Raw genomic sequence first — 142,857 nt, 5'->3', positions numbered from 1 at the left:
ATTTTGTTCAGGAGAAACAGGGCTTTAATTTACCATTAACTATTCATATATGGAACATAATTCATTATGAATAAAATTTTTAAAAAATGTGAGAAAATAAGATTTTTTTTTAAATTTGTATTTCCGTCTGACATTTTAGCTGTGAATGTCATAATACTGTCATAATACTGTTCTACTGCACAAAAATGCACATATTTGTAATCAGCGATGTCTCACGAGTACAACAGTATCCCCCTTTAACAGGTTTTATGGAGTTTTGGAAAGTTACAGGGTCAAATATAGAACGTTCCATTTTCAAACAGAAATTTGCCAGATTGGTAATGTTACCTTTGAGACGGTGTGGTAGCCCAGCAATGAGAATTACCCCCATAATGGCATACCATTTTAAAAAGTAGACAACCAAAGGTATTGAAAGTGGGGTATGTTTAGTCTTTTTTAATAGCCACTTAGTCACAAACACTGGCCAAAGTTAGCGTTCATATTTGTTTTTGTGTTAAAAAAGCAAAAAACGAATATTTGGCCAGTGTTTGTGACTAAGTGGCTACTAAGAAAGACTGGACATACCCCACTTGCAATACCTTGGGTTGTCTACTTTTGCAAATGGTATGCCATCATGGGGGTAATTCTCATTCCTGGGCTACCATACGCTCTCAAAGGCAACATAACCAATCTGGCAAATTTCAATGTAAAAAAAATGAAATGCAAGCCTTATATGTGACTCTCTAACTTTCCAAAACACCATGAAACCGGTACATGGGGGGTACTGTTATTCTCGGGAGACTTCACTAAACACAAATATTAGTGTTTTAAAACAGTAAAACATATTACAACAATAATATAGTCCATAAAAGTGCCGTTCGTTTGTAAAAAATGAAAAAAACTTCACTTTTACTTAACATATCATCATTGTAATACAATTTACCAATTAAAAAACACTAATATTTGAGTTCAGCGAAGTCTCCCGAGTAAAACAGTACCCCCCATGTACAGGGTTTATGTTGTCTTGGAGAGTTACAGGGTCAAATATAGTGCTTGTGAATTAAATTCTCTGCACTTTCTCCCTGTGTTGTCAGGCATGTCAATCAAATTTTAATTAATCAAATCACCTAATTATGTTAAAAGATGACTTAAATATACACGTAGAATTTTAATACATATGCATTTATAGGTATTTAAATTCTACGTGTATACTAATGTAATATTTTATGTAATTATATGTATTTATCTATATATATATATATTTGCGGTTATTTGCATTTTATATATAAATAGATATATATAGAATGTCATTCTAAGTGTATTTTGTTACCAATATATATATTAATAACAAAATACAGTTAGAATGAAATTACATATGTATATATAATTTATATAAAATTTTGTTTCAATATTTTATTTATTAATTTTATTATTTTATTTATTTATTGTAATTATACGTATTTATATATATAATATATGTGTATATATCTATTATATATAATATATGTATATTATATATATGTAACGTCATTCTAAGTGTATTTTAATACTAATATATGTACTTATATTAGTATTAAAATACACTATGTATGACGTTAAATATATATAATATACATATATATATAATATATATACATATATTATATATATATAAATACATTTGATTTATTTTAAAACATGTCTAATTAATTTTTTTTATACTTCCCACCAGCAGGGGGACTGTCTGATATTTTAGACAGTCCCCCTGCTGGCAGATCCACAGCCAGCTATAGGGGGCCATGTGATCGCTCTTTGAGAGCGATCACATGGCCCCCGGGGGCCTGATTTGCCGTGGGGGGGCTGCCTGGGCTGTGAGGCAGTCCTCCCGAAGCGGAGCGCCGGGAAGGTAAGTATCCCGGGCGCTCCAGGGCTTAAAGCCGTTACGGCGTGCTATGCCGTCACAACGGCTTTAAAGCCCACTTAAACCGTGACGGCATAGCACGTCGTAACGGCGGGAAGGGGTTAAAAATAATAAATTTCAATAGAAAAATGAATCTGCTTACGGTACATGCCTTTACTTTGGGTTCTTTACTGCAGTAACACTTACACCAGTTTTATGATAATAAAACCAAAAAAAAACCTTATTGTAATTGTTTGAGATATTGGTTTTAAAATTAACAAATTAAAAGATTACTCAAGCCATTAACACTTCAGTCATTTGAAGTGGTTATGGTGGTAGGAATCTGTATGAGCAGCATTTCTGGTGGAAACACTGTACATACAGGGAAATCTGCACTTTTGTTCCAGGGACAAGTTACACCCCAGCACACATGACTTTGGCAGCTAGGAACTCTATATATAAAACATCAGACGAATAACACCACATGACATATTACACCGTGTCATGATATATTTAACAAAAATAAAGCCAACATGGAGAAGTCAAGTGTGAAAAACTAAGAACACCGTCACTGCTTCCATAGGAATTAAGAGGCTCAGTAGCAGACATGTTCTGCTAATCAAATTCCCTTGTGTGTGTTAACACAATGCCAAGGAGGAAAGACTTCAGCAATGATCTTAGAGAAACAATGGTTGTTGCCCATCCAACTGAGAAGGATTATGAGGCATTTTCCTACCAATTTAAAAGTCTATCATTCTACAGTGAGAAATATAATTTAAAAATGGAAAACATTCAAGAAGGTTGCCAATCTTCCCAGGAGTGGACGTCCCTGCAGAAAAAATGCAAAAAACTTTACAGGCCTCAGTTAGCAAGTTAAATGTTAAGAAACACTATAGGGTCAGGAACACATGTATTCCTGACCCTATAATGTTAAACACTATCTAGTCCCCCCTTGCCACCTAAATATAGTAAAATCTTACCTTTATTCCAGTCTGCTCCTGCTGGCTCTATTACTGATCTGCCTTCACAAGAGACCACATAGCAGTGAAGTTAGTGTATCCCTATTTAATTAAATATGAAAAAGAATAAAATAAAATTACATTTCTAAAATAATTCACACTCCTTTTTACACATAAATGGAAAAGAAAAAAAGAAAAACAAAACAAAAATAGTGTAACTGTAAAATTCAGGAATAATCCAGTTCAGGCAAAGCAAAGCCAGGGGAAATATTGCAAATGGGTATGATAAACGGAATTATTGTCTCTGAATGCTTTGCAATGATTGACAGGGAGCTAAGAAAGAGATCACCAGTTGTAGATTTATCCATTTAATTTTATTTCTCACCCCTCACACCAAAACCACTTTAGCCTAATGAAGTGGTTTTGGTGTATAGATCTTGTCCATGCAGTCTCACTGCTCAATTCACTGCCATTTAGGAATTACATAGGCTGAAAAAAAGACTTGCTTTTATCAAGTTCATCCTTTTTCACTTCAGTTTTGCTGTTGAGTTAAATCACTTTATGCAGCCCTTGCCATGCCTGCCTTAGCTGTGGCTAGTTCACAGAGCCCAAATGTAAACTTCCCTCATTGCACAGTCTGTTTAATTTAGAATTTCTTATCACCCGGCTCCTAGAGTTGTAAAAATCAGGTTGACAATAAAACCTCTTTTCATAGATGCTGATGATTTTAAATAATTATCAAAACAGTTGTAGGATGGTGGGAGGGAGGTTCAGTTAGCTGTGGTTTGGATGTGTGGGGAGTAGTGATGTCCCGAACAGTTCGCCGGGAACTGTTCGCTGGCGAATATAGCTTGTTCGCCCCCTATTCGTCATCATTGAGTAAACTTTGACCCTGTACCTCACAGTCAGCAGACACATTCCAGCCAATCAGCAGCAGACCCTCCCTCCCAGATCCTCCCACCTCCATGACGAATAGGGTGCGGACCGAACATCGCATATGTTTGTTCGCCACGAACAAGCTATGTTCGCCAGCGAACAGTTCCCGGCAAACTGTTCGGGACATCACTAGTGGGGAGACATTGAGTCACTGATACAATAGATCTTCACCTCTTCATAGTCCTCTTTACCAGCATTGACTAGTGTTGACAGAGTCATGTCTGCAGGCTATTATTTACATATAGACAGGCTTCATTTGTTGAGGTTTGTCAGTTAAGTGAGCAGTATGTTTTTAAGGTATATTTAGTTATAAGACTTTAACTGTAGTTGTTTATTTGAATACACAATAAGAATTGGTTATGATTTGATGCTAAACTACTAAATAAAGTGTATATACTCTGAAGAAATGTTTACTGTATCTGAAAAATATTACTCCTCAAAAGCAGGCAACTTCCTCTTTTATAGTGGGCTTGATGGATAATACCAATAGGACGCTCAGATAAATGTCTTGTAATCTGAATTATACAGTAATTTCCTGATGGTTATTAATAAAGTGAGAACTCAAAGGGAATTTCAAATTTGAGGCCAGAGCAGCAAAACTGAAATCATAGCTGACTTATAAAACTTTTCCAGTTCAGCTTTCAATTTTAATTAACTATGAATTCTCACTTTAGTGAATAACTTTGTAAATACATATTTAAAAAAAAAAAAAGTACATCAGGGAGAAGGTTTAAGACAAGTTATAGGAGATTCTCAATGTTTTATTCACTGGGGTGAATTCCAGAAATGTGAATATTGTATTGGCTGAAAGTCAGTAAAAGAAACACTAAAACAGCCATAACCATATGGCAGAAAGCGACTCCTCTCTCTGTCTCTTTACACACAACGCCCCTTAAGGACCAAACTTCTGGAATTAAAGGGAATCATGACATGTCACACATGTCACGTGTCCTTAAGGGGTTAAATTACCATCCAGCCTCAGGATTTGATTGGTTCCGCCTTTTGACTTCTGTGCAGTATCATGTGCCAGTTTTCACAAGTGGCACTTTTTCTGCCATTAACGCCGTTAGTTAGTGAAGGTAGAGATTGTTGTTGGCCTGAAAGGGTCACTTCACTGCCCACAAAAAAATTAAAATCACTGTTTAGTAGAAATACCCCCAATGAAAATATGCATGCATGTAAAGCGACTACAGGGGACTACAATGTCTCTGTATTTCTCCTCAGCTTGACTTTCTTTGACAAAAGGCAGAGCTGCATCGTCAATCCCTGCAGCCTTCATCAGTGACAGCTACAACAATTCTACAGTGAGAACTATAATTTAAAAATGGAAAACATTCAAGAAGGTTGCCAATCTTCCCAGGTGTGGACATCCCTGCAAATTCACACCAAGATCAGTCCGTGCAATGCTCAGGCTGTGACTATGGAGGGTCTCACGGGATCCCCATGGGCTTCAATACTGTAATCTTGGGCGTGCGCCAGAGTACAACAGTGATGTGGGCACCGAAGAGGACCCAGCCGGATCAAGTTGTCGGCGCCCACAAGGGACAGGTTTAGGTAAGTAAAATGACCTGTACCTGCCTCCCCCTGCCCAGCCATTGTACCACCAGTGGCAATGTCACCGTTTGGAGACTATTCAAATTTCGCAAGGTCCCCAAATGGTGACCGTGCCACTTTAATTATGCATAATTTACTTGGGTTTATCTAAAAATAGCTTGCAAAAGCTGCAGATCTCTTGTTGGAAGCATTTATAAGCCCCTCTGTCTAATCCCACCCAGACTTTCTGTGTCTGTCCAATCACAGACTCCACAATGCAGCTCAATGAGTGTAGTGTAGAAGTGTTTGCAGGCAGGTCCTCTGAGCAATTGCTGCCTCTTGAGGTTAGCTCCACTGAGCTGAACAAACCAGGAAGTAACAGTTCCTGTTGTCTGCTTAACAGCCAGAGAGTGTGACAAGGTTAATTTATAAAAGTGCCAGTTTCATTTGAAATCTGCCCTTTGTGTAAAATGAAAAACATTTATATAATACACACTCTTCACACATAAAATATTTTAAGGGTCTGAAGTGTCACTTTAAGATTGTTTATCACCAGGGCTTAGATCAGGACATATTAAAGATGTTCCTGCATAAAGGGACACTCCAGCCGTCTAAAATACTGCATCATGCGAAGTGCTTTATGTGTGAAGAGTGACCTATTTTTTCCATTTCACAAAAAAGAGCAGATTTTAACAGAAATTGAGTTTCCAGCTCTCCGGCTTTAGCAGTGGAGGATCCCAGGTAAAAATAGTTTGCAGTCCTGGTGTCTCTAATATTACTGGCACTGACTGGTGAAGTCCGACTCCTTGGGTCCCTGATATTACTGACACTGACTGGCGCAGTCCTGGGGCCCCTGATATTACTGACACTGACTGGTGCAATCCTGGGGCCCCTGATATTACTGACACTGACTGGTGCAATCCTGGGGCCCCTGATATTACAGACACTGACTGGTGCAATCCTGGGACCCCTGATATTACTGACACTGACTGGTGCAGTTCTGGGCCCCTGATATTACTGACACTGACTGGTGCAGTTCTGAGGCCCCTGATATTACTGACACTGACTGGCGCAATCCTGGGGCCCCTGATATTACTGACACTGACTGGTGCAGTTCTGGGCTCCTGATATTTCTGACACTGACTGGCGCAATCCTGGGGCCCCTGATATTACTGACACTGGCTGGTGCCGTTCTGGGTCCCTGATATTACTGACACTGACTGGCGCAGTCCTGGGGCCCCTGATATTACCGACACTGACTGGTGCCGTTCTGGGCCCCTGATATTTCTGACACTGACTGGTGCCGTTCTGGGCCCCTGATATTACTGACACTGACTGGTGCCGTTCTGGGCCCCTGATATTATTGGAACGACAGGTGAAGTTTGTGGCCCCTGATATTTATTACTGGGATTGGCTGTTGCGGTCCTGGTGACCCTGTCTATACTGTAACCGATGTGTCCAGTCCTGGGAGCTAGTAACCCCCTTGCTCTATGTACTTGTTAATCCTACTGGAATAATTAAAATGTCAATGCTATGATACTGTGTTCTTGTGCAGTACCATTAGTGTTGCTCTAACGATGTTTAACATTTTTAGCTCACTATCTTGACACAGTGATTTTTGATGGATGCTATATACAAATTTTAAAATCCAAATGTACCCAGCTTTATTCACACATAAAAACCACACACTAAATCTGGAAAGCGCCTACAGAGACCGTATGAATAGCTAATACACTAACCGCTAAATGAAAACTAACAGGAGTATTTACTAAAGTGAGAATTCTCAAGAATTCAGAGAGAATCTCAAATAGTAGACATGTGCAATTCGTTTCGGTCCGAAGTTCCGAAGTGCTGAAGTGTCGAAGTTCTGAAGTTGTCGAAGTTCCGAAGTGTCAAAGTGCCGAAGTTCCGAAGCACAGTATTGCCTAAGTACTAATATACTTACCCAGTGAAAGAAGAAGAATGTTACACTGTATAAAATGTCAAATAAAAAGTATACAAACATAGCCAGGATTCAGCTGTAAGCATTTGCAACACTTACAACAATCAAGTAACATACATTCATATAAAATGTAAGTTACTTAGCCAGTCAATGTAATGACAGGAATGAATAAGTAGATAACTCCCTAATTCCCACGGTATTAGGGAGTTATCTTTCAGACAAATTTACTAATACTAAGTAAAGATTACTTAGTATTAGTAAATTATGCCCCTACTCGCTATACTGCGAGTAGGGGCATGTCTATTAAACAGTGAGCAGCCTTCCCAAACCCCCACCCGCATTTTTAAACTAAAGGGGGACCAATTGCCCCCCCCGGCCCCCACCCCTGAGCGGCGGGTGGGGTCCCTAATGTAAAATAATGGGGGGGACCTATTGTCCTCCCCCTGGGCTTCCACCCCGGAGCGGCGGGTGGGGGCCCTAAATCAGAATGGGGGGGACCTAATGTCCTCCCCCTGGTCCCCACCCCTGAGTGGTGGATGGGGGCCCTAAATTATAATAAGGGGGGACCTAATGTCCTCCCCCCTGGCCCCCACCCCTGAGCGGTGGGTGGGGGCCCTACAGTAAAATAAAGGGAGGACCTAATTTCCTCCCCCCTGGCCCCCACCCCTGAGCGGTGGGTGGGAGCCCTACAGTAAAATAAGGGGGGAGGACCTAATGTCCTCCCCCTGGCCCCCACCCCTGAGCGGTGGGTGGGGGCCCTACAGTAAAATAAAGGGGGGACCTAATTTCCTCCCCCCTGGCCCCCACCCCTGAGCGGTGGGTGGGAGCCCTAAATACTAAAAAGGGGGGACCTAATGTCCTCCCCCCTGGCCCCCACCCCTGAGCGGTGGGTGGGGGCCCTACAGTAAAATAAGGGGGGAGGACCTAATGTCCTCCCCCTGGCCCCCACCCCTGAGTGGCGGGTGGGGGCCCTAAATACCAATAGGGGGGACCTAATGTCCTCCCCCCTGGCCCCCACCCCTGAGCGGTGGGTGGGGGCCCTACAGTAAAATAAAGGGGGGACCTAATGTCCTCCCCCCTGGCCCCCACCCCTGAGCGGTGGGTGGGGGCCCTACAGTAAAATAAGGGGGGAGGACCTAATGTCCTCCCCCTGGCCCCCACCCCTGAGTGGCGGGTGGGGGCCCTAAATACCAATAGGGGGGACCTATTGTCCTCCCCCCGGCCCCCACCCCCACCCTAAAAAAAATTTAAAATCCCCCCTCCCAGGTCCCCAAACCCCTAGTCACCCCCTCCCCCTAAAAAAAAAAAATTAAGCCCCTACCTACCCCCCTCACCCTAAAAATAATGAGGGGGGACCTTTAACTAAGTACCTGTAAAAAAAAAAAAAAAAAAAAAACTTACCATTCAATGTTTTCTTTCTTCTAAAATCTTATTTTTTCAGCCCCAAAAAAGGCCAAATAAAAAACCATAATAACCGATGCAATTAAAAAAAAAAAAAAAATAATAATAATAATAATCCTTCATCACCCATGGAGGGCTCCGCGCAGACTGAGCTCTGCAGGGCGGGGGAAGGCTTATAAAGCCTTGCCCCGCCCTGCGATTAGGCTCAGAGCACTCTGATTGGTGGGTTTAAGCCATCCAATCAGAGTGCTCTGACAGGTAAATTAATGTTTTTTTTTTTTTTTTTTAGAGAGAATATTTCACTTTTGTATCTGGCTGAGCAGCCATGTTGACTAACCTAACGTGCCTTCTACTGCGATTGCTTTGTGTGTTACTGCAGCAGTGGGCAAGTTAGGTTGAGCAGCAGTTGGTCAGATAACAGAAGAATCTGACCCAACATGGCTGCCTGGGCAGATAAAAAGTGACATTTTCAAAAAATAAAATAAAAATCATGACGTTTCTTAAATGTAATAAACATTATAAAATGAGAAGTGAAAATTTGATGACAGTCGTCCTTTAAAGTATTTTATTGTAAAATGTGATCCGTCAATGGTTTCTGGTGGTTTAAAACATAAATAAATCTTTGAAAACATATAGGACTGATCGAAGAAGTTCCGCCAGTTGTACTGGTTCTGAAGCGAGGAGAAGTGCCATTTATTAGGGCTCATGGACAGTTTGAAAAGAAATGTCCTATACCAGTGATGGCGAACCTTTTTGAGCCCGAGTGCCCAAATCGCAATACATGCCAAATTTTTTTCCTTAAAGTGCCAACACGGCAATTAAACCTGAATATTGAGGTTTAAGTTTAGAAAAAAAAAACTCGGACTGTTGTCCGAACTAATTAACAACTTTTGTTTTAAAAGACACAACAACAGAGAGTTCAATGATACAAATTTTAAATAATGATATAAATAGATAAAATTAAGCTTATATTTATTAGTATCTCCAACAAATGCAATACATACACACACAGACTGCTGAATACATACACAGACTGCTGAATACATACACAGACGACTGCTGAATATAGAGACTGATGAATACACATACAGACAGACAGTCTGCTGAGTAGACAGACAGACAGTCTGCTGAGTAGACAGTCTGCTGAGTAGACAGACAGACAGTCTGCTGAGTAGACAGACAGACAGTCTGCTGAGTAGACAGACAGACAGTCTGCTGAGTAGACAGACAGACAGTCTGCTGAGTAGACAGACAGACAGTCTGCTGAGTAGACAGACAGACAGTCTGCTGAGTAGACAGACAGACAGTCTGCTGAGTAGACAGACAGACAGTCTGCTGAGTAGACAGACAGACAGTCTGCTGAGTAGACAGACAGACAGTCTGCTGAGTAGACAGACAGACAGTCTGCTGAGTAGACAGACAGACAGTCTGCTGAGTAGACAGACAGACAGTCTGCTGAGTAGACAGACAGACAGTCTGCTGAGTAGACAGACAGACAGTCTGCTGAGTAGACAGACAGACAGTCTGCTGAGTAGACAGACAGACAGTCTGCTGAGTAGACAGACAGACAGTCTGCTGAGTACACAGACAGACAGTCTGCTGAGTAGACAGACAGACAGTCTGCTGAGTAGACAGACAGACAGTCTGCTGAGTAGACAGACAGACAGTCTGCTGAGTAGACAGACAGACAGTCTGCTGAGTAGACAGACAGACAGACAGTCTGCTGAGTAGACAGACAGACAGACAGTCTGCTGAGTAGACAGACAGACAGACAGTCTGCTGAGTAGACAGACAGACAGACAGTCTGCTGAGTAGACAGACAGACAGTCTGCTGAGTAGACAGACAGTCTGCTGAGTAGACAGACAGACAGTCTGCTGAGTACACAGACAGACAGTCTGCTGAGTAGACAGACAGACAGTCTGCTGAGTAGACAGACAGACAGTCTGCTGAGTACACAGACAGACAGTCTGCTGAGTAGACAGACAGACAGTCTGCTGAGTAGACAGACAGACAGTCTGCTGAGTAGACAGACAGACAGTCTGCTGAGTAGACAGACAGACAGTCTGCTGAGTAGACAGACAGACAGTCTGCTGAGTAGACAGACAGACAGTCTGCTGAGTAGACAGACAGACAGTCTGCTGAGTAGACAGACAGACAGTCTGCTGAGTAGACAGACAGACAGTCTGCGTACACACAGACTGCTGCGTACACGCAGACAATCAGACTGCTGCGTACACGCAGACACGCAGACTGCTGCGTACACGCAGACTGCTGAATACATGCACACACACTGCATTGAGGGGTGTGTGTGTGAGGGGTGCTGTGTGTGAGGGGGGTACTGTGTGTGTGGGGGGTAGGGGTACTGCTGGGGGGGTAGGGGTGCTGTGTGTGGGGGGGGGTAGGGGTACTGCTGGGGGGTAGGGGTGCTGTGTGTGGGGGTAGGAGTACTGCTGGGGGGTAGGGGTGCTGTGTGTGGGGGGGGTAGGGGTACTGCTGGGGGTAGGGGTGCTATGTGTGTGGGGGGTAGGAGTACTGCTTGGGGCTAGGGGTGCATGAGTACTGCTTGGGGGTAGGGGTGCTGTGTGTGTGGGGGGTAGGAGTACTGCTGGGGGGTAGGGGTGCTGTGTGTGGGGGAGGTAGGGGTACTGCTGGGGGGTAGGGGTGCTGTGTGTGTGTGGGGTAGGGGTACTGCTGGGGGGTAGGGGTGCTGTGTGTGTGTGGGGTAGGGGTACTGCTGGAGGGTAGGGGTTCTGCTGGGGGGTACGGGTGCTGTGTGTGTGTGTGTGTGGGGTAGGGGTACTGCTGGAGGGTAGGGGTTCTGCTGGGGGGTACGGGTGCTGTGTGTGTGTGTGTGTGGGGTAGGGGTACTGCTGGAGGGTAAGGGTGCTGTGTGTGGAGGGGGCAGGGGTGCTGTGTTTGTGGGGGGTAGGAGTACTGCTTGGGGGTAGGGGTGCTGTGTGTGTGGGGGTAGGAGTACTGCTGGGGGTAGGGGTGCTGTGTGTGTGGGGGTAGGGGTGCTGTGTGTGGGGGGTAGGGGTACTGCTGGGGGGTAGGGGTGCTGTGTGTGTGGGGGTAGGGGTGCTGTGTGTGGGGGGTAGGGTTACTGCTGGGGGGTAGGGGTGCTGTGTGTGTGTGGGGTAGGGGTACTGCTGGGGGGTAGGGGTGCTGTGTGTGTGTGGGGTAGGGGTACTGCTGGGGGGCAGGGGTGCTGTGTGTGGGGGAGGCAGGGGTGCTGTGTGTGTGGGGGGTAGGAGTACTGCTTGAGGGTAGGGGTGCTGTGTGTGGGGGGGGTAGGAGTACTGCTGGGGGGTAGGGGTGCTGTGTGTGTGGGGTAGGGGTACTGCTGGAGGGTAGGGGTGCTGTGTGTGTGGGGGGTAGGGTTACTGCTGGAGGGTAGGGGTGCTGTGTGTGTGTGGGGTAGGGGTTCTGCTGGGGGGTAGGGGTGGGGGGTAAACGTATGAAAAAAGAAAAAAAAAAGTACATTAAATTATCTTCTCCCCCCCCCCTTCTTACCTTTAATGAAGGAGGGGGGGGGGGCACAGTCATCCCTGGTGGTCCGGTGGTGGCAAGTACTGCTTCCGGTTCAGGAGGCAGGGGGAGGCAGGGGAGGGATCTTTGAAGCAGCTCCCCTGTCCTCCCGCGCGATGCTGTGTGGTGCGTTGCCATGGTAACGCGCGGCAACGCTCCACACAGCTTGCTCGCGGGAGGACAGTGGAGCTGCTTCAAAGATCCCTCCCCTGCCTCCCGAACCGGAAGCAGAGTAGGCGCCTGCCATTTCGGGCAGGTGCCTACTCTGCAGTGATGGCAAACCTATGGCCGCGTGCCCACAGAAAGGGCCCCGCGTGCCACGCGTGCCATAGGTTCGCCATCACTGTCCTATACGTTCCAACACTGGTGAGTAACATACAATAAACTAACAAAATAATGTACTGTCCTGAAACCGCATTAGCTAATACTTACATTTGGTGTACGTTAATAATATAATGTAATAATGCATCGGGTATGAAATAAGTTATCATAGGAAGACACCGTCCAGTATTCCCTTGTTCCCAATAGCAGAAGAATAACAATAATCCACAGGAATAAATATCACTGGTATCGCCAAATAATCCACACATGAACCAAAGCTTAATGCTGGAACAAGACTGATTTACTGGAAGCAACAGGCATTCAATTTATACAGTAACAGACTCCTCCTCTGAGCCAGGCTAGAGTTTCAGCAACATACTAAACTCAATTATCTGCTGGTCAGAAACATTACAATTTTCAACATTTTTAGAAAAATACTTTCTGCATAACATCCCTGGGTAGCTGAGGATACTAGGAGTCACATATCCAAATTTCACGAAAATCCGTTCGGTAGTTTCCGTGTCGCATCGTGTGGAAGTTTGACTGGCTCGCCATGTGGTTGTATCCGATTTAGAGTTCCATGAAATCAGTAGAAAGAGCCGGTCTCCGTTCACGCAGAATTACACCAAAACTACCATAGGTATGTTGTGGCTGGTTACATGGGAATGCTCCCCTCGTTCGGTAGATTAAAACTCCCGAATGCCGGTTTGATACTTTGAGTGGAAATGAGTCAGACGGGACTTCCATAATGACCGGACGTTTGTGTGATTGCCATGCCGAAAACAATTCCAGGCAATCCACGAGTAAGTCCCGCTGGCCGCATTCGGGAGATTTAAGATGGCCGCCATCCTTTGTTCTCGCCACGTGTTCGTTTGCCGAATGGCGGCCACCTAGAAGCACTCAATTAAGTTGCGGTTTTTCGTGTGATTACTAAGTGTTCCAAATTCTGATTGCTACCCAGGGTGGACTTTGTTCGGTAGAACGAATGCATTTCCAGAACACATAGTTAAAACGAAATGTTTAAGTTAGTTAAACAGCAGGGAGAGGACATAACCAAATGAACACAGGTGAATACAGGGAAATCCTTTACACTACCTTTAAGTAATGAGATATGTGTTTTGAATCTCACAAATATAGAAAATTAAGATTTTATTTGAAATGATCTAATCACAATGCATTTATTTCTAGTAAATGGATCTGTAAAAAGAACTATACAAAAAGGACTCTACATCGCTGTTGATTCACCAAAATATGTGGACAATGAAAAATGTGACATCAAAGGAACAAACTTCATTACCCATAACCATCGGCAGGAAAGATCAAGCAAATCTGTGAAGACTGCCTCTTATGAAGAAAAATCCCTCACAGACACTGACATGTATACAGTCACAGGACATACAGAGATGGAATACATATATAAACATAATAATAAGGAATCAGCCTCATATAAAGGACACATAGTCTCAAACATTTGTATGAAGGAGGAATCAGACTTATGGGAACAAGGAAATAACACAGACACCTATACACCTACAGAACATACACAGACAGAATACACAGCTACTCATACTGAAAAATCCGCTTTGTGGGAAGAAAGACATTTCACAGCTCCAGACATATATACACCCGTAGAGTGCTCACAGACGGGAGACGTATGGATGAATAAAGAAGGCAGGGTAATTAAAAATAATCTACCGAGAAGCATTAACACCATAACGGTATTGATGTGCGGCAAGTATGATAATTCAAGTTATGCACAAATGACCCACACTAAAAATAAATCATTTTGCTGCTCTGAATGTCAGAGATGTTTTCCAAGTAACTTTGCATTTATGAGACATTGGATCGTTCACACAGGAGATAAACCATTCACATGTTCTGTATTCGAGAAAAGCTTTGGTTTGAAGTCCAGTCTCGTTTCAGCATCAGAGGATCCACACAGGGGAGAAACCATTTGCGTGTTCTGACTGTGGCTTATGTTTTACTGCTCGATCAAATCTTGTTAAACATGAGAGGATCCACACAGGGGTGAGGCCATTCTCATGTTCTGAATGTGGGAAAAGTTTTTCACGTTCTGCACATCTTGTCCGGCATCAAAGAATTCACACGGGAGTTAAACTACAGTCGTGTGATGAATGTGGCAAATGTTTTACCAATTCCTCAACTCAGAGATGTTTTCCAAGTAACTTTGCATTTTTGAGACATTGGATCGTTCACACAGGAGATAAACCATTTACATGTTCTGTATGCGAGAAAAGCTTTGGTTTGAAGTCCAGTCTTGTTTCAGCATCGAAGGATACACACAGGAGAAAAAACATTTGCGTGTTCTGACTGTGGGTTATGTTTTACTGCACAATCTAATCTTGCTAAACATCACAGGATTCCCACAGGCGAGAGGCCTTTATGTTCTGAATGTGAGAAATGTTTTAGCCGCTCCACACATCTTGTTCTGCATCAGATGATACACATTGAGAAGCCCTTCCCATGTTCAAAGCGTGGGAAATGTTTTAGTGATAAATCAAGTCTTATGGCACATGAGCGAATTCACGCAGGAAAAAAAGTGTACTCATGAACAGAATGTGGAAAATGTTTTACCTATTCCTCACGTCTTGCAAAACAACTGATTATACACACAGGAAGGAAACCATTTTCTTGCTCTGAGTGTGGACACTTTGAAAAAAGCCTTCTGTACAGGTAAAACGCGTTAGTGTGTTACTTACTTTTTATTTGTTTAATACAATTAATTTGACCTGAAGTTGGCAGGTCCTGTGATATATAGGGGCCATAAATGATAAGAAAATTACATCAAACGCATCACAAAATTCAGTTAACCCATTATACAAAAAGGTAAATGGACCCACTGACAAGAATTTTTGGTGATGTAATTGCGCCATCTACTGACCAAAATCTAGATGATAGTTAGTAGGCAAGACACACCCACAGTTCCCTATTGGTCCTATCAACTAGTGACGAGCAGAGAGTTTTCCCCTTTAAAAAAAGTAAGAACAAAGGGAAGAGGGACATTCGGACTCTTTGAAGCAGATTCTGACTCTCACCATTGGACACTCTCAAACACTCTTGTGGACACACCTAATTCTTAGTATTTTATTTTCCAACTAACACAACTTCAGAACTCTGAATATTTTTCTATTTTCCACAATTCTCATCAGACTTGCATTCAAAATTCCTGGGACATATCTACACATCTGATAGAAAATCTACAACCTAACTGGTAATAATGCTGGTTTTATTTAATTTAATTAAATTAATTACATTTTTACTAATAGCAGGAACATATATCTGGATAAATATTGGTCAGATTTCAAACATTAGAAATCATAATTAGCTAAGGAATATATGGTTATAAAAATTCCATTTCTGCAGGTGGGCGGGGCTAAGTCAGCAAGCAGAGCAGACGTCTTAAAGCTGAGCTCCCGGGCGAATCAACGATTATCACCGATAACTCGCAAACACCGTGTCACAAACTAAACCGGTAATCACTGCCTGCATAAAGGAAGACCTGGTGACTCGTTTGACACTTTTCCCGATTGTTTAGGTGACCGGGAACTCAAGATGGCTAGCTGGGGCCTGCAAGTGACGAAGACGGGGAGAGACGGCCGCTCTCCCAGTCGACGAACCGGAGGCACAGACCCGTGGGCACCCTGTCCCCCCCCCCTGGACCGGAGGGGGTTATCCCGGTCCAACTTTAAAAGAACACACTCGGGCACTAACCTAAATAAAGAAGCATGGGAGCAGAGAGACGAGGCACGGCCCCGCAAAATGGCCGTCGCCATGTGCGCTCACAACGAGGAAAGACCCGACCTAATGTCCAAGCTTGAAGCAATATTGTCTGCGTTCTGGGAGAAAATGGAGGCTAAGGAGCGACAAGCGTAGACACGCAAGAGGGCCACAAGCTTACCCAAGGTACTGCCGACAAACCCCTACCGCAGACGCACACTCCCTCCCAGTGCCAACATGGACGGGGCTCCCGGCGGGCCCGCAAACGACTGACCTTGCCACAAACAAAGCACCGCCAGAGCAGCCGCCCTAAACACTCCGATTCACAACCCTGGCAAACAAAGGGGCCCCTCCGAGCTCTACATCCAGCTCAGCGATGGGAATCGGCACTAACAAAGAGACTCAGGCGGCACACTCCAAGCGCCCTCCGACTACCCCACACAGTCTCTACCCCCACAGCCATGCTGCGGTTCCCCCCCACATCACAAGCGACTGTGCGGCTGCACACGCCACAAGGCACCGCCAGAGCCGACCCCCAAAGCAGAGACAGTAAACTCAGGGGCCACAATAGAAAGAACGAGGAGGACAACGTCCGAGAGGTACCAACGCTGGGTATCGGATGAAACGCCCATTACACTACCTCACATGGGTATTTGTAGCACGGACTGCACCGAGCACTCTTAACAGTTAAATACCCAGCCCAAGACCTCTACCACACAGACTATGCTCCCAAGCAAGCGCTAACCTGCGATTTTAATGTTATTTAAGCTGAAACCTGCTTCTAGCGATATAACACTTAGTTAAGCAACGGCACAGCAGAGCATTGCTATGCTCAGGGAGAATAGCACTATGATTATACAACGTAGGCAAAACCTTAACAATGCTATCTGCTATATACTGTCTCCTAGCTTATACAAGCACAGTACAACTTTTATGTGTATTACTTTAACTGGCGTGTTTATACATCTACACATTATGACTACAACAGCATAGAACACTTGGTATTGACAAAATAGCCGGTACTTTACTTCATTGTATTTTAGTTTATCTTACCTCATTAACTTAGCTGTTTAGTTAAGCATGTGTTCACTCTTATTAAATTTAAAAATGTGTACTGTTTATCCATGCCATACAACTGTCTTTCTATGATTATGGAAACTCTGGCATACGCTGTTGTGGCATTGCTGGCGTAACTGTAATTTGTCTAATCAATGCACGACAAAATAAGGAATAAAAAAAACAATCAATTCAATTTCTGCAGGTGGAATAAAGATAATGATATATTAACGGTAAATTTTCCAAATGTTAGCATGCCAAATTTTTATCCTGAGGTATTGACTTGTTCTCATATAAGATAGTGAATCTTAGTTAATTCTGCAAACGTAAAATCTGGTATAATTATTCTTATTGGATGATCCTAGGAATGGTCAAATGATCTGGTATGGACATTACTTTTATTTTCCCGGCAGTGGAGAAAAGGTGAGTATTTAACCCCTTCCTCATCCAAGAGACGGGCGGGAGGGGGACCCTAAGGTTGGGGGGGACCTAGAAACCCTATAGTGCCAGGAAAACGAGTATGTTTTCCTGGCACTATAGTGGTCCTTTAATCGAGGAACAGTGCCAACATATCAACTTTTGATACAATAACAATTATTAAATTAATTTTTGATAATTTTTATGAAAATATTATTTTTAATATTTATCACCCCATAAATATCCCCACAATTAGTTATTATCCATCATATTACCCATTATAAATATATATCAGTTATAATCCATCATATTATCCATTTTATATATATATATCAGTTATCCATCACATTATCCATTATATATATCAGTTATTATCCATCATATTATTATCCATTATATAAATCAGTTATCCATATTATTATTATCCATTATATAAATCAGTTATTATCCATATTATTATTATTATTATCCATTATATATATCAGTTATTATCCATCATATTATTATCCATTATAGAAATCAGTTATTATCCATATTATTATTATCCATTATATAAATCAGTTATTATCCATATTATTATTATCCATTATATAAATCAGTTATTATCCATATTATTATTATTATTATTATCCATTATATAAATCAGTTATTATCCATATTATTATTATTATTATTATCCATTATATAAATCAGTTATTATCCATATTATTATTATCCATTATATATATCAGTTATTATCCATATTATTATTATTATTATTATCCGTTATATATATCAGTTATTATCCATATTATTATTATCCATTATAGAAATCAGTTATTATCCATATTATTATTATCCATTATATAAATCAGTTATTATCCATATTATTATTATCTATTATATATATCAGTTATTATCCATATTATTATTATTATCCATTATATATATATATCAGTTATTATCCATATTATTATTATTATTATTATCATCCATTATATATATCAGTTATTATCCATATTATTATTATTATTATTATCCATTATATAAATCAGTTATTATCCATATTATTATTATCCATTATATAAATCAGTTATTATCCATATTATTATTATCCATTATATAAATCAGTTATTATCCATATTATTATTATTATCCATTATATATATATCAGTTATTATCCATATTATTATTATTATTATTATCCATTATATAAATCAGTTATTATCCATATTATTATTATTATCCATTATATATATATATATCAGTTATTATCCATATTATTATTATTATTATTATTATCCATTATATAAATCAGTTATTATCCATATTATTATTATTATTATCCATTATATATATCAGTTATTATCCATATTATTATTATTATTATCCATTATATATCAGTTATTATCCATATTATTATTATTATTATCCATTATATAAATCAGTTATTATCCATATTATTATTATCCATTATATATATCAGTTATTATCCATATTATTATTATTATCCATTATATATATCAGTTATTATCCATATTATTATTATTATTATCCATTATATATATATCAGTTATTATCCATATTATTATTATTATTATCCATTATATATATATCAGTTATTATCCATATTATTATTATTATTATTATCCATTATATAAATCAGTTATTATCCATATTATTATTATTATTATCCATTATATAAATCAGTTATTATCCATATTATTATTATTATCCATTATATATATATCAGTTATTATCCATATTATTATTATTATTATCCATTATATATATCAGTTATTATCCATATTATTATTATTATTATCCATTATATAAATCAGTTATTATCCATATTATTATCCATTATATATATCAGTTATTATCCATATTATTATTATTATTATCCATTATATATATCAGTTATTATCCATATTATTATTATTATTATCCATTATATATATCAGTTATTATCCATATTATTATTATTATTATCCATTATATAAATCAGTTATTATCCATATTATTATTATTATTATCCATTATATAAATCAGTTATTATCCATATTATTATTATTATTATCCATTATATAAATCAGTTATTATCCATATTATTATTATTATCCATTATATAAATCAATTATCCATATTATTATTATTATTATTATCCATTATATAAATCAGTTATTATCCATATTATTATTATTATTATTATCCATTATATAAATCAGTTATTATCCATATTATTATTATCCATTATATATATCAGTTATTATCCATATTATTATTATTATTATCCGTTATATATATCAGTTATTATCCATATTATTATTATCCATTATAGAAATCAGTTATTATCCATATTATTATTATCCATTATATAAATCAGTTATTATCCATATTATTATTATCTATTATATATATCAGTTATTATCCATATTATTATTATTATCCATTATATATATATATATATCAGTTATTATCCATATTATTATTATTATTATTATCATCCATTATATATATCAGTTATTATCCATATTATTATTATTATTATCCATTATATAAATCAGTTATTATCCATATTATTATTATCCATTATATAAATCAGTTATTATCCATATTATTATTATCCATTATATAAATCAGTTATTATCCATATTATTATTATTATCCATTATATATATATCAGTTATTATCCATATTATTATTATTATTATTATCCATTATATAAATCAGTTATTATCCATATTATTATTATTATCCATTATATATATATATCAGTTATTATCCATATTATTATTATTATTATTATTATCCATTATATAAATCAGTTATTATCCATATTATTATTATTATTATCCATTATATATATCAGTTATTATCCATATTATTATTATTATTATCCATTATATATATCAGTTATTATCCATATTATTATTATTATTATCCATGATATAAATCAGTTATTATCCATATTATTATTATCCATTATATATATCAGTTATTATCCATATTATTATTATTATCCATTATATATATCAGTTATTATCCATATTATTATTATTATCCATTATATATATCAGTTATTATCCATATTATTATTATTATTATTATCCATTATATAAATCAGTTATTATCCATATTATTATTATCCATTATATAAATCAGTTATTATCCATATTATTATTATTATCCATTATATATATATCAGTTATTATCCATATTATTATTATTATTATCCATTATATAAATCAGTTATTATCCATATTATTATTATCCATTATATATATCAGTTATTATCCATATTATTATTATTATTATCCATTATATATATCAGTTATTATCCATATTATTATTATTATTATCCATTATATAAATCAGTTATTATCCATATTATTATCCATTATATATATCAGTTATTATCCATATTATTATTATTATTATCCATTATATATATCAGTTATTATCCATATTATTATTATTATTATCCATTATATATATCAGTTATTATCCATATTATTATTATTATTATCCATTATATAAATCAGTTATTATCCATATTATTATTATTATTATCCATTATATAAATCAGTTATTATCCATATTATTATTATCCATTATATAAATCAGTTATTATCCATATTATTATTATTATCCATTATATAAATCAGTTATTATCCATATTATTATTATTATTATCCATTATATAAATCAGTTATTATCCATATTATTATTATTATCCATTATATAAATCAGTTATTATCCATATTATTATTATTATCCATTATATAAATCAGTTATTATCCATATTATTATTATTATTATCCATTATATAAATCAGTTATTATCCATATTATTATTATTATTATCCATTATATAAATCAGTTATTATCCATATTATTATTATTATCCATTATATAAATCAGTTATTATCCATATTATTATTATTATCCATTATATATATCAGTTATTATCCATATTATTATTATTATTATTATCCATTATATAAATCAGTTATTATCCATATTATTATTATTATTATCCATTATATAAATCAGTTATTATCCATATTATTATTATTATCCATTATATATATCAGTTATTATCCATATTATTATTATTATTATTATCCATTATATAAATCAGTTATTATCCATATTATTATTATTATCCATTATATATATCAGTTATTATCCATATTATTATTATTATTATTATCCATTATATAAATCAGTTATTATCCATATTATTATTATTATTATCCATTATATAAATCAGTTATTATCCATATTATTATTATTATCCATTATATATTATATAAATCCTAGCTGCATACAGGGAGCCCCTGTCTCTGTGCTGTCAATGCTCCATGTTTTGGTCACACAGTGCTTCCACTGCCACAGACTCTGACTGGATGACCAGAAGATGCACAGCTCATACTACATCTCCCGTCATACCTTGCTGCCAGCGCGCAGTGTGACGTCACGGAGAAGCGCCGCGCGTCCGCGAAATATAGGAAGACGAGAAAGGCGGGGCCATCGTGTGCTGTCACCTGTGTACACATCACCTGTGTCCTCACAGCCCGGCCTGGAGCTGCCGGTAACCGGGGGCGGGGAGGTCAGAGGGAGGGGGAGCAGGGGCTGAGTGGGGGGAGAGGCATGTGAATGAAGGCAGGGAGTACATGTCAGTGGTTATGGTACATGTCAGTGGTTATGGTATAATAAAGGCATGGGATTGTAAAGTGTATTATGGGGAGCATGAAGGCAGGGCATGTCTGAGTCAATACTAAGAGACAGCTAAGGTAAGATGTCAGGGGGAGAAAGAAAATAACATCATGAAATGGAAGATAAAAAGGAAGAACAGGAAAAAGTAATAAAAAGTTTACCGGAGGAGACTGCTTTCTACTTCCTGCACATCCAGACTACCACCACGATCACTTCTAAAAGCAGAAGTGGTCATGGTGGCTGGAGAAACCCTTAAAAATATATCATATATCAAATAAATATGTATCAGAATATAAAACATTCTTCAACATATTAAATCATTTAAAAAATATATCCACCTTCTGGCGGCAGATCCACAACAAGCTCGTTGAAATACTAGACTCCAAAATGCCCTTTGAACCACTCCCCATGCTCTTCAACCACACGCGGGCTCCGCTGGCTAGCTACAAGAAAAATATAATGAGACACCTACTCAACGCCGCCAAAAGCCTAATCCCCCCTAGGTGGAAATTGAAAGACATCCCAACCTTGCCACAATGGATGGCGAAGGTAGAAGAGATCTTCGCGATGGAGTCCCTGACGGCTGAACTACGTGGCACACAGGAAGGCAACACCCGGCTGTGGGCGCCCTGGATCGTACACATGGCCAGGCGGAGTTGGGGCGGATACCGCCGGGGCCCGGACAGGTGGCCGAGTAAGGAACTACAGGGTTCTGGACAGCGGCAGCACGAGATCCTCCCCCCCCCTCCTCCCATACTCTTCACTCGCCTAATCCCCCCCCCCCACCTCGCCGATTACCTACCGAATGATGGAACAAGTGGACACTACCTTGGACAGATAACCACGTAAACAGACAGTTACCTGACCACAGACAGCCATACCCAGACACACAGACCACACTTCACCACGCCCTTAGACACTGTCCCACATAACCCTGCTCAGACACCCACGGAAACACAGAACACCTGGCCCGGTGACGCCAAACAACCAGACCCACACACACAAGCTCCACGAACACGAGACGTGCATACCCATGTTTATCCCACCTGAGAGGGGCGCACGGTGATTAAGGGGTAGGGAGACAATGGATGCGGACGAGAGGCCCGCAAGGACCCACACGACAAGAAGAGGGGGATGTATGTCAATCACAGGACATGACTCCACGGAGACACCAGGAATGCAGGTCCCGTCAAACCCTCACACATTTGTAATACACACACACCTGCTAACTGAAGATACAGTCCCCCGCCCTACGAAGGGTTGACTCAAGCTGGGAGACTGAGGGGAATGTCATGTCCCAGCTACGAATAGGGAAGAGGGCTGGGGCCCCCCGCCACCTCACACAGAGGTGATAAGCATCTTGTACCTGTCACTAGCTACAACGCTTTGCTATCACTCCCCTAACAAAGAAGAACAAACACAAAGGGAAGGTTGTGGCATAGAGGCAGGCTTAGCCTCCCATGCTCACATTATTCGGGTCGACTCCAAGGCACACCTTAGCGAGGGCCCAGACTACCAAGGACACTCCTGCTGGAACTGTGGGATGCAAAGGACACTTCTACTACGACTGGACCTTAAATCACTATATGTATGCTATTGTATCCCCAATAGTTTACTACCTTGTTCAAACGATAAAATGTTAAAATAAAGAATGTCAAAAAAGTATATCCAAAAGTATTACACCATTAAAAGATTATCCAAAAGTAGTAAATTAAGGCCGTATGATGATGGAGAAATTAAAATTACACCCTATTTTATGTAAAATGCATTATAAAAAATATAAAATTGCATATAAACATTCAAACTTGATATCTTCTTACTGCAGAATGGGACATGTCTAACAAACTACATCACACCTTGCCGTAAGGAACAAAATTCAGTTTAAAAAAAAGCCTATATTCCTTCTGGAATATCCTTCTGGATAATAAACAGAAAGAAGGTTGATGTGAAGAAGATGATGGTGAATCATATTACAGAGATGGATTACCAGGTCAATTGGCAGGTAAGGTAGACATTCTCTGAGACTTTAATCCTTCTGCCCAATGTTTGTTGGGTGGGAAATGTAAATGTAATAGTCAGAGAACATGTAAAAAGTACGTGTACGTGTATGTGTATCTGGAAGCAGATAAACATAATGTGTTTTATGAGAGAAAATAAAAATAGGAAACATGTTAGATTGTTAGATTGATGTCTGTTTTCGATAAAATGAAATCTACGTATTAAACATGTTCTTGTTTAGGGACAATGTGCGTTTGACGAAGTCGCCATTTACTTCTCGGAGGATGAATGGGGCTGTTTAACAGAAGATGATAAAGAGCTTTACATGGACGTAATGATGGAGAATTATCAAACCCTCCGGTCTTTAGGTGAGAACATGTCCTACCTGTCATGAGATATTTTACTGTGAATTGTATCTGTCTTTATTGTGCTCATTACATATAATTTTATTCTAAAATGCAGGGCTGATCTATGTGATACCTCCAGTTGTTTCGCTTATTGAGCGAGGAGAGGAGCCGTACGTAAAGTGTCACAGTTGGTTGAAGAATGGACGTTCTATAAATAGCAGTGTCGGTGAGTAATAAAACACAACATTAGGGGTTATATGCATGTTGTTCTTTTAACCCCTTAAGGACGCATGACGGAAATTTTCCGTCATGCTGGTCCTACCCTTAAGGACGCATGACGGAACATTTCCGTCATGCAGTATTTTTCCAGCAGGGTCTATTACCCTGCTGGTAACTATGAGCCCCAGGTATCATTTGATTCCTGGGGCTCCCCTCTCTCACCTGGGGCCAGAATTAGTGTCCCCAGACTGACTGATGCTCTGTTTGCAGAGCTCAAAGTGAGCGCTGCAAACAAGCAATTAAATGGGGATTTAAATCCCCACTATTACAATTTGGTGTGATCAGGGTTAAATCCCTGCTAACACAAGGGAGTTCCAGGTATCAATGGAAACCTGGGGCTCCCCTCTATCAGCTGGGGACATTTTTAGTGACCCCAGCCTTTTTGATGAGTTACATGCAGGGCTGGAAGTCAGCGCGGCATGTATCTGCTTAAATAGGCATTTAAATGCCTGTATCTAGATTGTGGTGTAAGCAGGGTTAAATCCCTGCTCACACCAGGAAACCCAGGTATCATTAGAAACCTGTGTCTTCCCTCTGTCAGTTGGGGTCATTTTTAATGTCCACAGACTGACAGCTGAGCTGCATGCAGAGCTCAAAGTGAGATCGGCATGCAGCTGTTTAAATGGGGATTTAAATCCCCATAGAGCACAATGCAGTGTGAGCAGGGTTAAATCCCTGCTCACACTAGGAAACCCAGGTATCATTAGAAACCTGGGTGTCCCCTCTGTCAGCTGGGGCCATTTTTAGTGGCCCCAGGTTTTTTTGATGAGCTGCATGCAGAGCTCAAAGTGAGGTCGGAAAGCAGCTCTTTTAATGGGGATTTAAATCCCCATAGACAGCAATGTAGTATGAGCAGGGTTAAATCCCTGCTCACACTAGGAAACCCAGGTATCATTAGAAACCTGGGTGTCCCCTCTGTCAGCTGGGGCCATTTTTAGTGGCCCCAGGTTTTTTGATGAGCTGCATGCAGAGCTCAAAGTGAGGTCGGCAAGCAGCTCTTTTAATGGGGATTTAAATCCCCATAGACAGCAATGTAGTGTGAGCAGGGTTAAATCCCTGCTCACACTAGGAAACCCAGGTATCATTAGAAACCTGGGGGTCCCCTCTGTCAGTTGGGGCCATTTTAGTGGCCCCAGGTTTTTGGATGAGCTGCATGCAGAGCTCAAAGTGAGATCGGCATGCAGCTGTTTAAATGGGGATTTAAATCCCCATAGAGCACAATGCAGTGTGAGCAGGGTTAAATCCCTGCTCACACTAGGAAACCCAGGTATCATTAGAAACCTGGGTGTCCCCTCTGTCAGCTGGGGCCATTTTTAGTGGCCCCAGGTTTTTTTGATGAGCTGCATGCAGAGCTCAAAGTGAGGTCGGCAAGCAGCTCTTTTAATGGGGATTTAAATCCCCATAGAGCACAATGCAGTGTGAGCAGGGTTAAATCCCTGCTCACACTAGGAAACCCAGGTATCATTAGAAACCTGGGTGTCCCCTCTGTCAGCTGGGGCCATTTTTAGTAGCCCCAGGTTTTTTGATGAGCTGCATGCAGAGCTCAAAGTGAGGTCGGCAAGCAGCTCTTTTAATGGGGATTTAAATCCCCATAGACAGCAATGTAGTGTGAGCAGGGTTAAATCCCTGCTCACACTAGGAAACCCAGGTATCATTAGAAACCTGGGGGTCCCCTCTGTCAGTTGGGGCCATTTTTAGTGGCCCCAGACTTTTTGATGAGCTGCATGCAGTGCTGAAAGTTAGCACTGCATGTAGCCATTTAAATCCACAAAGAACACTGCAGCTGAGCGATCAAGCTCAGCTACAGTCATTCTCTCAAGTGATCTGGTGCTTGGGAGACCCCCAGGGTCTGAACAAACCCTGGAGGATCACCCTCTATGCCCAAATGCCATTCTGATCAGTGCTGGGCATTTTTAGTTGCCCAGCACAGATCCATTGCATTGGGAATAATGTCTTCAATGTAAGAGATGGGAGACTGCAATACTGAAAATAGCCAGTAGATGGCAGCAACATACCACGGTGTTTTAGTTTAAAATCCCTTTACTAATATCAGCACTGATATTAGTAGAGGGAAACCTTTGGGATTAAGATTAAATTAAGGATTACAATTAAGGATTATTATTCGGTTTAGCATAAGTACTAGATTTTTTATCAGGTTTATTACTGGGTTTATTATTAAGTTTATGTTCGAGATTAGGTTTATAATTAATTGTAGTATTGGGATTATGTTTCAGATTAGGATTCAGATTATGGTTCAGATTAGGATTAGGGTCAGCACGGGCATCCCTTGCTGAATATAGCAAGGGAATTCCTCGGCTGACACCAGCAGGGGGAATCATTTTAACACTATTGCTAAAGGTAGGATTGAGATTTGGATTAAGGTTATAATTAGGGTTACACATGGGATTACGTTATGGGTTAGGATTGTGGTAATGGTTTATTATTAGATTGAGGGTTAGATTTAGGATTTGGTTTAAAATTAGGGCTTGGTTTGGGATTAGAGATTTAGATTAATATTAAGATCGCTACTTTCCAAAGATATGCATATGGGGTATATTTGTACTGAGAAGATGTTGCTGAGTACAGCTAAGATAATTTTATGACAGTGGGAAACAGGATATTTAAAAAATAATCATCAGAAATACTATGTGTATGTAAAATTTTTTAAATAAAAATGAATACCACAAACTTTGAAACAAAATGGTAACAAAATGTCACTTCAATAAAGCTTATAATATTTTATATGAGGGTCCCCATGTTGTCCACTTTTGTAAATGGTATGCATTGGTGGCGTTATTTAAATATATGAGCGACTAAAATGCCCCAAAATGAAACAATGACCATTCGTCAATTTGCCATTTAAAAAAACCTGTAATGGGCCGGGTATGATTTTAGCCCTGTATTTTTTCACAAAAACCTGGCTAAGGTGTACAAAGAGGGTAATTTTGTACTCAGGAAATATAGCTGAGAATAATTTTGTGATTTAATTTACAGTAACATATCAAGTTTCCAAAATTAACTACTAAAATACAACATGTGTGTATAAAAATGCAAAAATAAAACAATATGATAACATTTGAAAGTAATTGGTGCTAACATAACTGTATAATAAAGCTCAAAATATACCATATGACATAGCCCGTGGTGTCTACTTTCACAAATGGTATGCATTTATGGAGTAATTTTAACTGTCAAACTGCTACAATGCCCTAAAATGTGATATAGACACACCAAATCCATTTATCAAAATTCTAATTGTAAAAACTGTAATGGTCAGGACTCGTTTAAGGCACTGTAGCTTCACAGGATAGTGTCAAAGACATACATTGGGGGTATTGTTTTATTCAGAAGAGTTTGCTGAGCATAATTATGGGGTTTTGATCACAGTGGCACATACCAGACTTGAAAAATGACCCCAAAAAATGTAATGTGTATGTAAAAAATGCAAAAAAAAATATTTTACCACAAAGTTTGACATAAACTGGTGAAAAAATGGCATCACGCTAAGGCACAATATATACCATATGAGATACACTGTAGTGTCTACTTTCACCAATGGTAGGTCATTGAGGGATAAATTCAACAGTTAAACTGCTACAATGCCCCAAAATGAGACTTGCTCCATCAAATTCATCTATCAAAATTATCACTGTGAAAACTGAAATGGTCAGGTCTCTTTTATGGCACTATAACTTCACAGGATAGTGGCAAGGACATAGATTGGGGGTATCATTTTACTCTGTTGATATGGCTGAAAACAATATTGGGTTTTCTACAGCAGTAGTATATATCAACTTTATGAAATACACATTAAAAATCCCTGTTTTATGTGTGTATGTTAGAAATCTGAAGAAAAAAAAAAACAATTTTACTACACGATTTAGCAGAGATTGGCAGCGAAATGGCTACGTAAAAAGTGTCAGAATACCCTTTGGTAAATAGCCTGTGATGTGTGCTTTATATAAATATATACTTTTGTGCAGCAATTTTGCTTTCTGTGATGGCTATTAAGCTTACAAGACAAACATGCCAAATTCTAAAATTGCTCCACATTAAAAAAAGTTTTTACTCCTTGTATTTTGTGACCTGTAACTTTCAAAATAAGCTGAAATCCTAGACATATTATGTACTCTGAAAATCAGAACAACTAATTGAATATTTTTAAAATTACTTTCCTTAAGCTGCACTTATTATACACACGTTATTATTGCCTAAACTGTGAAAAAAAAACAATTAATTTCATTTTTTTGGATTTTTTTTAATAATAAATAAGAATTTATATATGTATATGTCACATCAGATTAAAGCCCTTTTTGTCCTTTAAAAAACGATATATAACATGTGTTGGTGTAATAAATAAGAAAAATGCAAACAGAGGTTGAACACAAACAGCAAAAAATGCTTGTGTCCTTAAGGGTAAGTCCAGTTTTTGAAGCTGCGTCCTTAAGGGGTTAAGGATGGTGAAATGTATTTAAGTGTTTTTAATATCTTTTAAAGGGACCCTCCTGTCCCCTAAAGCACTTCCTGATTGGGCACAATCCACAGTGATGACTACACAGGAGGTGGATTGGAGACTCTCCCAGCGATGGATTAATGGTGAGTTTAATTCATTTTAACCATTTGAGTGGTGAAGTGGGGAAGGAAGGCAATAATCTGAAGAGTTCAAGGAACACTGCATTTAAAATAATTGAATATATATTTTTTTTAGTTTGAGTGTTCTTTTAATTAAATTTTACACACTTATGTTGCTCTGCAATTACTCCTTTCATCCTACTTGTCCAACCCACTCTATGATGTCATCAGAGGTACCTGTGCTGACATCATTGAGTGAGATTGGCTAATCATTTATTTTTATTGTAGATTTTTTATTTCTCTAAAATATTAAAATACAAATCAGATCTAGCTTGCCCTGTCCATTTAAACTGCCATTTACTAATTAGTTCATTCTTGAATCATCTTAATTGCTGGAAAGGTACTGTGGATCAAGTGAACAATCCCATTGGAAACTCCACACTTGCCTCCTGTTATTTATTAGATCTGCTATGATCTGGGTTTGGTTTGGAACCTAAAATGCAAGGAATGGCTTACCAGGTATCTAGTGTAGGCAGCTATCCTCCAACAAGGCGGAGTTCTGGCTCTGAATATGTGCAGGGCGTCCAGTTGTTAGAATAGATGGCAGAGAGACACAGGCTTAAAAATAGTCTTCTACATCCACTATAGGTTTATCATGGAATATTCAGTCCTAACGAAGCAGACAGAGAGGTAAGATTGAAGTGGAACACAGGTAGCTCCAAGCTACAATTGCATGGGGTGTAGAACACATCCCTGGACAAGGATCGAGATAGAGCGAGATGGAAATCAGGTAGAATAGGACACAGCTGTAGTTTACTCTAAACTTGGTTACATGTGTCACTTGATAGGGACTATGTAGATGTCAAGAACATGAACAAGTTAACAAGCATGAGAGAATGACAGGAAAACTAGATGTGGGAAGAGGCATTTCAATTCTGGATGCAGAAATCTGAACTGGCATGCCTGAATCAGGGTTGTCGTGCACGCACGGTGTGTGGGGCTCACACTGTTTGTTAATAAAGCTAGCAGTGCGTCCTCATGCGCATATTGCAAAGTAATAATGCACTTCATGATTACAACCACATGTCCATCAAATTAGGAATCTCAAATACACAGTAACGTGCAGGAAGTACACCAGGAGCCCACACCGGGCCAGACAGTCACAGTTTTCTACATTTTTCTGTTAGATGCAGATGACTTAATAAAACGGTGGAATATAAACATGTTAAATTTTTTCACTTATACTCTGTGGGGTTTAAAATTCCATGCACAGGAGGCACGATTGCGCTGGGGGAGTAAAGATTTGGCAGCTGTAACCACAAGTACACACTCCACTCTAGCAGGACACATCTTGTTTTAGAAATGAAATGTAGCCTCCCTAATAATTATTTTTCACACCAATGGATAGGCTTGCTTACCCACTCAATGCTAGGGGAGACAAGGATTGGAGACTCTTAAGGTATACAGGCTGGCCTTGTAGCAGAGTTATGGCCATGTGTGGCCAGAAAGTGACAATATCTTCAGCGGTACTGGCAGAAGCTCTGTAATGTCAGATACCAAGGTAGAATCCAGAGGGGAATGTTTTAGCTTTGCCATGTAAGTTATCTACTGTATATAATTAACTGAGAATACGGCATCTTCTAACCATCTTCTGTCTATCTTTAGTAACTGGATCCATGAGAAGACCTACACCCAAAGATTTCCATACACCTGCTAATTTACCAGAATGTACGAACAATTATAAAACTGACTTCAAGAGAACAAAATACTTGATTGTAGAGAAAACACATCTAAACCGCATGAGTAAATGGGAAGCGGAGGCAGCTTTATGTGATATTTTTGTAACCAGTCCTTTCAAGGAGAAATCAACCTCAAGCGAAGAAGATATTTATACACCCACAGATAATATACAGACAGTATATACACCTATTCATATTAAGGAGGAATCAAACACTTGGGAAATAGGAAAACCAACATATCCTGACACTTCTACAGGAGATACATCTGCTTGTATTAAAGAGGAACCAGCCCCATGTGAAAAAGGAAATGACATAGAAACTTGGAACAATGTAGCAATGGAACATGGTGAAAGAGATGAAGGGGTCAGCTCTGAGGATAGTGCAACGAAAAGCTTCCAAATAATAAAAATGATTCCCATTAACGTAACGGAATGCACTGAGCAGGAAAAACACTGTAATACTGAATCTGCTACTTACGAAAATCCTCGCACCATAAATGACCTGTATAAAAGCTCTGAAAGACAGAAATGTCCTACTGCTAACTCCGAGCTAGTTCAACATTGGATAGTTGGCACAGAAGAGGAAGAATTCCCATGTTTTAACCATTCCTCTGAGCTCACTCACAATGGAAAGCCATTTTCTTGCTCTGAATGTGGGAATTGTTTTACGCATAAATCAAATTTGGTTAAACACCAGAGAACTCATACAGGGGGGAATCTTCCCTCGTGTGCTGAATGTGGGAAAGACTTTACGTGTGTTTCACATCTTGTTATACACCAGAAGATTCATACTGGAGAGAAACAGTTTTCTTGCTCCAAATGTGGAAAGTCTTTTACTTACAAATCAAACCTGGTTAAACATGAGATGATTCACACAGGAGATAAACCATTTTCTTGCCCTGATTGTGAGAAATGCTTTACTTATGAATCAGATCTGGTTACACATCGGATGATTCACACAGGGGAGAAACCATTCCCATGCTCTACGTGTGGAAAATGTTTTATAAATAAGTCGAGGCTTGGTGTGCATCAAAAAATCCATGTTAGTGGGAAACTACACACGTGTTCTGTGTGTGGAAAAGGGTTTACCTGCTCTTCGTATCTAATTACACATCAGAGGATTCACACAGGAGAGAAGCCATTTTCTTGCTCTGAATGTGGAAAATGTTTTACTGATAAATCTGGCCTTGCAAAGCATCAACACGTTCACAGAGGTGATAAACCATTTGCATGCCCTGACTGTGGTAAATGCTTCACTTATAAATCAAGACTTGCATCTCATCAGAGAACTCATATTGGAGTGAAACTCCACTCGTGTGCTGAATGTGGGAAAAGATTTACGTTTTCATCCCATCTTGTTAAGCATCAGCTGCTTCACACAAGGAACTCCACGTAATGGTGAATCTGTTATTTCTCCAGTGCATTGTGTGTCCTGGCTGTGCCGTGACTGATCTGGATTGTGATGTCAATTGCTAAATATTTGGCATACATTTAAAAGACAATGGATCATGAGATAAAAAGGTTATGGTGATGTTCAGTGTTTTATTAATTTATGTAATTTCCTGAGAAGTAACAGTTCTCCTTTAGTGCCATGTGACACAGAAATAACCGGGCACTTTGGTTATTTCTGTAAGATGGTTTCTTGGCTATTACAGTGATGACTGTGCTGTGACAAGAGTCCTTTATCAAGCCAGAAAAAAACATTGCTTTGATATCCAATAAACCTGTGCCGGGATAAAAGCAGAGTGCCTTGTTATTTTTGTATATACATATTGATAGAAGTGAAGTCTTCCTTACAGCCACTAGAGGCACTTCCCCTGTGAGAACAGAGTCACACTCTGCTCTCAATAAAATGTGCTCCTCGAGAGCATTTGATTGGTGCAGCAATTTGCCCTGCATGCTCACTAGCACCCCAATGCTTCCCTATGGGAAAGCATTGCATTGACTAAGATCGTTAAAGGAGCACTATAGGGTTAGGAACACAAACATGTATTCCTGACCCTACAGGGTTAAAACCACCATCTAGCCACCCTGTCCCCCTCATGTCTCCCTAAAATAGTAAAATCTTACTTGTATTCAAGCCTGAAGCTGTAACTCTGTAACTCCCTCAGAAAAACAAGCTGTCTGCTGACATCATCAGAAGTGGTGGCCTGATCCAATCACAATGCTTTCCCATAGGATTGGCTGAGACTGACAAGGAGACAGATTAGGGGCAGAGCCAGCATAATTTAAACACAGGCCTGGCCAACCAGCATCTCCTCATAGAGATGGCTTGAATCAATGAATCTCTGAGGAAAGTTCAGTGTCTGCACGCAGAGGGAAGAGATACTGAATGTTTGGATGCATTTTAGGCAGCTGTGACCCAGGAAGGATCTCTAACAGCCATGTAAGGAGTGGCCAGTGAAGTTATCACTAGGCTGTAATGTAAACACTGCATTTTCTCTGAAAAGACAGTGTTTACAGCAAAAAGCCTGAAGGTCATGATTCTACTCACCAGAACAAATCCAATAAGCTTTAGTTGTTCTGGTGACTATAGTGTCCCTTTAACCCCTTAAGGACCAAATTTCTGGAATAAAAGGGAATCATGACATGCCACACACGTCGTGTCCTTAAGGGGTTAATCTTGATGATCACAGCCAGGGGAATCATTATTTAACTCAACTTTAGTCATAGCTAAAGTTCATTTAGAAATTTGGTTCTCAATCTACTGCAAGTCAGTATATTTCTAAATAACTCCCATAGCAATTTCTGAACAAGATGAATTCCTCATGTATTTTGTGATATACACAAAGAGCTGTAAACAATCTAGCCAGGAGACTAGCTGGAAAAGAAGTCATAATGCCAGAATAATGTTTTCCACCCTCCCCTTATCTAGTTAACTTTGAGCAATTTGCTAGCCTTCAATAATAAAAGATGGCCAGTTCTGGACCGAAACTAAACTGGTGAATTCATGTAATAGTGAAAAGTAGAAACAGATTTTGGGGTTTTACTGAGCACATTGTAGTGAACTGAAAACCGAACGGCAAAATTTAAGCCAAGTTGTCACTATAGCAGAGTTGGAGAAAATTTGCCGAATGGATATTTTTGCCTAAATTTCCCAATTCTCCATTCAGTCCAAAACAAGTTGATGTTTAGTTAATAGATCTATTAATTCCATAGCATCCTCATTTCCTCCCTGTCTATGTAAAGGTTGGCTTGAATCACCTTCAAATGCCCTACTCGCATCCTGTAATGACATTTTTTATGGAGGTGGCAAATGTTGAAATGGGCTACATGGTCTCCCAGTCACATGGCCTAATCTGTAACAAAACAAAAGACAATTTTGGGGCCCAAGCACAAATCCCCGAAAAGAACATGTAATTAAATCTACCCACATTAAATTTGTATATTTACCGGTATATAGCTTGTAATGAGGATTCAGTGGGACAGAATTTTCACTTAAGTCAGAATTGACGAATTTCAGAATTAAGGCCAAAACAGGTGGATTAGATAAAATCTCCAACAGGTTGATTTACTACAGTGAGAATTGAAAGGGAATTTCACACCAGCCGAGCTGGAAGCACAGCTGACTTCAAGAAAATGTCAGTTTTGTCTATTTTGATGTTAAAGCGATACCATCGTCTATGGCCAATTCTGCTGTTTGAAGTGGTCATGGAGGAAGGAATCTTTATGTGCAGCGTTTCTGTTTGAAGCATTACACATCCATAGATACCTGCACCCCAGCACACACACCAGAACTTTGTTCCAGATCGCCAAATGTCAATTCTGTGCAAATATTACGTCTGTCATTCGTGTGCACTGCTGACTCTTCATTTTCAGGCAGTGCTGTGAGCACGCCTGCAAGTGGAGCCTTTGGTATTTAGCACACAGTCTCCTAGATGTGCCTTGGTTTATCCCAGCCTCCATCCGTTCACCACTGTCTGTATTTAAATTAAACACCGTGCCAGCCCTTATATTCTTTCTCCCACCCTCCCTCCATAAAATTCCCTCCCCTTGCCCACCAATGTGTTAGTCCCCTGACACCTCATTTCACAGCTTACAGGCAGCAGCTGGTTGCTATTTGCCGGGATGGAGAGCAAGATGAGCTGTCAGTCAACTCTCACCGCTTGCAAACACAGAGGCTGCCCTCATGTGACATCTAGTGTTCAATTCTTTACACAGAAAGCATTGAATTCTATTATCTTCTATGTGAAGAGGCTGACTGGCGTATTTGCGGTGCTCACCATGCACGTGACGAAGGCCAATCAATGCTCCTCTAAGCTTGACAAAAAGGTGGAGCTACCTCTATCAAGCTCTGTCTAGCCCTTAGCTATCACTAGTGGGGAAGGTGACAGAGCCGCTTCAGATTTGAAATTCACTTTGAATACCAATCAGTTCTCACCCTAGTGGATCTCCCTGAAAGTATTTTGTTAAAGAGATGGAAGGTGGCAGGGGATGGAGAAAAAAAAACAACCTTTCCTGCTTAGAAAAGCACTTAAAGGGCTCTCACTGACGTTGTCTGTGTGCAGTGTCCCAGTCCCTTTTAGTCCTGTAATGTTAGTGTTTACATTGCAGTACTAACACAGCCTCTAGTTCCTGTCTATCAGACAGTCACCAGAGGCGCTTCCTGGAGTTTCAAGGAGTTTGTTCGCGCTCTGCATGAGGACGACCAGCATTAGAGAAAACCCCATAGACAAGTATGGAGGCAATGCTTTTCTATGGGAAAGGCCTAGTGCATGCCCGCTTGAGGCCCCATCAGAGGAGGCGTACTCGGAGCTGGCGTTCGGTAAAAGAATAAAGGCTTATTTAACCCTTTACGTTGCCGGGGGAGGGGGTGCTGGGGCAGAGGAACATGTTAATGTATTCCGAACAATAAAGTGTTGCCGTAATTGTTTGCAGGTATTCCATTACCATGTACTGTTCTATGTAAATCTATGTGATCTATAATTGTTTGACTTTTGTGTAAAGTCCAATGAAGCATGGTCTGATGTACAGTGTATTAAAATTATTTTTAATTGTGTACAATCAATTACTTGTTTCTTTTTGTTAATGTTTTGATTCAAGGCAGGTTAATCCACAAACCTTCACATAATGTTAGTATAGAGATAGTGACAAGATAACCTAAAGCCGCCAACACAGACAGTTTTTACATGAAAATACATTTATATCCCTGTAACAGCCTCTCTAACACTGTGCGTGTGGATACTACAACTCCCGGCATTCAACGCGGGGATCGAGCGAGATGACGTCACAATCGCGCGTCATGCGTGTCTGCGACGTTGGTGAAGAGAGGGAGACTGAGCTTGTTGTTTGCAGAGTGCCCGACACTAATCCTCACCCGGTAACACGGTGGGTACGGCAGGGAGGGAGGGGCTGATTGGGAACCGGAAATAGAGTGTCTATGGAGGTTATTGGGGAATAGAATTCACTATGTGAAGAGTCAGGGGGTGAATGTCTCTATACAGGATACTGGGGGATTAGATAATCCTATACAGGATACTGGGGGATTAGATGATCCTATACAGGATACTGGGGGATTAGATGATCCTATACAGGATACTGGGGGATTAGATGATCCTATACAGGATACTGGGGGATTAGATGATCCTATACAGGATACTGGGGGATTAGATGATCCTATACAGGATACTGGGGGATTAGATGATCCTATACAGGATACTGGGGGATTAGATGATCCTATACAGGATACTGGGGGATTAGATGATCCTATACAGGATACTGGGGGATTAGATAATCCTATACAGGATACTGGGGGATTAGATAATCCTATACAGGATACTGGGGGATTAGATGATCCTATACAGGATACTGGGGGATTAGATGATCCTATACAGGATACTGGGGGATTAGATGGTCCTATACAGGATACTGGGGGATTAGATAATCCTATACAGGATACTGGGGGATTAGATGGTCCTATACAGGATACTGGGGGATTAGATGGTCCTATACAGGATACTGGGGGATTAGATGGTCCTATACAGGATACTGGGGAATTAGATAATCCTATACAGGATACTGGGGGATTAGATGGTCCTATACAGGATACTGGGGGATTAGATAATCCTATACAGGATACTGGGGGATTAGATGGTCCTATACAGGATACTGGGGGATTAGATGATCCTATACAGGATACTGGGGGATTAGATGATCCTATACAGGATACTGGGGGATTAGATAATCCTATAGAGGATACTGGGGGATTAGATAATCCTATACAGGATACTGGGGGATTAGATAATCCTATACAGGATACTGGGGGATTAGATAATCCTATACAGGATACTGGGGGATTAGATAATCCTATACAGGATACTGGGGGATTAGATGGTCCTATACAGGATACTGGGGGATTAGATGGTCCTATACAGGATATTGGGGGATTAGATGGTACTATACAGGATACTGGGGGATTAGATGGTCCTATACAGGATACTGGGGGATTAGATGGTCCTATACAGGATACTGGGGGATTAGATGGTCCTATACAGGATATTGGGGGATTAGATGATCCTATACAGGATACTGGGGGATTAGATGATCCTATACAGGATACTGGGGGATTAGATGGTCCTATACAGGATACTGGGGGATTAGATGGTCCTATACAGGATACTGGGGGATTAGATGGTCCTATACAGGATACTGGGGAATTAGATAATCCTATACAGGATACTGGGGGATTAGATGGTCCTATACAGGATACTGGGGGATTAGATAATCCTATACAGGATACTGGGGGATTAGATAATCCTATACAGGATACTGGGGGATTAGATGATCCTATAGAGGATACTGGGGGATCAGATAATCCTATAGAGGATACTGGGGGATTAGATGATCCTATACAGGATACTGGGGGATTAGATGATCCTATACAGGATACTGGGGGATTAGATGATCCTCTACAGGATACTGGGGGATTAGATGATCCTATAGAGGATACTGGGGGATTAGATAATCCTATACAGGATACTGGGGGATTAGATGATCCTATACAGGATACTGAGGGATTAGATGTTCCTATACAGGATACTGGGGGATTAGATGGTCCTATACAGGATACTGGGGGATTAGATGGTCCTATACAGGATATTGGGGAATTAGATGATCCTATACAGGATACTGGGGGATTAGATAATCCTATACAGGATACTGGGGGATTAGATGGTCCTATACAGGATACTGGGGGATTAGATGGTCCTATACAGGATACTGGGGAATTAGATAATCCTATACAGGATACTGGGGGATTAGATGGTCCTATACAGGATACTGGGGGGATTAGATAATCCTATACAGGATACTGGGGGATTAGATAATCCTATACAGGATATTGGGGGATTAGATAATCCTATACAGGATACTGGGGGATTAGATGGTCCTATACAGGATACTGGGGGATTAGATGGTCCTATACAGGATACTGGGGGATTAGATAATCCTATACAGGATACTGGGGGATTAGATGGTCCTATACAGGATACTGGGGGATTAGATGGTCCTATACAGGATACTGGGGGATTAGATGGTCCTATACAGGATACTGGGGGATTAGATGGTATTATACAGGATACTGGGGGATTAGATGGTACTATACAGGATACTGGGGGATTAGATGGTCCTATACAGGATACTGGGGGATTAGATGGTCCTATACAGGATACTGGGGAATTAGATGATCCTATACAGGATATTGGGGAATTAGATAATCCTATACAGGATACTGGGGGATTAGATAATCCTATACAGGATACTGGGGGATTAGATGGTCCTATACAGGATACTGGGGGATTAGATGGTCCTATACAGGATACTGGGGGATTAGATAATCCTATACAGGATACTGGGGGATTAGATAATCCTATACAGGATACTGGGGGATTAGATAATCCTATAGAGGATACTGGGGGATCAGATAATCCTATAGAGGATACTGGGGGATTAGATGATCCTATACAGGATACTGGGGGATTAGATGATCCTATACAGGATACTGGGGGATTAGATGATCCTATACAGGATACTGGGGGATTAGATGATCCTCTACAGGATACTGGGGGATTAGATGATCCTATAGAGGATACTGGGGGATTAGATAATCCTATACAGGATACTGGGGGATTAGATAATCCTATACAGGATACTGGGGGATTAGATGATCCTATACAGGATACTGGGGGATTAGATGTTCCTATACAGGATACTGGGGGATTAGATGGTCCTATACAGGATACTGGGGGATTAGATGGTCCTATAAAGGATACTGGGGGATTAGATGATCCTATACAGGATACTTGGGGATTAGATGATCCGATGTAGGTTATGGGAATGGGGAATTAGTAATCCTTGTTTAGGTAGTAACTTATTTTCTACCAGTAACCTAATTAAGGATAACCAAGTCCCCACTCCCATAACCTACATAGGGAGACGTTACTATATATTTTTGGTGGGTTTAGATGTCCGTATATAGATTATTGGGGAGTAGGTACCCATGTATAGGTAATAAGGGTGGGTTAGATGCCCCTATGTAGGTTATTGGAGGAATAAAAGTTCTTATATAATGGAGGGTGGTGTTAGGGGGATTCGATGTCTATATATAGGTAACTGGGAGAATAGAAGTCACTATATATAGTATTTGGGGGGATTAGATATTCCTATGTAGGTTTCTCTAGATTACAAGGCAGTGATTGCTTAGAGATGCCAAGGGGGCTAGGGATACCCCAGTGCCCTATATATGTTAATCTTGATTGAGATTCTTATTACACCTTATATTACAGGTTGAGAGAAATGCTTATAATGCTTCCTGTTTTTTTTAACAGATGCACATAGTTCACATGAAGAGGGGATCCCTTCTTATGTTAGAATGGGGATTAAATAGAAAGTTGTGTAACTCAGTGTTCTGGTACATCTGTTGAAATCTTTTGTTACTGCTAATCGATATCTTCTCCATGTAGGGCTCTATAAAGAAGACCCGCACAATTACTGCTACCGTACAAGCTTCACTCTCACAGGTGCTAACAGATGAATGAGATTCACTAACGCCTCTTTTAGGGTAAGCTAATTGATTCAACTTTTGTAGATATTCAATTCAGGAATTTACCTTCCGATTGTATTTATGATTACGAACCTATTTGATTTATGGTTCATGTCTATGAAACTCCAAATAATTGCCCCCTCATTTCCCTTTTTCTGTGTATATATGTATATTTGGAATTCAGACCAGATTCCTATTGGGTCGAGCATTCCACCCATCCACTTTAGGTGCCCCTTTGGAGGTGATACCAGAAAAGCATACATTTAGCAGAATCTCTGAAAGCCGTTTAAGCAGTAAATATTGCAATTATCATGTTAGAATTATTGTAGGACTCACCGATATTGGGGTACTGCTGTGACGTATTGGTGGGCCTAACACAATATGACCATATGGTGTAACTGAATCCCCATATTTATTTGCTAAGATATGTGATATCGAGTAGCGTTGTAAAACTGTATTTTTATTTATTTATACCGTATTTATCGGCGTATAACACGCACCGGCGTATAACACGCACCTCATTTTTAGAAAGAAATTCCAGGAAATTTCCCCCCCTCCCATAGTATTCCCCCCCCCTCATCCCATAGTATTCCCCCCCCCCCTCATCCCATAGTATTCCCCCCTCATCCCATAGTGTTCCCCCCTCATCCCATAGTGTCCCCCCCTTTCCATAGTATCCCCCCCCCTCCCATAGTATTCTCCCCCCCCTCCCCTCCCATAGTATTCTCCCCCCTCCCCTCCCATAGTATTCTCCCCCCTCCCCTCCCATAGTATTCTCCCCCCTCCCCTCCCATAGTATTCTCCCCCCTCCCCTCCCATAGTATTCTCCCCCCTCCCCTCCCATAGTATTCTCCCCCTCCCCTGCCATAGTATTCTCTCCCCTCCCATAGTATTCTCCCCCCTCCCCTCCCATAGTATTCTCCCCCCCTCCTCTCCCATAGTATTCTCCCCCCCTCCTCTCCCATAGTATTCTCCCCCCCTCCTCTCCCATAGTATTCTCCCCCCCTCCTCTCCCATAGTATTCTCCCCCCCTCCCCTCCCATAGTATTCTCCCCCCCTCCCCTCCCATAGTATTCTCCCCCCCTCCCCTCCCATAGTATTCTCCCCCCCTCCCCTCCCATAGTATTCTCCCCCCTCCCCTCCCATAGTATTCTCCCCCCTCCCCTCCCATAGTATTCTCCCCCCTCCCCTCCCATAGTATTCTCCCCCCTCCCCTCCCATAGTATTCTCCCCCCTCCCCTCCCATAGTATTCTCCCCCCCTCCCCTCCCATAGTATTCTCCCCCCTCCCCTCCCATAGTATTCTCCCCCCCTCCCCTCCCATAGTATTCTCCCCCACTCCTCTCCCATAGTATTCTCCCCCCCTCCCCTCCCATAGTATTCTCCCCCCCTCCCCTCCCATAGTATTCTCCCCCCCTCCCCTCCCATAGTATTCTCCCCCCCTCCCCTCCCATAGTATTCTCCCCCCTCCCCTCTCATAGTATTCTCCCCCCCTCCCCCCCCCCTCCCATAGTATTCTCCCCCCCCTCCCATAGTATTCTCCCCCCCTCCCCTCCCATAGTATTCTCCCCCTCCCCTCCCATTCTCCCCTCCCATAGTATTCTCCCCCCCTCCCATAGTGTACTTCCCCCCCCTCCCCTCCCCACCCATAGTGTACTTCCCCCCCTCCCCTCCCATAGTGTACTTCCCCCCCCTCCCCTCCCATAGTGTACTTCCCCCCCCTCCCCTCCCATAGTGTACTTCCCCCCCCTCCCCTCCCATAGTGTACTTCCCCCCACTCCCCTCCCATAGTGTACTTCCCCCCCCTCCCCTCCCATAGTGTACTTCCCCCCCCTCCCCTCCCATAGTGTACTTCCCCCCCCCTCCCCTCCCATAGTGTACTTCCCCCCCCCCCCTCCCCTCCCATAGTGTACTTCCCCCCCCTCCCCTCCCATAGTGTACTTCCCCCCCCTCCCCTCCCATAGTGTACTTCCCCCCCCTCCCCTCCCATAGTGTACTTCCCCCCCCTCCCCTCCCATAGTGTACTTCCCCCCCCTCCCCTCCCATAGTGTACTTCCCCCCCCCCCTCCCCTCCCATAGTGTACTCCCCCCCCCTCCCCTCCCATAGTGTACTTCCCCCCCCCTCCCCTCCCATAGTGTACTTCCCCTCCCATAATTACTTACCTGTCCTGAAGCGTGGGCCGGCTTCACAGCTTGCACCGCGGTACAGGAACTTTAATTTCATGTTCCGGTTTCCGGCGGGACTGAAAGGAAGTGTGCACAATAGTGTGCACACTTCCTTTCAGTCCCGCCGGAAACCGGAACATGAAATTAAAGTTCCTGTACCGCGGTGCAAGCTGTGAAGCCGGCCCACGCTTCAGGATAGGTAAGTAATTATGGGATATCGGCGTATAACACGCACCCACGATTTTCCCCCTATTTTCAGGGGAAAAAAGTGCGTGTTATACGCCGATAAATACGGTAATTTTTTTGTGAGCACAGTTCCCTAATCTGTATTTCTGGGGGGGCAGGGCCGGGCGGCCATGCCGACAGGCTGCAAATCACTTGGGTTCCCGAGGAAAAACCAAAAACTAGGGTATATACCCACCCTACCCGACGTGTACCAACCCGGGGTTCCATGGCACAAAGCTCTGGAGTGTCCCGGTGCAGCTGCAGCGCTCGACGATGGGTGGCTCTGGGTCCTGGTGAGAGACTCTGGGGCTCGGGGATGGAGGCCTACCCGGGCGGGGAGTGGGGCGGATGGCCGCTGCCTCGCTCTCCATCCCGACCATAGCGATCTACTACTATCCGACAGGCGCTTTCCTGGTCCCGTTTCCCCCCCCTGTGGGCCGGGGGGGGTCATCCCGGTCCCCATCAGGCGGGCTACTGGCTTGCACATCTTACCTGGGCGGCCTGAAGAGAAAAGGCTCCCACGCGGTCTCAACAAAATGGCCGGCGCCCGCGCTGCAACACCGCCAGCCGAGACAGCGACCCCTCTGAGACAGGCAGATATGGCAATGCGGCACTACACAGCCCGAGCTACCACCACGGGAAGTCCGCGGGGAACATGCCCGATGACAGGCGGAAACCACTATAGCCTACATCTTCTTCACCTGCCCATGTCAAAGCGGTAACCTCCGACAAGGCACGCTGGGACACCCCCGACCGCGCACGCCTCACCACTGATCGGTGCTGGAAGAACAAACGGGGACAACATCCTCATCCACCGACCACACAGGGCTACAACCCACGTCTGAAAACCAAGGTCTGCAAAGCTAGGCACCTAGACTCACACAGCAACCGGGAAGCTATGATGGGAGCTCGGGTGACCTGCAGGGGCTTTTCCCACAACTAAGCACAGACTGCATTCCCATTGCCTCTTACTTTGTGCACGGTTGGAGCTAGCGGTGACCCCAGCCATTCACACTAAGGAGCACCCCATATAGCATACCATGTATAGCCACACCAGATACCATTGTAACTGCAATTATTGTTTAATATGCATACCCTCTGTTTAGTATCTTATAGACAGTCAATTTTTGTTTAAGCTTTATACCTGGTAAGGGAGATAGTGGAATATGTGGTGCTCAGCCTGGTGGCACACTACTGTAATGGCTTTAAAAGATATGCATTGAACTACCAGCAAACTACCAGACTTGCTTAGACAAGAAGGGACCAAACCCTGCTTAATAACTAATGGTATTGCCTAAACATGATTAACTTCTACATAACAAGATCATAGAAATTAAGTAGAATAAAAATAAGCCACTTAAGCTACTGTTACTACTCACTTAAGCAGTTTATTATGACAGATGTAGTTATAGCATGTACCTAGCTTGTAATGTTAAGGAAAAATTGTGAGTCTACTCTGAATGCTGTACAGCAATGAACGAGAATATTCTTTCAAAATATGTGTAAATGCTGTTGTGGCATTGGTGACATGCAAATGTTATTTCATGCACAGCAAAAAATAAAGAATTAAAAAAAAAAAATCTGTATTTTCTATATATTTACGGCACCACTACTTAGAAATGCGTGTTCTGAATGTGTCCCCAATTCCCCCTTATTTCATTTTTGAGAACATCCATGAGAAAAATGACTGTTTGTCTGTTTGTTAATATATAAACATTTTCCTGTTAATATTAAATAAGTGTTAATGATGGATTGTTGAACGATCTCATGGGCTCTAAAACTCAGACACTCTCTGACACAATCACAGGTGCTCCATCTCTTACTCTAATTTGCATAAAATGACAGTGTAAACAAAAAGAAACGTTGAATGAGGCCCCATTCCGATTGATTGTGGAGATCGATTTTGTAACAGGATCAGCGTACAATGGTCTCAGGCTTGAGGACCAGAGCTGACCTGTTACCGCGTCCATCCCTTCTCCCTGTCCCCAAGGGTTCTGTGAAGCAACCTTCAGCTTTTCTTCTTCTATAACCCACAGCAAATCACTTGAGGAAGTGTTGAATAGCTCTTTTGCATCCCTCCCCAAACACCAGCCAATGTGTATTTTATTCATGACTGGGAAGATAACAGAAACACAGATTTTAGAACATAAATCCGCAATATTTAGTACTTTAGTGTCACAGAGCCTATTAATGTAATCTAGTGGACAGGACCTGAGAGTTGAGCATTTTCCAGCACAATGTGCTTTATCTCTACCCCCTGATTTTGTACTGGCTCTTTAATACAGCAGACGGTGGGATATGATGTCACATTTCCCTGCATCCAACTGCATGAGGCACCAAACCACAGGAACGAGACCCCGGAGTCCTGAACGTTACAAGAGTATTTAACATTTCCAGACTTCCTCCTAGAGAATGGGCAGAGACATATCCCATCACGGCTCTGAGTCTTGACAGGTGCCGATGCAATTCACTAACTGCCTGACAGTGTCTACTAGTACTCTCCCTTAGTGGGAGTAAACCAATATAATGCACCCGCCTTGCTGGTCAGGATTGATCTCCTTTATATAATGTGTATGCTGTATTTCTTTACATTCATTCTCTGATATTGTACTAGGAGTGTGGTTTAAGTAGCATTATTACACACACATAAATTATTTCATGGCTAACCCTGAAGAATAGTGTAATAATGCTACTTAAACAGCATTCCTAGTGCAATATCAGAGAATATGTGTGTGTGTGTGTGTATACAAAAAATAGGTTGAGTCTGCACTCACGGTTTGCATTTAAAAACAAAAAGGTCCAAGGAGATCGAAGTTTCAGTACCCTGGCGGGATACTGAAGAGAGAGAGAGAGAAAACAAACTATATAATAGCTTCCCGAAGCCTCTATGGTAGTCCATATATCTTTGGTTTTGAGAAATGCCGTTTTGGTTGGGTCTATCGACATGTGGCTTGCATGTAACATGTAGTGCAGTCTTAGATTTTGTCTTTCATTGATGTGTACCTCAGGAAGTATTTTGGATGTGGTAATGACTGGTCTCCTCTGATATCTGTCTCTTTTTCAGCAGGAAGGCGCAAGGTTAAAGTACCCATCAGAAAGAATCTCATTTTTGGATTCTCCAACGTATGGATAATAAGATGACTAAAGAGGTAATTATGCATATAATGTAAATATGATTTTTATTGTCGATAAATAAAGTCAAGCATAAAGAGTTGACAAAGAGACACGCCGGTCTCAGGCATATTTTCATATATCAATGCATCTGCTGTGACACCATATTCCTATGGGCTCGCAGGCCACATTATCGGTGGGTCGCTTTTCGGCTCGCAGGCCTCCTTCATCCCATAGCATTGTCATTACCGCTGTAATTCCCCTTATCTAATACGTATTCCTGTGATCTGGGTGTTATGTACCGTTTATCTGGGTAGACAGGTTTATCTGTTTGTGAAATAGAGTACTCTGTCCTGGTATTCCAAAGGGTTTGTGTGTTTATTAGTGCTATCCCCCTGCATGATTTGTGCCCTCCATTCTGAGTCCCGGGACACTGTCATATGGTGGGTCTCTTTCTGGCCCGGGAAGATTAGTCGTAGCGACCAAGGTGTCAGTTTTAATTATCCATATAATGAACCACGCGTTGCAGATGGAGCAATGTGCAGGTAAAGGAGAGACATAGCTGACGGGTGGAATAAACAAAGAGAAACCTTTTATGACAGAGACATTTTTTACTGGGTAGTGTTAGTGTAGATCAGTGTTTCCCAACCCAGTCCTCAAGGCACACCTACCAGTCCTACCAGTAAAAACACCTTAGACAAAACTGGGTAATCCTTAAATCCTGGACTGGTAGGTGTGCCTTGAGGACTGGGTTGGGAAACACTGGTGTAGATGATGGACATATTGCAGAAACTACTTGTCTGGGAGGTTGTGACAAAGAAACATCCACAAATAAAGCATGTTCTTGTTTAGGGACAATGTGCGTTTGACGAAGTCGCCATTTACTTCTCGGAGGATGAATGGGGCTGTTTAACAGAAGATGATAAAGAGCTTTACATGGACGTGATGATGGAGAATTTCCGGACCCTCAGGTCTCTGGGTGAGAATATGTTACAGGTTACGATCAATTTTTTGTGTGTGAAAGGTTTGGAGTGATTTAAAGGAATACTCCAGCCCCATAATCACTAAATCCCATTTTAGCACAGTTTTACTTACTTACCTGCAGGTCAACTGCTCCACACCTGCCGCAGCGGGCCTTCTCCAGCAAGAGAAGCCAGACATCACTTTAGAACAAATATTAGGGAAAGGGTCCAGGCACTCCAGTGTCTTCAGGCACCTTTATTAGAACTTGTGGAACACTGCAATGTTTCGACCCCAATTGGGGTCTTTGTAAAGCATATCATTTGGGGTCGAAACGTTGCCGTGTTTCACGTGTTCTAATAAAGGTGCCTGAAGACATTGGAGTGCCTGGATCCTTTCTCTTATAATGGTATATATTATCTCTTGGGCTTGTGCTGGCCCTTGGTGTGCTGGCTGTGTTTTCTCAGACAATGATTGTGATTCTGTATTGGTCCTGCTGTGCTCTAATGTGACATCTGACTGCTTCTGCTGGATAAAAACAGATGTGGCACAGGTGTCTGCGGGACCAAGGTAAGTGGTCAAACCGTGACAAAACAGTTATGGTGTTTGAAGTGTCTCTTAAAATCTAATCTTGTGTAATAATCTTGTTTCAAACACAGGGTGGATAAACGTGACCCCTCCAATAGTATCATTTATCAAATGTGGAGAAGCGCCGTTAATTAGGAACGACAGAAAATGTATGGACACTGAACGGTTTCCAAATACCAGGATCTGTAAGTAATAAATAATTAGCAGGCTTAAATGATGCTTGAGGTTCTTTAAAATTCGTGGAATTCGAGCTTCATTATTTGGTGTGCAGATTATACATTTTTTTTTACTAGTAAGAAGCAGTAAGTTCTTCTATCAACACTTTGTTCACTATACCTTCTTTTAGATATAATAAACACTGGTTTATCTGTCCATCCATTTTTCGACTTCTGATTTAGCGAATAGCTCGTTTTGTTAAATTATCTAATTACAATATATTTATTTCTAGCTCATGAATCCATGAGAAGCGCTACACCTGAAGAATTTCACACCTCATTTACTTCACATTGCATAAACAATGATAATATTGGCCTCAAGGGAACAGATAACTTAATTCTAAACAATAGACAGAAGAGACCAAGCAAATCTATGAGAAATAAGGAACCAAAATCCACCTTGTGGGAAGAAGGAAAACTTACAGAACCCAACATTTATACACCCACAGAAAATGCACAGAATGACTATAAATCTACTGATATTAAGGTGGAATATTCCCCCTACGAAGAAGGAAATGTGACAAACATTAATATACATACACCTTCTGATCATACGTGGAAAAAATATACAACTCGTCATATTAAGGAGGAACCGGTCCCATTTCAAATAGGAAACCATAAAGACATTGATATCCAAACTTCCACTAGATTTACACAGGCAGCATTTACATCCACTCACATTAAGGAGGAACCTACGTCATGGATAGAAGGAAACCCCACAGACACTGACATCTACGTTAATAGTGAACACGGGTCAAATAAAAGCAACACTACAGTATTGACGCAAAGTACCCACACTACAAATGAGTTGTCTACCCGTTCTGAGTGTCCAAAATCTTCTGCTGGTCATTCAGAATCTGTTTACAAAGTGTATAAACCATTCTCGTGTTCTGAGTGCGAGAAAACGTTTAATTATAAATCAAATCTTGTTAAACATCAGAAGACTCACACAGGTGAGAAACCATATTTTTGCTCTGAATGTGGGAAAGATTTTGCTTATAAGTCAAATCTTGTTGCACACAAGATAATCCACACAGGAACAAAGCCATTTGCCTGTTCTGAATGTGATAAGTGCTTTACTCATAGGTCAAGCCTTATTGAACATCAGATGGTCCACACAGGCGAGAAGGCTTATGCATGTGCTGAATGTGGCAAGCGTTTTACGCGCTCGTCATACCTCGTAAAACATCAAAGAATTCACACAGGAGAGAAACCATTTACCTGCTCTGTGTGTGGAAAAGGTTTTACTACTAAATCAAACCTTGTTACACATATGGTAACTCACTCAGGAACCAAACCATTCTCATGTGCGGAGTGTAAGAAACGATTTACCCATAAGTCCAGCCTTATTGAACATCAGTTGATTCATACAGGCGAGAAAGCATACTCTTGTGCAGATTGTGGGAAACATTTCACTCGTTCTGCATATCTTGTCAAACATCAGAGGATCCACACAGGGGAGAAACCATTTTCTTGCTCAGATTGTGGGAAATGTTTTACTGATAAATCAAATCTTCTTAAACATGTGGTGGTTCACACAGGAACTAAACCATTCTCGTGTTCCGCCTGCGATAAGTGTTTTACTCTTAATGCAAGCCTCATTGAACATCAGAAGGTGCATACTGAGCAACAATTATACCCATGTTCTGAATGTGGGAAATGTTTTACCCGTTCAACCTATCTGGTGAAACATCAGAAGATTCACAAAGGGGAGAAACCATTCTTATGTACTGAAGTTACAGAATTGGGAACTTACATAACGCAACTGAGGCAGTCCTTCCTATTCCAATCCTCTACAAACTAGTGCTGTGACTTAGATCAGGTAGATTAACCATTTAGACAGCAACGGTCTTCATTGAATAGCACCCAGTGAATATATTATAAATGTTAATGTTCCAGTCTCCTAATATAGAGTGCTGTTCTTACACTACTTATAATGCAATGTGCAAATGTTGATGCTTATCAATGGACCATGGAGCTACTACTGATCCTTTGAACAATGGACCTACAGCTCATAAGCAAATAACAGGTCAAAATGTAAGTTTATAGTGCACTGTACCGTTAGTACCTATTTACCAGCAGTTATATCAAGATGTTGAGGCAGCTGCAGAAAATAGTACATGTCTTAAAGCTTACTTTGTTCATCTGCCAATCTCCCCAGTGGGCACTGCTGTCTCTCTTTGAACATGCTCATCGATAAGGTAATGGGAAAATGTAACACATATTTATTGATACAGGTTCGGGAACTGACAGCAGTAGTGTGACGTGTGTTTTTGACATTTTAGGCCACACATAACAAACTCAAAGTGTTCCTATTTTTGCTATTCTGGCCCAATATGTGAAATTAACCTTGAATTCCTGACATTTCACACTTCAGTGTCTAATCGCGTGAGAGATCAAAACGTAAAACATCTCTTGGGTACATGGAAGCAACTGAAATGAAGATTCTCTATTTATATATTAATAATTGATTTGTCATAAGCAGATTTCTGTTTTTTATTTTTTACACAGTGTCAGCTTTTTGGACACATATGACTTAAAGGACCGCTCTAGGCACCCAGACCACTTCAGCTTAATGAAGTGGTCTGGGTGCCAGGTCCAGCTAGGGTTAACCCATTTTTTTTATAAACATAGCAGTTTCAGAGAAACTGCTATGTTTATAAATTGGTTAAGCCTTCCCCCTAATCCTCTAGTGGCTGTCTCATTGACAGCCGCTAGAGGCGCTTGCGTGATTCTCACTGTGAAAATCACAGTGAGAGCACGCAAGCGTCCATAGGAAAGCATTGTAAATGCTTTCCTATGCGACCGGCTGAATGCGCGCGCAGCTCTTGCCGTGCGTGCGCATTCAGCCGACGGGGCGGAGAGGAGGAGGAGAGCTCCCCGCCCAGCGCTGGAAAAAGGTACGTTTTAACCCTTTTCCCCTTTCCAGAGCCGGGCGGGAGGGGGTCCCTGAGGGTGGGGGCACCCTCAGGGCACTCTAGTGCCAGGAAAACGAGTATGTTTTCCTGGTACTAGAGTGGTCCTTTAATGTTTTGGGCTATGAGGGCTTAGCCTGGATTCTTACAATACAGTGGGGAGTTGACAATTGAAAACAGAGTGTAGAAAGAACACTTAGGTACAATTGTACATTTAATATATAGTTTCTTCTTGATATAACATCCACTAGTAAGCTTTTGAACTACCGTATGTAAGATGTATGGTTTATTTACATCCAGATGAGTTATTTTATAAATAAAATAAAACTTATTTAATGTTCTTTTCTTAAAATAAACATGTTTGTTATTATTGTGTTATTGAATGCATTACATTTGTGAGTTCTGTTCATCAGTCATCACATCAACTCACCAATACGTGAATGTGAGGGTTGCCGTTTTTGATCCAAGCGCTCAACTGCATTTAGTATGAAGCATGTGATAGTTCAGCTTCATAAGATATTCTGCAGTAAGTGGGGTGTCTGTTTGTAAACATGAGGTACCAGCTTTAAAACTCTGTGCTAAACATGATGGGATGTGTTTTTTCAAAGGGATTCCTGAAATTGTAGTTCTTTACGATGTAATAAAGGAGAACTGCCTGTGTTTTTGATTATTTAAAATAAAAAGATTGTGTATTATTGCCTCTATGCGTATTATTTGGTAAAGTTTACATATAAGTAAATATCTCTATTCAGTGCATATCTTGGTTTGCTCTGATCTATGACAGCAGCCAGCTTTCATTGTCTTCGGTCAGAAAAACAACTTATCTGGCCCAAATCCATGAATGTAATGAAGAATGAGTGTGTGTTCATAAATCCTGACATCTTTCACAAATATTACGCATCTATGAGACAGATTCATACACCAAATTATGCATGGTGTTAGAAATCACTGACATTAGTTATTAAAGAAACACCAAAGGTACCATAACCACTAAAGCACTCTGTATTAGTTATGGTGCCAGGAACACCCTGGCGTCCCCTAATGTAGGTCATAAAATGGTTTGACATCTTACCTGGGGTCCTTTGGGCGCTAGTCACCTCTTTCATTGAGCTCCAAACACTCTGCCATGAGCAACACTAAGTTAATATGTGAGAGAGATCAGCTGATGCTCTCAGCCAATGAGCTAGAACTGTATGGCAGGGCTTAGCTCAGGAGAAGGTCCATGCAGGAGGATGTTACCAGAGGCTGGTGGAACCTAGGTAAGTTAATTGTTTAACTTACTAAATGGGCCATGGCACACCTAGCATTGTAACTACTTCAGCATGCTGTAGTGGTTATGGTGCTTGGACAGCTATTTTACATTAAGTGTATTAATTACAAAAGAACACACATGAAAGTTACATTATTCATACAAAGATGACCGTTTTATACACCACAGAGTTAAAGGGTTACTCCAATCACCATGACAAATTCACCGATTTTGAAGTGGTCATGGTGCTTGGAGTCACTGTATCGCTGCACAAATAGAGTTTAACCCCCTCTGGTGCAAGTAGTGTAACCCTACCTCCAGCAGCGTCATTAGCCAGCTAAAAACAATAATTAGGGATCACTCTTCCCAGCTTTCAACGTGCTTAGAATGCTAATTATTATTATATTATTATTTATATAGCGCCAACAAATTCTGCAGCGTGGATGGACTTGCAGACACTGCTCCTGGGAACAAGCGCTTGCAAGCAGTTTCGCCTGGAGAGCAGCACCTGCAAGTCTCTCTCATGTCAACATACCAACTCACTGGTGTAAGAAGTGGGAACCTATTATTACCTCTGCTTGACAGGACCTCTCGGTGGAGCTATGAACACCGATTTAAATAAACACTCCAGTGTCATAAATACATTCATTTATTATGCTGGAGTATTGTTTACTTTACTGGGATCCTCCTTTAATGTAAAAGGACGTGCCTATAATCCAGTATTATAATAATGTAATGCTGCTCTATGTGAAGCATTGCCTTCCACTTTGCGCTGGGTCACAAAGCAGTGAAGACAAGCACCAGCCTGGATTTCTGATTGACAGCTTGGAGAGTGCAATCTAGTAATGACATTGTTTTCCCCTTGAAAGTGTCTGTTTTATAAAGTAATAATGAGGGGACACCCTGTATGCTCCTAAAGCTATTCAGCTAGTGCTTTAGGAATTTTTGAGTGTTCCTTATAAACAATTTAAGGCATCATAACCACTTCATCTTGGTAGAATTCTGCCCTGCTCCCTCTTTATTCACGTTATGCCTGCACACATAAGCAATCCATATCTGTGTATATTGTTTATTTCTGTCTATGCCCTAATGGCATGTCACAATATGAACCTGGACCTGGTTTTATATGACTTACAAGGCCGTGAGCCATTATAATATCGGGGATTATTATGCTCCAGCTGTCTGCCATGGCTCCAACAATCAGTGTTCCTACACCATGGATGGACAGAGCCAGGATCCTGCTCCTCCCAGTCCTTCCTGATCCATGGCTGTGTCAGGGAACTCGTCATTCAATGACAACCTGCCAGTATAAATACAACAACAACTCTGTGTAAAGCATGGCTCCCTCATTCCTACCAATGTGTTCCTGATAACAGGAAAAGCCAGGACACGTGGGACGCAGATGGAACGCAAACAAAGTCAATGAAACGCAAACCCCGGAAGTGGCTGACCCGCACACAGGAAATGCTCGGGGGTCAGGATGCGGAGTGGCCCTTGGATTGCTCGGGTTGTGGATAGTGCGCAGTGTTTATTACCCATTGCTGTAAGGCAGATCGTGCTGAGGGCATTGCTTAGTATTATTTAATGTTTAAATGACATGCAGTGTGTTGGGTCAGAGTTATAATAAATGTCAGGTCAGGGTGATGGCCAATATAAAGAATAAGCATTTATCGCGTTATATTCTAAGTATTGACATGTAATGGCAGACCTACAAACCTTACAAATAATAAAATGTGTAATGATGTACATATTTGGTGACATTAAGGACATGAAGTCACATGATATAATTATGTACCCCTGTCACTTTTGTCCCTCCCCCATATCTTATCCCTCTCCCCCATATATCCCTCCATAATCCTTCCTTCAGTCACAAGTCTACCCTCCAAAATGTATTTCCCCATTAGTCCCTCTCCCTATTCCATCACTTGTTTCCCTCTACCCATACCTACCTTTTCCCCAGTTGTGTCTGTCTCTACATGTCACCCATTGTGTAACCCCACAAGGCCAGAATAGTTGCACTTATACAATTCTCCTAGTCAGTTATTAATCCAAGTTTCAGGTTAGACTAGGTTATGATGGATATTAAAGGTGAGGCTTGTATAAAAGAGGGACAATGAAATGGGACTAAAATAGTAACTTTTATGTATTGATGGAATGCTATCTAATACAAGATATTGCAGCTAATGCAAACTATGCAGATTTAAGAATATACCAAAATGGTAAAAGAAGCAGTAGACTCTTAACGGTTTAGTTTCTAGCGGATTTGGTCTATTGAATGGTAGTGGTGAGAATACATGAACACATATCTTTCATACTATGTCCTAAAATACATACCTTTCAATAGTTAAGGCTTTAGCAGTTTCCTCCTCCTGAACTTGTTGACATGTAGCTGCTGTTTAGCAGCCACCAGCAAAAAGAAAGGAAGAAAACAATGGGAATGGTTTCAGTATGTCAATGCTGTGATGTCATAAACATTATGCAAAACAGTGGGAGTGGTTTCAGTATGTCAATGCCGTGATGTCACACATTATAGAGGGCTGATAATTGGCAGGAGTCGGACAGCTGTTCTAGGAACAACAGTGCCATATGCAATTTTAGGAGACACAAAGAGTTTGCTAACAAAACTCATTGACACACATGTTCCTCTAATTTACGTAATGTAACACTAATTATGTAATTTAAAAAAAAAAATGTTTTAGTAGTTGTGGTATAATAAATTAAAGGGACACTATATACACATAACTGGTATAATAAATGAAAGGGACACTCTATACACATAAAGCATTTAAACTTGCTAGATGTGCCCTGACTCTGTTATATTCATTACAATTTATAAAAAGTGGCAATTTCAGTATGGGTCATGAGATAATCCCAGGTGTGTGTAACAAAGATTGAGAGCAAAAGGTATAAATAATATTATACAGGTGTCTGTGACTAGTTTCATTTTCAGCAAACGCTAGTTGGGATAAGGCCATGTGACTAAAAACATTGCTATGGTGACCGACCCTCATAAAGCATAAAGTGACTCACCCAGCCAATATAAAAAAAAAAAAGGTTTTATTTTACAGCAGTTGTGTTTATTTTAGAAGTTCCGATCTCCTGCTCTATAAATTGAACTTTACTTACACACACAATTCTGCTGAAGGATCTAGCGGGCAATAAGTAGAGCAGGAGATAAACTCGTTTTCAAGGAATGTGGAGAGAGGCTGTGTGAGTCTCAGACAGGTCAGGTGTGGCAAGTCCTGCATAAACAAAGATATTTAACTCTCAAATAGCAGAGAATTGAGCAGTCAGACCAAAAAAACACTTCAATAAGCTAAAGTTGCTTTGGTTCTTAGAGTATCCATTTAATCAGGCCACTATGGAAGCCTCAGTAAATGTAATACTTTGAAGGGTAACCAGGCTACTTTTAAATTGAAACAGACTGAAAATATTGTTCCAGACTTTTGATTTTACATACTCAGACACAGTATGGTACATATTTTCATTCCATGTCTCTGTACTTTTTTTTTTATACGGATGCCCTCACTTGGAGATTGCTGATTTTCAAAGTAACACTTGCATGTGATCAGAATAGGGTCTAAGTCGTGTTTTGCTCACTGTTTGAATCATATTATCCAGTATGAGGCCTCAACAACTGCAGCTTTCTCTGATTCCACTGTCAGATGATTAGAAGCAGGTCCATCTCCATTTGGTATCTATTCAGCCACCTTTCAAAGACCTCTATAAACTAAGTAATAATATATTCTAACACAAACTGCATGCTGTTAGTTTGAATAAATATTTATTGTCAATGATTTTCCTTGCAATTAAATCTCTGCCTGAGTAGAATGATGCAATCCCCCTTCTCCCCCTCCCACCCCTGTATTTGGCTTTACCATCAGTGTCACTTCAAATGTAAAGCAAACTCACATGCTTGGTCAGTTTCTCCCACTTAAAGGGAAACTATATTGCCAGGAAAACAAACTTGTTTTCCTGGCACTATAGCTTCTCCTCCATCAAGCCCCCTCCCCCCCACCTGTGGTGCATAAGGGGTTCTGTCACTTGCCTGGGTCCACCTTTACGCCTCCTGACATCGGCGGGGGAGACCTAATGCACATGTGTGGCAATGGTTGTGCTCTCATTAGGATTTCCCCATAGGAAAGCATTATTCAATGCATAGCATAAGGACATCCAGCATCCTTTAGGCGATGAGCTGAAGTGGTCTGGGTGCCTATAGTGTCCCTTTAATGCATTTGTGCCTAATTGTTGTGTGTGCTAATTCTTTAGCTTTTGTGTGTATATATATATATTATATATAGAAGGCGTATGCCTGAAGTTGTGGGAGGGATTTTATGCCTATTTAAACCCAGCAAACCCCTTACTCACCTGTCTTCGACGATTTCGGAAATTCCATTTCCGCTTCCGGTGCACGCAGACCTCTGTCGTCAGATTTTCCGCAACGCGCCTAAACCGACGGTCAGCAGCTTCACGCGGGAATTTGTAAGTTTGAACAAACGAACGGGCTAGTCGGCGGTTTCCACACAATTGTAAGTCAGACAACTTCTTTTTCGGTTACATCTTACGATTACGCATACGTTTACATTCATTTGTTTTAGTCATTTAGCTGACACTTCGTCCAGACCATTTCACCTAGTATGGCCGTCCCGCTGCTACACAAATATGAAATAATGACTCGGGCACATGAATTTTCTGAGTGCAAATTATTGCAGTGGTATTATTAAACATGTTAACCACTTCAGGGCAACATTGTGTCAGAGCTGTCACAGTAACAAGGGGTTTTCTGACCCCGGCCCTGAGGTGGTTAATTAATTGGGTAAGCTGGGGTCCTTGAAGCTCCCCCACGCCGAGCGGTGTCAGGAAAGAGGTCAGTCTGAGGTCACGGCAGTCCCAGCTTCCATTCACAACCCGCCAGCAGTCACCAGCAGCACATCGCAGTGGCTGTTCCCATGGCTTATCATCAGATCGTGGTACAGAGATGGTTTTAATGAGGCTACCCGTTGCACTCTCCATTTACAAGATTACTGGTAATAGCCTGCTGCATACTGCAATTCCCATGATGCACAGCCAGCATTGTGGAATGAATGGCATAGTGCTAAAGTACGATACGTGTATCCGTTTCTCTCTCGTTATAACCTATTGAAACAATGTTTCACTTCATCCAGAGTACGGCATTTTGTATTTTAGTTGTGTGTTTCCTCTCCCTAAGCTGTATCACGGGAACATCAGGTAATTTCTGTTTGCAAAAAAAAAAAAAAAAAAAAAAAAAAGCTAGGTCCCCAGCATTCGTATATTTCAAGTGTCACAATCCTGGGTGTCTGGTAATCATTTCATTACGGCAGTTTAACGAATCATTGTTTATACCGTTCATTCGAAACTCTGTTACTAAGGCCAGTTCGCAAGTTAAACTACATTTGTAATGTGTTTGTTAGTTTCTATTCACATACTCTTTTACCGACGTCTTTCGTATGGAGAAGTACATGAATAGCTTGCGTTTCGTGATTACATTAATGCTGCTCACGCCACATTCTTACAAAAGCGAGCGAATTTTCTGTTGATTAATTCATTTCTCTCCTCTCATTTAGGATCCAAGTTCGTATATCTCATTATGCTGAATGTCATGTTACTCAATATATATATAGATTACCATATTATGTCTATTTTAAACACACTTACTTTCAAGACGCTTTTACAAAAAGGTGTTTTATTTGTTCATTTTGGTTTGATGTCCTTTTGTTTGTTTCACGTGTATACGTGCATTTTTGTTAGGGATTAAGTCACCATGCTCTCGAGGTCCATATACGTTTGAAATAGTAAATTTAAGTAAGTATGGTAGTTAGGTGTCTTAGAAATAAATGGGTAGGCAAGGTCATTATGGTTGGTCATCCTCAGTATAAACGCAGATGCCCTGACTGTTATGCACATCTTACATTCATCAGCTCACGCTTGAAGGAACACAGCTATGCATACTTGACAATTATGCCACGCATTACATTACTAAACCTATTTACAGATCCTGACGTTTTCAGCGTTGCATTAAGTCCTATCGTTGCCTGATTCCCTTGCCTTGTACACCTGCGCAGACAAGCACGTATGTTACCAGACAAGTACATTTAGGTTCACACTGCGGTTCTGGTGAACAAGCCACGGCAAAGGCATGTACGCGTTTTTAACAGTACTATGAACGAGATCCGCATATAAAAAAAAACAAACTCTTATTACATTACAAAACAAGGCTACGACGTGGCACCACGAGCCCCGAGGGCCATGCATACAATCATACACGCATTCTAGTTCATACGTCCCGACCATCTGGACCTCGACATGCTCACAGGGCACTCCAGTTTTGGTCAAGCTGTACGATCCTAACTCATGTCCGCCCACGTTTCGTTCCGTGGTATACCCTCTCACTAACTGACCTTCCCTCTTAGTTAGCAACGGCTGGCTGTCAGGTTCCTAGGTGTCCACTAGTTATTGTTCCCCCTGGCTTCTTTGCCATAGGTTAGTGGTCCCGCGAGGCCAACACCCATCCTCATACTTGGAGGTACTACGCCCCTCGGGCCAAATCATAGTTAGTCGCCTCGCATTGTGGCATAGAGAGGGCCTCATCTGTCACTCCCATTCTATCTTATGTTTAACTTTCACCGAGAGGCCGACACCCCGCCACAACGTTCAGTGGCCACACTGCCCCCTCGCGCCAACGCATAGATAGAGCCTCTCAAGCCGCTTGGCAAATAGCAGGGCCTCACCTGTCACCTACCTAGAGTAATCGTTTCGCCGCTTTGCGGCACTAGCTAGTCAGCCAGCATGCACGCACACTCACACTCGCACTCCTAGTAAGCTGGGGGGGGACAGCACGCTGCAGACCCGTCACGCATAATCACTATGTTTTCGATCCTATATCCAAGTCAGGTATCCTGGCACTTTTTCCCGCTTTAGTTTCAATGGTGAGTTAAATACTCTTACAGTGATACAAACAGTACGTCAGAACTGTCGTACTAGGCTAATCCTGTGCTTTCAATACGTTATCTCTTACGGGCTAAGGGTCCGCTAGGTACTTAGTTATAGCAGTACGAGGATACCGATATACATATTACCCCAACCTGTCACTCGCTGGTGATCCTTAGGTACCACATACACTACGTGCCCAGGCCAAGCTAGCAGACACCATGACCAGCGGTTCCTCCAACAACTTGTCTCAGGCTTTTCTTACATATATTCGGTTACATACGTATGTTGGGTCTCACGTTGCCTTTCACGTTACACGTCGTACAGGTTTGGCCTTGCATTGGACCATCGTCAGGTCCTCCAGACGCTGACGTACATACAGTGACTGCTTCCAGACTCTTGTATTAGTTATACTATTTGTTACTTCGCAACATATTGGGGGGCTTTTAGTACATTGAGTTCTAAATTATCATTCGTCGACTCATACTATCACTTAATTTTCACGTCTAAGTCACTTATACAAGCAATGCAGGATAAGCTTTAGCAATTCGATTGGACCGGATAAACAGAATTCCCACTTGTTTCATATCGAACATCGAGGCATCACTCTGCCTCCATTTCGACAATCGAATGCCATTCAAATCCTTAATCTACTGATTAGGGACTTGTCTGCGCGCTGGGCGTTCACAGGGTCCTCCATGCGCATTCAATTCATTCATCACGCATTTGATGTTGTTCACGTTTCACTTTATTTGAGTTTAAGAAGTCCATCAGGAGTTACTTTCGGTCATGCTGGATGTTTCGATTTAAGTTGTAACACCTTACGCATCCTATAATACAAACTTTTATGATCTCGCGCCTACCAAGTAACTGCTATAGGGTACTTGCTATACAAACACATATCGTCTTCGAATTTAAACTACAATCGAAGCTCCTTTTCAGGTTCCTCTCCTGTGCAAATATTTCTCTACGGGAGTCACGGCTCGGCATTCTATTCTTCGGTTCACATCACGACAGTTTCATTAGGTGCCTGTTACAGTCCTTTTTCGCTTTGGTTTACTGCAGGTAATCACACGTGTACGGTCAGGTTAACGCTCGTCCACGAGAGGTTAATACCCTGCCACGCGTAGTTGGTACAGGCCCACATGGCCCAATTCATAGGTAGGGCCTCTCTCAAACACAGGGCTACTGGCACGGCCTCAACTCTTACGGGATAGTCCTTATCTTCGCCTATTGGTTCCCATTAGCTAGCAGTTCTACTACACGAGAATTTCAATGGGCATCTGAGTCTTGCATACTTTTAACTTTTTACGTTTCCTTCCTCCTCACAGCACGCTACAACAACTAGCTCCAGGTTTCGTATTATCTTTAATAAACGCTAACCCTGTCGTCTCAAGTCCCCCGCAGTATCCTCCGCTTTAGCCACTTCCGAAGTCCTGAAGTCGGACCTTGCTTAAATGTAACGGTTGAGATGAAAGAACACGCAGTCCAGATTTCCTCTGCAGGTCAAAAAAGGTATCGACCATGCCTGGAGTTAGAGTCTTCGCAGGTAAGATTTGTCCAATAATACTAAGCAAACGTACTCTACGGCTTATGATATGTGTAAGTATTATATGTGGTTCAAGATAATACATGCGTTCCGATTATAATGGTTGCTCGTACAATTTTTGCCACATCTCTCAAACAGTTCATGCTATACATTCGCTCCTTGTTTATTAGTCTTGGCCTCAATCCAAATTCCCTCTCGGGACATACTTTCTGTTTTGGGGCCGCCACTGCAGCCTCAAATTGTCAAGTTCCAACTCATGTTGTAGAAGAAGATGGGACGCTGGAAGTCCTCGGCTTACAACCGGTACGTTCCAAATCCAGAGCAGTAATCAGGCTCGCTTTCTATAATATGTCTAAATGATGTTGTTGTGATAAATAAATGTTACATACTTTTTGGCCCTCTTTTTACAGGCCTAACCTCGCGTCGGTTTCGGCACACCTCAACCGACTTTTATATATCAAAAACTAAACACACTTTAATGTGCGCCCCTTCCATAATCCCGTACACAAATAGAAGGCGTATGCCTGAAGTTGTGGGAGGGATTTTATGCCTATTTAAACCCAGCAAACCCCTTACTCACCTGTCTTCGACGATTTCGGAAATTCCCTCCCACCACCTCCTCTTTATATATCATTATATCTGGGTGGGCCCTCTTTTTACAGGCCTAACCTCGCGTCGGTTTCGGCACACCTCAACCGACTTTTATATATCAAAAACTAAACACACTTTAATGTGCGCCCCTTCCATAATCCCGTACACAAATATATATATATATATATATATATATATATATATATATATATGCACACATATATACATATATATATATATACATACACATATACACACACACTACACATTTGTATTTTTTAGATAGTTTTCTGGTTAGGTGTGATGGTAGAATAGTGGCCATTAGGCATCTCAGGTAGTGTGGCAGTTCTTCTGGTGGGACCGTGTCGGGTATGCCCCTGATTTTGATGTGGTGCCGCCTATATCTGCGCTCCATTGTGGCCATTTACGTAGCAAGCGATTGGTGATGATTCAACCCTCTTTATGGTGTCACATGGTGGATAGTTTATCTTGTATACCTATGTCAGTAACCGCCTTCACATCCTCCTTGACTACTACGATATCCGTTTCAAGCAGTGTTTTGAAGTCCTGGAGGAAAGTTTGGATATCATGTTTAGTTGCCATTTCAGCCCATCTTGAGTAGTTAAGGGTTCTAAAGTCATGTTTAGGGGTATTGGCTTTGAGGCTGGTTCAGGCGGTGCCGTTATGCAAGGTGGTGTTGAAACCCCTGAGCTTTCTGCGGTCACCATCTTGTGAGGCAGAGGTCGCTGCAGTAAAGCTCCGATATCCCTCATTTCGGTAGTGGTACCCGTGAGCTGCCTTTGGGAGCGATGTCCTATTACCAGGATGTCTTCAGGCTGTTTGGATGGGGCAGAACCATCTATCGGGGAGCCGCTGAACAGCGATTCAATATCTGGGAGGGTCGGAGAGAGGTAGGCCGCAGGCTTACGTTTGAGCTTTTTCCACCTCAGGTTTTGAAAGAAGGGCATCTGTCTTATCAGGGGTGGACAGTAGTGTGTTATCTGCAAATCTTGTCAACATTTGTGTGGGTAAATCACATTTTTTGGCTGAATTGTGCCAGATTAGCAGGAGCCTCGTAAATGTGCGTCTGTGCTCGTTTAGAGTCAAGCTCTGCCCTTGCTGCATACTTTTAATACATTGAAAGCTTTTTTTGAGAAACTGGATCTGGTTGAGGTTTGATGAGTATATAGATACCAGTGTGACAGGTTCATTGCTGAGTGAACCTACTACAATGGCTTGGCCACCCTTGGGATCGGCGTATTGGGTGGCTGCAGATAAAGACCAGGCTCTATGGACAATGGACACGCCTTTAGTCTTGTTGGAGGAGTAAGCATGAAAAGCTAAAGGGTACCTTTGAGAGGAAAATGTAGGTGTAGCCGTGAAGCAAAAAAGTGTCTTTTGACATCAGATAATCACTGCCTTGACTGCTTTGGCATCACGAAAGACCACCCTCCACTTGTGTGGGCTATTAAACCCTTTTAGATTGATAGAAAACAATCTTGAAAGATGGTGTAATTTGAATACATTATGAAAATTTGCGGTGGGCACGTATGCCATAGTCGAGCAAGTGGCCATCTCAGGTAGATGTTTAGTCTGCCTAGTCTACAGTGAGTGGGTCATGGGTGTCCCACGCCAATGTTCCAGTTTATGCAGCACTCCACAGGGCAAAGGAAAGGGTAGGAATGATTAAAAGGTTGGGAAACAAAATTTTAAAGGATCACTATAGGGTCAGGAACACAAACATGTATTCCTAACCCTATAGTGTTAAAACAACCATCTAGCCCCCCTGGGCCCCTCATGCCTCCATAAACATAGTAAAACTCTTATTGTATTCAAGCCTGAAGCTGTAACTCTGCATGCTGTTAGCAGAAAAACAAGCAGTTTGCTGACATCATCAGCGTGATCCAATCACAATGCTTTCCCATAGGATTGGCTGAGACTGACAAAGAGGCAGATCAGGGGCAGAGCCACACAGCCCACAGCCCAGGCCAATCAGCATCTCCTCATAGAGATGAATTGAATCAATGAATCTCTATGAGGAAAGTTCTGTGTCTGCATGCAGAGGGAGGAGACACTGAATGTTTGGATGCATTTTAGGCAGCTGTGACCCAGGAAGGATCTCTAACAGCCATCTGAGGAGTGGCCAGTGAAGTTATCACTAGGCTGTAATGTAAACACTGCATTTTCTCTGAAAGCCTGCAGGTAATGATTCTACTCACCAGAACAAATTTAATAAGCTGTAGTTGCTCTGGTGACTATAGTGTCCCTTTAATGACAGTAGTAATAAAGTACGAGTAACAGTAAAACACATTTCCATTAAATGCTTAGCAACTAGCCAAAAATGGGTGTATTGAGTGAGATCGCAACTGCGACAACTAAAGTACGGTATTGTAAATAAAAATCTTTCAAGCTTTGAGCACTCATGTTTGTGTGGTGACGTGAAATATAAAGAGCCTCTCTACAAAGCCTTATTAAACCCTCACATGCCATTGTGAGTTGAGTAAAATGAAGGGGGGCACTTGACACCTATGCCAACACCACAGGGAAATCCTAAAATCGTGAGAACAATTTATGTGACAAATAGCAGAAGGTATTGTTTTGTTTTGTCAGTAGCAGTATGATTTGAATTATGTTTTATTTATTTTTTGCAAACCGATGGGATAAAATCAGGGGTTGGGGGATAAGACACATGGGGGCCTGGGGTAATAAGACACATGAGAAAAATGGGAGCATGAGACCCATGAATGGAGGTGTTGGGGGGGAATGAGACACAATGGGACACTAGGGGAATGAGACCCATGAATGGAGCTGTTAGTGTGTGTGGGGGGGGGAGAGGTGGGAAATGAGACACAAGGGGACACTAGGGGAATGAGACCCATGAATGGAGGTGTTGGTGGGAGGAGGGGGGAAATGAGACACAAGGGGACACTAGGGGAATGAGACCCATGAATGGAGCTGTTGGTGTGTGTGGGGGGGGGGGGGGAGAGGTGGGAAATGAGACACAAGGGGACACTAAGGGAATGAGACCCATGAATGGAGGTGTTGGTGGGAGGAGGGGGGAAATGAGACACAAGGGGACACTAGGGGAATGAGACCCATGAATGGAGCTGTTGGTGTGTGTGGGGGGGAGAGGTGGGAAATGAGACACAAGGGGACACTAGGGGAATGAGACCCATGAATGGAGGTGTTGGTGGGAGGAGGGGGGAAATGAGACACAAGGGGACACTAGGGGAATGAGACCCATGAATGGAGCTGTTGGAGTGTGTGGGGGGGAGAGGTGGGAAATGAGACACAAGGGGACACTAGGGGAATGAGACCCATGAATGGAGGTGTTGAGGGGAATGCTTCGAGCCAAGTGCAAAGGAAAGAGCTTATAACAATGACAGACAGGGAGCACCCAGTTGCAGGATAAACAGGTGTGATTTTTTGCATTTAAAGAAACACTCCGAGCACCATAACAACTTAATTGCAATTATGTTGTTATGGTGCCTGGCCATATCCTTAGGTTCACTGTTCATGATCAGTTGAACCCCACTCTGATCTCTGTCTTCTGCTCCTTAGATTCATGAAAGAGGAAGCCTCAGATGGGACATCACTGATTGGCTGCAAGAGTCAACTGATGCTCTAAGCCAATTAGTAGCTCCCCATTTACAAAATGTCTTGACAAATGTTCATTCTCAGTCAATCAGTGGTGGCCCTGTACAAAACGTCCTCTTTCAAGAATCTAAGAAGCGGAAGCACAGTGGGCAGAGTGATCAGACGATGGATATTGGACTTTGAGCTTTAACTGTTTAAACCGTTTGGACGCTAAAGATAAGCTGGCACCAGGGACCTCCTGGAACTATAACAACCATATTTTCAATGAAGGTGTTATGGTGCCCAGAGAGTGTTCATTTAACTTTATTTTTCTCTCCTCACAAATAAATATATGTAATAGTGTGCAAACATAAATATTAAACATTCTGGGAAGTGACAATCATTTTCTTTTCTGGCTTCACAAATTGCAAGTTTCAATAAAAAAAAAAGCACTCCAAGCACCATGAAAATGACAGCTTGCTGTACTAGTTATGATGCAAGGAGCGTCCTGGCACCTATCAGTGTAAGTGGTCAAACCACATAGAAACACTTTGACTTCTTACTTCTGGTCCACCTTCTCTCTAGAGTTGGAAGTGAGAGCTAGAAGCTTTTGTTAGCTCTCCTGAGCTAACTCCTGCAGTGATCGCTCTCAATGAGCAAAGCCGTGCACAGCTGGACCTAGTACAGTTAAGACAGCTTCCAGCCACATTGGAGACTTACAATGGGGGAGGGGGCGCCAGGGCACTTCTGGCACCATAACCGCTACGGCAGCTGCACAGGTTATAGTGCTCAGAGTGTTCCTTTAAATATAACCTTAAAAGAGAACTCAAAACAACAGAACCACAGCACACTGTAATGGTTATGGTGTAAAACTCCCATGGCACTGTCTCACAGTATGCAGTCTTACACCTGCGGTTGGGCCCCTTCTTCAGATATGGCTAAACAGAAGCTCACCTTCTGCATTAGATATATAACTTTTATTCCTGTTTGGATATCAGTAAAAGCCAGATAATGAATTCTATTAAAGAAATTTGGAAATTATGTCACTATTGTGGAAATACACAATTTCTCTTTAGTGATATGTTAAGAGAGGCTTAAGAGAGACTTATGGTGGGATGGTGCCATGGGACCAGGACCGCACCAGTCAGTGTCAGTAATATCAGGGGCCCCAGTCAGTCAGTGTCAGTAATATCAGGGGCCCCAGTCAGTCAGTGTCAGTAATATCAGGGGCCCCAGTCAGTCAGTGTCAGTAATATCAGGGGCCCCAGTCAGTCAGTGTCAGTAATATCAGGGGCCCCAGTCAGTCAGTGTCAGTAATATCAGGGGCCCCAGTCAGTCAGTGTCAGTAATATCAGGGGCCCCAGTCAGTCAGTGTCAGTAATATCAGGGGCCCCAGTCAGTCAGTGTCAGTAATATCAGGGGCCCCAGTCAGTCAGTGTCAGTAATATCAGGGGCCCCAGTCAGTCAGTGTCAGTAATATCAGGGGCCCCAGTCAGTCAGTGTCAGTAATATCAGGGGCCCCAGTCAGTCAGTGTCAGTAATATCAGGGGCCCCAGTCAGTCAGTGTCAGTAATATCAGGGGCCCCAGTCAGTCAGTGTCAGTAATATCAGGGGCCCCAGTCAGTCAGTGTCAGTAATATCAGGGGCCCCAGTCAGTCAGTGTCAGTAATATCAGGGGCCCCAGTCAGTCAGTGTCAGTAATATCAGGGGCCCCAGTCAGTCAGTGTCAGTAATATCAGGGGCCCCAGTCAGTCAGTGTCAGTAATATCAGGGGCCCCAGTCAGTCAGTGTCAGTAATATCAGGGGCCCCAGTCAGTCAGTGTCAGTAATATCAGGGGCCCCAGTCAGTCAGTGTCAGTAATATCAGGGGCCCCAGTCAGTCAGTGTCAGTAATATCAGGGGCCCCAGTCAGTCAGTGTCAGTAATATCAGGGGCCCCAGTCAGTCAGTGTCAGTAATATCAGGGGCCCCAGTCAGTCAGTGTCAGTAATATCAGGGGCCCCAGTCAGTCAGTGTCAGTAATATCAGGGGCCCCAGTCAGTCAGTGTCAGTAATATCAGGGGCCCCAGTCAGTCAGTGTCAGTAATATCAGGGGCCCCAGTCAGTCAGTGTCAGTAATATCAGGGGCCCCAGTCAGTCAGTGTCAGTAATATCAGGGGCCCCAGTCAGTCAGTGTCAGTAATATCAGGGGCCCCAGTCAGTCAGTGTCAGTAATATCAGGGGCCCCAGTCAGTCAGTGTCAGTAATATCAGGGGCCCCAGTCAGTCAGTGTCAGTAATATCAGGGGCCCCAGTCAGTCAGTGTCAGTAATATCAGGGGCCCCAGTCAGTCAGTGTCAGTAATATCAGGGGCCCCAGTCAGTCAGTGTCAGTAATATCAGGGGCCCCAGTCAGTCAGTGTCAGTAATATCAGGGGCCCCAGTCAGTCAGTGTCAGTAATATCAGGGGCCCCAGTCAGTCAGTGTCAGTAATATCAGGGGCCCCAGTCAGTCAGTGTCAGTAATATCAGGGGCCCCAGTCAGTCAGTGTCAGTAATATCAGGGGCCCCAGTCAGTCAGTGTCAGTAATATCAGGGGCCCCAGTCAGTCAGTGTCAGTAATATCAGGGGCCCCAGTCAGTCAGTGTCAGTAATATCAGGGGCCCCAGTCAGTCAGTGTCAGTAATATCAGGGGCCCCAGTCAGTCAGTGTCAGTAATATCAGGGGCCCAGTCAGTCAGTGTCAGTAATATCAGGGGCCCCAGTCAGCCAGTGTCAGTAATATCAGGGGCCCCAGTCAGTCAGTGTCAGTAATATCAGGGGCCCCAGTCAGTCAGTGTCAGTAATATCAGGGGCCCCAGTCAGTCAGTGTCAGTAATATCAGGGGCCCCAGTCAGTCAGTGTCAGTAATATCAGGGGCCCCAGTCAGTCAGTGTCAGTAATATTATGGGCCCCAGTCAGTGTCAGTAATATCAGGGGCCCCAGTCAGTCAGTGTCAGTAATATCAAGGGCCCCAGTCAGTCAGTGTCAGTAATATCAGGGGCCCAGTCAGTCAGTGTCAGTAATATTATGGGCCCCAGTCAGTGTCAGTAATATCAGGGGCCCCAGTCGGTCAGTGTCAGTAATACCAGGGGCCCCAGTCGGTCAGTGTCAGTAATATCAAGAGCCCCAGTCAGTCAGTGTCAGTAATATCAGGGGCCCCAGTCAGCCAGTGTCAGTAATATCAGGGGCCCCAGTCAGCCAGTGTCAGTAATATCAGGGGCCCCAGTCAGCCAGTGTCAGTAATATCAGGGGCCCCAGTCAGCCAGTGTCAGTAATATCAGGGGCCCCAGTCAGCCAGTGTCAGTAATATCAGGGGCCCCAGTCAGCCAGTGTCAGTAATATCAGGGGCCCCAGTCAGCCAGTGTCAGTAATATCAGGGGCCCCAGTCAGCCAGTGTCAGTAATATCAGGGGCGGGGGGGCGGGGCCGGACCGCCGAGCTGGACGGTCGCACTCGACACCAGCTCCTGCAAACTAGGCCCAGATTGGCACCAAACCTGCAATTTTGGGCAGAAAACCGTCCAGCACCGGTGGCCCTCAGCGGGCAGAGAGCCCTGGATCTAGGGAGAGGCTGGCCGAACGGGCTTCAGTCCCCAGGAGGAGGGTTCCTCATCGGCACCTCAAGGCCTACTCAGGCGGTAGGAGGGGTAGACGGCCGCTGCCCCACTAACTGCCGATCAGCGCTCAGCCATGAGTCGGACCTGCTGGGAACTGGCCCCAAACCCCCCCCCCTTGGACCGGGGGGGTGATCCCGGTCCGCACCCTCAGGATCCGAGCACCTCGACGCACAGTAACTGGGCCGCAAAGACCCGCAACCCAAGCACTGCAATCAAAATGGCGGAGGCCATGTGCGATGGCACAAAGCCTGCATACACCATCGAACCCAAACAAGTTACTCACCTCCGCTGTAGCTGGAATCTAGGAGGCCTTCTTCCTCCTCTGGGCACAGTACAGGACGACGCACTGATTCACCGGCTGCCCGCAACCGCTACTACACAGCGGGGCCTGCCGACACGTGGTGAAGCAGCAGTCAAGCACTCACACAAATCCCTGCTGCCGAGAAGCGTATCACATGCTGCAAACACCCTGCAGAGTACCAGCCTAGTGAACAGCACCCAGCAACTGGAGGCAGACCGGGCACCCTGGTACGCCAAACCCGTGGCTGTCAGAGATCTACACACCACAGGCTCCGAACGGCACCGGCTACACGTGGCACCTCCTGAGCAGAGACTTTCCTTCAGCAGAGGACTCTAAATTGCGAGCAGTACGCATTCACCCCCAAAAAGGCATCGGATGAATCACCTCAAGAAGGGGACTTAATGTTAGGCAAAGAACCCAATGTTCCCTGCCAGATGAACTCCCACGACTGCATTTGCCTCCAGACTGGTCAGATACTGGCAGTACATTGGGGTATTCTTGTACTCATCTGTTTCAACTATTATTTCTATCATAGTCTCTCTTTCCTTGTTTTAATTGTTATTAAGGGGCTCATACCTGTGTAGTACGAATCGCCTGGGGGGGCCTCTCATAAGTCCGCACAGTCTCTACTTACAATTCAGTGCTAACATATGTATCACCCATAATCTAACTAAAGGTTAAAGCATGTCATAACTACCCTAGTTTACCTATCTTATAATAGAATGACATTCATTTACCAATCTTGTAATCGCATAGTCAGCCAGTATAGCCTGATTATTACAATCTGTTGTTTTATCGTTCTACTTAATGTAACCAAAAAAAAAAAATGTGCATGTTTTCTCACTGCCTTACTGCTTACAAGCTATGTATTTTATCCCCTGTCACAAGCTGTTGGGGCGTGACAAGTCGCATGTAATTATCTGCACTTCAAAAATAAAGAATTAAAAAAAAAAAAAAAAAGAAATATCATGGGCCCCAGTCAGTGTCAGTAATAACAGGGCCCCACTCACTGTGTCAGTAATATCAGGAGCCCCAGTCGGTCATGTGGGGATATTTATGGGATAATAATTGTAAACAGAGAGAATTGCCCACGAGTTTCAATTCTCAGATCCCTAATCGTTATCGTTATAAGTGAAAGGTAAAACCATATACCGGTAATTAAAATCACAAATTGTTATAAAAATATAATTTTATTTTTAACAATTTAAATTAATAATGATGAGTAACATGCATGATAATAATCAATGTAATTTGAGTATAACAATATGCAATACAATATGGCAATAATCAATGAATATTCAGTATAAAACAATATGCAATACAATAGGCAATTTACTTCCTGGTTAGTACAGCATAGACTCCATTAGCTGTCAAGACTGATTTACGATAGGTTTCAGAGAAGGAATGTGAGTTTCACACTGAGCTGCAGTGTAGGGCAATAGAACTTAGCTAGCAGTTAGAAATAACCCTTGCAGTGCTGGCTAGACCTCCTAAGTAGTTAAGATGTACTCTTGCGTGATTTTAATTAAAAATAACATTTAACCAGTCATCAACCATTTCCTTGATTTTATCCAATGAGAGAAATCTACTATGTTATATTAGCTGATATTTTATTAATTTGTCTAAACAGATATTTTCTCATTTTAGAGCCAATCAATACAGCTGGATAAATGGTCATGATATGCTAACGTGATATTAATCACACAAATACATTAATGGCTATATTAATCCCAGCTGCAGATAGGATGCTATAACCATATATATATTCTTTAATAATTAAGATTTCTAAATATGAAATCTAATCATGATTTATCCAGTCATATATCATGCTATTAATTTAATTAATTTAAATTAATTAATTAAATGCTAGTATATTTACCAGTTATGTAGATATTTTCTCATCAGATATTCCCAGGTAGCTAAGTGTCATGGGTCTCTTTCTCTGCATGGAGTGTAAGAGTTTCTTGGTTACTCTGATCACCCGATTCTGCCTGGATCTCTCTGAATCCCCAGAGTGTTGTAATCTCTCTCTCTTCAATCTTTGAATCTCCGAATCTCCCCTTGTCTTAACTTTTTAAAGGGGAAATTCCTCTAAGTGATAGCCAATCACAAATGTGGGGTGTGGTTCCCTTCTAGGTAACCCATTTAATATTTGGACTCTAGATGGCAGCATTGTTCCACTACACATACCTATCCAGGAAAGAGTTAACTTTTCCTGGTGGCTATTTTTGACGTCATTTACGTTATCTTTATGGTGGCTATAACTTTATATTTTCTGTCAGATCACAGGGTCTTTCTCAGTTTTGTCCAGACTATGCGTCTGCAAATTCTGCTATAATTCCTAAAATTGATAGTTTGTGAACTAAGTTTCACCTTAAACTATAATGGGACGTTGTACAATATCGAAAGTAAAATTTAATTATTTAATCCTCTGTCACCCAGGTCTGGGTTTTTAGAATTTATTATATTCCATTAGTACCTAGACAGTCTCTTATCACTTGGTTTGTTTATATACACATTCCATTCAGCTTGGGCAAAGCAGTCAGTTTTAGAGAAAGGATAGAAATTCTGTGTCTCTTTTGTTAGCTTGAAGATACAAAATGGAGTCTGGTCTGTTTGGCAATGACTTCAGAATATACACTTTGTATTTCTATCATAGCACAAAATGTCTGCCGATATAAATACCCTGACAGTCAGTGTCAGTAATATCAGGAGCCCCAGTCAGTGTCAGTAATATCAGGGGCCCCAGTCAGTCAGTGTCAGTAATATCAGGGGCCCAGTCAGTCAGTGTCAGTAATATCAGGGGCCCCAGTCAGTCAGTGTCAGTAATATCAGGGGCCCCAGTCAGTCAGTGTCAGTAATATCAGGGGCCCCAGTCAGTCAGTGTCAGTAATATCAGGGGCCCCAGTCAGTCAGTGTCAGTAATATCAGGGGCCCCAGTCAGTCAGTGTCAGTAATATCAGGGGCCCCAGTCAGTCAGTGTCAGTAATATCAGGAGCCCCAGTCAGTCAGTGTCAGTAATATCAGGAGCCCCAGTCAGTGTCAGTAATATCAGGGGCCCCAGTCAGTGTCAGTAATATCAGGGGCCCCAGTCAGTCAGTGTCAGTAATATCAGGGGCCCCAGTCAGTCAGTGTCAGTAATATCAGGGGCCCCAGTCAGTCAGTGTCAGTAATATCAGGGGCCCCAGTCAGTCAGCGTCAGTAATATCAGGGGCCCAGTCAGTCAGTGTCAATAATATCAGGGGCCCAGTCAGTCAGTGTCAGTAATATCAGGGGCCCAGTCAGTCAGTGTCAATAATATCAGGGGCCCCAGTCAGTCAGTGTCAGTAGTATCAGGGGCCCCAGTCAGTCAGTGTCAGTAATATCAGGGGCCCAGTCAGTCAGTGTCAATAATATCAGGGGCCCCAGTCAGTCAGTGTCAGTAGTATCAGGGGCCCCAGTCAGTCAGTGTCAGTAATATCAGGGGCCCCAGTCAGTCAGTGTCAGTAATATCAGGGGCCCCAGTCAGTCAGTGTCAGTAATATCAGGGGCCCCAGTCAGTCAGTGTCAGTAATATCAGGGGCCCCAGTCAGTCAGTGTCAGTAATATCAGGGGCCACAGTCAGTCAGTGTCAGTAATATCAGGGGCCCAGTCAGTCTGTCAGTGTCAGTAATATCAGGGGCCCCAGTCAGTCAGTGTCAGTAATATCAGGGGCCCCAGTCAGTCAGTGTCAGTAATATCAGGGGCCCCAGTCAGTCAGTGTCAGTAATATCAGGGGCCCCAGTCAGTCAGTGTCAGTAATATCAGGGGCCCCAGTCAGTTACTGTCAGTAGTATCAGGGGCCCCTCACAGCATCATCCTTCATTCGCACAATGCGATGTTGTGACGTCACTCCACCCTATTACCGCGGGGGATCACGGGAGATGAAGTGCACAGCAGAATAATGAACACAACTGACGTAATGACGTCCCTGCGATACGTACCACAATGCATTGCGCTCTGTGCTGTTGGCTACAATACAATGGCTCCTGTAACGAACCCAAAAAAATTATCGCCCCGCCCATGACGTAATAACTGTGTGTTTTGTACTGTACCAAGCTAAAGCAAACACTGCACAGGAGGAGTACAGGCAACCAGGGAGAGGAGGGCCAGGTATGTGAGGCCAGCCAAGAAAGCCAGTCCTGATATCAGATACAATAACCCCTGGGGGTAAATAGGGGAGAGGGGAGGCTGTGTGTGGGCCATAGCCAGTCCTGATATCAGATATAATAACCCCTGGGGGTAAATAGGGGAGAGGGGAGGCTGTGTGTGGGTCATAGCCAGTCCTGATATCAGATATAATAACCCCTGGGGATAAATAGGGGAGAGGGGAGGCTGTGTGTGGGCCATAGCCAGTCCTGATATCAGATATAATAACCCCTGGGGGTAAATAGGGAAGAGGGGAGGCTGTGTGTGGGTCATAGCCAGTCCTGATATCAGATATAATAACTCCTGGGGGTAAATAGGGGAGAGGGGAGGCTGTGTGTGGGTCATAGCCAGTCCTGATATCAGATATAATAACCCCTGGGGGTAAATAGGGGAGAGGGGAGGCTGTGTGTGGGCCATGGCCAGTCCTGATATCAGATATAATAACCCCTGGGGGTAAATAGGGAGAGGGGAGGCTATGTGTGGGCCATAGCCAGTCCTGATATCAGATATAATAACCCCTGGGGGTAAATAGGGGAGAGGGGAGGCTGTGTGTGGGCCATAGCCAGTCCTGATATCAGATATAATAACCCCTGGGGGTAAATAGGGGAAAGGGGAGGCTGTGTGTGGGCCATAGCCAGTCCTGATATCAGATATAATAACCCCTGGGGGTAAATAGGGTAGAGGGGAGGCTGTGTGTGGGTCATAGCCAGTCCTGATATCAGATATAATAACTCCTGGGGGTAAATAGGGGAGAGGGGAGGCTGTGTGTGGGCCATAGCCAGTCCTGATATCAGATGTAATAACCCCTGAGGGTAAATAAAGGAACGGGGAGGCTGTGTGTGGGCCATAGCCAGTCCTGATATCAGATATAATTACCCCTGGGGGCAAATAGGGGAGAGGGGAGGTTGTGTGTGGGCCATAGCCAGTCCTGATATCAGATATAATAACCCCTGTGGGTAAATAGGGGAGAGAGGAGACTGTGTGTGGGCCATAGCCAGTCCTGATATCAGATACAATAACCACTGGGGGTAAATAGGGGAGAGGGGAGGCTGTGTGTGGGCCATAGCCAGTCCTAATATCAGATATAATAACCCCTGGGGGTAAATAGGGGAGAGGGGAGGCTGTGTGTGGGCCATAGCCAGTCCTGATATCAGATATAATAATCCCTGGGGGTAAATAGGGGAGAGGGGAGGCTATGTGTGGGCCATAGCCAGTCCTGATATCAGATATAATAACCCCTGGGGGTAAATAGGGGAGAGGGGAGGCTATGTGTGGGCCATAGCCAGTCCTGATATCAGATATAATAACTCCTGGGGGTAAATAGGGGAGAGGGGAGGCTGTGTGTGGGCCATAGCCAGTCCTGATATCAGATATAATAACCCCTGGGGGTAAATAGGGGAGAGGGGAGGCTGTGTGTGGGCCATAGCCAGTCCTGATATCAGATATAATAACCCCTGGGGGTAAATAGGGGAGAGGGGAGGCTATGTGTGGGCCATAGCCAGTCCTGATATCAGATATAATAACCCCTGGGGGTAAATAGGGGAGAGGGGAGGCTGTGTGTGGGTCATAGCCAGTCCTGATATCAGATATAATAACTCCTGGGGGTAAATAGGGGAGAGGGGAGGCTGTGTGTGGGCCATAGCCAGTCCTGATATCAGATGTAATAACCCCTGAGGGTAAATAAAGGAAAGGGGAGGCTGTGTGTGGGCCATAGCCAGTCCTGATATCAGATATAATTACCCCTGGGGGCAAATAGGGGAGAGGGGAGGCTGTGTGTGGGCCATAGCCAGTCCTGATATCAGATATAATAACCCCTGTGGGTAAATAGGGGAGAGAGGAGACTGTGTGTGGGCCATAGCCAGTCCTGATATCAGATACAATAACCACTGGGGGTAAATAGGGGAGAGGGTAGGCTGTGTGTGGGCCATAGCCAGTCCTAATATCAGATATAATAACCCCTGGGGGTAAATAGTGGAGAGAGGAGGCTGTGTGTGGGCCATAGCCAGTCCTGATATCAGATATAACAACCCCTGAGGGTAAATAGAGGAGAGGGGAGGCTGTGTGTGGGCCATAGCCAGTCCTGATATCAGATGTAATAACCCCTGGGGGTAAATAGTGGAGAGGGGAGGCTGTGTGTGGGCCATAGCCAGTCCTGATATCAGATATAATAACCCCTAGGGGTAAATAGGGGAGAGGGAAGGCTGTGAGTGGGCCATAGCCACTAGTGGCTGTCACTCGGTTGAGAGGTGTTACTAGGCAGCAATGTAAAAACTGCCTTATGTCCGAAAAGGCAGCTTTTACATTGAAAAGTCTACAAGGACAGGCAATATACACCAGAGCCATTACATTAAGCTGTAGTGGTTCTGGTGACTATAGTGTTCCTTTAAGAACTGTATCTTTGTCGTTTGGGGGGGGAAGCAACTGGCTCCTATCTTTGTTTTAGCTGGCTCCTAGATTGAAAGCAAATTTGTCAAGCCCTGAGGTAAACACTGTATTTTCTTTGAAAAAGCCTGTAGGTATCTCCTATACTCATCTGAACAGCCTCATTAAGCTGAAGTTGTTCAGGTGACTATAGTGTCCCTTTAAAATCACAGTTCCCTTCTTCACAACACCACCATTTCTTTGGGAATTGGAATGTTGAAAAAAAAATGGAAAAACAACTTTGACCTGTGTTAAACTGCATGAGACAGTAGAGGAGATAAATATTTTGTTCAGTGAACGGGATCTTTGCATTTTATGTTGTTTGGATTGTATAGGATAGCGAGGCATAAGATAGTGTTAGTTGTATCTAGTGACTTTAACCCCTTAAGACTGCAGCCAAATGTACAAGTTGTGAACAGAACAAAACGTAAACAAAACCTGGCATTTGCGCTATGTCTGTCCAACCGTAATTCACTTCTTTCATATTAAATGCACCCCCCTTTATTATATATCATTTTATTCAGGGGAAACAGGGCTTTCATTTAATGTCAAATATTTAGCTATGAAACATAATTTAATATGAAAAAAATGGGAGAAAATAAGAAATTTTATTTTTTTAGTTCTACGTGGCATTTTAACTGTCAATGTCATAATACTGTTTGCTTTTACTGCAATAAAATACACATATTTGTATTCAGCAAAGTCTCACGTGTAAAACAGTACCCCCTATGTACAGGTTTTATGGTGTTTTGGGAAGTTACAGGGTCAAATATAGCATGTTACATTTGAAATTGAAATTCACCAGATTGGTTACGTTGCCTTTGAGACTGTATAGTAGCCCAGGAATTAAATTTACACCTATAATGGCATACCATTTGCAATAGTAGACAACCCAAGGTATTGCAAATGGGGTATGTCCAGTCTTTTTTAGTAGCCATTTGGTCACAAACACTGGCCAAAGTTAGCGTTAGTATTTGTTTGAGTGTGAAAAATGCAAAAAGCGCCAATTTTGGCCAGTGTTTGTGACTAAGTGGCTACTAAAAAAGACTGGACATACCCCATTTGCAATACCTTGGGTTGTCTACTATTGCAAATGGTATGCCATCATAGGGGTAATTTTCATTCTTGGGCTACCATAGGGTCACAAAGGCAACGTAAGCAATCTGGCGAATTGTAATGTGAAAAAAATGAAGCCTTATATTTGACGCTGTAACTTTTGAAAACACCATAACACCTGTACATGAGGGGTACTGTTGTACTCGGGAGACTTTGCTGAACACAAATATACTATTTAAAAACAGTAAAAAGTATTGCAGCAATAATATCGTCCGTGTAAGTGCTGTTTGTGCGTGAAAAATGCAAAAAACTTCACTTTTACTGGCGATATCATCGTTGTAATACATTTTACTGTTTTGAAACACTAATATTTGTGTTCAGCGAAGTCTCCCGAGTAAAACAGTACCCCCAAGGTTTTATGGTGTCTTGGAAAGTTATAGGGTTAAATATAGTGAAATATGAAAAGAGAGGATATTTTCTCCTTAGTCTAAAGATTCACACAAGGTAAAATCTCCGACTAGGAAAAAATGGTCAGGGTGGGTGATACCAGCTACACCCAAATTGGGCATGAACCCTTAAGTTATGTCAATGAAAAAAACACAAGGAAATGCTTGGATGTTCTCCCATAAAAGAAAGGGAAGAACTGCCAAGCCGGCTGGTATAGATATGTGTGCACATAGATGTTATGCCAAAAGAATCTTAGAATCTGGAGTCCAGTGGGTAGATGGGTATCAGAGAGATGTTACGTATGATAACTATAGTGCGTAAGAAGTATCTCCAAATCCACAAAAAATATATACAGACTTTAATAATCTATTCAAGAGAAAGAGATACTATGGCAACTATGTATCAATGAAAACTCTCTGGTTCCCCTAGTTGCCTATAATTTTACCCTTGGTACCAAAAGCAAATCCATTTTTCGGAGTGCTATTACACAGGGGGTTATAGGCAATAGGCCCCTATACAGCAGAATACCTTCAAAAAAATCCTTTAGTGTATTCAATCAATTTCGAGATAAATAACTCGATATACACATTATAGAGTTATGAAGGGTGTTAGACCAAACGTTTAAAATTAGCAGAGGGATAGACAGGAGTAGTAAGTGTCTAGATATTAAATATATTAATTATTAAATATAGTGCTAGCAAATTAAATTCCCTATACTTTCGGCATGGGTTGTCAGGCAGGTCCCGCTAATTGTAATTAATTAGGATACCTAATTATGTAAAAATATTACATAAATATATGTATAGAATTAATATATGTGTGTATATATATATATATATATATATATATATATATATAATTTTTTTTAAACATATTTTTATTTATATATAGGTATAAATATAGTGATATATACGTATATATTTATGTATATAGATATATTATTTCGTTCTACGTGTATTTTGATATAAATATATATATTGATATCACAATACAGTTAGAACGAAATAAAACACATCTATATATTTTTTAATATTTTATTTTTAATTTTTTACATTTTTTTTACGTATTTACATATTTTTTTATAATGTGTGTATATATATATATATATATATATATATATATATATATATATATATTTAATCAGTATCAGTCTACATGTAATTTGAAATTAATATATATGATCTAAGTATATATATATATATATATATATATTTTTTTTTTTACACTGATTTTAACTTATTTTAATTTGATTTCAGCCAGCAGGGGGACTAACTGTCATTACAGGCAGTCCCCCTGCTGGCATTGCTGCAGCCAGCTATCCCGGCCATGTGATTGTGAGGTCCTCGCAAGGACCTCACTCTCACATGGCCCGGGGGGGCTGAAGAGGAAGGACGTGCCGCGGGGGGCTCCCTGGGAGTCCCCCCAACCGCGATCGCTGGCGACCGGGTAAGTAACAAAAAAACGGAGGTCGTACAATTACGCCCTGCGGCGTTTAGAGCCGCTTTAAAAAGGACGTAATTGTACGCCCTCCGGTCTTAAGGGGTTAAAGCTTATTTGTTTTGGTTTATTTCTATTTTTATAATAAGAGATCCAGATAATTTCCTTCAAAAGCATTTGAGCCATGAAAGGGTTCACATACATTTTTCTTACCATTATATATAAGATCATTGTGTTAGGAAGCGTTTTTTTATTTAGAAACTAATGCAATATTTGTACATTACTTTCTGTCAGATTTGTCGTGTTCGAAACTACTTCCACAGAAATGAAAGTCCCTTCATTACCAACAGTTTGCATAAAACAAGAACATAATATTATTGGATGCAATACAGAAGTTCAATTGTCAACAGAAAAGACCAGTACAAGAATAAGAAACACTTCAGAAACGTCATCCTGTGAAGAAGGGACTATCAGAGACGATGACGGTTACACAGAATATACATCTACATATATTAAGGAGGATCCAGACTTCCATAAAGACCGAAATCTCACTAATGCTGACATTTATACACCCCGGAAATGTACACAGACAGAATATCTGTCTACACATATTAAAAAAGAACTGGTGTCATATGAAAAACAAACATGTAAAGAAGATGATGTCTTAACACCTATTGATGAATCACATATCGACTATATTTCTTTTCATATTAAGGAAGAATCATCCTCAAGTGATGAGGGCGATCTTACAGACAGTGACAGTTATACACCCACCATACATACACATGGAGAATATAGATCTGCTCATATTAAGGAGGAACCAGACTTGCTTGAAGAGGAAAATCTCAATAAACATGCAGAGTTTGAATATAGATGGATACGAAATAAAGAGCAATCATTCTCCTGTGAAAAAGGAAACGATGAGGGCGATCTCACTGGCAATGACATTTATGTGCCCAAAGACCATACACAGATAGAATATACATGTATCCGTATTAAGGAAGAATCGTCCTCTTGTGAAGTAGAAAATCTTACAGATGCTGACATTAATACACCCACAGAATCATCTACTCATATTACAGATAAAATAGTTTCAGGTAAAAATCCTGTCCAATACCAAACGATGCAATCCAAAGACAAGCCATATTCATGTTCTATTTGTGAGAAATGTTTTACACAGAAATCGTATCTTGTTAAACATCAGAGAATTCACACAGGAGAGAAGCCCTATTCCTGTTCAGAATGTGGAAAATGTTTTAGCTTGAAAACGTACCTTGTTAAACATAAGAGGGTTCACACAGGAGAGAAGTTGCATTCTTGTTCAGATTGTGGGAAATGTTTTAGTGAAAAATCACATCTTGATATACATCAAAAGATTCATACGGGAGGGAAACTTTATTCTTGTTATGAATGTGGAAAATGTTTTACACACAAATCGGATTTTGTTAAACATCAGCGGATTCACACAGGAGAGAAACCATATTCATGTTTGGAGTGTGGGAAATGTTTTACCCAGAAACCCCATCTTGTTAGTCATCAGAGAGTTCACTCAGGGGATAAATTACAATTCTGTTCAGAATGTGGGAAATTTTATAGCTATAGAGCATACCTTATACATCAGAAACTTCATTCATCAGAGAAGCCATATTCTTGTTCTGAATGCGACGAGTGTTTTAGTGAAAAATCCCATCTTTTTATACATCAAAGAATGCACACAGGAGAAAAAGTATATTCATGTTCTGAATGTGGAAAATGTTTTACACACAAATCAGATTTTGGAAAGCACCAGAGAATCCACACAGGAGAAAAACCATATCCCTGTTCAGAATGTGGAAGATGTTTTACTCAGAAACCCCATCTTGTTAAACATCAGAGGGTTCACACCGGGGAGAAGCCATATTCTTGTTCTGAATGTGGGAAATGTTTTAGCGAAAAATCAAATCTTGTTAAGCATCGCAGGATTCACACAGGAGAGAAACAATATGCTTGTTTAGTATGTGGGAGAAGGTTTTGTGATAAATCCAATCTGCTTCATCATCAGTGTGCCCACACCAGAGGTAAAAAAAATACTTGTTCAAAATAGCATTTTGTATCAGATAACTAAATACCTGCCAGGATTGGGACATGAAATCAGTACAGCCGGAGGGGGACCATGCTAGTGATGCAATGCCCAAAGTAGCATGTCAGCCTGGCATGATTACAAGCCAGTGCCACTCAGGGATGTACAAGCACAGAGCTGTTAAACCACTCTACCCTTTGGCTGAATGCAGTTTGCACAGTGTAAATATGTCAGATAATGCACTTTTCTTTCTGTGCACATGGTCTCTGTAGTCTTCAGATCCAGGACACCAGAGAGCAAACCCAGAATTGAGAGATCGTCTGCCAAATTGTAGACTGCTGGGAGGTATGCAACTGACGTAGTGAGACCCAGTAAAAGCAAATGAACAGGCTAAAAGGAAATCCATTATATTGGGAACCACAAATCTGAAAAAGTGACTGTAAACCCCTTGATAGATCACTTGAAACATGTCTCACGTAAAAAAAAAGAAAAACTCTGCACTATGGTCACCTCATATTTCTATATTCTTCTATGCCTACCACAGTCCCAATCCCCACAGGTCTTAATGTAATAGAAGAGATTAAACAAACATGATACTGCTGTATAAAATATAACAAATAGTAATAGTTTACAAAGTGTTTGGATCAAGACTGGAGATATCTGAAATCCTGGAATGTTTTGTTTTACCCCCTACCAACTGGTTTGAAAACGGCTGCAATAGAAGACTTACATTTGAAGAGAGCATCAGTCTTCTGTAACCTTTCCCTATCAGGTCTGTTGAGTCCGAGTCATAGTTATGGAGTCCGAAGCAATTTAGAGTTACTAAAGTAGGAGTCGGTACAAAAAAAAAATGAATATATGTTGACTCCCATACATCAAAGATGTTATAGGTTTAGGCCTCCAACTGCTTGATGAGTCGACCTCCAAAATAATCTGCAGCCTTTGGGCCTGGGCTAGGCAGTAGAAGTCACCGAATAGTCCCATTTTATTAAAAAATGATAAATGTTTTAATTACTGTATGCTGTCATTTTATTATACTATTAATAATCTGGTCAGAGTTTAAAAGTAAAAAAAAAAACTAAACATCATTTAGTTTACTTTTTTGCCGATGGATGGCATGTATGTATCTCTCAGCTGTGTTTACATGTAAATGATATTACATGAGCAAGCGTAATCAGTCAAGTGATAACAAGATGGTAAGCACCCCAGAAATTCTGTTTATTTAGAAAGGAAATTGGAAGTGATAAAGAGATATGAGAATGAAAGCATTGCAGGTACAATATGATATGTGCAAGGCCTTATTTTCATCTAGCCAATTTATCAACAACTTGTGTTGAGCATATTAGTAGATTTTCTAGTTAATAATAATAATAATTTTAATAGAAGTAATACACTGAGAACCATTGTAAAGTGTATCTCATGCCTTCTAACCATAACTTACCGCCTTGAAATGGAATCCCATGGAGTGTACACAGGGCGTTAGTTCATCAAGTGTTACATTGTGAAATCAAGATCTATTAATTTTCGTTTATTTTTTGGCTGTTTCTAAGAAGTTTCTTTAATCAGCTCCAATGATTTTCTTATTGGATTTAGGTTAAGGCTATTCCCTGGCCATTCTAGCAGAATATTATCATTTTCCTGAAAACACTTTTTTTGCAAACAAAAGCAACATGACAAGGAGCTATATCCTGTTGAACTACACTGCTAAAAAAAAAATAAAGGGAACACAAAAATAACACATCCTAGATCTGAATGAATTAAATATTCTTCTGAAATACTTTGAATTACATCGTTGAATGTGCTGACAACAAAATCACACAAAAAATAAAAGAATGGAAATCAAATTTTTCAACCCATGGAGGTCTGGATTTGGAGTCACACTCAAAATTAAAGTGGAAAAACACACTACAGGCTGATCCAACTTTGATGTAATGTCCTTAAAACAAGTCAAAATGAGGCTCAGTAGTGTGTGTGTTTGGCCTCCTCGAGCCTGTATGACCTTCCTACAACACCTGTGCATGCTCCTGATGAGGTGGCGGATGGTCTCCTGAGGGATCTCCTCCCAGACCTGGACTTAATCTGCCAACTCCTGGACAGTCTGTGGTGCAACGTGACGTTGGTGGATGGAGCGAGACATGATGTCCCAGATTTGCTCAATTGGATTCAGGTCTGGGGAACGGGCAGGCCAGTCCATAGCATCAATGCCTTCGTCTTGCAGGAACTGCTGACACACTCCAGCCACATGAGGTCTAGCATTGTCTTGCATTAGGAGGAACCCAGGGCTAACCGCACCAGCATATGGTCTCACAAGGGGTCTGAGGATCTCATCTCGGTACCTAATGGCAGTCAGGCTACCTCTGGCGAGCACGTGGAGGGCTGTGCGGCCCGCAAAGAAATGCCACCCCACACCATTAATGACCCACTGCCAAACCGGTCATGCTGGAGGATGTTGCAGGCAGCAGAACGTTCTCCATGGCGTCTCCAGACTCTCATGTCTGTCCCATGTGCTCAGTGTGAACCTGCTTCATTTGTGAAGAGCACAGGGCGCCAGTGGCGAATTTGCCAATCTTGGTGTTCTCTGGCAAATGCCAAACGTCCTGCACGGTGTTCGGCTGTAAGCACAACCCCCACCTGTGGACGTCGGGCCCTCATACCACCCTCATGGAGTCTGTTTCTGACCATTTGAGCAGACATATGCACATTTGTGGCCTGCTGGAGGTCATTTTGCAGGGCTCTGGCAGTGCTCCTCCTGTTCCTCCTTGCACAAAGGAGTAGGGAGGTAGAGGTCCTGCTGCTGGGTTGTTGCCCTCCAGTGGCCTCCTCCACGTCTCCTGATGTACTGGCCTGTCTTCTGGTAGCACCTCCATGCTCTGGACACTACGCTGACAGACACAGCAAACCTTCTTGCCACAGCTCGCATTGATGTGCCATCCTTGATGAGCTGCACTACCTGAGCCACTTTTGTGGGTTGTAGACTCCGTCTCATGCTACCACTAGAGTGAAAGCACCGCCAGCATTCAAATGTGACCAAAATATCAGCCAGGAAGCATAGGAACTGAGAAGTGGTCTGTGGTCACCACCTGCAGAACCACTCCTTTATTGGGGGTGTCTTGCTAATTGCCTATAATTTCCACCTGTTGTCTATCCTATTTGCACAACAGCATGTGAAATTGATTGTCACTCAGTCTTGCTTCGTAAGTGGACAGTTTGATTTCACAGAAGTGTGATTGACTTGGAGTTACATTGTGTTGTTTAAGTGTTCTCTTTATTTTTTTGAGCAGTGTATATAGACTTCATTAACCTGAAAGATCACGTGCTGAAGGCTTCAGTTTTGGCTCAAGGATATCACTGATATTATTTTCTGTGCTTTTTATTCCCATCAATCACATAAAACCTGACCATACGTTTTGTCATACAACCACAGATCATAACACTATCTGGATAGTTCATGGTAGCTGTAATGCATTCAGGCAGAAAATCTTCTCAAATTATACTTTATTCCATCACTACCAATTATTGGAATTCTGGTCTCATCACTCCACTTGTCTCTGTCCCATTGTTCGTCAAACCAAATAACATGGGTTTTGGCCTGTTCAAATCTCTTCCTTTATTTAGGCTATGGCTATAAATGTCTGTTTTCGTGGAATTCGAGAATTTAAATCTTTGAGTCTCCTTCTAACAGTCCTAGCCCTCATCTTCAAACCTCATTGAGACCATTTATTAAGTGTTCTTGCATAGCAAGACCACTTAATGTTATCTCACATATATTATTAAGTGTTCTTGCATAGCAAGACCACTTACTGTTATCTCACATATATATTATTAAGTGTTCTTGCATAGCAAGACCACTTAATGTTATCTCACATATATATTATTCTTATTCTTATTCTAGCCAAATTTGCCACCCTAACTCCTCCCACAGTTTTTACACTACATAGACAAAAATATACCAAAACGTGCAGATTGTTCCCAATCGGATTGCTATTACTTTGTGGAACGTTTCGCCGAATGGTTCTCGGAATATCGTCGTTCTTGTGGTGAAATTTGTCCCATAGGAATGAATGGCAAAGCTAGAGTGGGAGCTGGCAAAAGCTGAAAAATCAGGACATGATTTCTAAACTGCCACTACTCCCTCATTTTCAGGCCCACCTACACAAATCCTATATCAAAACGTTCAGCTATCCCTGCTGCCACTAAAATGTCCACGACTAAGCCATAGTCCTGATAGTTTTCACAATATGACCATTTGTTTGCAACTCACGCAGTCCATTGACATTCATTGAAACTCCACTCTGCAAAGCTCACATTTGAAGGGCAATTTCTAAACTGCGACTGTGCCTTCATTGTTAATATCTCAGAGACATACTATACATCAAAATGTAGGTCTGGGTCTTGTGATTCTCACAATATAAAGCTCTTCACTGTAGGATTCATAGTTTTTAAAATACGACCGTTTGAATATGGCAACCGCAAAAATACTCTGACCTGTGCCAGGCTGCAGCAGCAAGTGATGTCATAGACAGGGCCTTTTGCACCTGCTAATGTTTTTATAACTGTATGTTTTAATGTAACTGTGAAGCACTTTGGGCAACAACGTTGCAATTAAATGTGCTATATAAATAAATAATAGTTACTCCGCCCACTCCAGTTGTAGACTACTGGTGGAGGCAAGAACACTTCACAATTTCCCCAGAAATTGTAGCTTTTCTAGTTTTTAACTGACTCAGATGACCTTCTTCTGTCACTTAAGGGACCACTACAGGCACCCCGACTAGTTCATCTAAATTAAGTGGTCTGGATGCAGTGACCCTGTAGGTTAAACCCTGCAATATAAAACATTGCAGGGTTAACAGTATTTTCTATTGGCTGTCTTCCAGGCAGCCACTAGCGGAACTTCCACGTTTAAACCAATTGAAACTGTGCATTTTACTGCAGAAGAACACTAATCTCCCACTATGGGGATACTTTGGATTGGCTAAGATGATCAATCTTGATGATGTCAGCCAAGGAGGTTGAACAGCAAGGGCGTAGACCAGAGTGGCAAGGGCTGAAAAATACGTTAAACTCTCGCCTTTTAGTATAAATGTTTTCTTTATTAGAATAAATTTTCTTTTCATTTTCAAAAATACATTCATAAATACATAGATATACATTTGCTATTATCAGTGTAAATACAATACTTAACACATAGTTAGATATGCACAACAGACATAAACATTAACAATATTTGGTTGAAGTATTTAGATGGGGGGGGGGTGGGGGAGGGGAAAGGGACCAATATCTTGTAATATGTTGGAAAAAAACAAAACAAAAAAAATAAACTAAATCAATTAAAACGTTCTTTAATCTTAGATATCAAGTTATCAAAATTATGAATATATTTTCCATCATTATTAAAATATGCAACTCCTCTTTCCATTTCAAGCTGGAACAATAATTGAGTTATAAATTGTTTCCTATCTGGTGTATTAATTTGTTTCCAAGTTCTTGCAATTAGTATCTTCACTGCAATAAGAGAATGGATGGTCAATATTAATTGATCTTCCGGGAGTCTATCCCAATTGAGATGGAGTAAGCCTATTTGTGGACACTTTTTTATTTTAATATTAAAAAAGGTCTAAAAAAACGATATATTGAGTCCCATAAGCTGGAAATTTTTGGGCAACTCCACCAAATGTGTAACATATCTCCCTCATGTATTAGGCATCTCCAACATAGGGAGGAATTAGATGTAGATATTTTAGCTAATCTCGTTGGTACTAGGTAAACTCTCGCCTTTTAAACCCTCACAGACGCCGTAAGGACCTAAAGATATGGATTAAAACTACAGTGTTAGGAATACATGTTTGTATTCGTAATACGAAGGAACAATGTTCCTTTAAACACAGATTTATTTTTTGAATTCTTATAACACGATATGCTGTTGTGCTTTTTCTCCCTCTTTACTAGTTTGGTTTTGAATTAACCAAGTCTGTGAAAGTTTAAAAATACCTATGTTGGTTAGTGTAGCCTTCTTCTGTTATCATTGTACATTGCATTCAAGGTGACCAGTCAACTTTGATTTTGTCATCTTCTAAAGTTACACAGCTTACTAAGTAAACAAAGAATATAAAAATATGAGCAACAAATCCATAAACAAGCTGAATAGGAGACCTATTATTAGCTTTGATACATGGAAATGAGAGCTGACTCATACTAACTTTATTTCAGGAACTTTGCAAAACAGTGAAGTGGTTGTGGTTCTTGGAGTTAATCTTTAATGAAGTGAAAGTTCTCCCCAGTAGTCTTGCAGCTTTAAACAGTAGTTTCTACAAAGTTATGTGCAAGAAAAGTGGTGGTAGACAATAAGATATAATAAATACAAAGTTGTTAATAATTGTTTTTGGTTACTATGGTAATGGAAATACAAAATAAAATATAATGAAAACATGCTTTGCTGAATTATGCTTTGTTCATTTATGTGTAAATATGTTACATGTATTAATTTGTTATTCTTAATTAATCATTCTCAAGCATTCTCATTAGACTGTTCAGATGTAGAAACATAAGTACCCAATTAGCAAATGACGAACTCACATATTAATGAGACTAAGGACACAAACCCAATCACAGTCATAGTTTAATACAAATGCTAACAATTTTTATGTAACATGATTTATGCAGAACCACATAAACTGTGGCACATAAGCTCAGCTGATGACATCACAAACAGCAAGTGACATCATAAAGATCCTATTATTTGATCAGAACCTCCAGGCAGTGATGGGGAGTGACAGATAATTGCAGGCTTACGGATACGGATTTGTTGTGGTCCTTGGTGGCTTAAAAATGCTGCCTGGGCATAAGCTCCAGGTTTGCTGCAGCTCTGAAAAGGCGAACAGCAACCTTCTGCAAAACTGATGAAGTTTGCAGACACATCCAAGAATGCTTCAGGGAACTAGGGGGTGATTTGTAAACTGGGCTTTATTTACCTATGCACCATAATTGGTACAGGGTTCTGTAGCGGCTCTGGTGCCAGGAATTCCTTGGCTTGGTCTGATGAACACCTGTCTCTGCTGGGTGCTCGTGCTGCTTCCAGTCGTGGCTGGTTTGATAAAGTGCAAGTTAATATGTCCACATTGGCTCATGGCTCTCAACCATTGAACAACGCCTCAGCTTGATATGAGTAAGTAGAATGAAGCAGAAATGTGAACTCTCTTTACCACACCGGCTCTGATTAGAAGCAATGCGCGTGTCAGACAGAGGCGGATGCCATACCGTTCTTAAATGGTTAAGCAGTTTACCATTGGACTACACCTGCATTATGGCTGTGAGATCATTATGGGACATGTGGTCCACAAAAACTGGAGTGTTGCCTAGCCCTGGCTTAGTATACCCCTTTAAAATATACACTTCCTTGAAGAATGCTTACTCTTCATCCGCAGTTCCAAGCACGAGTGAATATTATAACTAATAGTATAAACTGCCAAACATCTTTAAACCCTTAAAGATACATGACAGACATTTTCAGTGATGCTGGCTTTTACTTCTGAAGCTGTGTCCTTAAAGGGTTAAAGGAACACTATATTGTCAGAAACACAAACGTATTCATGACACTATAGTGTAAAGCCCACTAATTAGGTCCCAGGCCCCCATTGTCAGAACCGTGAAAAGCTGCTTTTACTCACCTTTTCTTGCCTCGGCTCCGTGGCTGAGATCATCAGATTTAATGATCTCAGGCAATCACGGGAGGCTATAGCACATGCGCAGCAAAACGCCACTCCGCTAATCAGCATCTCCTTATAGAGACATTAAATTAATTGAAAAATAGAGTTACGCAGGGAGAACGTGTCAGGTTGCTTGTGAGGTTTGGGGGTAACCCCTATACATAAATAATAAAAGAACTAGAGGGGAGACTAGGAGAAGGTAAATTGTCCGCACAATTACAATTTTTTCCACATCCCTGTTTTGGGTATTTTTAAATAATCAATTAAAAGTGATGTTTTTAACTTCTACTAAGAGTTGCTCTCCCCCTTCCTCTAGAGCAGGGGTTCTCAACCCAGTCCTCAGGACCCGCTACCAGTCCAGGATTTGGGGATTACCTTGGTGTGTCTAAGGTTGAGAACCCCTGCTCTAGAGGAAGGGGGAGAGCAACCCTTAGTAGAAGTTTAAAACATCACTTTTAATTGATTATTTAAAATACCCAAAACAGGGATGTGGAAAAAATTGTAATTGTCAAATAGATCTTAATGCATACTGGTTCACAGTGTTAGTATGCAGGTATGAGAAATGAAAACTATAGCTATGGGTGGAAAGCAAAACAAAGAATAATGAAAATAAATGTAAAGGTAGGGATCCGTATATCTAATAGTCACTAACGCAATAGTGGGAATAGGAGAGCCAGGTACGGGTCCACCAATCCTAACCAGCTAGTGCCCTATCGTGCCTTTGAGGGCACCCCTTAACAAAAATCTAAGGCTCAAACTTCCTCCCACATCCCCCCTGAGGGACTTCCAAATAGAAACGAAGAAAAGTCCTGCTTTCAAACATCCTCAGCGACACATAACAAATAATAAGACAGGGAAAATAAGATTAAGCTAAGTAAATGTAATGGAGAGGTGGCTAGTCTAATCTGATGGAGGTACCAATATAATATCCCTAATATAATTGCCAAAGCCTCTGCCAATGATTCCTGACGTGCGTTTTTCGCAAAGTGCTGGCTCTTCCCCTTGAAGAGCCAGCACTTGGCGAAACGCGCTTCGTGAACTGGCCTTATGTGGACCTGGCCTTATGTGGACCTGCCTATAAGGCCAGTTGTGGCTGCCAATAAAGGTATTGCAGCTTGTACTCCCAGAACCATGTGTTGTCTGGTTACTGGGAGGGGAAAGGGCTATTCTTTAATCACTGTTCCAGTGTTAAGGATTCTATGGGAAAAGTCCTTGTAAGGACTAGAGCTCCCAGGACTGAGTGTCATCCAGTGTCTGGGGGTGTCTAGAGCGAATTTCCCATTTGGCTCCAGGAGGGAGCGGTTCCAGGACCCCAGTCAAGCCACTGCAACTGTGGGCAGATGTGCTGCCATTTGGCCCCTGTTCCAGATAGGAAGGGGTCCTTGGCGGAGGTACCCAGCCAGGGGTACAGGGAGCTCCGTTACAGATGGAGATGGTATATGATGATAATTGATGGTATATGGTAGTAGATGGTGATGATGGTATATGGTAGTAGATGGTGATGATGGTATATGGTGGTAGATAATAATAAAGTATCTAACCAGGAAAGGTACATTACCTGGGGATGTTACCTTGCCAACATCCAGGGGTTGTTACTATTACCCAATATAATGTTACTCATTTTATCTACCTCAGAAGAATGAAGGGCTGAGTCAACCCTGTTTGGATTTGAATCTGAGACCCAAGGGTTGAACAGATTCTACTGATGATGCATTAGGCCACTGAGCTAAGATGGTGGTATATGATGGTATATTGGTAGATGGATAATTAAAGGGACACCATAGTCACCTGAACAGTGGTGTATCCTGGTTTTGTGCTGCCCTAGGCAGAACAAAACTCAGGCGCCCCCCGCACGCCACCCCCACCCAACCTTTACCCCGCCCCGCATTCTAAATACACACACACACATTCACTGACAGATACGCATACACTAGCTAACAGAAACACACACTCGCTAACAGAAACACACACACTAATAGACAAACTCACACTCAGTAACAGACAAACTCACACTCAGTAACAGACAAACACACTCACTAACAGACACTAACCGACACACACTAACAGACACACACTCACTAGCAGACACAAACTAGCAGACACACACACTCACTAACATACACACACACTCACAGGCACACACAATCAGACACACACACACACACACACTCACAGGCAAACACACTAACAGACACACACACTAACAGACACAGACACCCACACTTACAGACACACACACACTCAATAACAGACACACACACTCACTCACTAACAGACACACACACACACTCACTAACAGACACACACACTCACTAACAGACACACACACACACTCACACTCACTAACAGACACACACACACTCACACTCACTAACAGACACTCACATTAACACTTTTTTTTTTACTTTAACCCCCCCCAGCCTCCTTACCTTTGGGAATGCTGGGGGGGGGGCTTCTTTTTTCCCTGGTGGTCCATTGGCTTTTTTTTTTTTTACTTTAACCCCCCCAGCCTCCTTACCTTTGGGAATGCTGGGGGGGGCCTTCTTTTTTTCCCTGGTGGTCCAGTGGCTGCTGGGCGGTCGGGCGGCGCTGCTGGGCGGGCGGCGAGGGAGCACTTCCTTTGAGCTGTCTGCTCAGCTCCCTCGCGCGCCGCACAGTGAGGCTGGGAGGCGGAGCCGGAATATGACGTCATATTCCGGCTCCCACCCTCACTGTGCGGCGAGCGAGGGAGCTGAGCAGACAGCTCAAAGGAAGTGCTCCCTCGCCGCCCGCCCAGCAGCGCCGCCCGACTGCCCAGCAGCAGCCCAGCATGTCTGTTAGCCGCAAGGCCTTGTTTGCCTCGTGGCTAATACGCCCCTGCACCTGAACAACCACAGCTTAATGTATTTGTTCAGGTGAGATCTATAGCTCCCTGCAGGAAATCTAATGTAAACACTGTATTTTCAGAGAAAACCAGTGGGACTCCCTATCATGTATGGCCCTAAAAAGGCCTTGTACACGTCAGACGTATTAAAATACGTCTGACGTGTGCAGGAGAGAGAAGGCACTGTGTGCGCGCCTTCTCTCTCCTGCCTGTCAGCAGAGGAGGGGAGCGGGCAAAGAACGCAAGCTGAGCTGTCAGTCAGATCAGCTCGCGGCCGCGCACACCGCGTGCATGCACAGTAGTGCGCTCAGGACTTCAGAGGGCAGCATGAATGCCGCCCTATGAAGTATGTGCGGCAAAGCCGCGCATGCGCACAAGGGAGCAATGACACTTACAAATGGAAGCGTCTGATTGCTCCCTGCTCGCGCCCGCCTATTTCATCATTTTGGCGAAATAGGGGGCGCGGCTTCACGAGGCTCCCGGCGCTGGAACCAGTTGAGTAAAAAGGGCTGCCTGGAGTGTCCCTTTAAGACAAGACATGGTGTCTGGGAACTCAGTAAATCAAGTCCTCCATATATCTGAGTATGATTGTATGTGACTTATCTCAGTAATAATGACTGTTTCATATCACTGGTTTAGTGAATGTTACTATTAATATGTTAATAAAGCTGGGTAGACACAGTATAATTGGGCTTCCCGCAGTACGCGCTGAGAAGGTAACCATGACAACCGAGTCCTACACACCCGAGCTAGAGTAGGTGCTTAGAGCTCTGTGTAGCTCGCGGCCGCCGCGTGCTCACTGCTGGAGACCGTTTATCCCAGCATGCTCTGGTTGTCACTATGTATGGGCACGCACGCGAGATAGAGGCTTGGAACGCAAAACAAAGAGGCAGTGAAAAAAGTATTTCCGGTTGAGTACTTCCGGTCGCAGCGTATTTGTCCAATATCAACCAACAGCAGTGTCAGGTCAGTGCTGGTTACATACTGTCAGAGTTATTACTGAATGTGATACAAGGCTGGATTTTACACGGCATGTGATGGGTGTGTGTAATATATCTCTCTATATATAATGCTCAGCTCTCACCTTACTGAGACCATAACCATACATTGTATCACTGCAGGCCTCTCCCTGGGAGACACTACCCACAGTCCCCCTCACTGGGAGACACTACCCACAATCCCCCTCACTGGGAGCGGCTTCCCACAATCCCCCTCACTGGGAGAGACTTCCCACAATCCCCCTCACTGGGAGAGACTTCCCACAATCCCCCTCACTGGGAGAGACTTCCCACAATCCCCCTCACTGGGAGAGACTTCCCACAATCCCCCTCACTGGGAGAGACTTCCCACAATCCCCCTCACTGGGAGAGGCTTCCCACAGTCCCCCTCACTGGGAGAGACTTCCCACAATCCCCCTCACTGGGAGAGGCTTCCCACAGTCCCCCTCACTGGGAGAGGCTTCCCACAGTCCCCCTCACTGGGAGAGGCTTCCCACAGTCCCCCTCACTGGGAGACACTACCCACAGTCCCCCTCACTGGGAGACACTTCCCACAGTCCCCCTCACTGGGAGACACTTCCCACAATCCCCCTCACTGGGAGACACTACCCTAATCCCCCTCACTGGGAGACACTTCCCACAGTCCCCCTCACTGGGAGACACTACCCTAATCCCCCTCACTGGGAGACACTACCCTAATCCCCCTCACTGGGAGACACTACCCACAATCCCCCTCACTGGGAGCGGCTTCCCACAATCCCCCTCACTGGGAGAGACTTCCCACAATCCCCCTCACTGGGAGAGACTTCCCACAGTCCCCCTCACTGGGAGAGGCTTCCCACAGTCCCCCTCACTGGGAGACACTACCCACAGTCCCCCTCACTGGGAGACACTTCCCACAGTCCCCCTCACTGGGAGACACTACCCTAATCCCCCTCACTGGGAGACACTACCCTAATCCCCCTCACTGGGAGACACTACCCACAGTCCCCCTCACTGGGAGAGAATACCCACAATCCCCCTCACTGGGAGACACTACCCACAGTCCCCCTCACTGGGAGAGAATACCCACAATCCCCCTCACTGGGAGACACTACCCACAGTCCCCCTCACTGGGAGACACTACCCACAGTCCCCCTCACTGGGAGACACTACCCACAGTCCCCCTCACTGGGAGACACTTCCCACAGTCCCCCTCACTGGGAGACACTACCCTAATCCCCCTCACTGGGAGACACTACCCTAATCCCCCTCACTGGGAGACACTTCCCACAGTCCCCCTCACTGGGAGACACTTCCCACAGTCCCCCTCACTGGGAGACACTTCCCACAGTCCCCCTCACTGGGAGACACTTCCCACAGTCCCCCTCACTGGGAGACACTTCCCACAGTCCCCCTCACTGGGAGACACTTCCCACAGTCCCCCTCACTGGGAGACACTACCCACAGTCCCCCTCACTGGGAGACATTACCCACACAATCCCTCTCACTGGGAGAGAATACCCACAATCCCCCTCACTGGGAGAGAATACACACAATCCCCCTCACTACATGGTACCGCTGACATAAACTATCCATAATCCCTCTAACGCAGGGGTTCTCAAGGACCCCCTACCAGTCCAGGATTTAGGGATTAACCTGTTGTGTGTTCTCCCCCCCCCCCCCCCCCAAAGAAAAAAAAAAAAAACACATTAGACACAGCAAGGTAATCCCTACATCCTGGACTGGTAGGGGGTTATTGAGAACTGGGTTGAGTACCCCTGCTCTAACTGCACTGTAACAATTACATAAACTACCCATTATAGAAACATAGAAGGTGACGGCAGATAAGAACCATTCGGCCCATCTAGTCTGCCCAATTTTCTAAATACTTTCATTAGTCCCTGGCCTTATCTTATAGTTAGGATAGCCTTATGCCTATCCCACGCATGTTTATACTCTCTCACTGTGTTAACCTCTACCACTTCAGCTGGAATGCTATTCCTTGCATCCACTACCCTCTCAGTAAAGTAATACTTCCTGATATTATATTTAAACCATTGCCCCTCTAATTTAAGACACTTGCTGTGGTAGTTTTTCTTTTATATATAGTCTCCTACTTTACTGTGTTGATTCCCTTTATGTATTTAAATGTTTCTATCACATCCCTCTTACTGCAGTGTAATACTGTCATAAACTACCCACAATTCTCCTCACTGCATGGTGACATATAAACTACCCAGAATCCCTCTCACAGCAAGGCAGCAATGTCAGAAATTACTCACTCGCTGTAGGGCAAAACTGTCAGACCAACAATGCCTCTCTCTGCTGGGTGCTTCTATCATAAGTTAAGCAGTTTCTCTTGGGTGGGCGGGAATTTTATTTTGAACTCTGCAATTTGTAATATATGCTTTTTTAAATGTTTTTTAGTAAAATTATTTGAGGATATCCACTTCTGCAAGCAATCTTATTGACTGTTTGATAATGACCAAGGATCGGAATCCGATGATAGAGAGGATATTGAATCTCACCTTGGAGATTGTCTACCTGCTGACTGGAGAGGTGAAGGATTCTGGTACAGTCAGAGTGACATTGTTATTCTCTCAACCACTGCAATATTATCATATATACAGCATACAATGCAATCATGACAGCATACATATGAGATCCATCAAATAGGCTGTGCTTACTGGTAGATGAAATTTATATACAGTCAAAATACAAGGCACATCAACAGTGATTATAGAGAGACAGAAGAGACTAAAGGGTAACCGTGTAAATCCATTTTCAAGATTAATACCTGACTGTTCAGCCCAGTGAAACGGTTTGGATAGTCCACTTTTCCTACTTCCCCTATTCATGGCAATTGCAGTGAATGCAAAAACAGTCTTCTCTGTTTGCTATGCTTTGCACTGATTACCAGATAATCTCTAGCCCATACTGATAGCTTCCTTCCCTAAGGCTCTCAAGAATGTATGTAAGTATTATGTTAAGACATGATAACTGGAGGGAGCATAAAGAGAAATCTACATGCACTAAATCAGGACTTTTAATTTCCACTAGCCAATAATGAGTGGAAATTCAGGACTGATGAGTGTGCCATTGGCCTCCGTTATCTGTGGGATCTTCAGTGCTGTTTAAAGGCAGCAGCTTATTATATAAGTGGCAGCCCTGCCCACTTATTAAAATTCATCCTGCCCACCAGGCAGTCACTATCACTGTGTCTTTTCCTTTTCATGGTGCCACATCACTTCAGAAGTTAAACTACACAAGATGAACCAAATCTCTGCACACAGTGTAGCAATCCGCTTGTGACACCCCACCCTCGTTACACAGGCACCACAATGAGCAGGAGATATTTCAAAAACAACAATGAATAGTCTCCATTCCGATCAGGCAAGCTAACAGATTTGCAGTGGAAATAGATCAAGAGTGTGTTTTTACTCTCCATCTACAAGTGAAAGGACACCTATACCGTTAAATGATAATCACAATAAAATGAATAATGTATTGGTGCACTAAGATTACAGTGATTATACTGACCAATACATAGACCTAGCCAAATAGCTTTCAAATGTACAGCTAGAAGTTTATAGAGCAATTAAGAATTGATGAATCATCTACGGGTAGGGAGGCTGTGCATGCTGCTGCCCTGTCCATACCCAGAGCTAACAGTACAGGGGAAGGTTGGCAATTGATAGTGAACAATGTGGTCTGGCTAGTAGCATAGGACTTAACATTTTGCGCAGATAAAGAGATTTCGATTTTTAACATTTCACTCATGAGATTATTTGACATTAATAGGATTATTTGATTGTGAAGAAGCCTAAAGAACATGTCATACAGAGCTTCAGTCCCTATGTGTTAGAAGAATCCTACAGGACCAAGAGAAACAATGAGAAAAAGATCCTGGAACTGACCAATCGGATCATTCAGCTGCTGACTGGAGAGGTAAATCCTGAAGGAATCTCAAAAGAAAGTATATTATTATTGTTTTGTGGCGTTTTTTTAATAAGAACATTTCTAGCCGTATACATATCATTATTTTTTCGTTAGCTCATTTATATCAAATAAGCAAACATGAATCTTTATATTTAACCCTTTCGGAGCTTTGTCTCAGTAATGTGCAGAAGATAATTTAGCACTTTTAGGTGTCTACAAACAATTTTATGTGTTTTTTTTTTTTTCTTTGAAGTGTTTTAAATAGTTATTTCTGACAGACCTCGCTCTGTCAATATATGTAGATATATAGTTTGTTTTCAGTTAACTCCTCGTAAAACACATTTCTCAGAATGAATGTAAAAAAGGACATTTTTATGAAATACAAGGCAAATTAACAGTGTATTTATTTTTCTAATTCCCACACACAAAGGGTTTACAGTCCAATGCTGTTTGTTCACATTTCTAAAACACTAGCATAATGGATAAAATGATATTTATATTAGGCATTATGTAAGCATTTGAGTTATACGCAAGAGTTTTTCTTTTGTTTTCCTTTCACGATCCAAGAATTTTAATTGCAATAGTGCCCTCGATACTAAAGGTAAAGTCAAGGGGGACAGGCCAGAGCTAAAAAATATATTTGTAGTTAGTCATTTAGCATGGCTTGGTCAGGCAGTTCTGAGTAATCTTTTTTTTATGATTTAATTTACTTTTTATCCATTCCATGTGTCAGGTTCCTACAGGGTGTGAGGATGCCATGGCCTGTTTTTCTCTGGAAGAGCAGACATATTTAGAAGACAAAAATGTAGACATGATGATGAAGAATCACCAGCCCTTCAGCACATTTGGTAAGACAAGTATTAAAGGAATACTACAATTACCATAACCACTACAGCTTGCAGTAGGCTTTATGGTTCCAGAAGTGCCCTGGTGCCATCCTAGTGTAATTTGGCAAACCATTTTTAAACCGCTTGGCAACTTACTTGGGCCGCCCAGTTGAACATGCTGCATCCGGTTTTCTCCTAAAAAAGAAACCAGAGCCCTATATTCAGCCGAAGCATGGCTGATACAGGGCCCCATTATTTGCTTAGAGTATTCAGCTGACTTTCTCAGCCAATGACTAGGGCCTTGCGTAGCTCAGGGGTGCTAACCATATTCTACCAGGACCTTGCTTACCTCAGTGGAGCAAACCAGATTCTCCTGCAAGGAAAATCAGGAAGTAGGTGCTGGACCCAGGTATGATTATCGGTTTGACAAATTAGACTGTGAGGGAACCAGGGCACTCCTAACACCACAACATAGTGGTGGTACTTGGAGTGTAGTAATTACAGTCACAATATGGTATTTCAATTTGCCTTCTGTATAAATAATATGTAAACCTGTAAAAAAAATCACAGACCGCTCTCACAAATTATGCTGTTGACAAGATCATAACAAATCATTCCCTTGTCTTTTCACCTTAGATAGTGATTTATATATTTCTTCTGATTTGCACAGTGGCCAGCGCTTCTGTTAGGCCACCTTGGTGGTGGCTTGGGTGCTAGTGCCAAGAAGGCGTCTGCAGCACCAGGTAGCTTGCATTGTCCTGCACTCACTTGGCAGAGTAGGCACCGGCCTACCCACATCAGCGGTGACCAAATAAGCTGGGAGGGGGATAAACAGGCGGCGAGCAAGCTTATTATTCTGTCCTCCAATAAATTTTGGTAGCACTTTGTTTGTGCACATAGCAACATTTTGCGCAGCCTCTATTTGTTTGATTTGTACAAATTTAGGGAGATGTTTAGCAGATGGCTCCTTTATTGTGTATCCTTCAATATGACAATACAACATAAGGGTAGCAAATTAAAGAGCTGTCTACTAAACAACTGAAAGATCAAAATTAATTAAATCCATGGGGTGGATCATATGGGTGGGACATTGTGATTTCACACCATAAGCAAAGTGTTAGGGGGTAGCTATTTTAATTTTTTTTGCCTAGGACAGCAAAATTCCTTAAAGGGACACTATAGTCACCAACACAACTTCAGCTTATCAGTTTTGGTGTATAGATCAAGCATCTGCAGTCTCCCTGCTCAATTCTCTGCCATTTAGGAGTTAAATCACGTTGTTTATGCGGCTCTAGCCACAACTCCCTGCATGTTACTTGCACAGCCCTCCTAAACACTTCCTGTAAAGAGTCATCTAATGTTTACACTTCCTTTATTGCAAATTGTTTATCTTAGAATTTCTTTTCTCCTGGTCTGTTAATAGCTTGCTAGACCTTGAAGAAGCCTCCTGTATGTCATTAAAATTCAGATTACACAGCAGGAGATACAAACTTTTAAAAGTATGTTTATTCTGATTTGAAAATGAAACCATTTTGTTTTCATGCAGGTTGTGTCAGTCACAGCCAGGGGAGGTGTGGCTAGGGCTGCATAAACAGAAACAAAAGTGATTTAACTCCTAAATGGCAGTGAATTGAATAGTGAGACTGCAGAGGCATGATCTATACTCCAAAACTGCTTCATTAAGCTAAAGTTGCTTTGGTGACTAGAGTGTCCTTTTAAATCAGCCCTGGGTTAGCCTGCAGTATCAACGTTAATAACAGTAACATTTGTATGGTGATGCCTACAGAAAGAAAGCAGTTATATATGATTACCAAACGGTACCGCTAACTTCATCTTGATGAAGCCCCTAGGAGCCATCTTAATGCAAATTCAGGAAACGAGTCCTTGAGGCTGCAGTATGTATACATTGTGCATCATGCAAGATTTCTTAAACCACCCCATTAGTATTAATAGGCCCTACGCCCATGGGTGAGGGCTGTGGGGAGGACACTAGTTCTACCCCCTCCCCATTAATATTATAATACAGGCCCTCACCCACAGGTGGGGGTCAGGGGAAGAACAGTAGGTCATCCCCTTAAATATTATATTCAGGACTCCTATCCACTGCCAATGGGTGGCACTGGGGTTTCCCCTCCATATAATATAATACCCAGCCCACTAACCACAGTAGAGGCTGGGGAGGACATTTGGATGTTCCCCCTTAACTATTATGAAAAAGTTCGCACTTGGTCCCGAATTTTAGTAAAACCATTGCTTTGTGTATCTTCCGAAACCTATACTTTGTATACGATTCAGATGCAAAAGAACTGGATTTTAATCCAGGCCATTGCTGCAGATTCGCCATTGTAATCGGAATTTGGTCATTTTCACCGGATTTTGCACATTTGGACAAAATCCGGTGTGTAGTGAACAACCCTGCATGAGAAGTCACTTTTCTGTTTTAAGAATTTCTTTGCTCACAATGCACTTACTCTCGGCAGATGGCTCCTTGGACAGAACAATATCGGATGCCTATCACAGCTCTTTAAATTCGTCACAATATGTAAACAAAGATAAAAGTGGCACTGGTATTAATCAAGAAATTAAATGTCTCATCACAAATCAACTACACAAGAGACAGAAAACTTCTTGCAACTTGGGACAAGATTCACATTCATCTGAGGAAGGAAATCCCACTAACATTTATACAGCCACTAAACACAAACAATCAGACTATCCATCTATTCAGATTAAGGAGGAATCGGCCTCATGTCAAATAGGAAATCTCACAGACACTGCTATTAATACAGTTAGAACACATTCACTGACCGCATATTCATCTTTTCAAATAAAAGAGGAATCAGACTCATGGAGAACAGAGAAATTCACTGACATTGACAGTTATACACCGACAGAACATAAACAGAAAGAATATACATCGAGCCAAATTAAAGAGGACCCAATCTCATGTGAAGAAGTAAATCTCACAGATACTTACACACCCACAGGCTTTACACGGACAGAATATACAGCTACCCATATTAAGGAGGAAGCAGAAGAAGGAACTCTCACATACAATGACATTTGTATTCTCAATGGACATAAACAGACAGAATATACTGCTCATGTTGAAGAGAAATCAAACCCGTGGGAAACGGGAACACTTACAGACATGTATGCACACACAGACCATGCACAGACAGAATATACATATACTTATATTAATGAAGGGTTTATAGGAAATCTTGCTGACCTTTATACATCCACAAATCATACATGGGTTGAAGATGCTTCTGTTCACAGTACAAAGGAATCTGTTTTATGTGCAAAAGAAAATGTCACGGACATTTATACATACCCCTCCTCTCGCAAATCTGTTTTACAGAAGAAAAATCATATAAGAAAGAAGCATTACCCATGCGGTGAATGTGGGAAAAACTTTGGTCGTAATGAACATCTTGTTAATCATGAGAGAACACACACAGGAGAGAAACCATTTTCATGTTCTGAATGTGGGAAGTGCTTTGTCCAGAGTTCACATCTTGTTAAGCATCAGAGGATTCATACAGGAGAGAAGCCATTCCTATGTAACGAATGTGGGAAACGTTTTTCTTGTAGTTCACATCTCGTTAGACATCGTAAAACTCATACAGGGCAGAAGCCATCTTCTTGCTCAATATGTGGGAAGGGATGTGTTTGCAGTTTATATCTACTTAATCGTCAAAAGGGTCATGCAGGAGAGCTCTCAGTGTGATAAATGTTTTTCGTATACTTCAATTCTTGGTCATTGTAATAGGATTTAGACGGGGTAAACCACTCTGAAGAATGTTTTACTTGTTGAAAAAAATATAGATGTATTTATTTTTTGGCATGTTGTAATACGCTTTATCATGCTAGATCTCTCTGTATTTACCATGTGGGCTTGGAAGGGATTACAGGACAATATAAGCACAACTTCAGCCTACGGTGATTGCACAGGTTATATGGTTAGAAGTCACCCTGTTATTGTGTCCTTGCACACAGCTTATAAATGAAGTTAGTTTTAGAAGATGCGGAAGCTTTTTTTCTAGTGGCAGATGCTAGCATGACCAGGAGATTTCCCTATATTGTTGCTGCCCAGCATGTTGTCTCTGTTGATCACACTGTAATCTGTACTGAGCAGCTGGCAAAGCCCAGCACTAATCACAGATGCAGAGGGGCATGCAGGGAGACCCGTTTAGGATTTTTTTTTTTGACCATGGGCGTCTCCTCTGAGTGCTAGTAGGTTTCCTCAGTATTAAGTGAAAACTTGGTCTCACTGGTGTGGGCAGGGATTTAATACTGCTCACACCACACTTTCAAACAAGGATTTAAAGAGCTGTATGTATCTCAGCTTTCAGTCTGGGGCCACTAAAAATGGCACCAGATTAGTGCCTCCCCGCCCGCCTCCTCTAAGGCTAACAAATATTCCAGATTTTACAATAAAGGTAAGACATATTCAGTGGAGATGAATAAAATTGTACCCAACCCTACTGAAGGCCTGAACACACCATATATCAGACCCATGAACAGAACAGATAAGTGTCTTACTCAAGAAGTCAATTCAATTATTACATGCTTGGGGGTAAGAGGAGAGAGAAGAACCAAAAACATATACATTAGATAAATAACCCATGAAACCAATAAAATCAAGGTAACCACTGGCTTACACTTACAAGTAAACAGTGGGGTAAGGTGATCCTGTGCATCCCCCATGCCAAAGACTAACCACTGACAGCAACAACATTTGAGGAAGCTGCTCCGGGGTCCCAGCAGCAGAAGCCGAAATATAACAACAACACAATTTATCAGGTAAGTGAAGTGTGTCAAATATAGCAATGCAGTATTCATTGCCACATAATATTTTACCAGAATTAGTGCCTTAATAGCTACATATATGCAAATCAGCCATTATGTACACAAAAAGGCATTTATAAGTAACATAAAAATGAAAAACTTCACAAACGTCCACTTGAATATACGTTTTAGTGAAAGAAACCTTTACCGGCCATGACTAGTAATGTAGCTCTAGGTGACATGTCCAACTTGTGACCAAACTTGCAGAACTTTATGTAGAGCAGTATTGGAATGTTTTTATGAATCCGCTGGAATACACATTGCCATAAAAGGTGGCGACCATTGGGGATCGATGTGGTCACCTTTGTAATGCTGTTAAGTTCCAAAAAGAGTTTAATGGGGTATCTCCATCTGTACAGGATGTTGGCTGATTTTAGGGCTTTAGGGACCAATGTGAATGCTTGCCAACACCCTAACGTCTAAAAGTTGTCATGGTGCCTGGCGATTGTGCAGTGTTTTGGCGTTGGAATGCTGCATAACTGGAGTGTAACCCGTCTGCTGCCTGAGGTGTAATTCTACCTACAGCAGCATAACAGGCGTGTCTTCAGTCATCCCAGAACAAGAATTCCAGGCTGGCTAATGTCAACTCTGTGCATACACAGTATTGGAATTAATTTGCCAAGAGCAGTCTGCTGGCACTCTCAACCAGTGAATGGCCGGCAGAATGTCACTGGCCACCATGGACCCAGCTAAGAGTGCAAACCGTTCCATTCACTTCCAGACATGCACCCAGGTTACAGATTTGTAAAGGTTTATTTATATTTCTTTGTAAATAATATTTTTTTTTATTTAATAAAGTACATACTTTTATTGTATCCCTCCTTTTTCTCTCTGAATTCTTTTTAACTTAAGACACCATTAAGATGAAAAGTCTTATGCCTATTACCTTTGTCAGGTTGCAAATTATGATCTTGTGGGAAATACAGAATCCCAGTCTGAATGAGATAAGAGAAAGCCAAGGCTCCTCTCCCAGTGGGCCTGAATGGCAGAGAATTGAACAAAACTTTATAACAGTGCTTTTCATTAAAGACGTAGTCCAGTTGTTTCTTCTAGATCTGAAGGAACAAAGACTCAGTGAAGACAGAAGTAGGATATGATTTTGTAAGTGAGAAATAATACATATTTGGATCTGTAGATAGTATAAGGTTTGTGCAATGGGGGAATGCAAATATAGGAAGGTAATATTGTAAGGTGAGAGGGATATGGCCAGCTATCAAACCACGAGCCATGACTTGGGAAGCTTGCCAGTCCATTATAGTATTGTACATATTTCAGTGATATTAGAGATATCTCAGAGACGACTTGATATTTTCTGAATTTAAAACCCCTACAAAATGTGCAAATAGTTACATCATCAACAGATCGTCTTGGTTTTTTTTTAGGGACAATTTTTGTAGAGAAGTTTCCATTCTCTTTATATATTTTTGATTTTCAATCAATAAAAAGAACTTAAATAGAGAACAACTTCCTATACTCCTGTTATTCAACAAACCTGGGGATTGGTTACAGAATTTCACATTTTAGGCAAAAATAGAAGAAAAACTATACTAGAGTTGGAGATTTTTTCAATTATGTTATTTGGCCTATTATTATCAGTTTTCTGATTCATTTCAGAGAATTTCTGGTTTAGAGAGTAACTACAAAAGATTAGGAAGCAGGCCTCTACTTACATGTGGCCTTAAACGTGATAAATAAAAGTGCAGACTCCCCAGTATTGTTTTTTGGGGTTTTTTGATGGTAGTTAGGGTTCAGTGTCACCAGCACCCACTCCAACCCAAAGATTGACCATATTCATATTATTTGCATGCAAGATACCATCCATATATTTTGTCACTGGCTCTTGGTTATTGGATTATGTGGTACTGAGGCACACAGATATATGGGCAACCTATACATGGCATAACATCTCTCTCTGGCTAACATACTACCAGATACCAGCTGGCAGAGGATGGCTAACATGCTACCAGATACCAGCTGGCAGAGGATGGGTAACATGCTACCAGGTACCAGCTGACAGAGGATGGCTAACATACTACCAGATACCAGCTGGCAGAGGATGGCTAACATACTACCAGATACCAGCTGGCAGAGGATGGCTAACATACTGCCAGATACCAGCTGGCAGAGGATGGCTAACATACTACCAGGTACCAGCTGACAGAGGATGGCTAACATACTACCAGATACCAGCTGGCAGAGGATGGCTAACATACTACCAGATACCAGCTGGCAGAGGATGGCTAACATACTACCAGGTACCAGCTGGCAGAGGATGGCTAACATACTACCAGATACCAGCTGGCAGAGGATGGCTAACATACTACCAGATACCAGCTGACAGAGGATGGCTAACATACTACCAGATACCAGCTGGCAGAGGATGGCTAACATACTACCAGGTACCAGCTGGCAGAGGATGGCTAACATGATACCAGATACCAGCTGGCAGAGGATGGCTAACATACTACCAGATACCAGCTGGCAGAGGATGGCTAACATACTACCAGATACCAGCTGGCAGAGGATGGCTAACATACTACCAGATACCAGCTGGCAGAGGATGGCTAACATACTACCAGATACCAGCTGGCAGAGGATGGCTAACATACTACCAGATACCAGCTGGCAGAGGATGGCTAACATACTACCAGATACCAGCTGGCAGAGGATGGCTAACATACTACCAGATACCAGCTGGCAGAGGATGGCTAACATACTACCAGATACCAGCTGGCAGAGGATGGCTAACATACTACCAGATACCAGCTGGCAGAGGATGTCTAGCATGTTGGCTACCAGCTGACAGGATGGCTAACATGCTGGCTACCAGGACGGCTAACATGCTGGCTACCAGCTGACAGAGGATGGCTAACATACTACCAAATACCAGCTAATAGAGGATGGCTAACATGCTGGCTACCAGCTGACAGGATGGCTAACATGCTGGCTACCAGCTGACAGAGGATGGCTAACATACTACCAGATACCAGCTAATAGAGGATGGCTAACATGCTGGCTACCATTTGGGTTGCATAACTTCAAACAGTCATATCTTTGTCAGGAAAGTCCCAAGTTTGGGTCCTGTCCCTATTTCCCAAGTTTGTTCTCTATTACACAAAATACATTTGTGCACGTTTGAGAACAAGACAGAGCAGCTCTACCAAATCATTAGACCTGCTTCCCCTGCATTGTGCACTCAGCCCATGGGCAGTATTAGGGCACATGTGCAAGCCTGCATGGAGCTAGCCAGGCTGACCTTACACTTTCAGACAGGATTGTACCAAACCGTGCTATAGGCACACCTACCCCATACCAATTTCTCATCTTCTAGTGTTGGAAGGTATGTCACTACACAGACACAGCCCAAATTACCCCTGGTCCATCTCGTTGCAGAGAGATATTGGCAGAAATAATCTATATTCAATATTTATGTAATTTTACTTATTTTGAATTTTGTAGTAAAATTGATTTGAGGATAAACCCTTCTGCAAGCAATCTTACAAACAGTAATAATGACCAAGAACCGAACTAAGATGATCGAGAGGATCTTAAATCTCACCTTGGAGATTATCTACTGACTGGAGAGGTTAGATATTCTAGGACAGTTACAGTGACATTGCTGTTATCTCCGTCTCTTCTACACTATTATTATTATTACTATTGTTACTAGTATTTATATAGCGCCAGCATATTCCGTAGCGCTTTACAATATTATGAGAGGGGAGATTTAACAATAAATGAGACAATTACAAAAACTTACAGGAACAATAGGTTGAAGAGGGCCCTGCTCAAAGAAGCTTACAGTCTATAGGAGGTGGGGCGTAAAACAGGACAGGAGGTAGCAATCAAACAAGGTGGAATGAAGCAGAGCTGGAGGAGAGAGTAGAGTGCTGCCCTTTAAGAGAGAGCAAGAGACAGGTATGTGAGGTAGAGGCCATAAGCTTTCCTAAAGAGATGGGTTTTGAGGCATTTTTTAAATGATTGAAGACTAGGGGAGAGTCTGATGGCAGTAGACAGGCTATTCCAAAGGAAAGGGGCCACCCGCGAGAAGTCCTGCAAGCATAAGTTGGCCGTACGCGGCGAGCAGTGGACAGGAGAAGGTCATGGGCAGAGCTGCAGATCAGTGAAGTGATATAGAAGGGGCTAGATTTGGTCAGTGCTTTATAGGTGTGGATTAGTACCTTGAATTGACTCCTATAGGATACCGGAGCCAATGTAAGGACTGATAGAGGGGAGAGGAGCGACAGGAGAGGAAAATCAGTCTAGCTGCTGCATTCATTAGAGACTGTAGCGGGGCAATACGACTTGTGGGAAGACCTATTAGGAGAGTGTTACAATAATAGAGATTACTAGAGCATGGACAAGCTCCTTGTGTAAGAAAGGGGCAGGTGCGGGCTATGTTTTTAAGGTGGAATCTACAGGATTTGGTAACCGACTGGATGTGAGACCAGAATCAAATATAATGCCAATACAGCGCGTTTACAAGGATGGACTGATGTGGGTACCGCTCACTTTAAGGGAGAGCGAAAGATGGGATCAGTATTAGGAGGAGGAAAGACAAGGAGTTCAGTTTTAGAGAGATTTAATTTCAGAAAGCGCAAGGACATCCAATCAGAGATTGAAGAAAGGCAAGCAGTGACACGTTGCAGGACGGCAGGGGAGAGGTATATCTGGGTGTCATCAGCATACAGGTGGTATTGGAATGAAAATAAGGTAATACGTTTGCCAAGAGAGGCAGTATAACGAGAAAATAGGGGACCAAGGACAGAGCCTTGGGGGACTCTGACCGAGACAGGATGAAGGAAGGAGGTATCATTAGAAAAAGAGACACTGAATGAGCATTGGGAGAGATAGGAGGAAAACCAAGAGAGGACAGTGTCACAGAGACCGAGTGATTGAAGAGATTGGAGAAGGAGAACCTGGTAAACAGTGTCAAAGGCAGGAGAGAGGTCAAGAAGTATCAGTATGGAGTGGTGCCCTTTAGATTTAGCTGTGATTAGGTCGTTAGTGACTTTAATAAGAGCAGTCTCAGTAGAGTGGAGAGGGCGGAAGACAAACTAAAGAGGGTCAAGGAGAGAGTTGGAATTGAGGAAGCGAGACACACGGGTAAAGACAAATCTTTCCAGAAGCTTTGAGGAAAAAGGAGGCAGGGATATGGGCCAATCGTTAGAAAGGGAGGATGGGTCAAGAGATGTTGTTTTTTTAAGATGGGTACTACAGTAGCATGTTTAAGGGCAGCAGGGACAACACCAGAAGAGAGAGAGCAGTTGAAGATGTGTGTTAAGGAAGGCATAAGACAAGGGGAGAGAGATTTGATAAGGTGAGATGGGACAGGATTGAGCGGGCAAGTGGTGGGTCGATAGGAAGGAGAAGCGCAGTCACCTCTTGTTCAGTAGCCTGGGAGAAAGTCTGAAGCATATGACCTACGTGTGGGGGCAAGGTGGGGAGAATTATTTCCTTAGCTGTTCAATCTTGTCGGTAAAGTAGCATGCAAAGCTTTTGGCTGTAAGGTTAGTCTTGGGGGTGACCACAGCAGGGCAAAGAAGGGAGTTAAAGGTATCAAAGAGATGCCTGGGATTGCGGTAGCCTGAGCTAATGAGGGAGGAAAAATATGACTGTTTTGCAAGGGCTGTGCTGTATGGACGCAACATGAATTTGTAGTGGAGGAAGTCAGACTGGGTGCGTGACTTCCTCCAGCAGCATTCAGCAAAACGGGAGCATCTCTGCAGGTAGAGTGTTGATTTCGTTTCCCATGGTTGGGGACGTGTTCTCCTCAAGGTGCATGTTTAGAGTGGGGCTGTAGCGTCCAGGGCAGAGGTGAGAGTAGTGTTTTATGATGAGACAGCCAGTGAGGGACGAGAAAGTAGGGATGGATAGAAGTTGGGAATCAATATTAGCAGATAGCTGCTGGAGGTCAATATAATTCAGATTTCTTCTTAGTTGAAGTTAGGTTGAGGATGATGGGGTAGTGGGCTATTGAGAGCAAATTATAAGAGGTGGTGATCTGATAGAGGAAATGGAATATTGCAGAGATTAGAGATTGTACATTCACGAGAGAAGATAAGATCAAGCTACATGGGTGTCCATTGTGATAGCCCAAGGGAGGAGGTCATTGAGGCAATTTTGAGGCTACTGAGGACAAGAGTAGGTTAATGGGAATGTTGAAGTCCCCAAGAATTAGGGATGGAATATTAGAGGAGAGGAAGTAGGGAAGCCAATCAGCAAAGTGGTCAAGGAAGAGGAGAGGGGAACTAGGGGGACGACAGATAACGGCAATGTTAGCAGAGATGGGTAAGAAAAGGCGAATTGAATCAAATTCAAATGATGAGAAAGAGAGGGAAGGGGGGGTGGAGAGGTAGAGGTTTGAAAGAGCAATGAGGCGAGAACAGAAACCCTACACCACCACCTTTGCTTTCAGAGTGTCTTGGGTTGTGGGAAAATTAAAGACCACCAAAGGATAGAGAGGCAGGGGTAGCGGTGTCGGAGGGAGAGTGCCATGTTTCTGTTAGTAACACTGCAAACAGAGCATGCATTCCAGAGGGCAGTATGGAAGGAGGATTTAAAGGAAAAATGACATGAGATGGGTATAAGATTATTGTGATTCCTGGAGTTGGCACATGGTGGGTTTGCATAGGTGGGACCAGGATTTGATAACCGTATACATTTGGAATCCATCAAGTTGTCTGTTCAGTGTGGAAGGTGTAAATTGATACAATTAAAATGCAAGGAGGACTGTGTACGGTTTTGGGAAGGTTTTTACACCCGTGTCTTTATTCCCATGTAAACCACTTGGATACTCCAGTTTACCTTCCATGTTGCATCTCAGTTCTACCTCACCTCCGCTAACCTGCGTGTTCTCAGAGATTGTAATGAATATACATACAGTCTGGTACACTTTCATGTGGTTACTAGGCCATCTCTATCCTGTACTCAGATCTTTCTGCCCTGAGACTAGAAGGATTTTATGGAAATGTTTCATAACTGTTGTAATAAAGGAAGGAGACATGTTCCAATATACATAAATGATGGGATTTGCTCATAAAGTTATACTTTTGTTTCTTTTATTAGACAGGATTATTTGATCATGAAGAAGTCTGGTGAGTTTGTCATGCACTGGGCCAGTGCCCATGTGAGAGGGAGATCCTGTGGGAGTCAGAGCCCAGCACGGTGCCCTCAACTCACTTACTAATACAAGAGACCAACAATGACCAGAAGATACTGGAACTAGCCAATAAGATCATTCAACTGCTTACTGGAGAGGTGAGTGCTCTTACAGCCATAATGCTGACAAAAAGAATCATAATATATCCAAATATTCCACAACCTCCCCAAAAATGTATGGTGTGGTACAAACACATTTATTTTACAACATACGAATACAGCTTCCCCAGGGGATGTCTCAGACAATATCCTTCTCCAGCAAAACCAAAATAAAATGTAAGGGGATGCAGCTGTGGATCTACATGTGATGCAGTATATGCTGAAACAACTTGTGCTTATGGAAATACACGCACAAGATGGATGTGTCGCCGCAGTGTACCTCCCCTTGTAAATTTGACCAGTTATATCGTATCTTGTTTCTTCCTGGAACCAGTCACCAGACTGATATGGAACAACAGGACTCTGTAAATTTCTGAAAGGTTCGGCTTTATTTATTACAGCTTAAATATAAAAGTGGATGGTTCTACACATTAACACCAGCAGTTGGACTTCTTCAGGGACCCAACAGTGTAGAAAGCTTAAAGCAGCACTGTCATGCTTAACTTACCTTTCCCTACTCGCTTCCTCTCTCAGGATCTGTTCTAAATTTCTTCCCGTCTGCTCTAATTTTTTTTTAAAACATAAGACAAAGTAGGGACTACTTTGTCTTATGTATTTTTCTTACGCTTGACCAGCTTTGACCCGCATACTGTGGGTCAAAGAAATTTTTTCACAATACTCACTGTAACGGACCGCTGGCACTCCGACTGAGTACCTCCGCCAATCGATGCTCCTAGCGCTTGCCGAGGACTCAGAGTACTCCAACCGACACCATCAGCACTGCGGACCCCACTTCCAGCGATGCAGCTGCGCCGGGGTCTCGCCGTCTCTCACCCACCCTGGATCCACGACCAGGAGCGTAGCAGGAACAAATCAAGCTCTTACAGGAGCTTACTCTGGGGAGTAAGTGATTATAGCAATCCCCAGAGTGTAGGTATCCCTTCCCCCAAGCATGAGCCAAGGCTTCAAGAAAGGTGCAAGTAGGTTTGGTTTATTGAGGGCTACCTGCCCGGTATTTATGCAAGTGTCCACCAGGTGGACACTTCCCTAGGGGACCTGATGGTACACATATTGGATATTAACCAATCACAGACAATACAAACAAAACACTCCCACAGTGACATCACAATCCCTCCTCTCTATCCTGGAGATAATTGCGAAGTAATCAAATTATCTCCCAGGACAGAGGCAAGACTCCATTAACCACATGGTTACAAAAAGACATAAAATTACACAGTGTTACAATTACTACATAAAACATATACATGCAACATATCCCCAGATAGCTTAGATCTGAGCGCACATTTTTACCGAATGGCGCTCAGATCACATACATACAGTTCAATCGCCATGGAGCCAAAGTCTTTCGTTACACGAATAGGCTCCTTGGCATAGCTATCTGGGGTAGCACTACTCACATACTGAAAGTACCGAATGCCCCGGCAGAAATACACAAATAAACCTTTCTGCAGGGTAAAATACAGCTATCAGAACAGGGGCCATAGTCGGAAGGCAGGATGCTAGCCAGTAGTCCCCTCCAGGCACAAGAGGCGAAGGGCACTTCGTCACACATCTTACCTTTGGGGGGAAGACTAAACAGGTACCTGACCTTCTGACGGTCAGTACCTAGGTTAGTCGGGCAGCCCACCCACAAAGAAAAATATGCAGAGTAACCCCCCCACAATAAATGGAACTGGCCTGTAGGTTCAAGTTTGAAGTGGGACAGCGCAGCACTCTCAGTCTCTCTGTTGCAGCTAGGCAAACTGCTGGTGTTGCTTGGGGAGCAGAGGCCAGCAGCGCTCTGCCCTGTTACCAGCTCTGCTGGTGGGAGGGGTTCAGTGGGTATCGCAGACTCATCCACTGCCCCAGGACACGGTTGGGATGTAGCTGGGGAGGGGAGGTTTCGCTTACCTCCTCCTCCTGGCATCCCTGCGGGGTTGGTTGGGGATCTGGACCGCCCGTCCAGCATCCCTGTAGGACTGGCCCTGTGAGACTGTGGTCCCATCTGTGCCAGTGTGGTTAGGGTTGTCTTCCCCCTCTCTCGGTATCTCCGGCTGCTGTTGGATGGGGGGGGGGGGCAGTTGCCCCTACTCCCCAGGACGCTAGCTGCTGTAAGGTGGAGGGATCGACCATCACCTCCTCCTGGAACTGTCATGGCCGTTACCAGTAATTCCTGTCTCTTCCGGGTTGACGGACTGTAGCCACACCCCCTCTCTGACGCGGTCTCATTACGCTACATAATGCGACCGCGCCAGACAACAGACGCTGGATTAATGAACAGCGTACCGCGGAATTTAACCGGCTGCCACTCTGCTCTACAAACTTACCTGTGTACCGAACCGGACTCGTAACCGACGGACCTCTTTCTCCTTCCCTTGACCTCGGCTAGTACTTTGACTCCTCTCGACCTTCTCCAACGGAACCTCCCCGGAGGGGACTCTGGGACCAACTTCAACCACTGAAAGCTAAGTTACCGTACTTGTGTTATACGAACTTTTCCACAGGCTTCTGAACACTCAAGCTTCAGCCTGCCTCACGTTCTCCTATCACTATTGGAATAATCCCTGCTCGTTAACCCTTCAGTCTCCAGCTGATAACGTTTCCTACCAATTAAACTAAAACAATTCTCTGCAGGTTAAACTCCATTATATTTTCTTTATCGAATTATTGCTGCAATTCAAGTGTATAAGATAGTCTAAGAATCCACTAACCAATACTGAAGCATTTAAAGATACAGTACCTATGTTTTCTTCAATCAAAATATTAAAGACACAGTACCAGTGAATTCTATAGAGAACTGTCATCTCTTTATTTTTCTCAATAATTTTACATTCACATCTAATTAGATTGAAATCTGCAGTTGAGCTCCATCTAAATCTATGTAAACGTGACAGGAACTCAGGCCGCCGCTGGGGAGAGAGACCGGTTGTCTCCTCTCCCAGCAAAGTATACTGCTGCTGGGGATCTGGGCCGGCTGCCCAGCATCCCTGTAGTGCCGGCAGAGAGACCTCGGTCCCATCTCCACCTGCCATCTATGGGTCTTCCCAGGCCAAGTCTATGAGGTCCCTCACCTCTGGCTGCTGTTGGAGAGGGAGGCCGGTTGCCTCCCCTCCCCAGGACGCTGGCTGCTGTATGGTGGAGGGATCGACCATCACCTCCTCCTGGAGCTCAGGCTGCCGCTGGGGAGGGAGCACTACTCACATACTGAAAGTCCCGAATGCCCCGGCAGAAATACACAAATAAACCTTTCTGCAGGGTAAAATACAGCTATCAGCACAGGGGCCATAGTCGGAAGGCAGGAGGCTAGTCAGTAGTCCCCTCCAGGCACAAGTGGCGAAGGGCACTTCGTCACACTCACCCTTTCCTCCCTGATCTCCAAAAGTAACAAGAGGGGGGGAGGGAGAGCTATTGTTGCCTCCACAGGTAACTAGGTGTCCTTAAGCCTCTAGTCATCCCCCTCCCCAATAAAATTAAACCCTACCTACCCCCTCACCCTAAAAATAAACTAAATATCTATAAATAACAAAATTCATACTTGCCATTAGATGTCTTCTTTTTTCTTAAACCTCCTTTTTTTAACCCCAAAACAATGCCAAATAAAAATCCATACTTCCCATCTAACTTTTCTAAAAAAAACAGGCCGAAAAGATTGTGGAGCTCAATCTGCACGGTGCCCTTGCTCGGATTTATAAAAGTATGGATTTTTCATTTTGGCCTTTTTGGGGGGCTGAAAAAAGAAGAAATCTAATGGTAAGTATGAATTTTGTTTATTTACAGGTATTTAGTTTTGGGGTTTTTTTTTGTCCCCCCTTCACTATTTTTAGGGTTAGGGGGGTAAGTAGGGTTTTATTTTATTGGGGCGGGGGTGATTAGGGGCTTAAGAAGCCCTAGTCACGTGGGGGAGGGGGGGGGGTATTTTTTACACTTGGCACCCACCCATCACAAATTGTGTGGGGCGGGGGCAATATGTCTCCCCCTTTTATCACTGAGGGCCCCCACCCGCCCCCTGTTCCTGTGCGTCCAATGCGTCTTGTTACAATTACATTGTTTGTTCATCCACCCATTGTACAGTGCTGCGGAATTTGTTGGTGCCTTATAAATAATAATATAGGGCTAGTCTGGTTCCAGGAGAAAAGGAGATATGGTATAGCACCCTGTTTTTACAAGAGGAGGCACCCTGAAGCATCATATCCATCATACATCTTGTGAGTGTATGTATTTCTAGAAGCGCAAAAGATTGCCTACCCTTGATATAGTGTATGTGTAAAACTGACCTGCTTTACATAATATGCATTAAAATAAGGTGAAACATTTTACTCCATATTTCATCCTTAAAATGATACGCTAAGCACTTTTGTCAATCTTTATTTTATTTGTGCATAGTGAGTACAAACATGTTTACACTGCCACAATAGCTGGTGTAAGCAGAGATGTAGACATATCATAACATTAGTGTGGCATGGAAAGACATTGCACATTTTGTTGTATTAATAAACAGAACATGTAACAAGTTGAATGCTGAACAGGCTTTTATGAGACGATATAGTGGTAACTTATTTTAGTGCTTGGTTGCTTAATTACAGGTCAACTCGCTAAGGTCTTAATAATTGGGTGGCATAAAACTTAGCCTATGCTTGGCAGGTACTTGGTTGAGTTATGAAAGTAATATTCAGCAGTGAAATATTTGCTACACCTTGTAGTATGCATGCTGACTAAACTTGGTAATGCTTTACATTATTGTATGATTAATTGGCGGATGGCTGAGTGGTAAACGTGTATGAGTGTCCCTGGGTAATCAAGTGTACACTACAAACAATGGCGAGAGGCTCATCAATAATTCCAAGAATAAACTGTAAATAGAGTAAGCTTAACTATGCAACGTGCAACTGCATTTGCCCAATTCCCGGCAGTACGTATATGGGCAGGCCCGTCGCTACCGGACAGGCAGACCAAGCAACTGCTTGGGGCCCCGAGCTGGCCCGGGGCCCCAAGCAGAGCCGGCAGGGCCGCCATCAGGGCATGACAACCGCAACGGTTGTCATGGGCCCGGCGGTCCTGGGGGGCCCGGACTGCTCAGGTCGTCCGGGCCCCACATTCAGTGGGTACATACCGGGTCGCAGGGGGCCCTGCGACCCCGGTATGTACCCACTGGGCCAGCCTCTTCTCCTGGGGGGCCCAGCAGCCGGTCACCTCAGGGCCCCCCAGGGGCTGGCCCTGCTGACACCCGGCAGGCGCGCGAGGGAGCACTCTCCTTTGAGTGCTTCCTCTTCAGCTCCCTCGCGCACCGTACTGATGCCGGAGCCGGAAGATGACGTCATCTTCCGGCTCCGGCATCAGTACGCGGCGCGCGAGGGAGCTGAAGAGGAAGCACTCAGCCAGGGAGAGTGCTCCCTCGCGCGCCTGCCGGGTGTCAGGGAGGACATTTCAGTGAGTGGGGGAGAGGGAGGGAGGAAATTTGAGGGGGGGGGGAGGAAATTTGAGGGGGGGGGGAGGAAATTTGAGGGGGGAGGAGGGAGGAAATTTGAGGGGGGAGGAGGGAGGAAATTTGAGGGGGGAGGAGGGAGGAAATTTGAGGGGGGGGGGGGAGGGGGAGGGGGGGAGGGAGGAAATTTGAGTGGGTGGGGGGGAGAGGGAGGAAATTTGAGTGGGTGGGGGGGGAGAGGGAGGAAATTTGAGTGGGTGGGGGGGAGAGGGAGGAAATTTGAGTGGGTGGGGGGGAGAGGAAGGAAATTTGAGTGGGTGGGGGGGAGAGGGAGGAAATTTGAGTGGGTGGGGGGGAGAGGGAGGAAATTTGAGTGGGTGGGGGGGAGAGAGAGGGAGGAAATTTGAGTGGGTGGGGGGGAGAGGGAGGGAGGAAATTTGAGGGAGTGGGGAGGAGAGGGAGGGAGGAAATTTGAGTGATGGGGGAGAGGGAGGGAGGAAATTTGAGTGAGTGGGGGGGAGAGGGAGGGAGGAAATTTGGGGGGAGAGGAAGGGAGGAAATTTGAGGGGGGAGGGGGGGAGGGAGGAAATTTGAGGGGGGAGGGGGGGAGGGAGGAAATTTGAGGGGGGAGGGGGGGAGGGAGGAAATTTGAGGGGGGAGGGGGGAGGGAGGAAATTTGAGTGGGTGGGGGGGAGAGGGAGGAAATTTGAGTGGGTGGGGGGGAGAGGGAGGAAATTTGAGTGGGTGGGGGGAGAGGGAGGAAATTTGAGTGGGTGGGGGGGGAGAGGGAGGAAATTTGAGTGGGTGGGGGGGAGAGGGAGGGAGGAAATTTGAGGGAGTGGGGGGAGAGGGAGGGAGGAAATTGGGGGGGAGAGGAAGGGAGGAAATTTGAGGGAGGGGGAGAGGAAGGGAGGAAATTTGAGGGGGAGAGGAAGGGAGGAAATTTGAGGGGGGAGAGGAAGGAAATTTGAGGGAGGGGGAGAGGAAGGAAATTTGAGGGAGGGGGAGAGGAAGGAAATTTGAGGGGGGAGGGAGGAAGGAAACTTGAGGGGGGGAGGGAGGAAGGAAATTGGAGGGGGGAGAGGAAGGAAATTGGAGGGGGGAGGAAGGAAATTGGAGGGGGAGGAAGGAAATTGGAGGGGGGGAGAAGGAAGGAAATGAGAGGGAGGGGGAGAAGAAGGAAATTGGAGGGGGAGAAGGCAATGAGAGGGAGGGGGAGAAGAAGGAAATTGGAGAGGGGGGGGAGAAGAAGGAAATTGACGGGGGTAGGGGGAGAGATTGACATCCATCACACACACAATGCACCCCTTGCACACAGAAAAACACACAATGCATTACACACAGACACACATACACAAGCAATGCATCCCTTACACACAGCAACACACAATGCACCCCTTCCACACACTCAGTGCATCCCTTACAGCAGTGTTTCCCAACCCAGTCCTCAAGGCACACCTACCAGTCCAGGATTTAGGGGTGACCCAGTTGTGTCTAAGGTGTTTTTTCTTTTTTTCTAAAAACACCTTAGACAAAACTGGGTAATCCTTAAATCCTGGACTGGTAGGTGTGCCTTGAGGACTGGGTTGGGAAACACTGCCTTACAGACACACTGCATCCCATACATACACAAACTCACCTTGCAGCCCTTACACATACAAACACAGATTCACACAATGCATTCCTTACACACATCAGGACATCCCCCCCCCCCCACACACACACACACCCCTGTGAACAAACTCATTGGTGGAACATGAAGGTGGACCCTGGGACCCAGACCTTGAGCTGTGTAAATGGCCCTCAAAAAATGGAGCTGCTTCCCGTTCTCCCAGAACATTGATTTTTTGTGACCACAGTTACAAACCGCCTCCAGAGAGCCTGTTCTACACCAGACCAGTGGAGCCAGACGGCAGCTGAAGCCCATCATCATCCTCATCTGGTTGTAAGTAGGCAATCTAGTATATTATTCGTGGCACTAATCTCTAATTTACCTCACATTAAAGGGACACTATATTCCCCAGAACCACTGCAGCTTAATGTAGTGGTTCTGGTGTATATAGCCTGTCCCTGCAGGCCTTTTATTGTAAACACGGCGGCACTGCAGCACTGTGTTAGTTAACATGGCAGATCATATGGGTGGGGCACTGTGATGTCACATGGGGGGCGGCAAACTTTACTTTTGCCTAGGGCGGCAAAAATCCTTGCACCGGCCCTGCTGACACTGCATCCCTGTGGGCGGGAGGGGGGGGAAGGACCCGGGTGCAGGCGCCCTGTAGGCCTTGCGTGCATGTGGGGGGTGGGGGGGGGGGGTTGGAGCTTGGGGGGGCCTCCATGTCCGTTTTGCTTGGGGCCCCCAAATTCCTTCAAACGGCCCTGTATATGGGAGGACCCAACAAGATCAAGTTAAACAAGCCTAATAGCATTATGCCTAGTGCTAGCAATTGTTATAGGGCCAAAATGCAGTACATTTTTACGTTATGAGCAGCCTGGCACGAAGCTTACTGTCACGTGATGGAACGCCCTGCGCAATCTGCGCTACAGCGCCTGAGGCATGATATTCTATGGTGTTAGGCCGTATATATACTGGGAGGCAAGCGGATACACTGTGCCTCCAGAGTACGTGTTAAACTTGCATAAACAGAGTAGGCTAATTGCTGGGTCAGACAGTATAGTATCATATATGCATAGTAGTTAGCAAAATAAAATAAGGGACTAAGTCTAATCAGGTGTAAGGTAACGTTGGAGGTGTGGACCAATTCTAACCATCAAGAGTTAATCTGTGAACCCAAAGCAGTGCCGGCAGAAGTGTTCGTTGCAATAGTGGGTCATCTGCAAAATTTACACTTGGCTGCCCTGAATTCACCGGCAAGGAGTCCAGTCCATGTTAGCCAATGCCTAATCTTGGCAGAGTGGCTGAGGGATCCTTCAGGCCATGGAAGGTGGTAGAGCGTTGCGTGCGGATCGGAGCCTTCCTCCGGCCCCAGGCCTTTGTGGGGGGCTGCATCAATGAACCACAGGTTCGGTTGCTTCGTGAGTCCGAGGCTTTCCCGTATCGGGTGCAGTGAGAGACCCAGTTGGATATCCGCCGCCAGCGGCGGGCGGTCTTCCTGCAAGGTGGGCGATGCTTTGGAGACTTCCTCCTTTGGGCCCTCGGCCTGGGTAGGTAAGTAGGAGCGATAGGATTAGTAGTTGTGCCCGGGAGCAGTCGTTCCGTCTCCAGCCCAGCTCTTGTCTTCTCCCTCTTTACTTGGACCGGATTCAGGGCCATGCGCTTTTCCAGTGATGCCCAGAAGCGTTGGAAACTTTGTTCAATTCGGGTGAGTATGCACTCCACCGCAGTGTTGTTGTCTCCACCATGTGGTACGGATGTAGGAGGCGACGTAGGCCCCACCGCCATCTTGTTAGGGACTTCGCTTGAAGTGGAGGAGCTGTGTAGAGCTACCGGAGGCCATGGAGGTGTTCGTGTGAGGCCATCGGGGACCGGGATAACCCCCACCGGTCCGGGGGGGGGGGGGTTACAGGGCCAGTGAGACAATCCATCCGTGAGCCGCACCAGACACTCTGCAATCGAGTGAGACGGCGGCCGTCCGCCTCACCCCTCGCTTCAGTAGGCCACAAGCCCCGGGCGTACAATCTCCCCGCTGGGGTGCACATCATTCAGATCTGAGGTCTGCAGGTTAGGCAGTGGATCGTCGTGTGTCAACTGGCAGGTTTTCCGCTTAGTTATAGCTGGTTAGGTGAGAACAAGCAGGAGCTCCTCAGACTTGCGACCGACCAGCATAGCGGTCCGGCCCCGCCCCCCGCTAAGCACTTTTGATCAATTAAGTAGTTTTGGTGTATAGATTTAGCAGTTAGGTCTTCATTAAATTAGAGCTGATCACGTATATTGGCAGTTTTTCAACTCGCGATAACCCATTTCACTGTTTGGACCGATTACGTTAGTGATCAACTATTTGACCGCTGGCAGCACTAACAGCCAGATATAGTTAATGGGTTACTTCAACCTCAACAACCACTTGTGTTTTTAGAAGTGGTCATGTATGGTCAGCCTTTCTGCTTGAATCGATTCCTGTACAGAGAAACGTTTGTGCCCGGGTCTAGTTGAACCTCCAGCAGAGTTCCGAGCTGCCTAACGTTAAGTGCAACTAAATGTGTAATATAAAAATTGTCCCCTCCCACCCTTTGCCAGCTCTCAAAAGCCCTCCCAGCTGCCTACATGAGTTATCATTAGTCTTTTGGGTGTTTGTTTTTTTGTCTCCTTCCTCCATTCCTAATTCAAGCAGTCCAAGACCTCCCCACCTCCATACCTGATCTTTTTAATTTTTCTTTGTTTTTGTTTTGTCCATCTCCCTAGTCCACTGCACCCTCCCTCCCTGCCAACTTTGGTTTTTGAGTGCTGCCTTGAGGGAGCAAGGGGCAGGCTTTAGCAGCAAGCTGAGTGGTCGCTCAACTCGCCATTGATGAACACTCTCCATGTAGCGTTTAATGCTGCTATCAGAAGAAGCTGGTTGTGCATTTCCAGCACTCGCCACATGTGTCCCTGAGGTCCAACAATGCTTCTCTATTACAAGCATTTGTTTGAACCGAGAGATGGTTACGCGTTGTGACGTGAAATAGAAAATGTTATTTTTTTATTTTTTTGGTTTTCGAAAAAAAAAATTGTTTACACTTTATGGTGCAAAAAAAGCAAGGGTGACTAAGTGACGAGGCATCAGTGGTAGAAAGGGGATCGAGGCACTCCAAGTATCTTCAAATTTATTTATTGGGACAAGTGACACACCGCACTCTTCCTATTTTTTCCAAATAAGTGACAAGGCCCGTCTCAACATTAAGTGTACTAATAATTATCTCCAACAAGGTTAGAGTAGCCCCTTAAAAATAAAAAGCCTATGGGGTGCGATATGACACCTAGATTTGTATAAGCGAGGTTTTAAACTTCTCTTATGCCCCAGCCAGCCATATCGCAGCATGTCTAATAAGCAGTGAGGAGCTAAAAACTAGTGACTGGGCTATGAAAATAGAGGGGGCTGTAAATAAAATAATATGGAGTGGGCAGATCACTAGATTCCACAAGTTTTGAGAGAAGTGTGACTTGCTTGAGCATCTCGGACTACGATTGCAAAGCATGGGAAAGCCCTTATAAAGGCTTTAACTGCCACGCAAGCTTGTTCTACATTGAGCCGTTAATGGGTTCACATGAATTCAATGCAACACCTTTTGAAATTTTTTTCTTAACAGGGGGTGGAAAGGGGCTTGGAGACCCCGAGCCACCCTAGTTGGTGTGAACTTTCCTTAATATTTAAGGGGGTGGACAATGGTACGGTTGAGAGCTGGAGAGGACTGACCCTCAGTCAGTTCCTCAAGACCATAGTTTGATTGAGATTAGAGGTTACAATCCATCTTTTTATTTATCTGAAGTGCTGTCAAAACTCGACTCTGGTTACTATCTATTCTGTATTTCACCAGGTTTATAATAGTTGTATAAATTTATAGGTATATTTTAATATGTGTTTTCTTAAGTTAATGTTCGAATTGAAAGGGACAATTTTATTTTTATCCTTTTTTCTCTGCCAGGTATCTACAGGGCGTGAAGATTGCGCGGTCTTTTTCTCTCTGGAGGAGCATACGGATTTAGGAGACAAGAATTTTGATGTGATAATGGAGAACCACTAACCTCTTGGCATGTTTGGTAAATCACACAGCCTGGTTACAATGCTGCTACCCATCCCATGTGTTTCCTATTAAGGGTTAATAAGTATAGGGGTGTATATAAAAAATACCCCTTTCTGTCTCATTAGAGATATCTTTGCCAGAAGCTCAAGGAAGCAGGCTGAAGGGTCAGAGTTAGGACCCGCTTAGGGGGGTCTGCCTTGACGTTGGCAGGCGGGCATTCCCTCCAATGGCCATTGGAGCAACTAAATGACCTCCATTTGTCTAAATATACATAGGGATTAAGGAGAAAGCGCAAGTAACATTTTCTTTTCTTTGATGTTTGGTAAATTTACCATTCTTTACAGTCAGATTTTTGAACTTTTAAGAAGCAGCATTTTAAATTACCTTTTGCGGTTATTTTTCTTGCAGTTTTCAGTCACTATTTTCTGCTAACAAATTCATAGCAAACCTCTTCAGTCAACAGCAGCAGACGCAAAAACGCTTTCTGCATCTCTGTGAAGCATTCAATTGACAGAGCACAGCGATTGCTGCACATGTTCAGTAGGTCCACATTGCTTCTCTATGAGAAGCATTGGATTGAACCAATGAACATCCATCTAGATGATCTCCTCATGGGAAATCATCTTCCCCTTGCCAGCACTCTGCACATATGTTGCCCACGCGCTGTGCATGCTGATGCACAGGAGAAAAAATAAACGTTTTTTTCTTTTTTTTTTACTGTATGTATTGGGGCTGATGAGTACTATTGTCGTTGCTGCTGCCCAGTAGTGGGAATTTGAGCGCAGGACTTTTTTTGGTGAAAATATGCACAGAATTGACATAATGAGGCTTGGAACAGAGCTCTAGGCTGCCTAAGTCATGTGTGCTGGGGTGCAACTAACTTCTGTCACACCATTTAAAAATAACTCTGGATGTCCAGGCTCCTTCCACCATGACCACTTCAAAAAGCAGTAACCCTTAACGTAGACCCTCAGACATGCCATGAAGGTATCAGTATTTTCCTCTCTTCAGTTCATTGCAGATGATACAACTGCAGCATGTTTGGAAGCAGGCCCGGACTGGCCATCGGGCAAACCGGGCAAATGCCCGGTGGGCCGCGATGGCCACGGGCCGAGGCGATCCAGCCGCTGTGTTGCATGAAGGGCCGGTGGGGAGATTGAAGATCTCCCTCACCGGCCCACATGCTCTTAAATGCGGCCGCCGGCTGGGAGAGAGAGGGAGGGAGCCAGCCTGGTGAAGCGGACCCGGCGGAGCTCTAACTTGCAGCTCCGCCGGGTTTCTCTCGCGAGATCCGGGCCGTTGCCATGGCAACCGGCCCGGTCTCGCGAGAGTGAACTCTAGCCCGAAGGCTAGAGTTCACTTACCACGAGGACCACCAGGGATGGATGTCAGCGCCCCCCCCCCCCCCCCTTCCAGGCTACAGGTAAGAAGGAAAGGGGGGGGGGGGGATATAATCTATTTATTTTTATTAAAAAAAACAAAAAAACAACTCAATATTGGCATTTACCTGCCTCCCCCAATACACAATCCTTGCAAACACACACATCACCCTCACCCAGCACCCTAACACTCACACAGCACCCTAACATTCACCCATCACCCTAACATACTCACACAGCACCCTAACATACTCACACAGCACCCTAACATACTCAAACAGCACCCTAACATGCTCACACAGCACCCTAACATGCTCACACAGCACCCTATCACTCACCCAGCAGACTAACACTCACCCAGCAGACTAACACTCACACAGCACCCTAACATACTCACACAGCACCCTAACATACTCACACAGCACCCTAACATACTCACCCAGCACCCTAACATACTCACCCAGCACCCTATCACTCACCCAGCACCCTAACGTACTCACCCAGCACCCTAACATACTCACCCAGCACCCTAACATACTCACCCAGCACCCTAACATACTCACCCAGCACCCTAACACTCACACAGCACCCTAACACTCACACAGCACCCTAACACTCACACAGCACCCTAACACTCACCCAGCAGACTAACACTCACCCAGCAGACTAACACTCACACAGCACCCTAACATACTCACACAGCACCCTAACATACTCACCCAGCACCCTAACATACTCACCCAGCACCCTAACATACTCACCCAGCACCCTATCACTCACCCAGCACCCTAACGTACTCACCCAGCACCCTAACATACTCACCCAGCACCCTAACATACTCACCCAGCACCCTAACATACTCACCCAGCACCCTAACATACTCACCCAGCACCCTAACACTCACACAGCACCCTAACACTCACACAGCACCCTAACACTCACACAGCACCCTAACACTCACCCAGCACCCTAACACTCACCCAGCACCCTAACTTACTCACCCAGCACCCTAACGTACTCACCCAGCACCCTAACATACTCACCCAGCACCCTAGCTCAAACAGAACCCTAGCACAAACAGCACCCTAGCTCTCACACAGCACCCTCACTCACATAGCACCCCAACACACACAGAACCCTCACACAGCACCCTAACACACACACATCACCTTCGCACAGCACCCTAACACATAGCACCCACACACAGCACCCACACACACAGCGCCCTCACACACACATACTGCACCCTCACACACACATACTGCACCCTCCCACACACACAGCACCTTCCCACACACACTATACTCTTCACAAATGCACACTACACCCCTCACACACACAGCAGCCCCCAAACACGCTGCACCACTCACACACACACTCACTAGATCTCCTATACGCACTCCTTCACACACACTAGATCCCCTACACACAGACGCTGCACCACCTACACACACACTACATTTCTGACATACACACTCTGGATACCCTATGCACACACTAGATTCCATTTAAGCAAACACATAGTGTCTCCATAAATGGGATACTGTGAGTATCCCAATTATGGAAACCCCTGAGACAAGTTTCAAGCAAACACAACGCAAGCATGTTATTACATTTGCTTGCACTGTGCAGAACAAATACAGGGCCCTTTTCTCATGCCCTGGAAGAGCATTGAACCAACATGCTCACTTTGAGATGGGGCGTGCTTGTCATTGGGGATGACAAAACACACCCTATCTGGCCCCGCCCCCTTTTCAGTGGCCCGCTGTGAATAAAAAATGCCCGGGCCGAATTTTTTCCCCAGTCCGGCCCTGTTTGGAAGTACACAGCAGGAATAATTGTGACAAGTGATAGCTGATGAGAAATGACAGGAAACAGAGTACAGTACAATGTTGCCTTTTGACACATTTCTGCATAATGTGAAGCCTGTGTAAGACAAAGTAGTTCCTACTTTTTATGTTTATGTCAATTGTACTTTGAAAGGTTACTCTGACCCTTTTTCACTTTACATTTATTTTATAATGTGCTATTGGGCACTTGCAGATTGGTCCAACCCAGTTTTTTAAATAAAAAAAAATAAAAACTAATAAGAATAAACTTACCAGGATTCAAACACCAGGCAGGTTTCTTCAATACCACATCTGTTGTCACTTCTTCCCTCTCTGAGATTTAGTCACGTGCTTCTCATAGAGAAGAGTTTGATTGGACCAATCTCTAGGCTGAGAGCACATGTGACATACTCTGAGCCGAGGAAGACTGGAAGAGATCGTGGTGTGGACAAGGGGCGGTCGTTTTTAAAAATAAATAAAATGAATTCAGGAGGTGGGAGGGAACATGTAAGCTTCTCCTTGCAGGCGTGCTCACAGTAAGGGTGATAACTGATTATGTCTGATTTATTATCTCACAATACATTTGCTCTCAGCAGATGGCTCTTTGGACAGGACAATTTTGGAAACCTATCACCGCCCTGTAACTACATCTAAATGGGTAAACAAAGGTACATGTGAAATTAGTATCAATCAAGAAAATAATTGTCTGATCACAAATCAAGTGCATGAGAGACAAAAAACACCTAACACCACTAAGCAGCACTATACACCCACTGAACACAAGCAGGCCGGGTATACATCTGCTCGGATTAAGGAGGAAACCGACTTATGTGAAGAAAGAGGTCTCCCAGAGACTGACATTTATACACCGACAGAAAATACATCGAGTCATATTAAAGAGGAATCCGTCTTAAGAAATCTCACCGATACCAACATTTATCTACCCACAGTACACACAGAGACACAATACACGTCTAGCTTTATTAAAGAGGAACCAGTCTCATGTAAAAATAGAAACCTCTCAGACACTCACAGTTATACTCCCACAGAACATACACAGACAAAATATCTATCTAATGCTGTGAAGTAGGAGTCACACTAATGGACAATAGAAGCACTTAGAGATATTTCTAAATCTATGGAAGATGCATATTCTCATATTAACCCCTTAAGGACACATGACATGTGTGACATGTCATGATTCCCTTTTATTCCAGAAGTTTGGTCCTTAAGGGGTTAAAGAAGAATTCACAGGAAATTATATTTATACACCCACAAACCATACTTTGGTGGAACATACTTCTATTCATACTAAGAAGGGACCTGTTTCATGTGAAGAAGAAAATTACATTTACACACCCACCTCTTCTCACAAATCAAATCTTATTTTACATAAAACTCCTAAAAGAAAGAACAAAACTCACAAAGCAAAGAAGTCTTTCTCATGTGCTGAATGTGGTAAAATCTTTGGCCGTAATGAACATCTTCTTAATCATGAAAGAACTCGCACAGGAGAGAAACCATTCTCCTGTTCTGAATGCGGTAAATGCTTTGCCAGAAGTTCACATATTGTACAACATCAGAGGATTCACACAGGAGAGAAGCCATTCTTATGTACGGAATGTGGGAAATGCTTTAATTGTAGTTCTCATCTTCGCCGACATCAGAGCATTCACACAGGAGAGAGACCATTCTCCTGTTTGATATGTGGAAAAGGTTTTGCTCGCAGTTCAGTTCTTGCTAACCATCAGAAGGTCCACAAGTGAGGAACCTTTCACCTGGTCCCAGTATTTTTATTTTAAATCAAATCTAGTTCACTGTAAGTATTTTTACCTTTGGAGAAAACAAGACTTTAAAATGTTTATTACTAAAAAACATTTTAAGTATAGGATCCCATTGATGTGAAAATTACTGAATTGTATTTTTATTTATTTAGAATTTTGCTCACACTCAGTAGATAGTGATTGACACTTTTGGTTTTGGCTGCATAGGTTAATGTATTCATGGTTACACTACAATCTTTCAATCCATTCTGGTTCATCATTATACTACATTTTTCCAAAAATGCTTTGACTGAAGGGGGGGGAGAGAGAATTAACCCTTTGACTGCCAGGGCATTTTTAAATTTTGTCCCTAGTGGAGAACAGACTAACTTGGAGCATTTTGCTATTGTTCATTTTAAGTCCCATTCCTATATTGCTTATTAAAGTACAGATAGGACTTACTTTTGATGCCATCTTTAAATATTCCGCTAATTATTTCATATGAATAAACTATAAAAAAAAAGGAAATAAATTTACGTCTAATAACCTGTATGCTTCTTATTAGACTACAGAAACAAGCCCTTAAATATGTTCGTTTTTTATCTTGATTGTGGAAATAGTTTCCATTCATTTGGAATTTTATTAAAACAGCTTTTTCTTAAACAGTTTTTCATTGAATTGACCCATAATTGACCCGCCCCCCCCCCCCCCCCACCACGCCCACTACGGAGAGGCATTGCAAAGGACAGGTGGAAAGGGGGGTCTTGAGCATCACAGAGGGGGCCCTGTCGACATTGGTTGTCTGTCGCCAGCATGCCATGTGTGCCGTCAACAGATGTACAATTGCTACAGAATTCATATTAATCAGCCCGGACATATCCTTCCAGGCCAGCTAATGACGCTGCTGGAGGTATAACTAAAGCTCTATGCATACAAGGTCAAAGCACCTTGGCCAATTCAAATCAGTAAAGTGCTTATGGTGCTTGGAGTAACTTTTTCATTACTGTACAATTTGGTAATCTGGGAGTTTAAAAAAATGTAAGTCATAAAAGATAACTGGGACTTTTTTTAAACACACTATGCTGCACAACTGTATAATCACATACATGTTTAAAACATGGAAAACTCAAGAGCAGGCACATGGGAACCACATACAGAGCCAATATGCATGTACATGTTGGGTGCTTTTTATCACATGTGTTCGACTGTTCTAGTGATCATATGCTCACAAATGCATAGATGACACTAAAGAGTCCACAATGTAAAACAGGATTAATTGCAAATTTCTGTGACTGGCCTGAGCCATCCTATCATTGAGGGGTTAAAGGGACAGTTTGGGCAACCTTAACTTCATTTAAATTAAATTGTTAAAGTGCCAGGAGGCCCCCAGTGCACTCTTACTTCAAGGGGTCAAGCATAACCCTGATCTTCCTCTCCCCCCCGTCCCCCGGCTTCATACAGCTTCTGAAATTTCAGATTCCTGAAGCTCAAAGTGCCATTGGACAAGCACACCGCTGATTGCCTGAGAGCGGTCGGATGGGGGCTCACCATTCATAAAACTGACTTGGAAAAGGTACGTTTCCTGGACATGGGGGTTACTGCTGTATTCATGAGACATCACTGAACACAAATATGAGTGTTTTATAGCAGTAAAATGTATAATGCTGATGATAGAATTGGTAAAAAGGCAGTTTTATGGGTTTTTTTTTGTTATTTGTTTTTTGCATTTAAAAAGAAAAAAAATGAACGCTATTGTTTGCCAGGATATGTGACTAAGTGGGTACTAAAAAAAGACTGAATACAAAAGGATGCACACCTAATAAATAATCAATCACTTTATTGTACAATCAAGTATAACAACCGAAAGATTATTACTACAACAAACAAATGATAGAGGCTATAGATTGCAAATAAAGCAAAAAGCTGCATATAACACCATTTATTTCTCATCTTTATCAAACTGTTTTAGATTATATTCATGTTAAATTATGTCTAATATATAAATATTTGATGTGAAATGAAAGCCCTGTTTCTCCTGAACAAAATGATATATAATAAGTGTGGGTGCACTTAATATGAAAGAGGTAAATTATGGTTAACAGACTTATAGCTCACACTCTAGATTTTGTTTTGATCAGAACTTGTACAATTGCCTCTGTCCTTAAAGAGACTCTCCAGTGGACCCTACAGTGCCCCTCTCCCTCCCACCCACCACTCCGGTAAACCCCTTCAGTGACTTACCGGAGTCCAGCGCCGATGTCCCTAATATTTATTAGTATCTCCAAAAAATGCAATACATACACACAGACTGCTGAACACATTCACACCGACAGCAGGAACACATTCACACACCGACTGCTTAATACATACACACACCGACACACAGACTGACTTCTAAATACAAACACACAAACAGACTGCTAAATACACACACACAAACATACACACAGTCCTCTGAATACACACATACTGCTGAGTACACACACATACTGCTGAGTACACGCAGTCTGCTTAATACATGTACACAGTCTGCTGAATACACACACTCACTGCTGAATACATAAAGACTGCTGAATACACACACATTGAGGTGTGCAGTGTGTGTGTTTGTGCGTAAGGGTGTGGAGTGCTGTGTGTGAGGTGTTGTGTGTGTGTGTGAGGGGTGCTCTGTGTGGGGGGGGTAGGGGTGCTGTGGGGGCGGTTGAAGATACATAAAAAAAATGTATATTAAATCAGTATCCCCCCCTCCCTTCTTCTTACCTTTGGTGAGGGGGGAAAGGAACACAGTCATCCCTGGTGGTCCGGTGGTGGACAGGTCCTGCAGCTCTCCTTTCCTCCCGCGCGCAGAATGCTGTGTGGAGTGTTGCCATGGTAATATGCGCCTCAACGCTCCACACAGATTGCTCGCAGGAGGACAGGAGAGCTGCTTCTGAGATCCCTCCCCCTGCTTCCGGTCCTCCCCACAAGAAAGCAGAGTAGGCACCTGCTGTTTTGGGCAAGCAGGTGCCTACTCTGCATTGATGGCGAACCTATGGCCGCGTGCCCACAGAGAGGGCCCGGCGTGCCACCGGTTCGCCATCACTGCTCTAGTGCCTGTCTTATAGACAGCCAGTAGAGAAGGACTTAACCCTGCAAGGTAAATATTGCAGATTATAAAAATTGCAATAATTACATTTGCAGGGTTAAGGACAGAAGTGGTCTGGGTGCCTGGAGTGTCCCTTTAAGGGGTTAATGAGGTTTTTCAGGTACTTTTATTTATTTTCATTATTCTTGTCTGAAATCTGCCTTGTTCACAATATACTATCTGTGAACTCTTATTGATTTGATAGGTGGCCACTAATTTCCCCAGGTGTTGTTTATCTATGTTTATAATAGCGTGCTATTGAATTAATAATTATTTACTGATTGTCCAAGTTGAACAGTCTATATTGGTTTGTATTTACACAGATCTGGTATGCTGGACATGTATTTACCAAACAAAACAGTTTTGTGTATATGTATATATATATATATATACACACGGCTATTCCAATCTACTCTATATAGGGTTACAAATAAAGTTAATATATTTTAACATAAATGGTGTGCTTATAAGGACACATGACATATGTGACATGTCATGATTCCCTTTTATTCCAGAAGTTTGGTCCTTAAGGGGTTAAAGGGATTCTCCAGTGCCAGGAAAACATGTTAGTTTTCCTGGCACTGCAGGACCCTGTAGTGCCCCTCTCCCTCTCACCCCCCATCCCAAGTTAAAACCCCTTCAGTGACTTACAGGAGTCCAGCGCCAATGTCCCTCTGCACTCGTCAGGCCCCGCCTACTCTCCTCCCCCGCTGAAGTCAGCCGGCAGGGGAGACCTAATGCGCATGCGTGGCAATGGCCGTGCACACGCATTAGACCACCCCATAGGAAAACATTCAGTGCTTTCCTCTGGGGAATTCGGCGCCGCTGGAGGTCCTCACATAGTGTGAGGATGTCCAGCGTTGCTTAAAACACTTTTCACGTTCTAAGAACATGGAAGTCCCTCTAGTGGCTGTCTGATAGAAATACTCATAGACAGCCACTAGAGGGGGACTTAAATCTGCAAAGTAATTATTGCAGTTTATGAAAGGGTTAAGGGTAGTGGGTAGTTGGCACCCAGGCCACTCCAATGGGCAGAAGTGGTCTGTGCGCCTGCAGTGTCCCTTTAAGTTAGATTACTATGTATGTGTTTTGACCCTGAAGGAACAGGGTATTCATAGTGAGCAACTCTGGTTTCTGAGCTAAATGTTTTTTTCAGATATTTGTATCCTCCATTTTGAGTATTTGTTCTGTTTATGCTTGGCAAGGCTTTAAAGCGCCACATGGCACCGTTTCTGAGCTTCCGTTGTGACAAATAACCACTGAATTCTTTTTTAATTGAAGGCTGAAATCTCATAGGAAACACTGTGATTAATGAATTAATTTCTTACTGGGAGCTCATGAACTCTACAACTGCTGGGAAGCTCTTTTAAACGTTGCCTCTGTCCTTAAAGAGACTCTCCAGTGGACCCTACAGTGCCCCTCTCCCTCCCACCCACCACTCCGGTATACGCATACTGGAAAAATATGGTGATCTGGCAATTGTAACGGTGGATGTAGCTCTTTAAGACCTGCCTTTGTATATGATGCTGAACTTCACATCTTTTTAGAAACACACTATATCTGAGCCAAAACGCTTTACATAGAGGAAAAGCTTAATCATTTGTAGGAGGTCTGGGCTGGGTAGGTATTAATTTCACACCTTCCTGCCATGCGATTTACGCCATATCTGGCATCCTGACCCTTTCCAGAGTCTAATCCCTGTCTCCACTACTTCTGTGCTCCTCCAGGGGGTAGTTATCCTCATACTGGTTGGAGAGTCAATTATGCTAATAATATGTAATAATAATAAGTCATTATTAACATGTAATGAAAATAAATTGTAATACTATATATTTAATATGTCACATATATTGATCATTTGTAATAATAAGATTTAATACTATGTTATTTGTAATACGATATTGCATATTATCATTACATATTATTATAATACTTAATAAAAAGTAATTACAGCATGTAATAATATGTAATGCCATATAATATGTCATAAGATTTAATACTATGTGATATGTAATGATGATAATAATATATAATTATTGTTGATTGATTAATATGGGCTTTGCCCGCAGTAATCATGGCGGCCGAGTTCTTTCCCGTGATTCATCGCGACTGCGGGACGTAGTGACGTCATAATCAAGCGCTGCGGGAAGCTGCAGTTTTCGGTGAAACAGAGCAACGTGTCCGGAGAGGAGCAGGTGGTATGTCGGAGTTACTAACCGGCGATAAATTAGAGCAGTGAGAGTGTGATAATCTGCTGTCCTGGGTGGATGAGATATTCTGCCAGCCTGGTACTGGAGGGTGAGATACTCTGCCAGCCTGGTACTGGAGGGTGAGATACTCTGCCAGTCTGGTACTGGAGGGGGACATGCTCTGCCAGCCTGGTACTGGAGAGGGACATGCTCTGCCAGCCTGGTACTGGAGGGTGAGATACTCTGCCAGCCTGGTACTGGAGGGTGAGATACTCTGCCAGCCTGGTACTGGAGGGGGACATGCTCTGCCAGCCTGGTACTGGAGAGGGACATGCTCTGCCAGCCTGGTACTGGAGGGTGAGATACTCTGCCAGCCTGGTACTGGAGAGGGACATGCTCTGCCAGCCTGGTACTGGAGGGTGAGATACTCTGCCAGCCTGGTACTGGAGGGTGAGATGCTCTGCCAGCCTGGTACTGGAGGGTAAGATACTCTGCCAGCCTGGTACTGGAGGGTGAGGTACTCTGCCAGCCTGGTACTGGAGAGGGACATGCTCTGCCAGCCTGGTACTGGAGGGTAAGATGCTCTGCCAGCCTGGTACTGGAGGGTGAGATACTCTGCCAGCCTGGTACTGGAGGGTGAGATACTCTGCCAGCCTGGTACTGGAGGGGGACATGCTCTGCCAGCCTACTACTGGTGGGTGAGATACTCTGCCAGCCTACTACTGGTGGGTGAGATACTCTGCCAGCCTGGTACTGGTGGGTGAGATACTCTGCCAGCCTGGTACTGGGGGGTGAGATACTCTGCCAGCCTGGTACTGGAGGGGGACATGCTCTGCCAGCCTGGTACTGGTGGGTGAGATGCTCTGCCAGCATGGTACTGGAGGGTGAGATACTCTGCCAGCCTGGTACTGGAGGGGGACATGCTCTGCCAGCCTGGTACTGGTGGGTGAGATGCTCTGCCAGCATGGTACTGGAGGGTGAGATACTCTGCCAGCATGGTACTGGAGGGTGAGATACTCTGCCAGCATGGTACTGGAGGGTGAGATACTCTGCCAGCATGGTACTGGAGGGTGAGATGCTCTGCCAGCCTGGTACTGGAGGGTGAGATGCTCTGCCAGCCTGGTACTGGAGGGGGGACATGCTCTGCCAGCCTGGTACTGGAGGGGGGACATGCTCTGCCAGCCTGGTACTGGAGGGGGGACATGCTCTGCCAGCCTGGTACTGGAGGGGTGACATGCTCTGCCAGCATGGTACTGGAGGGTGAGATACTCTGCCAGCCTGGTACTGGAGGGTGAGATACTCTGCCAGCCTGGTACTGGAGGGGTGACATGCTCTGCCAGCCTGGTACTGGAGGGGTGACATGCTCTGCCAGCATGGTACTGGAGGGGTGACATGCTCTTCCAGCCTGGTACTGGAGGTTGAAAGGGTGAGGGGTAAGAACCAGTAGTGGATTATTTATTATATTATTAACCAGATGGTAATGAGACACAGAACTGGATTATATAATGCATTCAGATAAGCAGTTATGGATGCTGTGCTAGGAGATCTCACGCTGTACTAAGAAAGCAGGGTGGTTACACACTATGTCTCTTAGGGGAGGAAGCTTTATAGCACCTGTGCAGTGGTTTATGGGAAGGATAAGCAGTAAAGAGATGTGGTGCTGCACTAGGAAGGGAGAGTAATGGGATGCCTTGATTTAGTGGTTATAATGCTTGGAGATTTTCTATTAATGGACAGTATGGTTTCTGGTAGAAGTGCTATTTTCCATTGCCCAATTGGAGAGGGTTTTGGAGTTGGTTTGTCTTGTTTTGTTTTATTGCACTGTAATATATAGTAAAATATAACTCTTGGCACTTTTCATTGTCAGAGTTTGCATGAATTGTGATTTTATTTTTTTCTTATTTAGAACTTGTCAGCTTTTTATCATCAATAAAGTAAGCAAACAAATATCAAGTGATGTGTGAAATATTGTTTAAAGATACACTCTCAAAAATAATATTCATTTTCTAAATAATCTACTTATCACCTGGTTAAATAGTTTGATCTAATGTTCTAATAATCAACAACTTGGGTCAGACAGTGTTTGAAAGCAAACCGTCTCTATGATCTTCCCAGCTTCACTCCCTGCACCTAAACCGGGATAAACCATAGACACTGTCTGACACAAGCTGTATGTATATGACTGAATTATCCTGTAATATACCAAATGTATAAGACTCCTTTCCAATTTTTATTTTATTTACATATACTTAATTTGAAAAAAAATCTATTGTGTTTCAAAGCTTGGTGAAAGTATTATTATATTAGAAATAGTTTTGATGTGACAGTTGTCCTTTAACCTCTTAAGGACCAAACTTCTGGAATAAAAGGGAATCATGACATGTCACACATGTCATATGTCCTTAAGGGGTTAAGGGCGTGCCAGGACAGACAGACCGTCACATCTGGTCTTGAAGGCATCTCCTGGATCAATGGGACACGGCCCTGCTAGAAAAACAACAAGGCAGGAATGGGGGAGGAAAGGAACACACTAAGTGGGCCCTTAATACATTTAACATATACAACCACATATTTGGAAAATAACATGAGACATTTTGGCTGAATGTCCATTTCGTGGCTACACTTGCTACACTTATTATCCACTGATTCCAGTCATGGTCATCAATTAGGGTCCATAGTTTCTAGTAAGCTCTTCCACAAGCCATATTGAATCTAGTGGACACCATTCAATGGCAGTTCCATTGGGCTGCCATTGAACGGTGAGGAAGCTTCCTTTGCAAAAGTTATATAATATATATATTTTTTGTTTGACAGGTCAAAATGCCAATGTGTTTGGTCAATGGTTGTACAAGCCAGACTGGAAAGAAGAACCCAGATATGGACGTGATGCTTCATTGTTTTCCCAAAAACCCAGAGCGGGTGAAATTATGGCTACAGCAAACTAGACAACGTTTCAAGGATATTGATAAAGTTGTCGTAGCAATATGTGATGGTAAACGGCATAACAATTACAGGCTATGCTCAAGGCACTTTACAAAAGATTGCTATACAATAAAAGGTACCCACAAATCTCTCAACAAGTACGCAATTCCTACTATATTTCCAACAGGCACTGGAGTACCATGTATAGATGAATATATGTTTTTTAAGCCTTGCAAAAGATTGCATACAGATATGCCAACATGTTCACCAACCACCATCAAAGACTTGTTGAGCTTTACCAAAATATTATGTGATGTTTCAACATCTACCAGTGATTATGTTTTCACCAGAGAAGTTAGCACCCAAACAGAAAGCATCTCATTAAAAGATGCCATTGAATTGTGCAAGTCCTCACAACACCTTAGCAGCAGCATATCAAAGAGAATGTCAGCTGAACATCGCTATGCCAAGATACTGAACAACACAAGGCTTTCAAAAAAACAAAGAAGAAAGAGGAAAAGACCAAAGTCAAGTCTGTTTAAAATAAAAAAGGAGAAAAGGTTTCAGATGGAGTCTTTTGAACAGTCTTCTGAAGAACCTTTGTCTCCGATATGTTCATTTTACAGGGAGGCCAAAACGTCTCCACATTTGCAGTATTCTCAAGAATCAGAGGTTTTAGAAAAACATCTGAATAATGTTCACCAGAACATTCCCTTAGATTCCTCTCCCCCGGAGTTGAGGAAGTCATGGAGACAAAAGATAATTAATGAACGTAAATTCATAACTTTTGAGTCCTGCATTGATGCACTCTGTTATAAGGTTACCTGTCAAAGTGTCTTAAACTGCAAAGGACGAATAATAGATTTAAAGAAAAAAACAGAGGGCACATACTTACATATATCTGCTACTTGTGAAAAAGGCCATCAATTTTCGCTGTGGGAAAGCCAACCCAAGATTTCTAAAATTGGAGCAGGCAATATTTTATTAGCTGCTTCTATATTATTCAGTGGGTCACATTTTTCAAAGGTACAAGAGCTACTGCACATCTTCGGATTACAACAAATCTCAAAGTCTGCTTATTGTCGATATCAACATCGCTATCTGTATGGTTCCATCTATTATCACTGGCAATTAGAGAAAGAGAGAGTCAAAGAAGTTTGTAAAGACCGGCCACTGTGTTTAATGGGGAACAGGCAATATGAGAACCCAGAGCTTGGTCACAAGTATTGCGTGTACACGTTTATAGATGTTGGCAGCAAAAACATTGTAGACTTTGAAGTAGTTGAAGTCTATCAAGGTACTTCATCTGTTACTATAGAAGAGAGAGGATTTCAGATGTGTCTGGATAGATTGCGTACTGAAAATCTTGATGTACATATCATAGCAACAGACAAACATTTAAGCATTGAAAAATTAATGCAAGAACATTATGAGGACATTGATCACCAGTACAACGTATGGAACTATGCCAAGGATTTAAAGAAAAATCTCATGACGTTGAGCCAAAAAAAGAACTGCTCCGAAATCTCCAATTGGATCGAGGCAATAATGGACCACTTTTGGTGGAGCATTAAAACGTGCAATGGAGAGATTAATGAACTAAGAGAGCGGTGGCAATCTCTTCTTTATCATGTCTCCGGCCAGCATGAATGGGTAGGTAGACAAAGATATTGTAGTTGTTTTCACGATCCAATCTCAGCAGAAGAAAATGTCAAAACAAAATGGATTGCAAAGAATAGCCCAGCATTTGAAAACTTGGTTTTGTTTGTCACTGACGAACAGCTTCATAAGGATTTGATGCGCTTAGTCCATTTTTGTCACACTGATGCAATAGGATCTTTTCATAATATGTTTTTGAAATACCGACCCAAGAGACTGGATTTTGGAATGGATTCTTTGGATGCTCGCACAGTGCTGGCCGTCCTAGCCCATAATCACAATGTAGAAATAAAGGAGGAATCAGTGAAAGAGACTTTCAAATGTCCAAACATTGTTGCATCCAAAAGGTCCAAGCTTGAATCTCCTTTTTCTCGCAAACGATGGGCGGTAAGAACTGGGGATGAACTAATGTCTAATGAGCACATAGAGGACATGCTATTGACTGTTTTAAGAGTTTGCAGTGGACACCTAACCTGACAAAAATGCATTGCTCATGACTTTGAGCCCCAAAAAAGAATTGCTCAGAAATCTCCAATTGGATCGAGACCGTAATGAACCACTTTTGCTGGCGCATTAAAATGTGCAATGGAGGTATTGATGAACTAACAGGACAGCGGAAATCCCTTATTTATCATGTCTCCGGCCAACACGAATGGGTAGATAGACAGAGATATCGTAGCTGTTTTCACAATCCAATCGCAGCAAAAGAAAATGTCTAAACAAAAGTGATTGCAAAAAATCGAGGACATGCTAATGACTGTTTTAAGAGTTTGCCGTGGAACCGGACCTGACAATAATGTATCAGTCAAGGTGTCAACTATTATACTGTCTGTAACAAGTAGCAACAAACAAAACATAAACTCTTTCTAAAATATGAATATTATTTGTAAGAGTTAATAATATAGAAGTATTGTTATCTTAAAGGGTTACTTCAGATACCATAACCATCCATGGTCCTTGTATCCGTTATTGTGCTTTGTCCTTGTTTACTTTTATTCTAGTTGCAGAGATTTCCATAAACTGCAGCTGTATATGCTACCACCACCACCTCCACAAACATTGTCATGTCACAGGGGAAAGCATAGCTTTCCCCTAACGTGTACAAGATCTATATACTACATGTCTTTTAGAAGATCAATCATGGCTTTGTTTTGCAAGAAAGTGTTTATCAGTCTGACACATGCCTTAAAGGAACACTAGCTCCCTATTGCCTCCCTAAATATAGTAAAATCTTACTTGAATTAAAGTCTGCAGCTGCTGTCCCTGACCTAACTGCTGTCTGCTGACATCATTAGAAGTGGTGGTCTAAGTCAATTACAATGCTTCCCCATAGGATTGGCTAAGACTGTCAAGGAAGCAGATCAGGGGCAGAGCCAGAACAAGTCAAACACAGCCCTGGCCAATCAGCATCTCCTCATAGAGATGAATTGAATCAATGCATCTCTGAGGAAAGTTCAGTATTTGCATGCAGAGGGAGGACACACTGAATGGCTGTACTGCACAGTGTGCAGCCCTGCCATAGGAACCACCTCTAATAACCATCTAAGGAGTAGCCAGTAGAGTTATCACTAGGCTGTAATGTAAACACTGTGTTTTGTCTGAAAAGACAGTGTTTACAGCGAAAAGCCTGAAGGGAATGATTCTACTCACCAAAACATACAATAGGCTGTAGTTGTTCTAGTGACTATTGTGTCATTTTAAGTATCTCAATTTGTGAAAAGGGTATGAATGATTGTACTCAGCAGTAAGATTATTGTGCTGCATATAATATTATCCTACTGAGCCATTTCATTCATGGATGGAGCTACTGCTCCTGGTGAACTGTATAGCCAAATCATCACCTGTGCAGGATTGGCTAGAGTGACAAATACAAAAACTCACCTGTGAATTCTATGGGAGGTGTGTGTGGGTTACAGTCTTTGAAAATGTGCTATTAATTACACAGAGTAGAGAAAAGAGAAGACTTTATCACAGCAGCAATCAATAAGCAACATGCATGAGTTAGTACTGCAAATACCGACATTATAGGACGACTACAATAAAGCCTAGTGGATCCCTTAAATCGGGGCTTGACATATTTGCTTTGAATCTAGGAGCCAGCTAAAAAAGTTAGGAACCAGATTTATTTTAAAGTTCGCTTTATATTCAACGACAAAAATACAATTCTTAAAGGGACACGATAGTCACCAGCGACAAAAATAAAATTCTTAAAGGGATACTATAGTCACCAGGACCACTACAGCTTAATGTGTGCAGCACCTACCTTCAGCGTCTCCACGCACTGCGTGGAGGCGCTGAACGTTCCCTACAGAGATGTATTGATTCAATGCATCTCTATGAGCAGATGCTGATTGGTGCAGCGTTTTGCAGCCAATCCTATGGGAAAACATTTTGTAGGAAGGCAGCTTGCTGGGTGGTTACAGAGGCCAGCGGCTGGTTGCGTGTATTGTTGCTGGTGGTGAGGGAGCTGTAATGTCCTTGCTCTTCTCCCCTGCGCACCGCTTAGTGGGGCCGGAATATGAGGTCATATCCTGGTCTCATTAAGCGCACGGGAAAGCAGAGCAAGGACATCACAGCTCGCACGCCGCCCTTCTACTGTTCGCGCAGCCAGCCGCCCGCCCACCTCCATGACCACCCAGCAAGCCGCTTTCCTACAAAATCCCCCAGCTGGCTGCCCGACCGCCTTGCAGTTAAGGGGCTCGCATATCCCAGGCACCATGGTAAAATTCCTAGGCGCCATGGCGACGTGAGATTTGTCAAGCTCTGCCTTAAATGTCATAAAAATTGTAACCCTTAAAATTAGAATACATGGGGGTTATGTACAAAACGTCTGTTCTGAAATGTTGCACAAATTTGGAAAAGGCATGGACTCGACAACGCATTGCCTGCTGATTCCACTGTTTTCTATGATGACTGCCCCACATATAGCTTTTTCAACCACTTTGAAGCACACTCCACTTTTGTTACACCACCCATTTGTAAATCAATGACTTTTTCAAATTTAAATTTTTGTAAGAAACATAATAGCAGTATTGGTTGCCCGAGAAGGATTTTTTGGGTGCCAAAACACCCTAATCTATAGTTTTAATGCTTTCTATGTGAGGTTTAATGTGACAGCAAGGACCGATGCAGGTTTACATCAGGAACATGCAGAAAGAGGTGTACAGCTGTCAAGTGGTTCAGATATACAAGAATGCAATCAGGATGGCAGGCATGGGAGCATTGATGTAACAAATACCAATTCCTGTAGGGAGGTTTACAAAGATCAAACAGGAATTATGAGTCGCTCTGTCTATCCTCATGAGCTATACAGGATAATTCACTAAAGTGTGAATTCAAAATGAAGGAACACTATAGTAACCAAAACAACTTTAGTTTAATGAAGCAGTTTTAATGTATAGATCATGCCCCTGCGGCCTCACTGCTCAATTCTCTCCCAATAAGGCATTAAATCACGTTGTTTATGCAGCCCTTGTCACACCTCCCTGCATGTGTATTACACAGCTTTCCTAAACACTTCCTGTAAAGTTTCATCTAATGTTTACACTTCCTACTTAATTGCAAATTCTGTTTAATTTAGAATTGCTTATCTCCTGTTCTGTTAATAGCTTACCAGATCCAGAGGCTCCAGTGCTTCGAATCTGCCCAGTTAAATATTACAGAAGAAGAATGTTTACAGAGTTATAGTATTACAGAGTTACAATACATTCATAACACTCACACATTCCATGTGCTGTGAGATGTTGTGTGCAGCGTGTGTGTGTCTTACCAACCTAGTCTAATGTAATGTGTGTGTCTTACCAACCTAGTCTAATGTGTCAGTATCTTCTATTCAGGGGCGTACCTGGAGCATTTGGCACCGGGGCGGATCCAATATTTGGATTTAAAAAACACCCGCAATTTTTTTAAAAATGTATTTAGCACCAAGTAGTGTTTGTAGTTTTTAATGTATTTAGCACCGAGCAGTGTTTGTGTGTTTGAATGTAAGCATGTTTTTGTATAGAGTATGTGTGAGTGAATGTACGGGTGTGTTTGCACGTATTGGCATTTGAATGCAAGTGTGCATTTTTCTGTAGTGTGGTTTTTTAATATGGTGGTGTGTTTTTATGTAGTGTTGACATTTGGATGCAGGGTTGTATTTGTATGTAGTGTAGGTGAAATGCTGAGAGGTATGCACATATACTCACATATACACACACTGGCACACATAAGTACACACATGCAGTTACATAGAAACCACAGTCATACACATATACAGACGAACACTGACACGCACACATACAGACACACATACAGATAGAGACACACACATACAGACATACTGATACAAACACAGACACACAAACAGATACACAGACATACAGACACACATGTATAAGTGTCTGTGTGTGTTTGTATAGTGAATGCAGTGTGTGTGCTTGTATAGTTGATAATGGTGTGAGGGAGGGGGTGTGATGGTGGGACGGGGGGTGATGTGTGAGGGAGAGGGGGTGATAATGAGAGGGAGAGGGAGGTGATGGTGTGAGGGAGGGGGTGATGATGAGAGGGAGAGGGGGTAATGGTGTGGGGTGATGGTGTGAGGGGGGGTGGTGATGAGAGGGGTCGGGTGATGTGAGAGGAAGGGGAGGTGATGGTGAGGGGGAGGGGGTGATGATGGTGGGAGAGGGGGTGATGTGAGAGGAAAACGGGGTGAGGTGTGAGGGAGAGGGGGTGATGATGAGAGGGAGGTGATGGTGAGAGGGGGGTGATGGTGAGAGGGGGGTAATGGGGTGGTGGTGATGAGAGGGGTGGGTGATGTGAGAGGAAGGGGGGGTGATGGTGTGAGGGAGGGGGGTGGTGATGAGAGGGGCGGGTGATGTGAGAGGAAGGGGAGGTGATGGTGAGGGGGAGGGGGTGATGATGGTGGGAGAGGGGGTGATGTGAGAGGAAAGGGGGGTGAGGTGTGAGGGAGAGGGGGTGATGATGAGAGGGAGGTGATGGTGAGAGGGGGGTAATGGGGTGGTGGTGATGAGAGGGGTGGGTGATGTGAGAGGAAGGGGGGTGATGGTGTGAGGGAGGGGGGTGGTGATGAGAGGGGCGGGTGATGTGAGAGGAAGGGGAGGTGATGTTGTGAGGGAGGGGGTGATGATGAGAGGGAGAGGGGGGTGATGTGTGAGGGAGGGGCGGTAATGTGAGAAGAAGGAGGGGTGATGTGTAAGGAGGGGGGTGATGATGAGAGGTGGGGCGGTGATATGTTACATATAGTTACATAGTTGAAAAGAGACTTGCGTCCCTCAAGTTCAGCCTTCCTCACATATGTTTTTGCTGTTGATCCAAAAGAAGGCAAAAAACCCAGTCTGAAGCGCTTGCAATTTTGCAACAAACTAGGAAAAGATTCCTTCTTGACCGCAAAATAGCAGTCAGATGTCTCCTTGGATCAAGCAGCTATTACCTCACTAATTAGAAATTATATACCTGTATGTTATGTTTTTGCAAGTATTTATCCAATTGCAGTTTAAACATCTGTATAGACTCAGACAAAACCACCTCTTCAGGCAATGAATTCCATATCCTTATTGCTCTTACTGTAAAAAAAAAACCTTTTCTTTGTCTTAGATGAAATCTCCTTTCTTCAAGCCTAAATGTGTGACCTTGTGTCCTATGTATAGCCCTGTTTATGAATAGATTTACAGATAATGGTTTGTACTGGCCCCGAATATATTTGTATAGTGTTATCATATCCTCTCTGGACGGCCGCCACTCCACTATCCTGCCCGACGGAACCCGACAACCATGCCGCACCGGTGGGCCGGGGGGGGGTGATCCCGGTCCTCACCTCACGGCCAAACCTGGAGGCCGTATCTTGCCAGGCCACGGTGCAGGCCTGAAGCCTGAATCCAAGATGGCGGAGGCCGCGAAGCGCTGACTCACAGAGCCCAAAACAGGCCGCTGATCCTTGCTGGCAAGACACAGAGGGAGCCAGCAGCGAGCAAACACCACGGGGCCCCAGACAGACGCTTACCATCAGTGGCAGAGGGGTGAAGAGAAGAGGAGACGCACAGCACAAGGCGCTCCTCATATAAACAAAGCCTGCACACGGCGCTGGGGTCGGCGAAACAGTAGAGCCCGAAAGCCCAAACGACTTGTAAAATGGGTGAAAGCAACCCATCAACCCAAGTGCCTGGCAAAACTGTACCTACCTAAGAGACAGCAGCGACACACGGGGTCAACTAAAAAATGGACACGGCCGAGAGTTCCCGGGCAGACTACACCACAACTCCCCAACCAACGCTATCAAGAATCAGACCCTCACCCGGGCAAACCCCGGAGGCGACACCTCCACAAGTGGTACATCGCCTCATATAGACCCCTTCATGCTAGCAGTTTCGCTTCGCCAGCACGGGTGGCTGGCAACAGTATCGCAGCAAGCGGACCCCGCCAACTAGACGGCAGTCCCTGAAATCTGGAATTGGCTAGAGGACTACCCAACACCATCTACCGAAATCAAATGCATGCTCCGGAATACACTGGGACACCTACAGACCCTACTCACATTGTGGACATATTTAATCGCAGACACTAGTGGACTCTATCCACGGCAAAAGAACCAAGTGTTCCCTGATTTCTATATGCTGCATTTATTGTTTTTCTTTCTTTTTGCTCCACATCTGCCTCATAGTCGTAATCTCACAATGCGTGCACAGACAGCCCCACTGCCGTTTACCAACCCCCACGCCCAATCTCCCATTAGCGCTGGAAACTAGCAATTTAATTTAACTTGACGTTCAATCCTGTCCACGCTGAGGGCCACAGGGGGTGGGGAGGGCCTCTGGGGACCTAACAACATCAGGCAGAGCCTCCCCGAGTATAGCCTCAACACCCTGCTGCCGGAGATAGTACACAACACGCGTACCCTGGGGTTACCTTAACTACAGCCATGAGGGCTCCTGCCATTAGTAAGAGTAAAGCCTATGTATCAGTAGACACATCAACACTTCAGCCTGTTATGAAAATGATTGATTCAGCATGTTCCTAACCTATAACAGTCCTGTCTATCTCTCTTTTGTAAACGTATGTTTTGCTACTACTGTTCGCAATGTGTTATCTGCAGAATCACTCAGCATTACTATTAATATAAAAATTGTGCCTGTATTTCATTTGTCCCGCATGTTCAGCGAGGAAAATGCCTGAGGACTGCTCTCGGGGCACCTCAGACCTGCTTGTAAACTTTATGCGCACTACAAAAATAAAGAATTTAAAAAAAAAATAATAATAATGAGAGGGGGACCTACTGTCCTCCCCCCCGGCCCCCACCCCTGCGCGGTGGGTGGGGGCCATAAAAATAATGAGGGGGGGACCTACTGTCCTCAACCCGGCCCCCACCCCTGCGCGGTGGGTGCCATAAAATAATGAGGGGGGACCTACTGTCCTCCCCCCCGGCCCCCACCCATGCGCGGTGGGTGGGGGCCATAAATCACAATGGGGGGAGGACCTACTGTCCTGGGGGCCGGGGGGGGGAGAACAGTAGGTCCCCCCCCTCATTATTTTTATGGCCCCCACCCCCTCATTATTTTTATGGCCCCCACCCAACGTTCACGGGTGGGGGTGGGGGCGGGGGGGGGAGGACAGTAGGTCCCCCCCTCATTATTTTTATGGCCCCCACCCCCTTTATTATTTTTATGGCCCCCACCCAACGCTCATGGGTGGGGGCGGGGGGGAGGACAGTAGGTCCCCCCTCATTTTTATGGCCCCCACCAACTGAGTAGGGGTGGGGGCGGGGGGAAGGACAGTAGGTCCCCCCCTCATTATTTTCATGGCCCCCACCCACCGCGCAGGGGTGGGGGCCAGGGGGGAGGACAGTAGGTCCCCCCCCTCATTATTTTTATGGACCCCACCCACCGCGCAGGGGTGTGGGCTGGGGGGAGGACAGTAGATCCCACCCCTCATTATTTTCATGGCCCCCACCCACTGCGCAGGGGTGGGGTCCAGGGGGGGAGAACAGTAGGTCCCCCCTCATTATTTTTATGGCCACCACCCAACGCTCACGGGTGGGGGCGGGGGGGAGGACAGTAGGTCCCCCCAACCCATTGTGATTTATGGCCCCCACCCACCGTGCAGTGGTGGGGGCCGGGGGGAGGACAGTAGGTCCCCCCTCATTATTTTTATGGCCACCACCCACCACGCAGGGGTGGGGGCGGGGGGAGGACAGTAGGTCCCCCCACAGTGTGTATCAGGGTCCCTGAGGACAGGTGTCAATCCATATCTGCCAAGTGACCCTATGTAGGGGGAACAGTCCCTATTCTGCTCTGTGTCAGTGTGTATCAGGGATCCTTAGGATAGGTGTCAATCCATATCTGCCAAGTGACCCTATGTAGAGGGAACAGTCCCTATTCTGCTCTGTGTCGTCAGTGTGTATCAGGGTCCCTGAGGATAGGTGTCAATCCATATCTGCCAAGTGACCCTATGTAGGGGGAACAGCCCCTATTCTGCTCTGTGTCAGTGTGTATCAGG

At 43.1% G+C, this 142,857-nt stretch overlaps 3 protein-coding genes across 3 annotated transcripts in view; all 3 read left to right on the top strand.

Annotated features, from left to right (window-relative positions):
* Window positions 1-22,194: 22,194 nt before the first annotated feature.
* LOC134574819 (uncharacterized) lies at window positions 22,195-80,818 on the top strand. The gene is made up of 15 exons (XM_063433883.1): window positions 22,195-22,265; window positions 24,216-24,392; window positions 24,630-24,756; window positions 24,851-24,961; window positions 29,512-29,610; window positions 31,252-32,717; window positions 35,486-35,596; window positions 36,769-38,587; window positions 38,676-39,645; window positions 45,840-45,903; window positions 46,718-46,844; window positions 47,485-47,598; window positions 47,862-49,431; window positions 72,472-72,519; window positions 78,211-80,818. The coding sequence occupies exons 2-15, from the start codon at window positions 24,345-24,347 to the stop codon at window positions 79,997-79,999; spliced, it is 8,463 nt and encodes a 2,820-aa protein (XP_063289953.1). The 5' UTR covers window positions 22,195-22,265; window positions 24,216-24,344; the 3' UTR covers window positions 80,000-80,818.
* Window positions 80,819-91,458: 10,640 nt separating this feature from the next.
* LOC134574527 (oocyte zinc finger protein XlCOF6-like) overlaps window positions 91,459-142,857 on the top strand; it is a 169,018-nt gene continuing 117,619 nt past the window's right edge. The window contains exons 1-3 of the mRNA XM_063433641.1: window positions 91,459-91,510; window positions 93,952-94,083; window positions 95,326-95,472. Of these exons, the coding sequence (XP_063289711.1) occupies window positions 94,006-94,083; window positions 95,326-95,472 (225 nt within the window). The 5' untranslated portion in view covers window positions 91,459-91,510; window positions 93,952-94,005. The remainder of the gene's footprint in view (window positions 91,511-93,951; window positions 94,084-95,325; window positions 95,473-142,857) is intronic.
* On the top strand, window positions 123,365-124,482 carry LOC134575516 (gastrula zinc finger protein XlCGF49.1-like). Its single transcript, XM_063434817.1, has 2 exons — window positions 123,365-123,368; window positions 123,944-124,482. The coding sequence occupies exons 1-2, from the start codon at window positions 123,365-123,367 to the stop codon at window positions 124,474-124,476; spliced, it is 537 nt and encodes a 178-aa protein (XP_063290887.1). The 3' UTR covers window positions 124,477-124,482.

The sequence above is a fragment of the Pelobates fuscus genome, chromosome 10, assembly GCF_036172605.1.
Source record: "Pelobates fuscus isolate aPelFus1 chromosome 10, aPelFus1.pri, whole genome shotgun sequence".
Taxonomy (NCBI): domain Eukaryota; kingdom Metazoa; phylum Chordata; class Amphibia; order Anura; family Pelobatidae; genus Pelobates; species Pelobates fuscus.
The sequence above is the reverse complement of the archived record's forward strand: the minus strand, read 5'-3'. Positions and strand labels throughout refer to the sequence as shown.

Excerpts from the sequence above, each read along its gene's own strand:
- LOC134574819 (XM_063433883.1), top strand. The coding sequence starts at position 24,345 with ATGATGGTGAATCATATTACAGAGATGGATTACCAGGTCAATTGGCAG. Across the intron at positions 47,599-47,861 it reads GTTTCCAAATACCAGGATCT|CTCATGAATCCATGAGAAGC; the intron begins GTAAGTAATAAA and ends ATTTATTTCTAG. Across the intron at positions 49,432-72,471 it reads TTCCAATCCTCTACAAACTA|CAAACACTGCACAGGAGGAG; the intron begins GTGCTGTGACTT and ends ACCAAGCTAAAG.